Source organism: Vipera berus (genome assembly GCF_964194415.1).
Source record: "Vipera berus genome assembly, chromosome: 11".
Taxonomy (NCBI): domain Eukaryota; kingdom Metazoa; phylum Chordata; class Lepidosauria; order Squamata; family Viperidae; genus Vipera; species Vipera berus.
This window is the reverse complement of record NC_138214.1, coordinates 2,501-116,892: the sequence shown is the minus strand read 5'-3', so window position 1 is coordinate 116,892 and position 114,392 is coordinate 2,501. Positions and strand designations below refer to the sequence as shown.

Sequence of the window (114,392 nt, the reverse complement as noted above, 5' to 3'; positions counted from 1 at the left end):
CCCCCCTGCAGCTCTCTCCCAATGATCCAGCCCCAGATTCTCCAGGTGAAGAGTTCGACTGCCAGGAACAGGAAAAGGCTTTGCAGGTGAAGCAGATGCTCAGGTAAGTTCTGGGGGCTTCTTCCTGTAGCCTCCCCCCAAAGAGGCTTTGGGGAACCAAGCCGGAGAGACAGAAGGGCAAGACTTAGGACAGCAAGCGCTCGATGTACAATTAAGAGGGCTGAGAGTGAAGGGGTGTCTTTTAAAATGGACTTTTAGTTCAGGGTTCAGATGGAAAATTTTCAACATTTGCCTACACAAAACAGAACAATTTAAGATCGAACTGTTGTGACAATAATGGAAAATGAAAATTGTATATTGTATGCCTATAAGTTCAAAACTGAATATCAACCCCCAAGCCTTCTCAAGAAAATCATTCCATGAACAACAGAAAGGCTGACAGATGCCAAAGAACGAGAGACAAGCAGCGGGTTCCCCAGCCGTCAAATGGAGAAGTCCTCTTCTTGCCCAAAGCCTGGAAAAGCCGTTTGGTCACCCTTTATATTTTCACCCTTCTATTTTGTACTTAGTCTCCTTTTTACTTGTTCATTGGTGATGATTATTTTTAGGCATATCAGAAATTCCACTATTCTCTTACCATGTCTTTCTTGTTTATTATTTTTAATTTGGTTTTTGTATTGTGTTCTGCCCGATCTTTACCAAATTAACATGTTTTAAAAATTGCAACTACTGTTAAGTGCAGCTCGTTTCTATTTGTACACCTTCCGTCTTCACAAGTAGCCCAGTCACAGCAGCCTCCATCATGCTGTCCCTCATCGTGAAACAGTACTCATCTTTAAACACGGAAACTCTGCAATGTGCAGGAGCATTCAACTGCACACCCTTGTCCTGCTGTGGGGATGTGGGTGCCCCACAGATATTAAACAACTCCCTTTCCCCCAGCTGAACACAGCAGTTGACTCTGGAGTGAACACGAGTTCCCGTTCAAAATATTGACCCAGAGGCCAAGCCGCGGAACATGTGTACAGGTTTCTCTCCTTTCTGCTTGATCACTTCCAAATCAAGGCTGGTTTCTCCTGCTTTTCCTGCTGGCTGGAGGGCCAGAAGATGGGAAAGTGCCTGCCCTCCTTTAAACGGAAAGGTGGATCAGCCCCTTTCTCTTATCTTCAAAAGGAAGCAGTTCAGACTTGCAGACGATTTGCTCATTTTCACAGGAGGAGGAGATGCTTCCAATAAGCCCAAGTGCTTCTAGTGTACTTGCAATATTTAAAAAAACTGTAAATGCACATTTATCACATATGTATATTGATGATGAAATAAAATTGAAAAGCATACGTTGGTCCGTTCATTCCACAAATGCATTCTCAAGAAACCATGGTGCACTATGCTTTAACGTGCACATCTGTCCATGCACATGGCTTAATGAAGGAAATAGAAAAATAATTTCTCTGAAGGAACAGAGAAATGCTGCATCAGCCAATTAAGCTTATGTAATATTTACAAAATTTCAAAATCCAATTTAGATAACAACAGATAATAAAATCTGCTATATAGGTACTGCTATATGACCACAAACAAATAATTCTGAACCATAGATCCAGTGAAGAATTCAGAAAAATATCCCATGGAGTACAAAGTCTGTCATGATAAAATTGCAAAGTTCCTGAAAGAGACAACCATTCAGAATTGACACCTGCTGTTCCTGTTATATCCTAGCAGTTTTTCTGACCACGTGCAAGTACTGAGTCCAGGACCAGCCCGGACTCTGTGAGTGGCTGTCCTAGATCTGTCTGCTAGCCAAAGTTACCCCTTCTGCTCTCATCACAATTTCCGAATGGCCAAGTTGCTCCAAGGGGACCTAACTTGTTTTCCCTAACCCCAGGCACTCCAATGAGAAAGCCCCCCACCCCACCCCCCCACCAGCTACCCAGAGGCCTTGGGCATCAGGAGCTCCTCGGCATGCCTCACACAGGATGAGCAAGGCAGGATGGAGTGGAGTAGGCAAGATTGGGGTAGAGAGACATCAGACTCCTAGGGACGACCCCTGCCCCAAACAGTAAATTTAATACATCCAATAACATTCTTGATTTTCTTTTCTTTCTTTCTTTTTAAAAATCACAGTTTGGTTCACATAGGAGAGGAAGGAAATCAGCTGAATAATATTAATCATAATAAAAGGTAAAAATGATTATAGTATCAGCAAGGGGACCAAAGCACCCCCCCTGAGCTCCTCTGTCCAGAATTGCATGGACATACGGAGGGTGCGCAGCTACTTTCAATCCTTGGGGATCATATCCTTGATGGCTGACTCCCGGTTGACATACGTTGCCCAGTACACCATGTTGAAAATGGCAAACAAGACTGGAAAGACAATGCGAGACATTTTGTCTACCTTGCTGACACTGTTGTAGGTCTTCCTGTTCTCCAGAGGCTTCTCTTCCAATCGGGGCAACTTGATGGGGGGCCCCACCACAGCAGCAGGTGTGGCTGTGGGAACAGCTGCATTCTTGGCGATGGTTGGGAGGGTAGGCTCCTTGGTGATATTGAGAGCGTACGTGGTCCCCACAATGTTGTAGGTGTTGTTGGTTTTCTTAGCCAACGTGGCTGGCTCTTTCTTCTGAGAAGAGAAGCAAAGAAGATGAGATAATGGCCCGGTGGGATGGATGCAAGTGCATCCAGAGATATTTGCCTCTGTGGGTATGGAAGGGTGAGAAAAAGGACTGCTGCTGCTCTGATTTGGCCCTAACATGGATCTCCATTCTGGAAGAGAAGGGGCCAGCAGGGCACACTCTTTTGAAACAAGGCATCTACTGGAATCCAGGCCCTTCAGAAATGAATTTCTCATATTTAGAATTGGATCCCCTCTCTTGGTGGTGTTTTCTGATGCAAATGTAAGAGCTTTGGTACTTGCTCTCCTCTTTAAACTACCATGACAAAAAGAACGGTGGCCAGTTGGATTGCAATCGTATTATTCCCTTTTTGGGTTAAGCAAGTTATAGCTTTTTACATTGTGGGAAGATGGCCAGGATTTCTCTGGGTCACTCCTCTGATGCCCTCTGCCCCTCCCTTCTCACCTTCATCTCCTGAGCCTCCAGCACCTTCTTGCCCTCCCAGGCCCAGCTGCGCTTAGTGAAATAATTGACGGCAGCAAATTCAATCAGTGCAGAAAAGACGAAGGCATAACACACTGCCATAAACCAGTCCATAGCTGTTGCATAAGCCACCTTGGGGAGGGAATTTCGTGCGCTGATGCTCAGGGTAGTCATGGTCAGCACTGTAGTGACGCCTGTGAAAAGGAGAACAGATCAGAGGCAGCTGAAGAAGGCAGGCTTCCACCCTTAGGCTCTCCTCTGTCCAGGCTAGTAGGATTTTGTTTTGTCTTGTTTCCCCCCCCCCCCATAAATTGGAAAGTCACACATCAGTCTTTCAAAATACAGCATCAACGAGGTTTGAAAACCTCTATAATGAGCAACAAATTCAGGCACTGTTTATCTGCTATATTAATAATGATTTCTAATGAATGATCCTTACGATTTTGAGTATGAAGCTAGAATGCTGATGTTATAGAGTATTTTATTATTTGTTTAATTAATTAGCATACTTATATACAATAGCTGTCCATCTCACAGACACATGATTCAGGGTGGTGTACAACACAATTATAGTTAAAAACCCCATACAATCTAAAAACAACCTCCATAAGCAACTTCATGTAGATGCTAAATAGGAGGGAGAGAGTGCCGAACCCTAGAGAATCCCACACAATAAGTATCTGATAGCTTTACACACATCCACACAACAAGCATCTCAGTTTGTACTTCCCAAGGCAGCCTATGCACTTCTATAAGGATTAATTTTGACACTGGCTTTTCCCAATCTTATAATGCATGTTTCTTATGAAGGACAAGGAAGATGATGATGATGATGATGATGATGAGGAGGAGGAGGAGGAGGAGGAGGAGGAGGAGGAGGAGAGGCAAAGTATCCAGGCAAGTAAGACAGAAAGGCCCAGGCTGTGAGTGTCTGCTGGCTCTCTTCTCCCTGCAGCCTACCACAGGACACACTCACCAAACACTGTTCGGGCTGGGACGCTCTCCCTGTTGAGCCAGAAGGAAACCTGGGACAGAATGACTGTCATGATGCAGGGCAAGTAAGTCTGGATCACAAAGTATCCAATCTTGCGCTTGAGATGGAAGTAAGTGGTCATCACAATGTAGGTCCCTGGAAAGAGAAAGGCCACAATACAGTGATACTAACATCTTGTGGCCAGGCAGCAATGTGTTAGTTCAGCTGCCATCTTTATAAATGTCCAGTAAAACTGCTCACTGGGGTGACCAACTGCAGTTAACGACTGGGGTGCATCTACATCTATATCTTCACGATTTAAAAATCTGCCTTTCACATACCACATCTGTAATAGTTTTGTAAAAATTGTGTTTTGGTCACAAATCGTGATGCCATCTCTCTAGGGAAATGAAATAGCTGGCAATGCCCTTCTCAGGGTCTTCCATGAAACCAGGGAGAGTCATCAAGTCTACTCAGTGAATTGGTTCACATGCTTAAACTACTTGAATTATTGCCCTAAGATACTGGTACAAATTTCCTTGCCTGGTCCTGCCTTCTTCTGACAGTGACAGGACCAGACAGCCCCTGAGCTTAGATGCACAGGAGAAAAGGCTTTTTTTTCTTTTTCTTGCCACAAGAAGGACCATGTGTTACAAATATAATCCCTATTTAAATCAAACATGCTCTTCATGGGATTATCCAATAGTAAGTTCCCCCAAAACTGCTCCCTCATTTAACCCCCTAGTCTATTCCTACAGCCTGCATCAACTCTGCTTCTTGTTGCCTTCAGGCATCTGAATTACCTGTGCTAGACTCAATGGAATCTCTTCCTACATTATGGCCAAGGAGGTCATATTGATTGAGGCGGGAGCCACCTTCAGCCACTTCCACTTTTCCCAGAGTCCAAGTGTAGATGACTTCTGTCGTGGTGTAGGCATCTATGGAGGAAAAATTACAGAACAGCTGGAAGCTATGCCCAGAAGGCCTTTGCCCAGCTTTGGTTGGTGGACTAGTGGAAATCTCATCCCGAGGGGGTTGTACTAAAGAAGATGTCTTTGCCTTGCTGTAATTTACTCTAGATGGGGCTCTACTTGATGATCACCTACAAACCTTTGGATCGTGGGCCTCCTTGAGTTGGTTATAAGAGTGGTTATATAGATGTTTTAAATAAATAAGTAACTTTCAACTGCTGCAAAATGCACTGGCCTCTATATAGTACTTATTACATTACAACCATTGGAACACAAATACTGGGTATGAAAAGCTGCTGCTCATGACCTACAAAGCCCCATACAACTCAGGGTTTCTGCAAGATTGCCTTCCCCATAGGAACTCTGAGCAAAGTAAAGGTGAGGTCCCAAAGCTGTTTTTCCCCAAAAGACAACAGGACTTTCTTGGATTCTTCTTGGAAAAGTGAGGATATTAAATTTGGTAGTTGGAACAGTAAAGTGTGCCAGAACACAGAGTGGTAGATGATTGGTTGGAGAGCGCTGGCTCCTGCATTAGGCAACCAGCACTGTTCTTAAATCAGAAGAAGTGGGAGTGGGCCAGTTTTCAATTCAATTTGTAGATGCAGACTGTGATGCCATCACAACCTATGCAAGTGTAAGCGGGCAAAAGCCTCCCTCCCCTTCAAGCTAGAGAACAACAATGGAGTACTTACAGCTCCCAAACTTCAATGGGCAGGCGTGCACGTCCATAGGGAAATCCTCCAGATGCATGGGGCATTCTGCATGAATGGTCAATCTGCAAGGCAGAGGGTCTGCCATCAGGCGGGAGACTCCCAGGACTTAGCTCTGAGGCCTATGGCGAGCCCTTTGACTGGATTCTTTCTCAAATATCCCCAGTTTGTCTTTCCACCAGAGAGGGTGCTGACTCATAGAATGTATGCTTTCAAAACTGCCTCTAGTGCTGCTCCACTAAGGCACATGACACTGTGGGATGGAGTGTGCCAAAGCCCACTGTCACATTCTGCAAGTGGCATTGAGAGGGAAGCTCCACGGTAAGCAGGGGTTAATCCAGTTCCCCAATCGGACCGCTCAGCAGCCAATCTTAGGTTGCCTCCCGCTGCCTCCAGGGTCACAGCAATGGTGTGGGTAAAGCAGGGGTCTCCCCTCCATCAAGGCCAAAGGGGCTTCTGGCAGGGCGCCTCTGTCTCAACCCCTGGGACGGCCAACCCGACACCCCAGCTCACCTCATGGTGTAGAGGAGAGTGCCATTATCCACCAGTCGAAGCAATTTGTTTGGTGTGGTCATGTTGTGTGCCACCGATTTCTTTCCATTGTGGAAAAAGGTGTCTGGGGTCCAGATCTTACTGGCTAGCAAGTTATTCAAGGGCAAAATCTTCATTGGACCATCAAATTTCAACCGCTCATCTCTCCAGGATTGCCGGAAGAAGACATCGATGGTGTACTCCTGCCGGTGAAAAAAGGAGGTGAAGATGAGGGTGCCCGAGGAGCAGGTCCTCTCTTTACCCTGCCCACAATAAAGAGGAATCCTGCATCCAACAGACTTCACAAGGGGAAACCACGGGACACACCTCCAGGGGCCCTCTGCTCAATGCCTGCCTTGGTCTTGGCTGTTCACACCAGAATTAGCACCTCGGAGCCCCACAGAGTGAAGAACCCAAAGAGACCTTTTGTGCCACCACCCCAGCATCATATATTGCAGTCCACTTCTCCTGCACCCCGAGACCACTCAAGGTCCTGCCTTCCTGCCCCCCACCCTGGTCACTTCTGCCCTGTCAACTTTACCGCAGGCAGCTTCTGCCACTGCAACAGTTGTGCTGTCTCAGCGCTGCCCTAACTTGACTGATTTGCTCTGGGGCCAGTGGGGTGGCGAAAGGAATCCAAGGTCATTCAGGGGCGCCCTAGTTACGCTCTTGTCCCTAGAAGCAGCTCAAGTGCAGAGAAGACTGCGGGTGCAGTGCTGACTTTTCAGATTTTCTTGGGGGGAAAAAATGACTGGCAGGAGCAGTAAAATGGTAAGAGCCCTCAGGAGAGGCCCAGTTGCTGGATTCCTCTCAGAGCACGGAAAGGTCTGTGCAGGATTTTGCCCTAGGTGTTGGAAGCAGCTGGAGGAAAAGATCACAGGATCCTGGCAGAACATCAGCTGCTCTTGCCAGAAGCCGTTTACAGGGGAGGGGGAGGGGGGTGGGGCAATCATCAAGCCTTCTCCTCTCCACCCTCCCTCTGGGCTGGGCAGCAGGCCATGTAGGCTCAGGAGGATATGCCGCAGAGCTTTTCTCTGGGTGTTTCCAAGCCCCCCTCCATCGTCATAAGGAGAAAAAGCCCAGCAACAAGTGCAGAAAAACTGACCCCCCTCCCAGCAGTTGCCATGGCAACAATCATGTGGCAAGAAGCGCCAGTGATAATGGATGCAGAGCGCTGCCAGCCACAGCAGCAGTTGCTCCCTCCCTTTCCCCAGAAAAGCTTAGCTGGCCCCCCGGGGTCCTAGGCCCACAGCCCCTTGGAAGGGAAAGACTGCTCCCTCGTCAGCCGGTTCCTGCCTCTGACCACTCCCCTGAGGGGGGGAGCACAAAGGGGCCGCCAAAAGAAGATCGATGGATGAGATGCACTGGCTAAGGAGGAGGATTTGTGCAGAAATGAAGCAAACACTTGCATTTGACTTTACCTGTTTTCCACCGAGTAAATTTTGTAAGATCACATAGCAGTAGAAAATGCAATTCATTTTCAACTACTTTGATTTCTCCTTTCTTCACAGCTCATTATACATGCTGACTTAATGAAATATGCTTAACTTTTTAGTAATGACAAGGTACTCTCTGAAGGTAGAATGATTGAATATATTAGGGTTCTTGGCTTATCGTGCAACAATAAGGCAGTTATCATGGAGGAGAGAGAGAGAGAGATGGAAAACAACAGTCCAAAATGAAACGGAATTCACTTTCTTTGCAAGGAAGGCAGCTGGTCAGACTTTGGAGCTTCCTGATCAGGTGTGAAAGCAAAGCTTTCACTTTTACACGAAGGCAACCCTGAATCTACCCTGCACCGTCGCACTGAGCCAACTGCCTCTCACCCTCAGTCCCTCACCAGGATGGTTTGCAGGGCCTGATTTACAAACCTGGGGCGACTGATCACCACCCTATAGATCAGGTGCTCTGAGTCACCCATTTGGCAGAGCAGCAGCAGAGATTCCTTCCTTCTTTATTTGGAAAAAAGGAGATCAACTGCAGAAACAGAGCAACTATGCTGGCCTGGAGAAAGCCCGTTAAACCAGGGGCCTACACTGCTGTAGGCCACAGGCAGACTGAGCAGGGCTGATGGCTTAGGGGGCACTCAAATGTCTCACCCCACAGGCCCAGACTGAGAGACCCCAGGGAGCCAAATTCTGTTCCCTTGACTCAGGAAGAAGGCAGGTTCGGATCCCAGTAAATACGTGCCAATGAGTCAGTGGTCTCGGCCAAGAGCTTCTCCCTGGGCCAGAGGAAGTGAAGCTTGCAATCCCAAACAAACTAGAGAATTCCAGTCTGCCAGCAGGTTCAGTCTGTATTAGCTGGACAATCACAGGAAGAATCCCCACCATAGTTCCAAAAAGAGTGCATGGAAAACTATGTTCTTCTCATGAATGGGATTTTATTTCCTGATTGTTCAGATCTCAGCTATCTCATTCCTATTTTCATCCAAGGGCTATCCAGTTCTTTCCCTTCCCTTTCCTTCCCCACCAGAAATTGGAGCCCCACTGACCTCTTTCCTGCCAACCAAAGATGGCACCTCCAGGGGCAACCGTTGCCAATCTGCTCTTCTGAGTCAGAAGTCAAACTGATAGTTTAGCTCCAGGGACCTGGAGGATTCTTCCATTGGCCCTGGGAAGCCATTCCCTTTGGTCCTACCGAGCCCGTCAACACCTATCCAACCTTCAGAACAGTCCTTGGAACCTGATAGATTCCTGCTGGGAATCACCCCACTATTGCTCCCCATCCTTCCCTCTAAAATCCAACTGCAGGCAGACCTTTGGGAAAGGAGAGGCCATAATATCAAAATATATTTAAGTCAATGCTGCTCTGCCAGCTGAAAGCGTCCCTATCCCTCAGGAAGCATGGATGTAACAGAGCATCACCTACCATGTCAGTGTCTGAGACAGGGCCAAAACTTGTCACGTAAATATTGGTTTTGACTTCAGTTACTGTATCTGAAACAACATAACACGTGATAGCTATTGAAAATGAGTTGTACTTACAAAGCAAACATAAACATGATATAATATTAGCATCTTGTCTTTTGTTTGAAATGTCCATGCCTTGGGGCATCCTTTGATGTCTAAAATAATCCCATGCCTTGAAAGTAAATCAGATATAGAATTTAATTCAAACAGAAAAATGCATTTTATGCATTTTAATTTTATAGAATTTCTATATACACATACGTGATGTGATCCATGAATCTCCTGTTATGCCATCACCCAAGAATAATGTTTCCAAATTCTGTTAAACGGCACAGGCTACATATTGCTTAAAGCAGATGCTTCACATGGGGCTGCTGCTGAAGACTGCTTTGGAAACTTGATTAATCAATTCAATATTTGAGCCAGGCAATGGGATGGGCTGCAGTCCTGCCCAGCAAGATAAGGGGCCTGCAGACCTGGACCTGGACTTTCCACACCCCCAAGGCAGGCCACCGGGCTACCATTAACACCTCCCCATCCAGTACTTCAAGCCAAGGGCTTTTCTACGTGGACACCCCTTCAGGTTTTTGCCCTCCAACCACATAAACTTCCCACAAGTAAGAAGAGCCATTCCTTGGAAAGAGGCCAATCACCTTTTCAGTTAAGTATCTCCCTCAACCTGCAGCATCTGATGGTTTGGCAACTACTTCCATTTTGACTCCATATCAAGCAGCCATAAAAGACCTGTTATGCCTGGTGAGACCAAAATATACAGCGAAATGGGTGGCTTAAGTGTGGGTGTCTTTTTTTTCTCCCATTCCTTTTGAATCCAAGTCATCCCAGTGATAAGTATTGGACCTATTGAAGAGGTATCTTCCCTATTTTGTGCCACTTTCATAGAGAAATTTTTGGCACGGAGAACTTACTTTCATTAAGTCCATTCTTGCTAGCCACTCCCCCACCCTTGAAAGCGCCACACTTTTTAATTCAAAGCGCGGCGGCAACATATTGTGGCTTCCTCTCTCAGTGCTGCCTCTTGGGCAAATGAGGGATTCCTAGACAGAGGAGCACTTACTCGTCTTATTTGCCTTGTTATTTGTAGTCTCTGCCTCTGACATAGAGAGCCCCTCTAGCCCATGCTCTTATGACAGCATCATGCAGGCTCCCTGTTTCTTGCTTGGGGCCATGGAGAGCAAACTCCACTGATCCACCTTTGAGCCTGGTACAAACCAGATCAAGATAAGTTCATTTGGTCTCGCCGGTTTGCCAGTTTCTGGCCTTCTCCCCAGGACAGCCGATGACTGTGGCTCATTCTGGAGCAAAGGTGATCCCCCTAGCCCCACAGCTTCTGCTTTGCTCCACTTCTGCTCTGCCATTCTTCTTTTGCAGCCCTTCCACAATGGGTGTGTGTGTGTGTCTGTGTGGGGAACCCAAAGCATCTCCCACCCAGCAGAGGAGTGCTCCAGAAGGGAGGCAAGGGAGGGAAGATGAGTAGGAAGGAGCTTGAGTTCATGCCAAACTGCCCTCTGTGGTCCTGACCAAACCTGGGAGGGGCGTCTCCTCCTCCTCCTCCATGACCACCACCTCTACTTCCTTTCTAGCACATGGCCTGCAGCTTCCAGTCAGGTAACCACCCTTCCTTTATTTTAGCAACAGCCAAGTGAGCTGCACCATTCCCCAGGTAGAAGGCACCCAAAATTACAGTTCTTCCTTAAACATTCTCTCTGGGTGAGAAAGGAAAGGAGGTTTGCAAAAAGGGGAGTCTTGACAAGGATGTGGCGTGAGACTGGGAGCTTGAAGTATGGAGGGTGGACTAGTGAGTGCCCCTGCTCAAAGATGCCAAGCCCCTCCTCACTGCCTAGGCAAAAGTTTAGAAAGATGCATTCAATGTGCCCCCCCTGTGGCTCCACACAAGCCTTTCCCCACATTGTGAGGGTAGGCCAACCTTGTCCATTAATTCTCAGGATCGCTCTTGAGTGAGCAGCTATGTTACCATGACAGCATCATCAGCTCAGAATTGAGGAAGCCAGACAGACCCCTCCTGGAGGCAGGAAAATAGAAATTCCCCAAGTGGGGGTGGGTGGGTGCCTATTTGAGCTCAATTAGTGGCAATGCAGAAAAGGAGAAAAAACCTTGCACACCCCCAGACACAATGTCCAGGGCAAAAAGAGAATAGAAAATCCAGCCTTCCCTTCGTGGGCTGGGGGGAAAGGGAGGGCTAGCACTGCCAGGGAGCAGAAAGAGATGGCTATGCTAGATAGACCGTACAGCTTTGGAGTCATGCATGCCTTGGCCAGCACTAGGTGCCCAGCACATCCATGAGAGAGGTTTAAGTCATCCTTTGTTGCATTGGCATTTAAATAATGTTTTCCCCTTACTCTGCCACATCCAAGGACAGACTCAAGTTACATAAACTCTGTTAGGCTTTGTCCCCTTGGAGGAAAGTCAAGCACCATTGGCGGCTGGGAACAAATGCAACCGAGGCAGGAGCGGGATCAGCACCGAGAAGAGCACCTGATCTTCTGGTGGAGCGTTAGGGAAAAGCCCACATTTTTTGGCCATGTTAATCCTTCTCTTTGTAGAGTCGCACCAGCTCAACACTTTCCTCTTGAGTGGGAATAGTGCTGAGTGGTGGCCAAGAGGCTAGCTGCATAACTAATAACATGAGCCAGCTTTACCATGTTGGACTGCACTGTGATGACACATATTTTACAGCTTGATGCAATTTGGACAGTGGGAACATGCTTTAGAAGGGATAACTAACCCGATAAGAAGACCTTGTGCTTCTCTGCATTACCACCATTCCACTGAATATTGGACAGACTCATGGTAAAACATGACTTATAAAGCCAAAATTGATGTGGAAAAATGCTTTTTGAAAGGCAAATTCTCTAAAATTAAGTCTGCTTAATTTTAAGATCTAAAGAACTTGCAGCCATGCTTCAGTTGGAAAGAAAGAAGGATAATATTCTGAATTACAGAAATAGATTGACTATAAAAGAGATACATACACCCCAGACACTACTGGATGAATGTAAATCCCCATCAATTCAAAATTAAGTGCAAACCAGTTTTGTGTAAAAATGACTCTGAGAATCAGAGCTTGGCAATGGTTTTGCTGGTCCTGCCAGTGACTTGGACTGCACTTTGTAGACAAGAAAGAGCAGGTGAGATAACCGCAGTGACCCCTGATCTCTCCCAGCTTCACAGAACATCAAGATGGAGGTGCCTTGTTCCTAGTTCTTCAAGAAGGAACTTCTTGCCCATGCTCAGAGAGTTCCAGAACACCTGCCCAGACAAGTGCAGATGCAACTTGAAGAAGAAGAGAGTGAATGCCCTGCCCGGCCAGCACTGCACCCACAGGCTGTGTTGGTGAAGGCTTCAGTGCCTCTCCTCCCCCCAGGTAGGAGCAGCTGCTCCATGGGCACAGAACAAAGTAAGCCGCCAAATTCAAATAACAGAAACATGTATATGCAAAGAAGCTTGAAATAGTTCCTTAGTTTATGGATGTCAAGAAACCACAGAAAACACAGGTAAAATGGATTTACCTCCGAGACCAGGTCTCAGTCGGTTATCATAACCATCTAACAGACGATCCAGGATGCGTGTGAAGATGGTTATGTTGTCTTTGCTGTCATCGTCAATGATATCAGGTCCATGTTTTTGGGCTAGTCTGTCAGGACAACAGATATGGGGGAAAAATCAAGACACACCTCCATTTATCACACCTTATCTCTTTAGGGGAATCAGACATATTGGGACAAGTCTCCATCCAACAGATCTGAGGAGGACCTGGATGATGATTGACTCTCCCAGACTCTATCTAAACAGATTTCAGGTAAGTCCCAAAGGCCTGGTGGCAAGATCTTCTCCACACTTCCACTCCTGCATAAAGTGACAAAGGCAGTTTACTGTAGACAACATCATTAATAACATGGTAAAATCTGGGCTAGGTGAAACTTCAGTCAGATGGACTTACAATTAGCTGCACCCAAAGAGTGCTTGTTAATGGCATCACTTCAGCTGGGTGGGGAGGCTCAGGTGGAGTGCTGCAAGGCTCTGTCCTGGGCCCTAGGCCAGGGGTGTCAAACTCGCAATGTCACATGATGTGTGCTATGTATTGTGACTTTTTTGCCATTGCCGGCAATGGTTATGGGTGCGGGTTTTGCCATGATGCATCCAACCTGCTGGCCAGGATTTTGACACCCCTGCCCTAGGCTGTTCAGCCTCTCTATTGATGAGCTGGATGAATGGGTTGAAGGGATCAAATTCACAGATGACTCAAACTAGGGGGACCGGCTAACAGTTTAGGGAGACAAATACATTTCAAAAAGATCTATACATATTTTACACTGGGACCTCCCTCCCTCCCAAACAAAATAAACAAAACAAAACTAGAAAAACAGAAAAACAACCAACTCAGAATGAAATTTAGCAACAGACCTATCAAGTCCTGCGCTTGTGTATATGAGTGTGTACACAAACAAATTTGTGCATATATTTAGGATGGGGAGATCTGGTTTAGAACATGCAAAAACGTTGTTCTAGTAGATCAGGAGGTGAATGTGCACCAACTGTGTGAGGCAGGTGCTGTTTTGGCCTGTTGTAACTGCATATAGGGAGTAATCATCCAGCTTCATTCTGCTTTGGTTAAACTCCAGTTTTCATACTCTGCTTAGTATTAGGTACTGCAGTCTAAGAGAGATATTGACAAACTGGAGCAAGTTGGGAGGGGGCTACCATGATTCTGGGGGGACTGGAAACCAAATCCTATGAAGAATGGTTAATGGAAAATTTAGTTTGAGAAAGTGGCATCTGATGTGATGGTATGAAGGTAAAAGCTTCCCCTGTTCAGGTGTTTATGGCTCTAGAGGGTGGTGCTCATCTCCGTTTCTCAGCTGAGCGAGCCAGCGTTGTCCAAAGACATTTCCAAGGTCATGCAGCCAGCATGGCTATACGCTGAGGCGCATGGAATGCAGTTACTTTCCCACCTAAGTGGTACCTATTTATCTACTCACATTTGCATAATTTCAAACTGTGAGGCAAGCAGAAGCTGCGGCAGGAACAGGAGGTCACCCTGTTGTGTGGCGCTTGTGTCTCAAACCCAGGTTCTCAGCTTTCTAGCTGACAAGCTCTGCCTCTAACTGTGGAGCCATTGTGCCACTTCACATTGCGAAGTGACATCTAATGTGGTAGTATACAGAAGATAATGGACATTGTCTGTTGCCCTGGAGGGTAAAACTTGAAACTGTGGGTGGAACCTTCTAAGACAGAGGATCCCAACCTTTTGGGCACCAGGGACCAGTTACATGGAGAGAGGTTTTTCCGTGGACTGGAGGGGGCGTGGTTTTGTGTGCTGCTTGCATCCTGCTTGCATTTCCTTGTTTGCACAGACTGATTGCTGGCATGCTGTGGCCCAGTACTGGTCCAGAAACCGGGGGTTGGAGACCCCTGTTCTAAGAAGTAGGCTATATGTTAAGAAGAATTTACTGATGTTAATTGCTGTCAACCAGTGAAATAGGTTACTTCAGGCTGTGGTATGTTCCCTTTCATGAGAGGTCTTCAAAGAAAGAAAGAAGAGAGCCATCAGTATATTTTAGCAGAACGCTGAAGGGTTGGACCAGATGACCTCTAATGTTTTCTCCTGCTGGGTCTATGATGAGAAAGTGTATTTGTGGTGTTGCTGGAGGAGACCAAGTTTGAGAATTGTATATGCTAGATGAGAATGGTACCTTTATGAGATGATTGGTCAAGTGAGTTGATGCCTGTCAGCCCTTCAGGATCGTCTAACCAGGGGTGTCAAACTCGCAACATCATGTGACATGTTGCGACGTATCATGACTTTTTTTCTATTGTCAGCAATAGGGTGGGCGCGGTTTCAACCTAACGCATCCGGCCCGCGGGCTGGCAGTTTGACACCCCTGGAAGAAATAAATTCCCCAAGAAGATTAGAATTAAGTTTGATTAAGATAGACTTTATTAATAGACTTTCTCTCCATCCTTCTGATACCCTGTGACTCAGGGAGGAGCCAGCCTAAGTTTATTCCTAATGTTCTCCTCTTTCCCGGGACTAAAGGAATGCTTCTGCTCTTGCTTCTGTTAGGGCACTTTTGAATATTTCCTTCAAGAAAACCCCCCTGGCACTCCTCTGATACCTGACTCAGTGGACACGGTGGGCACAGGCAGCTGTTCGTGGAGCTGCCCAGGAGCTTGAGACAAGGTCTCCTCTGGCTAAGATCCTCCCCATATCTCCCCGCTACTTTCCCATTACCTTTGCACACACACTCCCCTGCCCCCTGCCGGCCCTGTGAGGAGGGGAGTGTGATGAAGGTCAGACAGTTCTGCAGAGGAGCAAAAGCCCTGCTCACCAGCCTTCTGGGTGTGGAGATGGGGCGAGTAGTCTGAGTCTCTATGTTTCATTCTGAAATAAGATTTCTTTAATCAGGCAGTCCTCATTTAGTGATCATAAGTGGGACTAGCAACTCAGCTACTAAGTAAAGCAGTTGCTAGGTGTAACTATAACTATGCTTAGCATCTGACCAGTTTTTCTTTGCTTTACAGATCTTATTCTGGATCAAAAAGGTTGTAAAGGTGAGGATCAGTTGCAAGTTTACTTTTTCATTACTATTGTAATTGCAAATGGTCACTAAATGAGACAGACCTTAAGCAAGAACTATTGTATCCATTGTAGTATAATGATGCTCTTGTGTCCAAATTCTCCTTGTGGGTGAGGGTGAGGCAAAGCAGGTAGAAACATTCACAGCCACAAAATTCTAACATGCAAATACCCTTCCCCATATGCCATTGTATGCTGCCCAGAGTTGGGTAGGGAGCATGTGAAATGAATGAATGAATGAATGAATGAATGAATGAATGAATGAATGAATGAGTAAGATGTATCAGAGTGACATGGGAGGGAGGGAGAGGTTTAAAACTCTATGTTGCAGCCAAGATTATTTTCATGGACAAATGCAAGAAGGAAGGCCAAATGATAAATCCTGGGATCCTTTTCTTCTCCAGCATTCAGAGTGGGAAGAGCCAGTGGTGGAATTCAGCCAGTTCTCACCACTTCGGCAGAACGGGTAGCTAATTTTTTGTTGCCCAGGCCCAGAATGGACTTCCAGAGGCGGCATCCCCACAAAGAACCGGTTGTTCACATATTTGAATCCCACCACTGGGAAGAGCCCATGGATCCATAGATCCGTTGCTCTCTTGCTCAGGGCAGAAATCCAAATTAAAGCCTCCCTGGCCTCTGCCTGAAGGTGTCCAGCCAAGAGGAGGCCCATGCCTTACTGCCTGGCCCCTCCACTTTGTGTTGTTCTGCCTGATGGGCAGCAAATGGCAAATGATGAAGGGAGGCCCAAGAAAGCTCTCAGCAGGGCTGTCTTTTTTTTTTTTTTTTGGTCTCTGAGAAGCTTTGGAGACTGACCCAGCAGTAAATTCAGCCTGCAATAGACTGCTGAATCACCCCTTTTCTAGTGCAGGAAGGGTAAAAAAAGAGCAATTTGCCAGCCAGCCTCCAAATAAGCAAATCAGACCTGTGGGGCCAGTAGGTGGGTCCAAATGAAGGCTGATGCTTCCCTCCCAAAAGTCATGGCTGGGTCAGAAGGAATGACTCAGCTGCCCTTGCTAGGACAAGAGACCCCTGTTCTGCCACCTTACCCTTCAGCAGGCAGGGCATAGACTAGGAGCAGAATTCCAAGGCTAGAGGTGCAGAAGGGGGCCCTTGCCCAGAGGATCCTCAAGGCCATCCCTTTACAGTGCAGCAGTGGTTGCCAGCGGATACTCCACACCTGCCAAAGAGGAAAAGAGGAGAGTCACAAAGGCCAGAAAGATGCTGACAATGGGAGACGGGGAGACAGAAGGCACACGGGGAAAGGCCAGCTAGAGTCTTGGTCTAAAGGACTGAAAGCAGGAGTCCTAGGGGCTGATGCACAAAGCCAGGTCCAGCTAGCCACTGTCAATCCCCTCTAGTGGTCCTTGTGGCCAGTGGTCCCTAAACAATGTTGAGTTTGGACTGCTACTTCTAGACAGCCCAGGAAAATAATACTCCACTCTCTCATGCTGTTCTCCCCGTCTTTGGCAATGGTCAATTGGCGAGGGAGGGAGGGAGGGAGGGAGGGAAGGAGGGAAGGAAGGAAGGAAGGAAGGAAGGAAGGAAGGAAGGAAGGAAGGAAGGAAGGAAGGAAGGAAGGAAGGAGGATTACAGTGGTGAGCAGTAGCAAGTTCAGGCTGCTGAGAGAATTATTGGTTTTAGGTTAGTTTTGTGTGTTAATGAGTAGTTTCAAAGAACTTTTCAAAGGGTCTTTTAAAAGTAATGCTTTTCCATAGTTCCATTAGCCTCAACCTTCATTTCTCCTGATTCCACAGGTTTTCCTCAATGTTGTTTTTACCCTTTTCTTACCTAAAACTTTGCATTAGGAGAGGTAAATCAAAGGAGGGGTAAAATGTAGTGAACATTAAAGGGTCACATTTCACATGTTTTAATTAATATTATCTCAAAAAATGGTTGGCAGTTAAGAACTTACTTGTCAGCTCTGTCATGCAAAATATTAGATTGGGATACATTTTAAATAGACTAGACTTTTTCTCATCACTTTTCAGCTCGTTTGAGCAAGGAGATCTGATGGAAAGCTTTATCTGGATTGGTTATGGAAAAGGTGGCAGTACAGCCAGGACTGGAAAATAGCTCTGGAAAATACATATTAGCCAACAAATTCCATTACTTGGAACCTCCAAGAGAAATAGCTCAGGACAAATGTTTGGGAAGCAGCTTACAAGTAAGCCTGAAGTAATGGAAATGTGTACACCAACGTATTTCTGGCATAAAAACAAACATAAGGCTAAACATAAGGCTAAAGCAGCAAAATGGGCACCTCAGTAAGGGAAGAGTGACAGACCCTGGAAAAGCTGCCCCATCTCAAGAAAGGGAGAATGCTGGAGCTTCTCGATCCTTTGTTTGAACAGAGATGTTTTCCCCTTGGAAGGCTCAGCCTAACATCAGGCAAGAACAAGGGATGGGGAAGCAGATCAGCCCTGAGCTGGCCAGGCTTTCTGCCCCAAGGCAATAAAGGACACTGTTTCTGCAGCAACTCCTGAGTAGGTTGTCTGTTCAGTTAGCTTTTGTAAAGGAAATGACAGAAATGGGTCTTTCATGGACACCCCTGCTTTTGAACATTCCCCATAGGCACTCATGTAAAAGGTGTTCATGGACAGCTGTGTGACTTGCAACCATGCATCTGCTGATGCCGGGAAATGAGCTTTGCAGCAGCAGCAGCAGCAGCCGTGCTAGTAGAAAAGGGGGCGTATTAAATGGCTGCCTTATTTACTACAATGTCTCCCTCTGTGTGCCTAATTATGTCAGCTCCGTCTGTATGTTCAACACCATGGGTTAAACAGCAGAACTGAGATGGAGGAGAAATGTAAGAACAAAGCCTGAGTCACTCGTGGGGGGAAATGGAAATGAACTTGCTGATATGGTAGGCATTGGCGTGCTTAACTAAAGGAATATTAAGAATGAGAAATTACAAGAAGAGAAGTGGCAAAGAAAGAGGAAATGCATACAGAGCATATGCAGGGCAAGGCAGGGCATCTCCAGCTGTGGCTGGCTGGGAGCCCATGTGGCTTGGTTCTTTTTTGAGACTCCCGGGGAGTGGGGGGGGGGAGAATGAGGCACTCCCTTTCTGTCACCAGCCAGCCAGGCTCTTTTTAGAGGTGGGGCTATGGCTGTTCCAAAGGATCCCTAGACCCGCATTCAGAAATGAGGCTGCTGAAAACTGGCAGGTATCAAGCCCCTGTGTGCCTCAGCCTGTCAGGCAACTCAGCAGGTGGCTTTTGAACTACTACACTTGGCCCATGTGAAAGGAAGCCAATGGTGGTCATTGACCCCACTCCAGGCAGCGCATCTTGCACTATTGGCTGTAGGTGGCTGCCAGGCTGCACCTAGTGGCTACGGGAAAACTCCCTTGCAGAGAGCAGCCACCAGAGAAATTAGGGATTAAGCGCCTCTCCTGTTGCCCTGTGGCACTGGCAAAAGCTCCCTAGACACAAAACGGAGGGGGCCATCCATATCGCTTTGGCACTAACTGTCTCTCCAGCCAAGCTATGGGGACATACCTGTGACCTTCTGCTCCAGGCCAGGTCTGGAGAGAGAGGGATTCACAGGTGCCCTGCCTCCCCAGGTCACCTCTGCGATTGTGCATCAGGGACTCTGGGAAGCGGGCACCAGGGAGGGACGTTTCCCTTTCAGCCTTCGGTGGGAGGAGGTCTGAAGACCAGTCGGAGCTCTGAAGCAGAGAAAAACCGCTGCGGACACAGAGCACACTGCCAGCTGCCCATTCGCGGAGCCTGCAGCCCTGGAACCCAGCAATAAGCCCCTTAGGCCTGCCCGCCACAAGTCCCCAGGGGGCATGGGAGGCTCGACCATTACTGTCTTGCCGCGCCCTCCCGGGTTCTCGTTCGCGCGCCTCTCTCCAGTGCAAAGAATGCACACCGCACCCGGCCGCGTCCGTTTAGATGGCGAGACGGGCAGCAGGGGGAGGTGCAGGTCAGCGTCGCTATAACCGCTTGATTCCGATCCTGGAGCAGCGCGCAGCTGGTTAAGCCCCCGCAAGCACGGAGGCCGAGGGTTTGGTCGTCCGCCTCCCCCCCCCCGCCAGTTCTTTGCTGCAGCCCATTAATCAGAGGAGTCTAGCACTGCCGGCTTTGAGTGAGAGAGGCAAGAGCCCCACAGAGGCAAGGGGGTTGGGGAGGCAGGGAGCCTGCCCGCGCAGTTCCCTCTCTAGCCGCCCCCGCTCCTGATGAAGCAGCCCAGCAGAAGGGAGTTCCGTTAGCCGTTGCTGTCTCGGTTTTTCCGCCCGTGTCCTTGGGCGGCCCGCCGCAAGACCCTCCGCTGTGCGCATTCAGGGGCGCCTGGCTGGCAGCGCCTCAGCCAGAGGGAAACGCGCCCACTGCCGCGCAGCCCTTTGTCCTTCTTTGGAACTCGGGCGCGCGACTGCCCCAGCTGCCGGTAGCCCGGAGAAAGAAGAGCGAGGGGCCTTGGCCTCCCTCTCCCTCGCTGCTTCCCTCGCGGCTTGCTGCTGGCGCTGCGCAACTTGGGCGGGGGCGGTGTGTGTTAGAAAGATGTGGGCTGCAGGCGCCGATCTTCGAGGTCGCGCAGCGGGAATAGCAAGCCGCCGGTTTCCGTGTCTATCGCCCGGGCTTTGAAAAGGGGCCCGCGAACAGACAACATTTGCCCTCCCCTCCGACGCCGCCCAGCGCTTCTTTTTTGACCCAAAGTGCGGCGGCGATCAAGAACACCTGCCTGTCCTGGCGATCCGAGACGCTCCTTTGGGCAGAGGAAGCGAGGAGCCAAGGCTCAGTTCCGTCGTCGGAGCTGCCGAAGCCGGAATCCTGTCGGAGCGGCTCTATGGGCTCCTGCTCGCCGCCGCCGCCGCCGCCGCCGCCGCCGCTCGGTCTTGCTACCGGCTAGCCTCTGGCGCTGCTCTGTCCTCGCGGGTGGCTGGAGAGGGAAGAGGGGCGGGCGGGGCGGCCTGGCGAATGGCTAAGGAGCGGAGCGCCTTTAAACCTGCGTTCCTCGGCTGCTGCGAGTAATTCGCGCGCTCTCGGGAGCTCGGCGGCGGCAGGGAGAGCAGCCGTGGCCGTCTTCCTCCGACACCGGCGAAGGTTAGGGCGGTGAGGCGCGGCGGACAGATTTCTCCTCCTCGCGCCTCTCCTCCCCCTCCCTTTCCAGGAGGAGGGCTTGGCGATCTTATGAGCGCCAGCAGGGAAAGTGCCTTCTCTGACCCGGATCAGAGAAGCAGTAGGTCAGACGGAGTCAGAACGCTACCCGCAGTGAGAGCCCAGCAAGTTGCCCCATCGGGATTAGCCTCATTGGGAAAAGGTGGTGGCTCGTTGGCCAAAGCAGGCCCGCTGCCAGGCGGGACTCTTCCGTTCTGCACTGCTGGAGGGCCTGGGGCAGGAGGCGCCTTGCCCAGATCAAGCCTAAGAGTCCCCACTGGAAGAGGCGCTGACACTTCTGACAACGGTGTCAGGCATTTCGAGAAAAAGGAGGTGTTGGGAAGGGAAGGTGCTGGCGCATGGAGGTGGGGGCACTGATCTTCTTTTGTGAAATCTGGGCCTATGCAGTCAGAAGACAGCAAGGGTCGGCCTGGCAGCTTCAGGGGTGGGTGGATGGGAGTGGGGAGCTTAGGGACCAATCAGTAAAATGGCCAGAGCCCGTGGTCTTGTCCTTCTGGTGTCCAGGCATCCCTTTTTGGCTGGGAAAGTTGCTCTCTCCTTTCTTCTTCAATGGGATGGTAGTCACCAAGGAACTCCCTGGTCTCTTGGGTCCGCTTTGGCTTTCTTTGGCCCCAATAACACAAGGGTGAGCTGGTTCAGAAGCCAGTAGCACGTAGGCCGCAGGTATTTGTGGAACAATCAGCCCAGGGCATATTGCTGTGGCCCAGGAGCTTCCTTTTTTTTTTAATCCCATTTATATCCCGCCCTTCTCCGAAGACTCAGGGCTGCTTACAAGCTTAGCAGTAGCCTTCATTCTATGTACATGCCTGCTTATTAGGGCTTTCACAGACACACACACACACACCAACAGCATTATTACAAAGTCAGCTTAATTGCCCCCAACAATCTGGGTCCTCATTTTACCTACCTCGGAAGGATGGAAGGCTGAGTCAACCTTGAGCCTGGTGGGACTCGAACCTGCACTAATTGCAGGCAGCTGGTGTTACTTAAGGAGGCATTAGCCCACTGCTCCACCAAGGCTCTTCCTTGGAGTTCACTTGATCCAAGCTCTTTGACCTCTTCCCTCTCTTCCTCCACCTGCTGATAAGAAACAGAGAGGATGGTAAGGGCAGTGAGGACGGGGGTCTCATCTCCCTCTGTTTCTGTGTTCGGAACTCTCTCTAGTCCAATTCTGGGTCTCTAAGCTAGTTGCGGCATTTTTCTTTTCAGTTCAGACTTTCAGGGACACTGCGAGCCTCCACTTGTGGGCAGGCTCTGCTGAGATGACCCTATGAAGTGCCCAGATCTCAGGGTTTGCTGTGGAAAGCTCCTCCAGGAGATACTTTGTCCAGCTCCCCATCCGCAGAGCAGGCTTTTCAGGGTGCCATCTCAACAGTAACAAAGCAGAATCAAACTGGTAATGGGAAAGCTGCGTGACAGGAAAAGCACACTCAGGACAGCTGCAACTGCCTCCTTTTCATCCCTGACCTCTTTTGAGACAAAAGTTGCCAACTAGGAAATTGTTTCACTGTCAGCCTGTCCCCCTTCCTGCCTTAATTAAGCAGGATTCAGACATTAATTAACAGCTTTCTTAAAAATAACTTCTCAGAACATTCACACTTAAGCAATGGAGATTTGGGTCAAGAACTTGTATTGTCATGGGACTAATCACTTTCACTTTGAGGAATATATTGCATGGACTTGAACTTCTCAGGGGCTTTTTCTGTTTGCTTAGGACCCCGGTGGTGAACCTATGGCATGCGTGCCACAGGTGGCACGCAGAGCCCTCTCTGTGAGCACGTGCACCATTGCCCTAGTCCTAGGGCTTCAGCTGGGTTTTATAAAACCTTTTCGCTTTAGGACTCCGGCACCATGTGCAAAAAAAAAGTTCAATCAATCAATTTCAACTTCTCATGGGGAAAAAAAGATCTCACAAAGCTGGAATTGCTTGATTGAACTTTTTAGTCCCACCCAGTCTGCCGTTACCACTGCAGCCACGCCCACCCAATGGGTTTTGTAAGTGGGTTTTGGATTGCAGTTTGGGCACTCGGCCATGACTGGCTTAGGACATTCTGTGTCCTTTGTCCTTCATGCTGAATGGGCTGATATACCCTGAAAGCTTCCTGACCTCTCCCACCCTCAGTCAGGCTGTTCATTGGGCTCAGCACCAGAGAGCTGAAGGCCTTCCCTGAATGCTAAATTATGTGAGACTCACCAGATGTGTTGTGGGGGCAAAAACCAGTGGAAATGATGCTCCAAAATGACAATGGCCGATGGCCAATTTTCAGTATCACAAGTGAGAGACCCATCCAAACAGAAGAGGAGCTGATGGCTTTCCTCCTCCTGGGGCTTCATAAGAACCCTGAGGCACAGCCGAACCCCAGCAGCAGAGCACAAGGAGGCAGTCAGCAATGCCAGACTAATATGGGACCTTAGCCTGTTCCAAAAGCAGACCTTTTCCCCTCTGGAAAGCCTGATCATCAGAGAAAAAGGATGTTGTGGAGTTGGAAAGAGTGAAAGAAACAGGATGTTGTGGAGGAGTTTGAGCCTGGGAATAGGACAGAGCCTTTGGGGAGGATGTTGCTTCCTGGGTGGGTAGATGTGCTCCTTCTGCATCCTATCCTGGAAACCCCATCTAGACCTTCCTGTTGCTTTCATGTTGCCCAATCAGAGTGGGACCCTGCAAGGCCCTTAGAGACTTATGAACCACTGAGTGTGTCCCCTCCCCTATTAAGAACATAGCACAACTTGGAACTTGCTTCTTTCACTGCCTCCCCCCCATGCACATGCATCTCTGAGTTGCTTTTTTTTTCTTTTGAGCTGCATTGTCAAAGCTCATCAATGCCAAGGATTTCATTAGTGAATCTCCATAGCAACCCATCCACTGCTTCACTCAGATGGATCCCACCTCACCATGGTGGTCTGGAAGACAGATCTGCACCTCAGTCTTCATGTTTCATAGCGTCCAACTCCATTCTTGCCCCCCATTATCTGGAGGATGGTCTGTCACCTCTGAGAAACCTCAGCATGGAGCAGGCAATTTTTGCACTGGCTTGGAAGGAGCATTTTAAAATGCAGCGGAAATGTTTACTACAGAATTAGTTTAGTTTTTATTGCAGACATTTGCAACAATTCTTGGTTGCAGTTGCCAACATACTCCATCTGCATTGGAAGTTGTGAGGGAGGGCTCCATTGCTGTTCCCCAACAGGCGTTAGGCTTGCCATCCTGGGACTTTCAAGAGTCCATAAGGAGAAAGGGGCAAAACAGAACTCTCAGCCCATCTTCTCTTTCCCCAATGAAACTTCCTCTTGCCTGCCCCTGTCAATGTGATCCAAGCTGATTAGGTACTTCATTCCTTTTTTTAAAAAACTAACTGAACTTTAAATATTTGCTGTAGCTGTTCATATATTGATATCAACAATTGCTTTAAAGAGGCTGTGCAAAATGAGTGAAGAACTCAGGTTGCAGTCTTACAGAATAAACTATCTCTGAACTGGCAGAGCAGCAGTAAGAGTGGCTCCTCTCTCCACATACTGAAGATTATGGACAAGAAATGGGGTGTGAAGTCTTGCGGCTCCACTAATTTTCATATGTTTTGCTGCAACCAGGTGTGTTCTATACAAATGACCAAAACAGTTACTTAGTCCATCATCTGAGTGATGATGGACTAAAACGCCCAAAGGTAGGACAAAGTGCCCAAAGGCAGGACAAGAAGCAATGGATGGAAACTAATCAAGGAGAGAAGCAACCTAGAACTAAGGAGAAACTTCCTGACAGTTAGAAAAATTAACCAGTGGAACAACCTGCCTCCAGAAGCTGTGAATGCTCCAACACTGGAAGTTTTTAAGAAGAGACTGGACAGCCATTTGTCCGAAATGGTATAGGGTTTCCTGCCTGAGCAGGGGGTTGGACTAGATGACCTCTAAGGTCCCTTCCAACTTTATTATTATTATTATTAAGATCGTCTTTGGGCTTAAAGGTTAAGCTTCTTACAGTTTGCTCTACAATCATCCCAGCTATCCAAACCAAACTGGTACCCAATTTGTTGAACACCCACCCTTTTTCTTTTAATGTAGCACAGGGAGGTGTGAAGGTGGCTTTCAGGGAAATATTCAAAAGCTTTAATAAAAACAAAACCAAAAGGGCAGAAGCATTCCTTAAACTCCAGGAAAAAGATGGTGTTAGGAAGAGGCTCAGGTTGGCTCCTCACTCACTCAGTGCTAGACAAAAGAAGGGGAGGGACAACATAAGCAGCCTAGAGACAATCTCCATAAAATAGAGTTGCACTCTTCCTGTGGGGTGGGGGTACCTTTTGCTATCTTCCAAGCACCTCACCCACTCACCAGCATTTCTCAAAGATACTACCAGCTCATTCCTTTGAGATGCTGTTCCTCTAGCTCTGAAGATTTGAACTCAGCACAGGAAAGCAGTGTAATTCTCTGTGGTAAGCTGGTTGTCCCAATCCCTAATTGTGTTTTTACCATCTCAAGCTTCATCCAGTTCTTCCAATTTCTTGAAAGAATGTTGGTCTCTTCCAAGCTCCATCTAAGATCTGTCCTCCTTCTCTTCCTCCCATCAGCTGCAGACGGGGGAAGGGGGAAGAAGAGACTCCTTACCTCCTGTTGAATCAACCTTCAGAAGAAGGCAGCTTTGGTATAGTAGTTGAGATTCTGCTGCCCTCTAGTTGCCAAGATATATTCTGTAAAACCACAATAAAGCACAGCCCAAAAAGAAAAACAACCCTTATTTGAAGAAACAGTTCTCCAAGGGACTGCAGACAAGTATTTAGCAGTCTTTTTACTGCTATAGTCTGAGTTGTGTCATGCATGTAGAAAATGAACTGAGCACTGGTAGAAGAATCACAAGGTAAGGAAGAGAAGGGCATTCTGAAAACCTCACGCTAGAGTGGCTGTACCAACCAACAGCTGAAGACAGAAAAGCACTCATTGTGTCAAGCCGTTGTCTCCTTCACAGTGCAGTTTCCTATTCCTCTGGTTCATAAGAATAAGAAGAAAGGAGTATCAGTTGGACTTTACAAATATTTTAATCCTAGCATGATAGAAAGTGTAACATTGTAGGAGGTCTAATGAGCGAGTGATGTGTGTAGATCACAAAGCAGATTGCAGGAAGAAACAGAAAATTTGAACTGATTTGAAAAGTATAGCTGAAATGCTAGGAATGGCAGGAGACCTCACATTTCTATTGTAAATGGTCAGGAATCCACGGGAGTGTGGTGGAATAAAATTAAGCAAGTACATACAAATTGCAGCCTTAGTCCTTGAATATCAATGAAATTATGATTAAAGGTTGCAGTTAAACGATGAGAGATGGAGACTGTTCTCTGCCTTCTCTCTTTGTAACTGGTGAGTTTCAGACTTACTCATTCAGATTCTCTTAAGAACAATGCATTTAATATCTAACTGAAAAGGCACTCAGAAGTGATGCCTTCTGATGCCTTCTGCATCAGTGACCGTCTCCTTTCTTTGAAAATCAGAAGAGAGATTCTTCTCCTCTAACATGAGTTTAGCTCATCCTGGCTAAAGGTTTTAAAAGAAAGCAAGCTGTAGAAGGAAGCCTAAAAAACAATAATAGACCCAAATCTCCTAGAATGTTTCCTCAGACGGTAAAGTTTATTCCCTTCAGGCAGCACATTTTTTTTTGGTTTTGCAAAGCATGTGAGTAATCTGCTAATGGGGCCGCTTTACTCTGATGTACCAGGGATGGTGTCAAAGGGTCAACCTTCCAAGTTTAATGTGGATAAATGTTAGTGCACCAAAGAGGAACAAACTTCAGATTCAGCAGGTTGTCTCTTGCACCAAAGGGATATATTTTACTGGTTTCCATGTGTAGTTGTATATAGGTGTGCAGGTACACTTACATTCAAGAAAAATGTCACAGCCTAAGGCCTCATTAAGCATTTGTGCTGGTTCAGTTTTCATGGTGGGTCTTTTAACCCAGAGGGCTAGTTGTCCAAACGCTGAATGGGCCCAAGGACTGGGAGAAGGCTAAGAGATGATGGATCCAACCTACAGAACACCTATGCATGTAGCTACCCAGGGACAGATACAGAAGCCCCTGTCTCTCTATCCAAAGGCCTGCTTCTTTTTCTAGCTGGGGTGGCCGCTGGCTGCCTGTTACCTTCCACTGCCTCCCACTTCTGGCATGGGGTCTCGGTGGGTGGTATCTGAACTTTTGCACGGGGGTGGGTGAGTGCACTAACATGGGTCCCAGACGCTCTACTCATGCCCTGGCTATCTCCTCTGGAGTGATACGCAGCAAGCCCTAAATGCTAGTTGTGGGGAAGGGTTGAATGTGCTTAGATCTGGGAGCTTCCCAAATGTGGTCCTGTGCCACTGGGTGATTTGGGAGGCCGGAACCTGTCAGTTCTCTTGCAGAGATTCTCATATAAATTGAACACATGTATATACCTGTAGGATCTTCTCGTGGGGAATGTACTTTAGAAAATGCGATGCCTCAAAAGATGCAAGGGCCCAGAAAGAGCTACTGCTTTATTGGCAACAAAACCTGGAAAGTAGAGGTGTGTATTAAGGGAGGGTGTTCCAGATCAGGGAATTAGAATCATTCATGAAAACGTAAGAAATGCAGAAAAGGCAGTAATGCAGCATGATCTGATAAAGCCTGTAGGAATTCCCAGGGGCATCTGAGGAGACACCCTCACTCCCCGTTTCTAGGTAGATGGATACATGGCTACTTCTGGAAAGGAAGGAACACAATTTTAGACATCGAGGCCATGCCAGAAAAGAGAAATTTTCTGAGGATAAAATTAAAGTACTTCCAACGTGAGAGAGGGAAGATGGGGAAGGACTCTCCCTGCCCACCTGCTAATGTACATTCCTCCCATTCCTGAACTGGCAGAGAAGGCCCAAGGGAATGATTTGCACAGCCCAAATTATCTCATGCCCCAAGTTGGCTTCAGAACAGGAGAAGGAGAGAGATGGGCCCTTTCCCCACCTCCCAATCCCCTCATCCTCCCTCCAGGTCAGTAAGGCAGGACAGCGCTGATAACGGTGACCTCCCTACACATATGGAGGGGAACTGCATTCACCACCAAACCTTTGAGATGCCCCCCTCCTCCACATTTGTGAAATGCTCAGTGCCCTTGTAAGAAAACGTTTACATCAAGATGAATTGGTCCTGAGTGGCAACAGGGAGGAATTAAACAGGAACCAGTGGCCCAGTAAACCAAATTGTTTATGTATATTCACTGATCACACCTCAAACACAGTATAGCTGACAGAAATGAGATGCAGGCTTCAAGAGTTTTCACAGACGTTAGAGCTTAGTGAGAAGTTACAAATATAATTTGAATTAGTGCAAAAGTATCCTCATGTTGCTTTGGAAGAAAGGAAAGAGAAATTTAGGCTAGGCTAGGCTACTTTATTTGGCCAAGTGTGGTTACAGAATAAATAGAAAATAGAAACAAAAACGCAGACTGGAGAGAAATGATTAGTTGAGCAGCAGTCAGGGAGGGTATTCTCTGAACAGCAAAATCCTCAATCCTGGGATTGTTCCTGAGTTAAGAGCTGAAAGAACATGGAGATTCTCTTGCCAAGAAACACCACCACTTCATCTGAACAAAGGGGCTTTTCCAGAATAATTAAATAAATTCAGGAATAGAGGCTTCCAACATCACTATGTCAGGCAGATATTTTTCTTCTGCTCTACATTCTCCTCCTGAAAAAAGGCCAACCAAAGAAGAAACAGAAAGGGCAACGCCACATCCCTGCCCCAGCTCTGTCTTCTAATACTATGCCATGCATGTGGCTTGGCTGCAGATGCAAAGAAGCTTCCCCCCATTTATACAGTGATATTTATAAGACAAGAGCCACCGATGAAGAGGACTGCTGTGAATGGAATTATCCATTCACCCTAAAAGTGCCATGTTCCCTGGCCTGTAGGAACATACACTTGTACATACACGTGTGCCTATGCATGTGTGTATGTGTGCGTGCACACACACACAAACACATGGCTGACTGTTCAGCTACCTCTCCTTTCTGTATCTGCTCCATCTTTTCTTATGGATTCCCTCCCCCGTATATCTGAAGGGCTCTCAGGGTGGGAGGGTGGCCAGGAGTAACCCAGTTGGTGGGCTTGCTGTAGAATGGATCCCCCTCTGGGCAGGAGGTTGGCCTGCATGAGCTTCAATCCCCCCTCCTACTTATGGGTCTATGTTTAGAAAGGGAGTGTTGTGGTATCAGCTTGCCAGTCTTGCCTCAGAGGGAGGAGGAAGTCAGAGTTGGTCTGTTTATTTTAGAATGGAAACAAGAAAAAACATTAGAAGACCTCTTCAGGCATCAGCTGAAATGAAAATGCATCCAATTTATATTTAATAGTGAAGACTGTTGGTGGAGATGCCAAGTACCTCCCGGACTGTGTGGTTCTTCTGAAATTCCTGTGGGGAGCAGGGCAATGCCTAGCAAGACCTGAGGAAGGAAATCTGTTGAAGTAGAAACTCTACCTGCAAGAAAGCAGCCGGCTTCGCAGGGAAGAAGGAGCCCAGCCGCTGCTCTCCCTAGAAATGGGGGCTCTTCTTGGCTCAGGATGCCCTGCCTTGCCCCTGGAGCCAAGCCAGTTTGCCCACCGCGGGAGGAGGGCAGTGGCATCACCACCTTTCTCCTGCGCCCTGTTCTCGCTGAAGGGCGTGAGCCGAGAAGAGCGTGCGGGTCCCCTGGTCCTCGCAGGTGGCCAGCGGGAGGGAGAGGAGTACTTACGGCGGCGCGGAAGGGCTTCTCCTCTTCACAGATCCTGAGTCTAACTCAGCTCTCGATACTATCGGCGTGGCATCTTGAGGGGTTGTTAGCAGGGTGTTCTCCTGGCTGCCTAACCACACCTACTGTCGTCACTGTGGTGATGGGGAAATACTGCCAAGGATGCCTGATTGGCTTGTGGGTGGCCAATGGTCCGCATTTTTTGATTTGCTCGCTGAGATACAAGCACGTCTCCCAGGAATCTGCCAATGCCCGATTAGGAGGGGTGGTCATGTGAGCGCCTTCCCTCAAAAGTGGGGAATAGGGAGGGTGGGGGAAAAAGGGAAATGAACCACACACGGTGGCGCTAGGTCGATTTAAGCAGGAAATGCTAGTGCCCCCCCCCACTGGATAAGCCCGAGAGGGTTTAACCTGGGCTAGATCGAGGGAAAACAGGTAGCGGCCACTCGACTGACGAATGGTCCCTAGGACATCCAAGTGCGGGCGCCGTTCTCAAAGCTGCCGGGGGCGGGGCTACGAAGGACCTCAGTCCGAGAAGAGCCGTGTCGAGCTCAGCGGTTGGGGAGCAAGCGAAGGAAGGAGGGGCTCCCTCTCTCTTTGCCCCTGGCTCCTTTTGCCCCACCTCCCCCTCCCCCTCCTCGTGACGGAATTGGTGCGGGTCGGGGAAAATCCGCGGAACCATCTTCTGTTCATCCGCATGCGGGGGCGGCGTTTCCTCCTCTCCCTGGAAACACCCCCGCCGCCCTTCCCTTTCTTCTGGCTTCTTGCCGCCCCTCCCGTTATAGTCCATCCGTGCCAATCACTTTCCGCATCTCCTGCTCTGCAAATGCCACCCGGTGGGAACTAGCCGAGTGCGCAGGCAGCCCCTTTCTAAAAATAGGGACGGGGGACCCACGCAGGGGCGGGAGGGGGCTGCTGAGAGCCTGAACGGTGCGTGGCTCGCCGCTCTTCCCTCCCCGCTGCCCGACTGCTCGCATAGACCTCGCCTCTTCTTGGTCCGCCGCCCCGATCCCAAAGGAGGCGAGTAGGCAGGAGCGAATCTCGGCACGGCCGGATGGCGACGTAGCGGCAGGGCCGGGGGCAGCAGCGGAGCTCAGTAGGCAGAGCGGTCTCTCGTCTGAAGGCTCTTTTCCGCGGTCCCCCGCCCACTTTCCCTCCCTCCCTCCCTCCCTCCTTCCCTCCCACCTTCTCAGCCCTCGCCGTAGCCGTCGCCGTCGCCGCCGCCGCCGCCGCCGCCCGCGAGAACGGAGTCTACGTTTCACAGAGGCCGTTCGCGAGCGTTTGTCTCTGCTCGCTCCCGAGGGACCTGCTCCGTCGCCTGAGGAGAGCTCGCTCGCTCGCGCAACCGAGGATGCTGCTCTTGCCGCAATTGCCGCTGCTGAGGGCCAGAAGAAGTGGAGTATCGGGCCGGCGCTGAGGGACCCTCCCGTGCGCCCCTCCCCTCCCGCTTTCTCCCATCCTTCCTCCCTAAGGTTTAAATGCTTCATGTGATTAAAAAGCAGCCGCCGCAGCACCCCGACGTCGGGCATCCAGGATATCGGTCGCGGGCATCGGCCCTTCCTGCGCGCAGAGGAGGGCGACGAGCGCGGCTCCCTTCCACCCCTTCCGCCCTCCCCCTTCCCTCCCTTCCCTGGTCCTGGAGGTGGAAATGTGGAGATTTCAGGCACGCAGGCTGAGTGGATTCGTCTCTGCTTTGGCAGCTCTTTGTCTCGCCTGCTGCGCCCAAAGGTAAGAAGCGACGTCGGATCGGGGAGGCGAGGCTGGGCTGCAGAGACCCCCTCCCGCATTGTTTTCTTGCGCCACCCTCGAGTCGCCGGGAACGGGACCCGCTCAGTCTCGCGCGGGAGAGCTGCAGGCCGACGGAGCGGGCAAAAAAGGCTGACTTCGAAGGAGGCCTCTGGTGGGGAGGGCCCAATGGGAAGCAATTGCTGCTGACCGTTTGCCGCCGGAGTAAATCGCCGCTGTTGTTGCGCCTTCGGACCCCGAGGGAGCTGCTGGCGCCGCGGCGAGATGGGGATAGGGATCGGCGGTGATGAAGAAGCGGCGCCAGCACACCGCTGCCCTGCCAGGTTGGCTCTCGTCTGCACGCGATCCAATGCCGGACTCTAATTGCCAGCGTGTCGTTTGCCTTTGCCTACCTAACCCGGAAAGCCAGAGGAATCCCGACCGGGAGGCCGCATTTCTATCCAGGGTTCAAATCCCTTAAAGAGACAGACCTGTCCGGTCGTTGGCCCTGCTGGCATCTGGTGGGGAATTGGAATCCGACTATAAATAGGGATTTGGGTGTGTGTGTGTGTGTGTGTGTGTGTATTTATTTATTTATTTATTAAACTTATATACTGCCCTTCTCCCGTAGGACTCAGGGCGGTTCACAAGGTATGTTACAGTGTATTGGGTTTAGATAGAGATCACTGCCAAAAGAAATGCCTCTCCCCCCATTCTGGAAAGGTTATGAAGACTCTTTTGCAGAACTGGCCAGGAGCAGGAGCTGCTTTGGAAGCTGCTGAAGGACTTTTGCTAGTTCAGGGGGAGTCCATCCCCTCCCCCCAAGCCCTCTTCTGACCAGAGATAAGACAATAGGGCAAGTCTTAAGTTCAAGCCCCTTTGCCCTTCTCTCATATCAGGCTCTCTTTGGACATAATATACAGCATTCATCTAAGCAGTCAAATACTGAAAATTTGAACTGGAAAGTGGAGCTGTCTGTGTGCCAGACCATAAGCAGTTGGGGAAGAACTGATAGTCTAATAAGCCTCTATCTGAATAAGATCTCTGTAATTAAGAAGCTTGCATCATCACAGCAGGCCTACTCCGGTGCATCATCTTCTGAGCCATTCCTATGATACTCAGGTTAGGGTTAAGGGGAAAAACTCCTTGTAAAGAGCAACCTTTAGCCCATCATCAGATCTTTCTGTGTCTCTTCAAATTGCTCAAGTCCACCATAAGGTTGCCTGGAAGGGGAAAAAGAAGGACCCTGACAGATGATGTCAGAAGGAGGCAAGGAGCTGGAAGCTGATTCCATATAGCATAACTTAGGAGAGCTTTGCAGGATTGGGCCTTTGGTTCCCATTGGAAGACCAAAGGGGACTTGATCTGTAGAGTTATCAGATCAAGTCACACCACACCTTTATTACTGTCATGGTCTTCAGAATTGGGAAGTGTTTGTGCCTAGTAAGGAAGTGTGGTGCCACCAGAACTTGAGTATTTCCCCTCCATGATTTCTCCAATCTTCTTTTTTGCTCACCATAAGAGCTGGCCAGCACTGCCGTGACTATGCCTTCCAGTAACAAATCCCACGGATTTCATGCTTGAAGATAAACATCCCTCTAGTCAGTTTCAAATTTACCACGTTCCAGTGTCGTGAGATGATTTCCAGGAGGTCTATTCTTTTGGGGGAGAGAAAATGCTTTCCCTGATTTGATTGACCCACATTAGATATAAGTTTAGATCCTTTACATATTGCAAAACACCAATCTCCTGATCATTTGGATCATCCTTTTCAGTATTATGAGAAGACCAGAAATTGTGCAGAGCATTCTGAAAGTGACCACCCCATGAATCTTTGGAAAGGATGCATCAGGACACTGCCCAGCTTTATCAGCACGCCTGGTTGTCACCTCCTGGCCAAGAAGCACTGATTTGCCAGGGGCAAACCAACCACCCAAAGTCTTCTTCTAGTCTGACTCATTAAGCGGTCAAGGAGGCACCTTAACCCACTAACATTAGCACTAGCAGCAGCCATGGTGGAAAAGAAAGGTTTCCTTGGCTTGGCTAAAGATACACAAACATTCAGAGAGGCCACATGCTGCTTCTATCTGCTGATTGTGTCTGAATCACATGCGGGGTGATGGGCAGGAGGAGGAGCTCTGAAGGTACTCCTGCTTCTGGCCCACCTTGGCTGGCTGAGAGTCCTACTGCAGCTTCTGTTCACCTTCAATCTATGACAAAGGAAATGGTGCCTTTGCCTTGGGAAAGAGCAGTGAGAAGGGTGACTACATGAACCAGCCTGCAGGAGAACAAGGCCCTTGGGGATGGTTATAGTGCAATGGTTGCAGGAGTACGGAGGAGCTGCTGGGTTATGGGTTCTTGGCCTCAGGGCTACAGGGTTTTGCTTCCTTTGTGTCTCAACCTGCTTCCTTCTCCCCACCCCACCCCAATACTCTTTTCCGTCCCCTTTGGAGGGACAGAAAAGAGTATCGCTGGCCTCAGTCTGTAAGAGAAAACTAGAGGTTTAGGAAGGAGGCAGGCTCATCATACCAAGACCACTGAGGCCAAGATGGAGTCTTGCCTCTCACTGGCTGCAGAAAGGCAGTTGCTCTTTAGAGCATTTTCAGGGGCTCAGGAGTCTCCTGCCTGTCTGGCAGTGGGTGGAGCAGGGACAGCAGGAATGACAGCCATATTCAGGAAGCCCCAGGAGAATAAAGGGGGCAGAGCAGCTTCAGCGTCTTTTGTGTAAAGGCTGTGGCCTTGTGAGCTGATTTTAGAAGTTGCACATCTAACGAAAGGTCAAGCACAGGAGGTGTTATGGGGCAGAAGCTGTGAGGCTGTTAGGGCCCTGTCAAGAGGAATTAGGACACCATGAAAATTTGTGCACATCCCCCCTGGTATTCCCAGAAGGCTGGGGAAAGGGATGGAAACGGCACAGCAGCTTCTTGGCAGAACCGTCTGGGCTCAAGAGAGGTGGCAGGCAGTGGGTGCAACCTGACAGGAGATGCTGGTGTGGGAATTACCCAACCTGCTGCATTTGCACTGGCCGATCTCCCCCCCCCCCCGTGTTTCTCCAGCCAGAACAGCTGTTTCTCCTTTAGGTCTTCTTGGTCACTACAGTCCAGGATCTTGTGGGATGCTGGGTGTGGATGTGGGTGTGGGGCACTGATAGTGACCAGATCATGTTACCCTTTCTGTCTTCCAGCCCAGCTACTGGGAATATATCCGTAGTTAAAAATATTGTGGACAAATTGCTGAAAGGCTATGATGTCCGTCTCCGGCCTGACTTTGGAGGTATGTAGATCCTTCCGTTTCTTTTGCTTTGTCTGGGGGCTTGGTTCAAAGCAGACAGAGGCCCCCCAAGGCTACTTGGGCTCCTTTTGTCGCTCTGTAGTTGTTATGGTGACCTTTGCAATTTCCTTCCCTTTCCTCCATCATCCCCTGTTTCTTGGCTGGGCCAGGCAAACCATGCCTGATTAGAGCCAGTCTCCTCCAGAATCTGCTTTCAGTATTGAGAATGATGGAGGCAGGGGGAATAAAAATTGGCCTTGTCTGGCGGTGCCCTTTCTGCAGTGGTTGCTGCTACAGGCTTCCCGACACTTCCTGACTGCAAAGATCAAGATGTTGCTCCTTGCCCCAGCATCCTGTAATGTCACAGTGGTAGGTCAGTTACTCTGGCAAGGCCTCCCCTATCTGTGCCTTCCCAGGCTGAGGGTTCTTCCAATGGTGCATGAAAAAGGCGTGCCAAGGCAATCAGTTGTTTGCTTAGAAGTCTGCAGATTGGTCATCCCAAAGAGGAGTCGTCCAGGGGCATCACAAATAATCTGCAGTCAGGGAAACACTTCAGGGGCTAATCGTGTTAATCACACATTTTTGGCTGACAGATGTTAGGACTGGAGCTTTTGTTAGTTTGTTGCAGTGTACAGTTCTTCATTGTGTATTGGACATTGTCATGGTTCATGGTTGCTGTTTTTTTTCTTTGGAAATGTTTTGGGTCACCTTTATATTCATTTTGCTAAGATCCTTCAATATTAGTACTAATAACAAGGCTAAGACTATTGGAAGTGTTTTATACATATTTCATAGTTAAAACATAGCTTGAGTGACTATGTACTGAGTAACTGGTAGGGCAACGGAGTAACTGGTAGGGCAACGGAGTGTTTCTTGCAAAGAACTCTGTAGATCAGAGATACTAGTTTACAGAGAATAATATGCTTGAAGTAAAACTAGACTCTGGATGTGCTTGTGGTATCTTAGCATAAAATTTACCAAAACAGATGGTCACTTTCCTTAACATAATCAGAGAAAACTTTATGTGGTTAAGACTGGTAACGTCACCCATATATTCTCTTATCTTCTAAAAAGCAACATTGATCAAGCCATAAAGGATAGTAGAAGGTATCATATCATATGACATAATATCGTATGTAAGCTGATGACATAGAATGTATTAGAGGAATTACTGTAAAGAGCATGAATTAACAAATGAAATTTAAAAAATAGGAGGAAAGATGTAAAAGAAGGTGATCTGATTCTGTGGAGTGGCATTGATAAATATACGCAATTTTTCAGAGAAGTGTGAGATGGTGATAATAGGGATTTCATTTCCCATCTGCTGGGAATCTAATTCTACCAAAAATCAGAGGCCCAGTAAATTCTTGCTTTCTTGCTGATAAATTCATTTGCCAGAAGGTGGAAGAAAGAACAAAGGGTCTATTATCCCAGACCAAATTCTTACTAAAGGGATGAGTTGGTTGAAGAAGTCATGGTGAAGGAAAATGATTGTGTTAACCTTGAATTCATGATATCCAGGGGAGAAGGAACTAAGAAGAATCAGATCTGCATGCTGGACTTCAGAAGAACATATTTTTTGAACTCTGAAGAAAGGTAGGTTAGATCCTATGACTTGAAATCTCGAAGGAGAAATATGTCTAGGAACCATGGGAAATGAACACAGTTGTAAACAATTCCAGTAAGAAGAAAAATGGAAGGAATCTGATGGCCGAGAAGGTATCTGCATCATATTGGTGTGTTTTTAAAGAATTCTTGACTAAGCAACTACAGGCCCAAGATATAATTATGTGTAAGACTCTTGAGGAACAGGAAGAAAAACTGCAACCAAGACAACGGTCAGATAAAAGAAAGTTAAGTCCAAGACAGAAATATAATTTGAGAAAAACTTTCAGACTTGATGCTCCCTAGTTCTCTTGAAGATAAAGGGAAGGGGGTGAACCACATTCAGTCTTTTGAGATTGTCTTATAGTAACCTTATTATAAAAGCAGTATCAGCACTCGTGATTTCAGACTAGTCAGGACTACCTTGAAAGACTGACAAAGTTGGGAGATATGACAGTAACCCTTAACTTACAATACAGAGAGTATAAGAAAAGAAGATATTGCTTGGAACCCAAAGAAGAAGCTACAAAGCTACAAAGTGCTCAGATTTGGATGGGTGGAGCTTTGCTATTAGGGAGGATGAAAAAACACTGGATGGAACGATAACACGAAAGGGGCCGTGGATGAGAGGAAATGCATAGAAGGAATCAATGGCTGAAAACAAGGAGCACAAGAGAAATATATTGTAGAGAGGAAATGGTTAGTCGCCAGCCATGTGATGAAAAATAAATAAGTATTAAGATTAAAGGTGGCCAAGAAAGAGCAATACAAATTTGATTAAAAAAAATTAATACAAGTTTGATAGATTTTTTTTAAAAAAAGCCTCTTCAGGCTGTGGGGAAGAGAGGTAGTCTCCAGAAGACTGAATGGAATTAAGAATAAAAGGGATAAAATTTCAGGGATGAAACTGAAATGAGGGAATGCTGGAAGAAATCTTTTAGAGATTTTTATGGGTTTGGAATGGATGACATAAATGCTAGTATTTCTAGTGCTATAAATGAAAAGAAAGTCTCACATCCTTGTCAAATATTGAAAAATGATAAGATGGTAGTAAAAGAAGAATGTGGTTTCCATAAGGAGTAGCTTATGAACCGTTTAGCTTGCGTGAGGATGACCTCTATGCCGTGACTAGAGGAAGGCTGTGATTGTTTCCCTGCATACAGGGGAAAGCATCAAAGAGTCGGTGAAGCTAGTTTGGGCCTTGGAAGATGGAAAAGAATAACAAGAGTAACCGTGAACAACGGTGGGAGGTGCCGTGCAGCATCATGCCAGGCAGGGGGATACGGAGACCTTGTTTTGCCCTTCATCAGGTCATTGAAAAAGATATGCATGCAAGGAAACAGGTGTTACTGCATGTTGGATTATTTAGAGAAAGTATATGATAAAAATAGGGCGGAATTATTTTGGGCTTCATGGATAAAGAACTTGAAAAAAGTGGAACTTTGATGTTATATATGCTGACAGCAGCAACAATACTTTATGAACAAAAATGAAAGGATACTTTGATTTCCGCAATGGACAAATGGCTGCAGAAGTTGATGGAATTAGCAGAGATGGCTAAATTGACTGCTCTGATTAAAGAAAGCCATACTTGGAAACTACTTTAAGTGCAAAATAGAAAAAATGAAATTTTGATTTAGGGTTTTGTTGATTAGATAGGTTTGATTTTGGGTTTTGTTGATTAGATACATTGCTAATCAATGGCTAATATATATTATGAAGTAAAAGCAAAAAGTTGAAATTGTATGCTATTATCTTATTCTATTGCACCAAAAAAGCAGGAAGTCGATGCCTTTCTCTTTCTTTTCCATTTTACCCAACACTTTTTCCTCTTCCCCTTCTACTCCTCTATTTTCCCTTTATTTTCTTTTTTTGTATTTCTGTATTTTATACTTTGATAAACTAATTAAAAATTGAAATCAAAAGCAAAAATAGAATTTTAAAATATTTTGCATGAAAATGAAGTTAAAGTTAGGTTACTGAATGTGCTATAAACAATCCATGATGGAAATATAACATGGTGAGAATAAATACAATGGCTACAAAGTAATACCTCCACCATTATAATTCACCACCAGATGCTAGTGCCGGCTTCTAAGAAACTCTGCTCCGTGTGTGTGTGTGTGTGTGTGTGTGTGTGTGTGTGTTAGCATTTGTTCTTTCACTTCAGTTGGTGGGAAATTACTGTGAGGAAAAATTGTGTTGCTGTTATTTGTGAAATGAAAGCCTAGAGTGAGTACTCATCAATGTACCTGACATTTTTGACTGTTGAGGGAGTCTCTTCAGTTGAGATTCACTGCTGAATGCTGCTTGTTTATAGTGATGATGTGTTTGGATGTGGGTCCTGTGCATTGCTTGGCTAAATATATATATATTAGGGATTAAAGATAGTGAATTGGGAGGAGCCAATTTGTATGATCAAAAATGAAGTGCTGTAGATGACCTACGGCAGCAACCTCTGAGTTCCACATGAGAGTCAGATGAATCAATTAGGATCAACCAATAGATTATCAAAGGGAAATTACTGTCAAACATAGCATTTCATAGGAATGTGTAGGTCATATTATGGATCTTCTTCAATATCAGAAGGTTTGTTCCCAATGGATTCCTTGAATCCTATAGTAGCAACGAGAGCTTCAAGACTAAATTTGCCAGCAGTTATTGTCACACAGTAAGAATGAATGTAAGAAATTTCTTCATAGCATTGTGACAGCCAACAAAACATAGGCTCATCATTATTACCCAGAAATGAAGCATCTAAAAAGCTTCACATGGAAAAATCATCCAAACCCCAGCTTTGTTAGGTATAGGGTTACAGTTTTTTGGCATGCAGATGTGGTTATTTGCTTGGATTTCCTTGAACCTGGACCTGTTATCAACTCAGAAGGGTGTAGTGCAACACTCAAAATGTTGCAGCAATGATTAGGCAGAGTTTGGAAGCATCAGAAGTAAATTTTATTGCTATGTGGCCTCACACTTTATGAGCCACCCAAGAGGCAACTGTGAAGTTGGATCCCTCTTACCCATTTGACATACAGGCCAGACATAGCCCCATGTATTTATTTCACCTTTCCCAAGAAATGAAGGAATACCTTCATGGCCCTCTATTTGACTCAGAGGAAGAGATGGAAAGGGCTTTCAGGACCTGGTGGAAGAGATAAATGTGGAGTTCTTTAGTGATGCCTTTCAGAAGCTTGTCCATCCCCTGCACAGTGAATGGTGGCAACTGTGTGGACAAGTACTGTAAATACAAGTAACAAAGAGTTAATTTCAAGATTTATTTCCTGTTTCATTTATTATACTATCCTTATTTAAATCAAAGTTATGGAGATGGAGGCATTACCTCTCCTTCAACCCTCATAGAAAGCTTTGGGAATGATTCAGTACTGGAGTAAGTTAAGGGCATCAAGGACATTTGTTGTCCTCTAGATTGCTTAGCATGTTTGTGGATCAATGTATAAAAAGTGCTTGTGGTCATTAGAAGTTGGTTGGAAATGTGGACTTATGGATATCTTTGTATGCAGAAAATGTGGCTGGCTGAGAACCCAAATAATTTGTAGGTGATGTTCCATATTGAGTGATGCAACAAGAAGTATTACGGTAATTGGAAATTCTTGCATAAAAGACCCAGGTAGTTGTGTTTGACAAAGAAAAAAATAAGTGAATCATTACACGTTATATATCAGTTGAGAATTGTGAATTGTTGTACCTTGACATGTTCTTTATTACAGCTGAAAAAACAGGGAGGAATTTTAAGATGTGCGAATGCTAGTAGAACTGCAGACTGTTGAAGGTATTTGGAAGAAGCAGGGTAGAATAAGAAGAGAGAAAGTCAACAGAGAATCAGTTATGAATGAAGACGAAAATGAGTGACCCATTAAAAGAAGCACTGAGGCAGTTTATCATATGGGGACAATGAATGGGAATGCAATGGCCAAACAAATACATGAAGAAAGGTGAATGGGAGGAAAGAGCCTTGAAAAGTTTAAAGAATATAAAACAATGTTTGCACTAGAAGATGAATGGATAAAGCAAGCAAGGATGGAAAGAAATGCATTGGGAATGGTGCTAGAACAAAATGGTGCTTGCTTGCCTGTTTTATTTGATTTATTGCCCCCCCCCAATCTCAAATAAATAACTTCTATGGTAACAAATTTAAAATTTCATAAAAACCAAAGACCAAATTAGAGCATTGTGTGATGAATATGCACGTGTGTATTACAATTTTATACAGAAAGTCGTATTACAGAAGTTGGACCCTGAGGATGAGAGAGAGGCTTATCTGAGATTGTGAGTTCATAGCAGAAGTGAGACCTGACTCTGATTTCTATCTTGGTTTCAGGATCGCTCTCCATCCCATTTGGATGGTCAAGTCTGCAGTGCTTGAAGCCACTTCAGGAAATCATGTTTTCAGCTCACCTAGATTTCAGGCCCAGTCATAGAGTCAGTCCTCCAAATGTTGAAATGGCAGCAAGGGATCCAGGCTGCAGGGATTGGCCCTACAATTCAGCACAAGGGAGCCAGGGACTCAAAGGAGCCCAGAGGGTTCTTATTCCAGAAAGGGGCTTGGCTTCCAGCCATTCAGTAGGATGCCTGCTATGGTTCTAAGAGATGGAGTCAAGAAAGTGGGCTGACCCCCAAGTGCTTAAACTCCCAAGGCTCCCTTCATTCTTGGAGGCCGCAGAGAAAATGGTGGGCAGGCATTTGATAAACTGTTATGGGAAGAAGGCTACTGCCTGAATTTCATGGCAGGTCCCCCCTCCACAGGATATCCGTGGCTTGTCCTTCTTTTCTTAAGCAAAAAGAGGCATAGCCAATTCAAGATTTAAATCAGACTATTTGGAGATCCCAGTGGTGCACAAGCAGACTAGTGAAAGCTGAATACATGCCTCCGTTTCAGTGCACAGTAATTGCCCCATCTATGAATCCAAAACCTATTCCCCAATATGAAGTTCTTTGGTGTAAGTCAGGGACCCCTCCTGCTCATGTGTAGAGTTAGACTTCCATAGATGTGGCAGAGAGTAGTGTGGACAGGCTTTATAACCCTCCTGTGATGGCTGAATAATGCTATGAAGGAGCTATAAAATACTAATGAACAATGATGACTGTAGACTGGAATAGGGTAAGAGAGAAGATTTCCTTTATGGGGTTGTCCTATTGGGGTTCGAGGTTGCTTCAGAATGGAGTGGTCCTTTTGGCCTTAGTGATCCAGTGCATGATCTCAAGGTTAATCTGGCTGGCCTCTCTTCCTAGGTGTGCAACCATATGGAGGAGCTTTGTCAGACCTCTTTGCCTATTCTGGTGGGATAGATGGCTGTGGGCTGGGAGAGACTGGTTTTAGTTCCAATCCTGTGCTGGGGCCTGTTTGAACCACACAAAGGGCTCACACCTTCCTCCTTGGAGGGGTAGAGGGGATGAAGCAGGACTGGTCTTGATTTATAGGGCACGGAAACATCCCAGCTAAAGGGCAGGTCTCCTTTTATGAAGGCATTAGTATTGTGCCAAGAAAAATGAGCTATACTTTCTGCAAATATTAATTAACACATTTTAAATAGTTGTGTTATCCTGTACTGTTTTCTATTTTTTAACCTCATCGATTTATTGCACACCACCAGAATCATGTCTGAGAGATGGGCAGCTATATAAATGCAGTTAATATATCAATCTCTAAAAGGGTTCATCTGACGAACATGAAACAACTGATTGTTGCAAAGCATATTAATGGTAATGGTATAAGAAATGAAGTGTTTATGTTGGCCCTTTAAATTTATTGTGTAGTGTATTTTACTGAGCCTAATCTTCAGGAATTGCAGACTCAGTAGAAAAATCACAGAGGATTTCCTTCAGCCAGTGCCCAAACTTTTCTGAAAGTTGGCAATACATCACTGAATGACCTAAGACAGGAGGGTCTTCTCTGAGCTCTCTCTTCTGCAAGCACTTAGCAACCCTGGGCAACCATAATAAGGAGGTGCTGAACAAAGGCTTTCAATTGGCCAAACGTGCAACTTATGGGGTTAATGGAGTGGTGCAGCAGAATATATTTAAAAAGCAAAGTGAAATAGGTTAAGAACTCAACATTTCCGCCCCTGAAATATAGAAGTAAAAACTGGCCTGAGAGAAGCATGGAAGAGTCAGACAAAGTCCACTCCATCCTAGAACAGAACAGTCCTTTTATCCTTCTAACACAAACTTCTGGCCTGCTACTCAATCCCTACCCCAGGCATCATAACAACTGAGCTCCTAATTAAGTCGGTCTGCTTCCTGAGTGACCCCTACTATTATATTTCAAAAAATCAACTGGAAATAAAACCTGGTAATTTGCTTCCCTCCTGCATGTTTCCACTAGCTGTCCCCTCTTGATCCAGCTTCACCCTCTTGGCTTCCCCCATCTCTTCCAATCACCCCCTTCCACTCCTGCCTTCTGTTCATCACACCCCCCACCCCCGCCACATGCTTCAGTGCTGTATTGCAATGCTCAGGGTCCTCCTTGCCTACTTGCATTCAGATCCTCCTCTGTTTTAACATTCTGTGTCCTATCATGGGTTTCATCCAAGCTAAACCAAGCAATCCTTGCCACCATCTTTATTCATGCTGTTGATTTCTTCCCTCGGCAACCTCATTGTTCTTCCTAAACTGCCATCACCTCACTTGGAGCCATATAGAACATTTGGGGGCAAGAGTGACAGCAACTGTTAGCCCTGTGGACAGTAGGAGTACCCCTAGAGTTGTCTGCTACAAACCTCATTTATCTGCCCAGAGTTTCCAGTGTTTAGAGTGGACACTTCTTGTCCTTACTGCATAGACGCTAGAAGGCCTCTGCAGCCTACTGATATTCCAGTCTGCTGCTGTTAAGGTGCATTTGGAACCACTGATCAGCGACTGTAGGAACATGATGTTTCTCAAGTAGATCTTTAACTAAAATAACAGATGCTCTCTCAGCTTTTAAGTCAGTGGAGGGGGGGCAGTTGCAAATTCAGCCACTTCTGCTGGCCAAGCAAATCTCCAGTCTTGTGTGATAATATGCAAGGGGAGAATGAAAACAGCTGTGATTATCCTGAAGAAAACATCCTGTTCTCTATAGAGGGATCCTTATTTCCAGGTGTGAAATATGAGGACAGTATATGTGGTCCCCATCACCATCAGAAGACTATCAGTTCCCGGCAGAGCTTCCTTTGCTAAGCATCCAGTATCAAAGCCAGAGGCTGATGTAGTTTACTTATAAGAACTAACCTTTCTGTTTCTGTCTGACTAATTTCAGACAAAACAAATCCATGAGCGTTCTCAGAACAGGGAGCCACAACTTTTTCCCGATCCAAGTCATGCATTTGGCTTCTCGGCTGTGTGCAGGGAGTCTCTCTGCCAAAAGGAAATAGGCCAGTCTGAAAACTACGTATGTCTGCCTGGGTTTCTAACCATGTCTCAGCACTCTACATACATTTCTATGTTCCTTGCTTCTAGTCCATCTCTTGTCAGCCCTTTTAGGTAGGCAAGATAAAGAAATGGGCTGCTAGGTGTCTTGAAATATATTGCAGTTAGGGTCTTCTTGTAACAGTCTTTAAAGCCTGTTTAAACTTCAGCTTATACCTAATACAACAAGTGGAATTGTTTTGAGTTTTTTTCAGGACTTAAATGTATTTGTGATAATGGCTTGACATAGTCCTGACCCTTTTCTGAATCAAACTCCCATTCCATCACACATATTAACCAAAGTTCTCTGTTCAAATTATAAAGTTATTAAAATATTTGTGAAACCATAAAACAATAAAATGTACAAAATACAATTAGTAATAACACTGAAGATATATATGTAAGCCATCCAAGAGCAGAGTAGGACTTTCAAACCAAACTGATTCCAAACTCAAATTAATGCACCGACAAGATACAAGCAGCAGAGGGGCTTCCCTGCACTCCATTCCTAAGAAGGGATTCTCTCCCCACCCAGAGGAGATATCCCCTCCGCCCTGTGCGTTCCCACAGAGAGGGCCTCCTCAGGGTGCCTCCGGTCAGAGAATGCCTCCGGTCAGAGAATGCCGGCTGGTGGCCCCCAGGGGGAGGGCCTTCTCTGTGGGCGCCCCGGCTCTGTGGAATCAACTGCCGGTTGAGCTCCGGATGGCACCGGATCTCCGCTCCTTCCGGCGCGGGTTAAAGACCCATTTATTCGAACAAGCTGGCCTGGCCTGATGGGGAGTTAACTTAGGGTTTTAATATTTGTATATTCTTACTGTTTTATTTTGGGCAATAATTTAATTCTTTTTTAACTTTTGTACTTTTGTATTTTTATTATATGCCCTGTTCACTGCCCTGAGTCCCTCGGGAGAAGGGCGGTATAAAAATTTAATAAAACTTAAACTTAAACTAAACAGTAATGGAAGAACCCAAGCAGATACATAAAGAAAAAGTCTCTGGTCCCAAGTTGTTCCAGGCTTCAAAAACCAGCTCGAACTGGGCCGGGAATTAGGCCAAGAAAGGAACGGGCACCCAGCGCCATTAGAAGGATCTTGACGTGACACAGTTCCAAGAGATAGCTAATTGAATAGAATAGAGCTGGAAGGGAGTTCTTCTAGTCCAGCCCCCTGCTGAAGCAGGAGAACCTATACCAGCTATAGCCTGCCAGCTCTGTTCCAGGCTAGCTGAAGTGGATGAACTGTTGTCAGGGGCAGTCACACCCTGCAGCGTTCCAGCTGAGATTCTCTGGTCTCTGCCAAGAAAGCTCTAGGTAGAAGATGATAAAAGTTTTCCTCGCCATCAAGATCACCTGAGACAGCACAATTCTCCCTGAAACAGGCTGAACACTATTCAGATGAATATTTGGGCCTTCTACCAACTATTTCTGTCTTGTCTGGACTTTGTTTCAATTTTCCCAATATCACCCAATTAATTACTATGCTCAGGCATCAGCTCAAGACATAAATGCTCTTAACTCCCTTTTTATGATCCTGTAATCCCTTAATTTGGGGTAGAGTCAAGGTGACTGGATGGAGAGGAAAGGCTGGATACAGTGAAGATAATTCAGCCCTGATCCCTGTAAGGTCTCCCACAACCTGTTGAATCTTAGCCTGAAAAATTTCATGCCATTGAGAGATAACTGTTAATTCCTCAGCATCATCTTCTGGAAACAACCAGTAAACAAGAGGAAAATTAACTCCTTCCCTATTTCCAATGATCTGGAGGAACGCCATAATTAAAGTCATCCAAGTGTTAATAGAATAAAAGAGTAGCAGATTGGAAAGGACATTGAACGTCTTCTAGTCCAATCCCGCTGCCCAGGCAAGAGACCCTATACGATTTTGGATAAACAGCTGTCCAATCTCTTCCTAAGAGCCTCCAGTGTTAGAGCACTCCTCATTTCTGAAATTGTTCCAAAAGAATAAGCAAGGAGTCCTGTAGAATCAACAAAGACATGTATTCTGGGAGCTGCTAACCAAGATTCTGATTCCTCAACTCTTGCGGTTCTTTAAATTCTTTCTCACCTAACCCTAACCTTTGATCATGGATCGCCGCTTGTCACCTTCGTGGCGTTCATAGTGTTTTGCCTTAATTTTCTTTCACCAGGCCTTTCAGATTTTATTTATTTTATTTTAATCCCATTTATATCCCACCCTTCTCCGAAGACTCAGGGCGGCTTACAATTTAAAGCACAAATCAATGTGCTTAGCAATAGATTGGCTGGATGTTGTCATCCCCAACTGCAGAGGGAGATGCTGAAGGCAAAAGAGCTCCTGAGAAAGTGAATGGTCCAGCCAGAGGTCCCACCAAGCAGTTGCTTGTGCAGAGGGGACATTCAGAGCAATTTAGCATCATATCTTTCAGTGTCCTTTTAAATGAAATGCCATTGCTCTTTATTTTTTTCATGAATGAACTCTGATTACAGGAGACCAATTAATGGGGCAAAAGGTAGCATCCTTTTTTCTTCTGTAATTTAGAAAGAAAAGCAATTTCATGTTCTTTCAGAAGGCCCTTTGATAGGGTCTTTTATTCTGGAGCTTTATATTTTTCATAGTATTTATGCATATGTGTCTTGGGGATGCTTGGGAAAATCAGTCAAAACTGAAACAATTAGCCTCACTGTTGCTTGTAATCATGGCTTCTCTTCTACCTGGAGTGGGGAATTAAATCTTTTTTAGTCAACTGTTGGTTCTCATAAAAGAGGCTTCCTTCTCCCATATCCTGACGTGAGGTTTACCAAGGCTTCCATGGCATTTAGCAGAGATTAGACATGAACACTTTATTATCAGTTTCAAAACTTGTCCCTATCAGAGATATATGTTGCTTAGAAGTGAACTGCTGGATTCTTGGTGCTAGGCTTAGGCTTGCAGTGCTTTTGTTGCCTGGCCTGGTGATGAAATATCTGCAAGAAAAGAATCAAACCCAAAGAGCATCAAGAACTCAATTCACTTTATCCATTTTATGAGAGCTTGAAGTTTTATTCCATAAAGAAAAATCAGGGTTGATTATCCATAACAGACCTAAATTAGTTCAATTTGCATGGGGACTAATCCTACCTCCTTGTGCTTCAGGTAACCCCGTTACTGTCGGAATGAGCATCCATATTTCGAGCATTGATCAGATTTCTGAAGTGAATATGGTGAGTATGAATGAGAATAACAAAATCATTCTTTTTGGGAATTCCATATCCTGCAACCAATTGAGCAAACCCAATTTGAATTGAACAGAGAGGCATTAATGTTCTCATCGTCCTCATTTGCAAATGGTGTTTAGCTAGAAGTGAAGTATACCAGAGCATGGGGAATGCATGAGCACACATTCAAACATGTGATATTGTATACATATACAATATAAATATATTATTTAATGCCATGCTTTTGCCATGGGAATTATTTGCAGCAAATTCTACTTTATTCTGATGGCAAATGTCAGACAGGAAAAGACTTTTGAAATACGATAGAAAAATCTGTCTTCAGTTAATAAGTGATCTTGTATTGTATTGACAACCAATGGAGTACTTGCAACCTCCCCCTTCACCCCACTGTTTTTTGCTCTTTTGAAAAGATTCTGCACTGAGTTCAGTGACAAGACTTGTTAGACTCTACCATCCTCTGGGGGGGGGGGCTAGAATAGATGTGAAAACTCCACCCCGTAAAGCTTCGCATACTTGTCTAAATGGAGAACCTCTCCACTGGGGTATCCACAACCAGAGGACCTGCTCCAAAGAAGAGGCAGGCAATTAGAAGTCCTATTCATTCTGCATTGAGATTTTCTGAAAAATCTTAGATAACCATGGAACTAGAATGAATAGTTTTTATATACTGACACTTGAGAATGTGTTGACCACCTTTTCTTGACCAGGATGTCCTACCAGAGCTAGATAAAACTCTATATGTTTTCTCTGATCTTCCTAGTTTATAGCAGAAAGGAATAGGGGCTAATATTTTTACAAACTGTCCCTAGATTTCAATCACAGGAAGACGAGGAGGTCCAGCTTCTGACACTTGCCTAACATAGCGGTCATTATAATATATACTGCTCAAAAAAATAAAGAGAACACTTAAACAACACAATGTACTGTATTTATAGTAGGATGTCTTATTTTGTGTTCCCTTTATTTTTTTGAGCAGTATATTTAGGGACTGAGTCTGAAAATTAATTATTGTGCAGATTCAAAATGTTGAATCCCTTCCCCTTCTACCTGAATTCGTATCTAATTCCATCACAGGTGGGAGTATTAACAAAGAGCAGTTTTTAAGCCTTAATCTTAATTGGTTTGAGAAAAATAATGTTTACAAGTTTAGATCTAGCTAAGGCAGAAATTTTTGGTTGATGGAAGAGAGTTGTTTTTTTTAATGATGTCAGATGCTAATGTGAGGGACTTGTTTTTTATGGAGGATTATAGTGGACACTAGAAAACCACCAAACTCCAAACTTCTTAATGATTACTACACGGTTCATTCCATTACCTGATCTACTGAGAACAAGCACAAGTTCATTCTGGCCACTGAGGTTGTAATGGTAGGAAAAGGGCTGGTAATTTCTTTGCATGATTTATTTTGAATGAAAAATTCCTCCACTGGAGCAAAACAGGTTAAAATATTTCATTTGAATGGGAGAGCCTTACTTCTGCATTGTCTTTTTAAAAGTGAAGGACACCTTTTTAAAGGTGAAAGCATTTCACAATATAATGAAGTGTTCATTGAGATAGATGATGGTCTCAAGCCATTCCATAACTAATTCTTGTTTCTCATGAAAGGTATGGTTGACCTAGATCTTCCTGAAGTGAGAAAAAGTGAGGAACCTGAAATGGAGTTTTGGACAATGGGAAGAATAACAGAGTAACAAAGTTGGAAGGGACCTTGGAGGTTTTTTAGTCTAACCCTCTGTTTGAACAGGAACACCTACATCATTCTGGACAAATGGCTGTCCATGCTCTTCTTAAAAACCTCCAGTGATGGAGCACCCACATCTTCTGAAGGCGAGCCCTTCTCACTTTCAGGAAATTTTTCCTCAGTTCTAGGCTGGATCTCTCCCTCTATCTATTACTTCTTGTCCTGCCCTCAAGTGCTTTGGAGAATAGGTTCACCCCCTCTTCTCTGTGACAGCTCTTCAAATATTGGAAGACCGCTATCATGTCACCCTGCTAGTCCTTCTCTCCATTAGCCTAGACATACATAGTTCCTGCAATCGATCCTGGTATGATTTAGCTTCCAGCCCCCTAATCATGAATGTAGCTCTTCTTTGCACTCCTTCTAGAGTCTCAGCATCTTTTTGTATAGCGGTAACTAAAACTAGATGCAGCCTTCCAAGCGGGGTGTGACTAAACTGGCCTAAAGTGGTCCTATCCCTCTGTTGATGCAGCCTAGGTAGTACTACGTTGGCTTTTTTGACACAAATGTGTGTTGTGATGCAGACACTGTCTTGACTTAGCTGTGTGTGATGTCTTGATGCAAATGCAAAAGAATGGAGTTGTGATGTCACAATATAGCCTCCTCAGTGGAAAAGTTGTGATATTAGCCTAAAATGAGCATACGCTAATTCTTAAAATCCTGCTTCCAAATTTAGCAGGAAGCTAAATTACATTTGCTTTGTAAGGGGACCTTTCCACGTGGAGACACCCTACAGAAGATTCAGGAGAGGTTGACCTCTGTTCTCAGCATTCTGGGCTTGGCTTTTGCCTTAGATGCCAGGTAGCCTCAAACTGGGGTCCTAAGAAGGAGGCTCAAGGAGAGGAGCTCATAAGAATCTCTTCTCTAAGAACACTTTTGCTTCTCTTCTATAATATTTCATGCTGATCATCTCTGTCATTTCCTATGGCAACAAAATCAATAGTCTAAATATACCTTGAGAAAGTGGCTTCCTTAGATATGCTACATATCATGGGTGTCCAACTTTTGGCTTGAGTGAAGAGGAATCACCTCGAGCTACATATAAAATATACAATATAGTTAATATATTAACCTTATACAATCCTAGCACCTCAGTAAAAAGCTATGTCAAATTGCTTCAGGATGTGGTTATTGCTGAGTGATGGATGGGGGGCCACCAGGTACAGTAGTGCACTGTGAGGATGGGGCTTTATGCAGCCTCCTCACAGGGTGACAGTCAGGCTGAGTTACTATGGAGACAGGCTAGCTTGGATTACTGCATGCTCCTGATCATATGATTAATTAAGCTCCAAGTATTGCTTCAGCAGAGGAGTTTTCTTGCAGTAGAGGGTCAAAAAAGAAGAACATTCAGATTAATTTTGCCAAAGAATCTATTCATCTCCTGGTTGAATTCCTGGCCCATAATATTTCTATACAGTAGTCCTCAACTTACAACAGTTCATTTAGTGACAGTTGAAAGTTACAACAGGACTGGAAAAAGTGACTTATGGCCATTTTTCACACTTATGTCCATTGCAGCATCCCCATGGTCACATGATCAAAATTCAAGCACTTAGCAACTGGCTCATATTTATGACATTCACAGCATCCTGGAGTCACACCTTCTGACAAGCAAAGTCAATGGGGAAGCCAGATTCACTTAACAACCGTGTGACTAATTCAACAGCTGCAGTGATTCACTTAACACTGTGGCAATACACTGTGGCAAGAAAAGTCACAAAATGAGGCAAAATTCACTTAATAATTGTCTCACTTAGCAACAGAAATTTTGGGCTCAACTGTAAGTCGGGGACTACCTGTATTAGATTTCTACCCTGCGTTTCACTCAGGAACAAAAGGCAAGGGACCCGGCATGCCTTCCTCCTGCATCCCCACAGCCTCCGCTGCCACCTGGTGAGGCTGATTGGACTGAGCAGGAATGACTGGCACCAAGGTACCCTATGAGATGAGGAGGTAGCAATGGACCATGGCGTGTCCATTGGGTTAGGTAGAACCCCCTGCTTATTTTTAAAGTCAGATTTATTTCCACCTTTTCTCCAAGGGCTCTAGGCAAATTATACAGCGTGTCCCCTTACTGTATATCCCCAAGAGCCCTTCTGCGAGGCAGGCTGGGAGGGAAGACGTCCAAAGTGCCCCAGGCAGTTTCAGTGGCGGGGGGGGGGGGGGAGCCTGGCTCTCCCTGGGGCTAGTCCAGCACCCTCCTCGTTTTACTGTGCTTGGCAAGGTGAAGGTCCCATTGAGACTTAGTAGCAGGGAGTTGTTAAAACTCCTTACTGCCCCCTCCTTAAGTTTTTTTTTTACATAAGCCAGGGGTACATGGGTGCTGCTGCTGTTCTGCTTTCCCAGGGACATTTGTTGTGCTGAAGAGCATATCTGGAAGTGTGTGTGTGTGTGTGTGTGTGCGCGCGCGTGCGCGTGGCGCCTAGGAACTGTTCTACTGTTGGAGCAGGCAGGCAGTTCAGGATGCTGGTCTCACTCTGAGAGGAGCCCGGAGGCAGTCAGGGAGCCCTGCTGGAATAAGACACTCTAGATGCATTTCCGATTTCCTTCTTCCTCTTCTTTTGTTCTTGCCTGCCAAGTGTGAGGAAGGGGAGGCTTGGGGAGGGGAGGGGAGGGGAGCACTTGGGATTCCAAGGCAATGAGCTGTTGCTAGGCAACAGGACAAAGGGATCTAATGAGATTGTGCAGCCCCTTCTTGCTAGTAGGTGGCCCCAGGCACCTTCATTCTTGGAGCACTGCTTCCTTCCATGCAGAAGGCTTGTCCCTCACCTGGGGGCCTGCAGATGGGCTGGGTCTCCCCCTCAGCAACTGCCAGGCAGGCATTTTTCTGGGCTGCTCTCCAGTTCTTTCCAGCATTCACAGCTCTGCATTCCTATCTCTATAACTTCTTTCTTACCATCGTTCACACAGAATTGTTTTTTCATACCTCTGATTAGCATAATTTCAGAAATAATAAAGTTTTAATAGTGCTGCATTTTTGGAAATTATTCTCTTTACTCTAAGCAGGTCTTAAAGCAAAAGCTATGCAAACCCAAAAGAGCAGTGAGGTGGTTGAACATGGAGGCCACTCCGTCTCCTCTTCCTCCTCCGACTGAAATGTGGAATGAAGATCATCCCAAGAAATGGGACATATTTCTGTCAAGCCTTTGGGCAGGCCAGAATCTGGGTGACACCCCACCCCCCCAAGGGACTGAAGTGCAAGCAGTGCAAAGGGAAGGCAGACACAGACAGGCAGAGAAGAGCAACAAAGATGATCAGGGGTCTGGAAGCTAAACCATATAATGAACAAGTGAGAGAACCAGGTATGTCTAATCTAATGAAGAGAAGGACTAGGGGTGATATGATAGCAGTGTTCCAGTACTTGAGGAGCTGTCATGATAAGAAGGGGTCAACTTACTTTTCAAAGCAACTGAGGGCAGGACAAGAAGCAATGGGTGGCAGATCATCAAAGAGACACCCAACCTAGAATTAAGGAGAATTTTTTTGACAGTAAAACAATCAGTGGGATAGTTTACCTCCAGAAGTTGTGGGCACTCCATCACTGGAGGTTTTCAAGAAGAGACCAGACAACCATTTGTCTCCTGCTTAAGCAAGGGATTGGACTGGAAGACCTGCAAGTTCCTTTCCAATCCTACAGCATTATTTTATGTTCTATGTCTTTCTCAGAGAATTCAGTTGCCATCAGATGCCCTGACATTCTCTGTGCTTCTGCCTAGAAAAGACAGGTGGCCATTCTTCTGACATTTAGCCCATGGCTTCTCCACTTGTGTTCCCAGGACTACACCATCACCATGTATTTCCAGCAAAGTTGGCGAGATAAGCGTCTAGCATATAGTGATCTAGCCCTAAACCTCACCTTGGATAATCGCGTGGCTGACCAGCTGTGGCTCCCTGATACCTATTTCCTAAATGATAAGAAGTCCTTCCTGCATGGGGTAACAGTCAAGAACCGGATGATCAGGCTTCACCCAGATGGGACTGTTCTTTACGGCTTGAGGTGAGTCCAAAAGAAAGCATTTAGTCTGGATTCTACCCTTTATTTTCTAGTAAAATGAGGAGAAAGCTGGCTTTTCTGTGGTGTGTTTGTATTGCAATTGTACTTAATAATATCAATATATTTTCCCAGTAATTTAGAAAAATGATCTGGGCTTGAATTATTTGTATGGGCTCCAAAGTTACCCTCAGTAGCATTTCAAAAAGGCTTCTCATCTTAAGTCAAAATCTAGAAATAAGAAATTGTGGTTTTCTCATAATCAGTGTATTTGTGGCAATGCTGCAATAGTTTGTGGCCAAAATGCATGAGTTACACATTGACCTCTAAATGGTTATTTCAGTTTTCACAGGACAATTGCCCTGGACAAAGTTTTGGCTTAGACCAAACTAAGGGATTCCATTTCCCCTTCCTGGCTTAGAAGAATGTGTGGTCTCCACACAAGGGGGTTAATTGAGTGCAGTTGTAATGGTGTGTAGCTAACAATCCATAAGAAACATTCATTTTGGATTGAATTCCTTTGTAGCATAGAACTCTTTAGAAGCTATGCTATGGTCACCAGAGGCATAGGAGAGGGATAGAGTCCACCTGATCCAAAGCTAGAGGAAGATATTTGTTAGAGATGGCCAAGTCACTATGGATAATAGTGGTGGATAGTTATCGATGAGCCTGGACTCTACTAAAATCTGAGGCAATATGATCATGCAAAGCTGAAAATTTTAAAAAGGTGGTTATCTGACCCAACCGTGAAGGAAACAAGTGGTATAGTGCAGCACTGAAAATCACAAAAATACAAGGGTAACTAAGAAAAGGCAGAAGTAATCAACTACTTCCACTTGGGTTTCATATTTTTTGAGGAGGGGATATTAGGAAGAAGACTTGAGGGCATATATGGCTATGTCAGGATAAGAGTATGCATGGAAAGTATCAAAGAACAAGAGTGGATCACAAACTCCGTATGAATCAGCAACAAGTGACAAAGCTGCTAAAATGTCAAATTCTCTATCATTTGGGGCTGATATACAACTGTATATCTCCGTTCTGGGTGAAGTGAGTGATGCAGTGGATGCCCTTTGGCAGTGCCTGGAGGCTGCGGGGGGGTCTGCATGGGGAACGACAGACTTCAACTGAACTCTAGTAAGATGGAGAGGCTGTGGGTGGGCCTTTCTGTGTCCAGGGATTTATCATCTTTGATCCTGGATGGGGTCATACTACCCCAGACAGATCTGGTATGTAACTGAGGGGGCCTTGCTCAAAGTTCAGGTGGCAGCCATGGCCAGGAGGACCTTTTCTCCTTGTGTGCCAGTTATGCCCCTTCCTGGACAGGGAGGGCATCTGCTTGGTATGTATGCTCTAGTCATCTCCCAACTGGACTACTGCAACTTGCTCTATATGGGGTTACCCTTGAAAAGAAGCTTGAACTGGGTGCAGAATGCAGCTATGTGAGCCATGCTGGGTGCCCAAAGAAGGGCATGTGTATAACACCTCTGCTCCGCGAACTGTACTGGATGCCAGTTTGCTTCTGGGTCCAATTCAAGGTATTGATTATTACCTATAAAGCTCTACATGGCATTGAGTCGTGGAACCGGCTTCACCCCAACACATTAGCCCACCCCACTAGTTCAGTCAGGGAAAGCAGGCTACAGACCCATCAGTCAAAGAATTTCCACTTCTGCCACCACCTGTGCATTGTGGAACATCTTATGCCCCAGAGGTGAGGAAAGCCCCCACTCTCTTGGTCTTCCACAAAGGATGCAGGGCCCCCACAGCCATGGGACTGGATGGCCCTATGGAAAACACCTCCCCCCGCAGCCTATATTAACAACTCCTACCCTCCCCATCTTGGTACTCTCCATCTTTTGTAATTTTATAATATTTTATATTTTTAAATTTTTAAATCTTCAATTATTCTGTTTTAATGAATCCATTGTAGCAAGAGGAATCTCACCAACCATAAAAAAATAGAAATTGGTGGTTCTCTAAATGTTGCTCCTCTATCACTCTCAGAGACCCAAGAGCTGCTCTCTGGAATTTCAAGGAAGACCCACAGGTTCTGTTCCTCCGTCTCCACAAAGAGCACCAACCAATTTGTGGCTCTTGTGAAGAAGGGCTGGTCCTCCCTAGAAAAGATGCTCTTAATCCAGCTGCTGCCTCAGGGAGTGCCAACTGGCCTCTGGCAGCCAGCCCATTCCTGGGAGCTGCAGCTAGCCTTTGCTTAGCCCCTCCAGGGAGAAGATGCTCCCAGCTTTGTACAGACAGCCATGTACTGAACAGACCCACCCCACCCCCAGCATTTGGCAAAATGGTCCCGATCTATCTGAAGGTATGCTTTTCCTAAGTTCCCCATCCCGTTCCATCTATTTATAGGGCATGAGACAACAGCAGAGGCACCCACAAGGCTTCCCATTACAGACAGATCAAATTATCAGGTCACTGTTGGTTATCTCCCTGCCTCCATTTTCTTTTGCATCCTCATGGTCTACATTCCCCTGCTGGTTGCGGTCACCTCATTGTCTTCTTTCTCGCTCCATGTTCCTGGAGAAGCAAGCACTCCCTTTAGATAGAGGAGACGTGCTTGAGGACTGCCTTAAGCTCAGCCTCTGAACTGCACCCATTCAGAGACATTTGCCAGGGGCTGCTGAGAATCCTTCTTTAGGGAAACTGAGCCTTGAAAATTAAACTGGAGCTCCAATCAGAAACAACACACAGATCTCACGCAGGGCTTTAACTTAATGCAACAGAAGGATTACTCTGAACTATCATCATTCATCATCCATTTTTAACAGCACCAGCTTTGTTTTGTCTGGATTTAGCTTGAACAACTCAGATTCTACCTAGGTGACATGAGTTCAGGTTGGAGGCAGTTGCTCCAATGCTTTCTTGGATAACATGAACTAAAGTGCCCATTAAAGCCACACCGTGCTATACATGATCTCAGCTGGCAGCGATTTATAGAAATTTAAAACTGCCCTGGTGATGATAATAATACCGAAGAACCCACTGCGCAGCTCCAAGATCACATAATTTCACCACGGATCTGTTCACTGCACCCTTGTGCACTCACCTGATAATTCACTGGCATTTTCTCTATGAAGTATGTGCCAGGTGTTTTTAAACTCTGGGGCAGAAACAACATGGTCCAGGTTTTCCTGACAGGCCCAACTATATCAGCAAGAAGGAATTATTCTGATCAATTTTCAAAGGAACATTATTCAGCCAGGCAAATAAGCCACCACTATCTCATATTCACTACAAGAATCAGGTTGGAAAGGATGAAGACAAAGAATAAAAGGGAGGGAGGACATTTGTTCTAAAAGAAAACAAAACTGTGATGCACCAGTAATGGTTTCTTTAACACCAAAGTACCAATTCTGTCTCCGTTGCCACAATGAAGCAAGTGGGACCAAATTACTCAGACTTCTCAGAGTAGTCAGTTCTCAGCATTGTGGCACAGCTCTTGCAGACAGGAGAATAACTAAGAAGGTGGTGCTATCCAAAAACCTCACTCACTCACAGCACAGCCTGAGGGCAGCCCCGAGAAGAGACTTGCACCACAGTAACCCCAAGGCGCCATCCTCCATCAGCTGATGACCTCACCTTCTACCTCTTCCATCATGGTCTTTCCCAGTTCTGCTGCCCTGCTAAAACTCTCTCTAGGCATAAGGACAAAGGCCTGCCTAGCTTCCCCAAACTGGCCAGCCAATCAGATTTCTGGGATTTCTTGCTTTGTATCAAAATTTTTGCTTTTCCATTGTTCAGGGTCCCTCTTCTCCTGAGATTGCGCTCCTTCTTTAGACTGAATTCATGACACAACCACATCCCATCCTCTTGGCAGCTTTGCAGGGCACAATAGGCATCACAAGGGTGTCTCATACTGACTCCAGGTTGCCCTCCAAATCTCTGGAAAGGATCACTTTTGTGGCCTGAAATTGGTATTCTTGAACTGGTTATTTGATATTTATGGATCTGCAGGTGACATTTTGTGGTAGTCAAATGCAATTGTATAACTTGTTTATGTAACTTGGGGGTGGATGATTTGCGGGATTTAACACCGTGGTTGGATTGCAGTACATTTACAGAAACCATGTTTGGGCAATCAAAATTCTTGATTAGATTTGCTTTCCATATTCCATTTGAAACTTAGTTTTGCTTCAAACCAACTGATCCTTTCTGAAGAGTTCAGATGTAGGCGTTTGCATTTTGAAAAACAACTTATACCTAGATTTATTCCTGAGCATTGTAACAAACATGAGTGTCTCTTGTTCACTTACCGATTTTCTTCTTACATTTTCTTTCTGACCCTCCTAGCTTGTTTTGGTAGAGCTGCTGGGCTGGCTGCAGTGAGTCACAAATGACTTAAAACTGTGCAGTGGATGCTGTGTAGCACAGCCGGTCTCTTCCTGTCATTCCCCACCTCATGTACACACCTACCCTACACTCTCTTTTTGGTTGCCATAGGGACAGCAACCCACCATGTTAACTTTCTCTTTCTCCCTTCCTTCTTTCCTTCCCCCCCCCCCCAGAATCACTACCACGGCTGCTTGCATGATGGACTTAAGGAGATACCCCCTTGACCAGCAAAATTGCACTTTGGAAATTGAGAGCTGTGAGTACCAGCCTGTTTAGCCTGGAAGGGGCTCCCCCAGTGAGTTTGAAGAGGAACATGGGGGTGAGGTTGGGTGGGTGGGATGAAGGAGGGAGAGTGAGCATGGACCCTTCTTTGCCTGCCTGCCTTTGACACTTACTCTGCCACTGTGGAAATCTCCTCCTTCTTTGCTTGCAGAATGCTATTTTGTCTCCTTTCCCTCTGAGTAGGACTAAGTGGGGTTCTGATGTGGACATCTGTCAATGATGTTCCACAACTGCACTTTTTAAACGGGTTTCCCCCACGGATTCAAAACCAACCATCTTTGAGTGTGTGTGGGGAGGTGTTATTGCAAAACTGAGGCTCTGGGTGGTCTTCAGAGTGTAGGTAGTGCACACTTGCCCAGTGGCACAGAATACCCTCCCCCCATCTTAATGAGCTCCTTTAATTGGGTGGGAGGCTTCCACTGCTTGTCGGAGCACAAAAGGCGCGAGGGGATGATGGTGGCCGGTTGCCATCCAGACAAAGGGAACCGGTTATGGCTGTCCGGACCGGTCCCATCTCTGGCTAGACACGCTCAGCCTCCCGGGAACTGCCTGAAGCTTCGGTGGAACGGAGAACGTGAGGCTCCTGTGCATCCCGGGGCCCCAGATTCTTTGCCGCCCAGGAACTCGCCCTTCGCCACGCATCTCTCTGGCGGCCGCAGCCAACAGCGGCCTTCAGCCGGAAAAGTAGCCCCTCTTCTCGCGGGGCTCATGAGGGCGATGCTGAGGGCTTCAGCCCCCTCGTCCCGAGAGAGCCACATTCTTACGCTGTGTCCGCCGAGTGAGGCTGCATAGGGAGTCGCGGAAACCTGATGACGCACCTTAAAGCGAGGCTCGCTGTCTTCGTTGAAAATGCGCTTGACAGCTGCACCCCACCGGGAGATCCAGTATCGGGCAGAAGGGCACGGCCGGTCTGGAAGCCGGGACGACCCTGACTCGCGCGCTTCAGCCCGCGTTTCAATACAGGCAAGGCCGGCCAAGAGGCTGGGTGAGAAGGGAGCCAGACTTCTTTGGACTCCGGAGATTAAAGCCAGGGCGGCTCTGTCTGAGATGAGCAACCCTCCTGGTTGGGGTGTGAGCGCGCGTGCTGGGAAGGCACAGGAGGTAGCCCCTTGCACTCCCACAGACACCCGTGTGCAGGAGTGGGAAGGAACTCTTGTACCTGGATGTTACTTTTTCATTCATCAGAGTTTCCAAACCTTTCTCATCTTCAGAGACATTTGAGTGGGGAAACCCCTGGTTTTCTCCCCTTCCCCCACCCCTCTTCATTTAGGAAGCGGAAGGTGCAATTCCTAGGGCTGGAGCAAGTTTAGCGGACTGAGCTTGCCCTCTGCGTTTGTCTTTGTTTTTTTTGTGTGGAGGTGACTTGGAAAGACAGCTTCCCAAGACCAGTAAGGCTAAGATTTCCCAGATCTCATCCCTGGAAAGTATGACAGCTGGCTGCAACAGCTCCTTCAGGAGGAGAGAAAAATGCTTTCTTTTCGCAGAGGAACTAGGATTTATGTTTACATTTGTGACAGCTAGTAAATCCTAATAGCACTAATATAAATCACAGTAGGCCAGTATGATGCTAATTCGTGGCCTGTGAGCCTGTGGCTCCTGCATCCTCTGGCTATTCTCTGAAATGCTCTGCAGACTTTGCTGACTTTCTCTGCTCTACTTTTCTCCAGATGGCTACACAGTTGATGACATCGTGTTCTTTTGGCAAGGAAATAATTCAGCTGTGACAGGGATGGAGGTCCTCGAGCTGCCCCAGTTCACCATCATTGAGCAAAGGCTTGTCACCAGAGAAGTGAACTTTACCACAGGTGAGTTCTTCCGTCCTTGCCATAATGACAACTCGGGGCATCAAGGCCTCGATGTAAACACCAAGAGAATTAGTTAAGCACATGGTGCAAAGACCTAGCTCCCTAGAGAAAAGCTGAGAAAAGAAAGAGAAGAAGGTGACCAGCGGCAAGGGGAACAAACTCAGTTACAGCGGCATTGGGTGCGCCCTTGGAAGTCCTGAAGACCAAGTGAGGGGCAGATCAGCAGAGAGAACATTATGTAATATATAGGAGCAGAACATGAGTTGATGGCACATTATCCACTGGTCTTGGCCAGATGTTTTTCATTGGAGCGGAAGAGAGCAGGTACTAAGGTGCCTTAACTCCTCTCCCCATCTCTGATTGCATGTACTTCTCTTCCTGTTGGTCCTGCTTCATAATATACATTCTCGTCTTGGATTTTGTCTGCTGTATTCCCTGAAAGTAGATATTTAGCAGTCAACCACAGCTACTTATTCACTTTCTCCTCCCCCAAAACTGTGTGAAAATCTTCTAGCCTGGAGGTCTCCTTTGAGCCCTATCCAGCTTCTCCACACCATTTAAAAATGTGCTCCCTCAACATAATACGGGACTTCAAGAGTAGTTTAACCAGCACAGGACACAGTACGACAATCTTGGGATCTGGGAATTGAGGAAAAAAGGTGGAAAAATGAAAAAAGTGGAGAAAGCTCAGGGAGGCATGTTGGGGGAGGGAAAATAGTCACTGAAAAGAAGAAACTGTAGACAGGGAATACTGGAAAGGAACTGGTGAGTTTTGTATCCAATTTATCATTCATGCTTTTATTTGTTCAGTTCCATGTCTACCTGAGTAACAATTTACATATATATTTAATTTAATTTATTAATATTTCTATACCGCCCTTCTCCCGGAGGACTCAGGGCGGTGTACAGGGCAAGAATAATGTCCTAATAGGTAGGCTTTATTCTGCATAAGCATTTCAAATTTTGTTATTTTTCTTATAGAAGCCATTGTTTGCTTTTGTGGTCACTTTGTATTGTTCCAGCAATTTGTGGGTACATCAAACATGGCATGTTCCAGACTTCTCCAAGTAGTTCTTCCTCTTTCTACAATCTGCTCCTGGTGTCTTAGATAGCATTTTATTGAAGTATCATTTGGGGGCATGTTTCTATTCTGAACTATCAAGATTTGTAACTTTTTTCACTCACCTCTAGAAGTATATGCAGCACTGTGAGGGTTCTTTGTTTTCCAAAAACTGGACACACCACAATATAGATGAATTCTGTAGAAAATAATTCATTATAACACACGCCTTTCCTGTTCCTCTTGGTTAACTTTACCCTGCTAGGCTTTGCAAGTTGGTGTAGCCGGATTTGATGGTTAGTCCTTACAAGAAATCAAAATCTTACAGTTTGTAGGGTGGCATACAACCTTTGTCCTTGGGACTAGCTGCTGCCTGAATCCTGTTGCTCCTTTTGGGCAAAGCCAAGCACCAGGCAGGAACCCCACCACAACAGGTGGCAGAGTCATAGCTGGGGGTCCTGGTGGTTGACAGCGCTCTTGCTTGCCTGTAATGTACATTGCAGATGTCCCACTTCCTCCTCTGCTCATTGTCTTCTTTGTTTCCTCTCCTACACAATCACATTTTTGTAGGTTAAGAGCCCAGGTGGGGGATGAGACTGCCTGTGGATATCTGCAAGTTCCAAAAGGCATCAGGATGTGGCTCAATTAGCCCACCAAGTGTGGATGCTTATGAGTAAACTGTGAGGTGGGAGGAGGGATGAATCAATGAATGAGCCCACCTCCTCTCAAGTTTCTGATGGTGCAGTGGTTAGAATGCAGTACTGCAGGCTAACACTGCTCATTCCAGGAGTTCGATTCTGAACAGCTCAAGGTTAACTTAGCCTTCCATTCTTCCGAGGTTGGTAAAATGAGGACCCAGGTTGTTGAAGGCAATATGCAGACTCTGTAAACTGCTTAGAGAGGGTTATAAAAGCTCTATGAAGGGGTATATAAGTCTAAGTGCTATTGCTATTGCTGTTAACTTTTGCTGCTGTTTGGGAGAAGCTGAGGCTGTCCTTGGAGCGGTGGGGTGAGCTGCCTTTCTGCCCACCTGCAGCTGTCTTTCCCAAATGCAAACAGTAACCCCAGCTGCATTCTGTCAGAGACCTCGACTAGATAAGCATTTGGGCCCCTTTAGTTAGAATACACTACAATTGCACTTAAAACTGAGACCTCTATTTATCTGAAGCATTTTTTCATAACTTTCATATTTCACAGAGCCTCCTTCTCTCCCTCCCCACTCCCCAAAGTGTGTCTCTTTTTGCCATGTTAGCTTCATTATTATTCATTATTACTGTTCCTATGTTGCCCAATTACAGCACTGTAATATTGCAATAAATGTCATTCACAACCAATACCACCAATTAAAATCCATACTGTAAATAAAGCACACAGACAAAAAAAAATTAAACTAAGGTTTCTTGTTTCATTGCAATTACTATACTTGAAAAGGGTTAAGTTACAATAAATACAAATGCAACTCCTTTTATCTCAAAACAGATGGTGGTTATAGGGAGTAATGAAAAATGATGAGAGATATTTAGAAATGAGCAGATGACCCGTCCCTGTGGGGAGCTCTGAAACCTCTTTGGATCAGGTTGCAGCCCACCCTCCTTTGGCTGAGCATCACAGGATTTTATAATTTACATGGCTGTGAAATAGACGGTTGCCACTGTTCACACAACCAGGGCCCTCATTGCTAGAAAGGGCTGGAAGGACACAGGAAGAATAATCTCTGCTCCTTCAAGCAGAACAGAAAACAGACAGTTGGGTTACAACTGTCACTTTATATTGTGGCTGTTTATTTCTCATCCAGATTTACTTACCATCTATTGAAAAGTGTATAATAATTACTTTGATGTTGAGTTTTGTGCTGTGAAAAACTAGAAATTTCCACTGAGATGATTCCAAGATCCCCTTCTCATTATACCGTTTTTCCCCTCTCGTCTATCTGGTAGGTTCCTATCTTCGCTTGTCGCTCAGCTTCCGAATCAAACGGAACATCGGTTACTTCATCCTGCAAACATACATGCCTTCCATTCTCATCACAATTCTTTCCTGGGTCTCCTTCTGGATCAATTACGATGCCTCTGCAGCCCGGGTTGCCCTGGGTAGGTCTACAGATTGACATCAATTTGAAACTGAGTTGGTTTGTCATGAAGAAGAATGTTTATCATGAATGTTTCAAAAAATTGGGAAAGTTTTCTAAAGGTTTGTAGCAGTAAGCTGTAGGTGGAAAGGCTTACAAAGGTGGCAAACAAATTTCTGTTTTCTTTTTCAAGAAACAAAATTGTTTCTTGGGATATAAGTATATCATAATGCTCTTTTCTCAGAGGTTCTTCAACTTCTATTTATCTTGGCTGTGTAAATTGAGAGACTAACCCAAATAAGATTCAACTTTGAAGTCAGGGCCTTAGCTATCATTAATAAACCATCTGCCTCTACAGGACTCAGGCATCCAATTAATTTAAATAAAAAATGATAAACAATATTTCCCCCCCAACTAATTATGGGAAACAATATAACCTTACTGACTTTGTTAATTCTATCTAGTATATCTGCTGAATTCCATTGTAGGTACGAATACCAATTAGTGGTTCTTCAAGGTTATTTTGTTAAATGCGCAGCCACTCCGTTTTGTGATAAGTAAAACCTGGGGCAAGTCTGATTCGAGTAAGGATAAGGGCTAGGGCTACAGTTGGTCAAAATATTAATGGTTCAAGAATTAAAAGAATCTGGATAAGATAAATGTTTTTTTTAAAAAAATAAAAGTAAAATATCAGTTGCATTAATATTTTTGATTTTGCTTTTAAAAGAATGAATCCTGGAAATTAAACTTGAACTTTTAAAAATGTGATTATCAACAGTTTAGATTATTATTCATATTTTGGTTCTTCACACTATCAGCCAGATGTTTGCACTGGATTTGGCATTATTGTCTATCTATCGAGCTGAGATAGGCAGATGTGGATGTTTGCTAGTCCTAAAGGTCTCAGGATGGAAGCTGTTCTGAGCAAAGCTCCCTTTTGCAATTGACGGTGATTTTGTCAATGCCAATGGTGTTTCAAGTGGTGCTCCAGTTGATTGCACCCAAGGCACCTATTACTATTGTATACTATCTTTCTTTTTCTTTTGTCATTTCTATTTGCAAGTATTTGTATTTTATTATTCTTATTTTGATTAGTATTCTGTCCAATTCCCAGCAATTCTGGGCTTTACTAATTTCAAGTCATAAAAAACACAAAAAACAACAAAAGCAAGGATAAAGATAGCAGGATGACAAACCAGGTAGGAGCAAATGAAAACAACCTAATTTAAGAGGAGGTTTCAATTCATCCTCATCAAAGGCTTAGGCAAAGAGCTAGATCTTCAGGGGCATGCCATAAAAATGCCAAACCCAGTCTAAACATCTGGCTAATTTTTCCACCAACCATAATAATATGCCATTCAACTCCCAGCACCCTTGTATCAAAGTATGCCCAAACCCACAAGGCTTGTATTGCGGATCTTGTACAGTGTTGTCAAGTAGATGACAGAGCAACCCGGGATTTTGTTACAGTGATTACATAATCCAGAATCTTACCATAAAACAGGCAGGCTGCGTGGCCCCTAAGGAGAGGCGGTCCAGCCAGGAATCAGCTTTCTTTTGCAGAATTAGTGCAGGCTTTTCACACAATCATCCCTCCCCGGTGCCCTGTGTTTTTTATTGTCTCCAAAAGCATTTTTAAAAAGTGCTGTGCAGTCTCCCTTGCTCTACTGAAAATCTTTTCCTGACAACAGTCAGTTTGAAAGCACTAAATGTATGTCTGAACTCTCCCACCACAGGGGTCACCACAGTCCTCACCATGACGACCATCAACACGCACCTTCGGGAAACTCTGCCCAAAATCCCCTACGTCAAAGCCATCGATGTCTATCTCATGGGCTGCTTTGTTTTTGTGTTCCTGGCGCTCTTGGAATATGCCTTTGTCAACTACATTTTCTTTGGCCGGGGCCCCTGGCAGCAGAAGAAACAGAGCGAGCGTCTCAACAAGACAACTAACGAGGACAAGCACCGATATGAGGAGAAGCGGGTGAGAGAGCAGGTTGGTAGCTTTCCTCATTGCAGAATTACGAGCAAACTAAAGGTTGTGTCTTGTGAGTGTTAAGTGTAGAGAGCAAGGAAGAAGATCTTGAAGGTTATGTGAGCTACATTACCAAAATGCCAAGGGGTAAAACATATCTTAACTCCACAACAGACAAAAAATAAGTGGAAGAGGCTCCCTCATTCACATAAGAAATGGGGGGAGAGTAACCAACTTGAAGGACACCTGGAAGCCTACTAGTAACCAATGCAGCTGGCATAGCAGTGATGACACAGGAGCATAATGGAAAGTGCCTGGCTGTAGCTTCCAGTTTAGAATGTAGAATTCTGCCAGAGATTCTCCCAGCACCCCAGTTGTTTCTGTATCCGCTGCCCTTTTATTGGAGAACAACAAGGGCAGCCTTCCAACTGTTAGGTCATATGCAAGTCTCCATATACGTGAAGAAAGACAAAAAGGACAAGCACAAAAAATGGAAAGAGGGACACATAACTAAGGCAGAGTATCAGCAGATAGTCTGAATCTGCAAAGATGAAGTCGGGTAAACAAAGGCTCAGAATGAACAAAGGCTTGCAACAAGAGTCAAAGATAATAAATAAAGTTTCTTTCAACATATAAATAATAAGAAAAAAGTCAAGGAAACAGTAGGTCCGCTTAAGAGGGAAGATGTCAAGGAAGTAACAGGCAATAGAGAGAAACCAGAGCTGCTTAACTCATTCTTTGCATCAGTCTTCACGCAAAAAGGAACTATTTTGTTGTTGTTAGCTGCGAAGTCGTGTCCGACCCATCGCGACCCTATGGACAACGTTCCTCCAGGCCTTCCTGTCCTCTACCATCTTCTGGAGTCCATTTAAGCTCACGCCTACTGCTTCAGTGACTCCATCCAGCCACCTCATTCTCTGTCGTCCCCTTCTTCTCTTGCCCTCAATCTTTCCCAGCATTAGGCTCTTCTCCAGTGAGTCCTTCCTTCTCATTAGGTGGCCAAAGTATTTTAGTTTTAGCTTCAGGATCTGGCCTTCTAAAGAGCAGTCAGGGTTGATCTCCTCTAGGACTGACCAGTTTGATCGCCTTGCAGTCCAAGGGACTCACAGGAGTCTTCTCCAGCACCATAGTTCAAAGGCCTCAATTCTTTGGCGCTCAGCCTTTTTTATGGTCCAACTTTCACTGCCATACATTGCAACTGGGAAAAGAAACTATAGCCCAACCTATCAAAAACCTAACTGTAAAAGACAGAGTAGAAATAAAAATTAAAATAAGCAAGAAAATGGTTAGAGAATACCTATCTGATCTTAATAAATGTAAACCACTAGGAACTGATGGATTTCATCCCAGAGTTTTGAAGGAGCTGGTGGATGTCATCTCAGAACCATTGTACCATATCTTTCAAAAATCCTGGAACATCAGGGAACTACCAGAGGATTAGAAAAGAGCTGATGTGGTTCCCATCTAAGTAAAACAGACCCAGGAAAGTACAGACCAGTCAGCCTAACATCAATACCTGGGAAGATACTGGAAAAGATAATAAAAAAACAGAACATCTAGAAACAAATGAAGTTATAACTAAAAGCCAGCATGGGTTTGTTAAAAGCAGATCATGCCAAACCAATCTTATTTCATTCTTTGGCAAAGTGACTAAATTAGTACACCAGCGAAATGCTATGTCTAGAAAAAGATGGATTGATAGCATCACCACCAGATGGATTTGTAACTGGCTGACAAACTGTACTCACACGAGTCATCCTTAATGGTACTATATCTACATGGAGGGAAGTAAGTCATGGGGTACCACAAGGTTCCATCTTAGGCCCAGTACTCTTCAATACCTTCATAAATGATTTAGATGAGGGAATAGAAGGGGAACTCATAACATTTGCAGATGACAGGAATAGCCAGAACCTCAGAAGACAAGCTCAGGATCCAAAAAGATGTTGACAGACTTGAGCAATGAGCCCTATCCGACAATATGAAATTTAATGTGGAGAAAAGCAAGGTTTTATGCTTAGGCAGGAAAAACTTATGGTACAAGTACAGATTAGGCGAAACCTGCTCAAAAACAGTAACTGTGAGAGGTACCTTGGAGTCCTATTGGATGATCACTTAAATATGAGCCAGCAGTGTGTGGCAGTAGCCAAAAAAGCTAATACAATCCTCGGTTGTATAAACAGAGGCATAGAATCAAAATCACATGAAGTATTAGTACCACTTTATAAAGCCTTAGCAAGGTCACACCTGGAATACCTCATCCAGTTTTGGTCACCACATTACAAAAAAGATGTTGAGACTTTGGGAAAAAGTGCAGAGAAGGGCAATTAGGATGATTAAAGGCCTGGAGACTATAACATATGAAGAATGATTGCAGGATTTGGGTTTCACTAATCTAGAGAAAAGAAGGACTAGGGGGGAGGGCATGATAGCAGTATCCAAGTATCTGAGAGGTTGTCACAAAGAGGACGGAGTCAATTTATTCTCCAAAGCACCAGAGGGCAGGACAAAAAACAATGGATGGAAACCAATCATGGAGAGAAGCAACCTGGAAAAAGTTCCTAAGAGTGAGGACAACCAGTGGAGCAGCTTGCTATCAGAAGTTGTGTGTGCTTCATCACTGGAGGTTTGTAAGAAGAGACTGGACAGTGACTTTTCTGAAATGGTATAGGGTCTTCCTGCTTGACCAGTGGGTTGAACTAGAAGACCTCCAAGGTCCATTCCAGCTCTATTCTGACTGATTTAAACAAGTTGCAGATCTAGTCATAAAGGAACTACATCCAAATGCTGAAATGTTAATATCTACAACAGCATCATTACCATTTTCAAATTTTCATAGCGTTTATTATATCCTCTTCATCTGTTTTCCTTTGACAAACTTTTATATAGTTTATTATTAATTCCAATCTTCAAGTAACCATTATCTTTATAGATATAAAACGTACATATACAAATTTCTTAAATACTCTTTGTAGCATTCCCTCAATTTAGTTTCATCCCAAAGCTTTTATCATTTTTATTTTTCGTTCTGTTCCTAAGTGCTCTTTAGGGTTTTCTTTATTACCTTCTGTGAAACTCTATTTTTCTCTATATAAAGATTATACCTTCCTCACTTTTTGTAGCAATCCTTTTCTTAAATGCAGGTTTTCTAATCCAGAGTCTCTCTCGCTTTGTCCTTCCACCAAGCGTCTTTCTTCATATTTCCTCCTGGTATAACACCACCTGTTTCCTTGTCTCTGTCACATAATTCTTCTCACTCTTTTCCAAGCAGCTCCCACAACCTCTTTCCTTATCTCTATTTTTCATTTACTGTATTGGAAGAGTGATCTGTTTTTTTAATACTTGTTCATACATAATGTTTGCTTTCTCTTCCTGCAAAACCTTTACAGGTAGTTCTCAGATTGCGACCATTTAGCGACTGTTCAGAGATGACAGTGCTGAACAAATAGTACTCACAACCATTCCTTGGAGTTCCAGCCATTAAACCTTTCTCATGGCCACATGTTCATGATTTGTGATGCTCCCTGCTCGCTTCCTATAAGCAAAGTCAGTGGAGAAGGCAGTAGGAAGGTAAAAGTCACAATCACATAAGGTCCTCTCTTAATAACCCACAGAGTCCTTGGATTACAACAGTAACCAGTACTGCTAAGTGACATAGTTAGATGGCATCACTTAGCAATGGAAAATTTGGTCTCAATTGTCATTGTAACCTGAAGACTACCTGTACTTTCACACTTGATTCTTTCCCTACAAATTTGTGAAAAAGCTGCTCAAACAAATGTATCATTTATGACATCAACACCTGTGTTCAGGTATCATCCATCGTACAGATAAAATGTTAATACTGTGCAATATCTTTGGCCCTTTTTTTCAGGTGGACCCTTATGGCAACATTCTTCTCAGCTCTTTGGAAATGAACAATGAATTATTAGCTTCTGACATGATGACCACAGCAGGTGAATCACGAAACTCTGTCATGTCCTTTGAAGGATCAGGGATCCAGTTCCGCAAGCAGCTGGCCCCTCGAGATGGTTTTGGACACCACCCACCAGTTGAACGCCACGTCCCGCTGACCCATCATGCTGCAGCCCGTACTCGTGCCAACTGCCGACTCCGCCGACGATCGTCTAAGCTGAAGCTCAAAATTCCTGACCTGGCAGATGTCAGCACCATTGACAAATGGTCACGGATCATTTTCCCCATCACTTTTGGATTCTTCAACCTGGTTTACTGGTTGTACTATGTAAATTGATGCCTGCAGACCAGAGAAAGAATAGGGGAAGACACTCAAACTATGACAACAACACAGGAGTGTGGCGATCTTTGGGGTTTGGTTATTCTCTAAATTATGACCAATTTTTCACTTCATCCCCACCTTTTATTTAATTTCTGCAAATCGTTATTCCTCTTTTCAGCACATGATGCGCACACAGAGTTTTTGTGGTGGGCTATGTGGGTTTGTTGAAGGAGGAGGGAATGGTTTTCAGGGATTTTCCTACCTTCCCTCCCTCCCCCTCTCTGTTATGCTTGAAATGCTTCATCCCCAGGGGTGGGTAGGGGAGTGATAGTCTCCGTCTCTTTTAATTCATTATTGCAGCTAGTTTAGTTCTTAGAGTAGTCTTGCAAAAGTTAGCTCTAGACTCTAGAGTGTGTCAGCAAATGCCTGGCGATCCGCTCCATTGGCTCACAGATTGTGCAGTTCCTCACCTGTGAGGTTACTCTAAGATTTTTTCTTTCTTTGTGGATTCTTTTGAAAGATGGAGCTACATTCTCCCAAAGCATGAGTTTCCTTTATTTTGTCACCTTCTATCTTATAGGTGCATAAGGATTTGTTTAAAACAATAGAACCCGTATTTTGCAACTGTTTGGGCAGAAATGGGAAATTACGGCGGGGGGGGATCTGCTGTGAGTGTGTTGAAGACAAAGGAATGTTTGTAAGCTGCATTTACGACTTTTAGAAGTTTGGGAGTGTTTGCTTTCCTGGGGTGAATGTATATTTTCTGGGGTGAGGGAGGGATTTGTATTGTCCATTGGTGGAATAGGACCGAGAGTTGTAGGTGTGAAAAAGGTAGAAGACTCTTGCTGAATTGACTTGCCAATAAGTGTCATAAAGGAAGGCTGCTGCTGCTGCTGCTCTGTTCCCTTCCTTCAAGTTGACTTTGCCCTGGTTGGGTGGGTCCCCTTTGGGTTGCCACAGCTTTACCTGCCACTGCCCTTATTTCTTGATGCCAGAGCTGGACCCAAAAGCATTTCAAGTGGCAGTAAAGTTTAGATGGATCCTTTATCTTTTTCTAATTCTAATTCTAATCTTTTTCTAGTTCTTTTTCTAATCTCTTTTGTTTGGATGTAATATGACCTAGGAGCAGAGTCCATGAAGTTATAATTATTTGCAAATTCCAGTGAGCAAAATTGTGGCCCATTATCTGTTGTTTATTTATTTATTTATTTATTTTATTATTTTATTTTGTCTTCTATTTTATCTATAGAATAACAGAGTTGAAAGAGATCTTGGAGGTCTTGTTGTCCAACCCCCTGCTCAGGCAGGAAACCCTCTACCATTTCAGTCAAATGATTGTCCAATCTCTTCTTATAAACTTCCAGTGATGGAGCACCCACAACCTCTGGAGGCAGGTTGTTCCACTGATTAATTGTTCTCGCTGTCAGGAAATTTCTCCTTAATTCTAGATTGCTTCTCTCCTTGATTAATTTCCATCTGTTGCTTCTTGTCCTGCCTTCAGGTGCTTTGGAGAATAGATTGACCCCTGCTTTCTTTGTGGGAGCCCCTCAGATATTGAAAGACTGCTATCATGTCCCCCCTAGTCCTTCTTTTCATTAAACCAGACACACTCGATTCCTGTAACCATTCTTTATATGTTTTAGCCCCTAATCACTTTTGTTGCTCTTCTCTGCATTCTTTCTAGATTCTCAACATCTTTTTTACATTGTGGCGACACAATGTAAAATTTATACAAAATATATAATGTACAAAATTATACAATGTAATTGTACGATATAAAATTTATTTAATTTATAAGCTGCCCCACTTCCAAACACCTCTCAGTGGCTGACAATTAAAAACCAACTTATTAAAAGAAACACAGTAGAAGAGCAAAATCCAAAAACATCAAGACAAATAAAGCAAAGTAAAACAATCTCTTCAGAGATTCCACACTTTATGAAGAGACAATGCAAAATTATTATTTGACTAAACAAAAATTCTAAATTTCATGAAATTTAGAAAAACAATTAGTACAAAATGTTTTTAAAATTAAAACATAGTCATTCCCAACTTCTGCTAAGCTCTCATAGACTAATCCATGCATTTCAGTTGATTCTTTATATTTCTTAAAATCTGATCTGCCTTGTACATTATCTTTGGAATATTCACACCTAGCCAAAGGAAAACCTTTTTAGCCTCTCTCTTACACAAAGGCCTTTGATGTATTAATTTGAAATTCTCACTGCTGGCTGTTCAAGGATGACCACTGTATCATTCTTGAAAAGTAAATGCTTAACTTCTTTCTTCAATTCTAGTATTTTTTTACATCCTCTCGAACGTCTTTCCTTTTTGGGATATGCTCATTTTCATTTCATTTTCCTGAATAATTGTAATGTTCTGTCATTTAATGTAGTATCTTTAAATTCTTGTATTTTTCTATCATAAATAAGGCATCCTGCACATCTTTGTTTCGTAAAAGCCCTCTAGACAAGCAGACCACCTGCAATTATTGGCTATTTCCAGACACAAAACATTTATTGTGATTGCTACATCAATAACCATCTTTGGATTCCTAAACGTGAACAGTATAACAGTTCCTTAAAAATAGCTTTCAAAGATTTATGATCAAAGTTCTACTGAAAATAAATTTCTGGAAATAAAGAGAATTCTTGTACATCCTGGTAGCAATACTGCATCTAAATCAGATGCACCAGAATTTACAGTTTTTCACCTTATATAGTAATGTGGGTGCCTTTGTTAACAATCTTCTTAATTTATTACTTTTTTCTTCATCAATCGGCATCCACCGTAATTACATATCCTGCAGCACCAATTTGCTTAATGCAGTTGTGCCAGTGTCCATTTCCAGAAGATGTTTTGCTAAATAATTGGCCAAACTTAAATATTGCTCGGTACATTAACAATAGTGTCAATCTTCATTTTGTCAGGTTTCACAGCACTGTATATTCCAAAAACGTTACCTCATTTAATCTAAGCATACAGCTTCATTTCTTTAATTTAAATTTTTTTCTCCACCTTTTTGAAAACTTGTTAATTCTTGTGTTGTTTATCCGTAACCTATGTCAGAATATCTACATTAAATGTCACAAAGCACAAGACTGCTTCTAAAACATCTAGAATCTGCTGCATTTTATAGAGTTCTGGGGAAAAACCCCAAACAAACTTTTAAATTTGTACTTATCGAAAGACGTACTAAAAATTCATCTCTCCAAGGTCCTGTAATCTAACTGCATTTTTTAAAAAAAACTACTTGCATTGAAAACAATAAAGAATTGTGGTCCCTCTAAATCTTCTTCTGCACTTAGTAATAATAGTGTTTTCTTAAAATAGCTTTATTTAAATTCCTGGAACTGAAACATATCTTTGTTTCCATCCTGTTTTCTCCATAATTAGTATTGGGTTTACTCATTCAGCAGTCATCTACTTTTATTACAACTCCTGCGTTCCACTCTATTCAATTCTTCTTCAGTTTTTATTATTACCAGACTATTTCTTGGTGCACAGGAAGTACTTGTTAATTCAATTTGATTCATTTCATTTCATGTCCTGTTAGGTATCCTCATCTAAAAATCATTTTTTAAAATTCATATGCTATACTACACATGAATTTAAAATTCTACTTCTTGCAAAAACTCTCAATACAAGATTTAAATGAATTACTGCACTAACCTAAAAAAGAACCTAAAATCCACAACTAGAACTTTAATATCAAACTCATAGGTTTATACCTGCAGTTTATTTCACATTTTTTCTGCAACTATTCAGTAAGATCCAGCATTTGCTTGTGTCCCTATAAATCTTAAAATTTCAGTGTTGTAATTAAATGAACAACTTGTTCATCTTTTATTCCCTCTATTTTAAAAGTTCTTCTTCATTCAGAGCACATAACATGTTTGTCATTAGTTCTATACAGTTTTGCAAAATGTCTAAGCTTTCCTCTCCTTCTTTCTGCCTCAACAGCTTAGCAGGCTGTTTCAGGAGTATAAACTCTCGGTAGGTGTTTCCAGTCTCTGTCCTTTGGCATCCCAACTGATTGCTAAGATATGTACCTTTTGTTGAGTTTAATATTTGACTCCTCAGAATTTCAGTTTCCTTTTAAGTGAGTTACAGCCGACTCCTCAGCTCTACAGACATCAACAGCATCTTCCAACATTAATCATCTTTCTGTAACTCTTTTCATTCCATACACGATACAATCTTTAAAAAGTTTCCCCAAAATTTGCTGCAAGTTTTAACTCTGTTATATAGGGGATAATATCTCCTTTTTGTTTGTTTGTAGGCCTTTCATAATGTAATATTCTGGGTCAGTACAAAGTAATTTTCACATTTCTCAAACAACGTTTATCAGACTCCTGGTCAGACTTTAGTTACCTCATCTCCAGCAACATGCAGAAACAGGCTGTCTGTAATTTCTCATTCTTTGCATTAAGTCCACTACCCATCCAACGCAGCTCAAGTTTTTGCTTATTTTCTCCAGTTTTCAGCATGTCCTGTAAAACCTAACCAATCTGGGACTGCAGCTGATCTGTACTAGAAATTCCAAATTTTCTTGGTTTTCTTTTGATATCGTGCTATATTTGTTCCACTGTGGCAAACGGAAATAACCAAAACCAATATAAAATACTCCTGTAGATTTTACTGCTACCAGTTTACATTAGATATAAAAAGCTGCTTGTCAGCACCCAAAGGTAACTATTTTGATCTACTCATCTATACCAATTATAATTTTCCTTCCAAGAGGTACCACCCCAACTCTCTTAGTGACCACACTGATGCTCAAATCTGGAAGGAGGGCCTCCACAGTCGGAAGCCAGCTGCAGTTAGAGCAACCAGAAGTTGACATTGCTCCACCTTTCCTCTGGGTGTGAAAATCTGTACGGGAAACCAAATAATTCTGCCTCTATGGTCTCTATGAAGTAATTGTCAGTAGCGATGACCCCACAAGAATGTGTGTGCCCATAGAATACTAACTGATGAAGGAATCGTTTATTTTCTTATTTTCTCATTCTTGCAAATACACAGATTTCCTTCACTTGTGCAGTTAAAATTGCTCCAAGTCCAGCTCTTGACATAAATAAACTAGGAAAGTTTGTACTTCAAAAAAAAATGTGGCCAGTGACGATGGAAAAGTGGGAAAAGTGTGTTGCTGTGACGTCACTATTTGGACGACGGTTTCGCCTACCCAGGCCATTCATGTCTGTCCACTTCTACTGTCTCTACATCCAACCCCATAATTAACATCCTTTTAACAATTGCAGTTAGTTCTCATATGTCTACCAACTCTATCACAATGGCTCAATTTCAGTTCATTAGTATATCAGCCGCAAAATCACAAGGCCATCCTTCTGAGAGCTATGGAGCAGCCAGGACTTCCCAAAGACCCTGAACCAGCATCCCTCTTTCTATCTTGATTCTTGTGCTTGTTTTCTAGGTCACTCTTGATCAGCATTTCAAAAACATGTTTGTTCAATCTGCTTTTGTTTAATCTGCTTCTCTAATGCTGGAGAAGCAACACAGAAGAGAATAGGAGCAGAAAAGATCTTGATGAAAATGCTTGATGAGTCTGATGATCATCCTGGACTAGTCAAAACTCAGGATGAAGTATTACCATCACAATTCCTTTTTTGGGAAGGAAGGAGGAGAAAGAAGAAGAAACAATAAATATTGTCAGAACTCTCAGGACAGCACAAACTGTAGGCATGCTTTATTTTCTTCTGCTGGCACAAAATAGGCCATCACCACTCAGGGACTTTTGTGAATTGTGGGTGCCATCCAGTCAATCGCTCCATATTTCAATACCCCACTTCTTCCTCAGGGAAAAAAAGACAAGTATATGGATTAAACAGTAGGTAAGAGAAAAGATATGTGGACTAGAGTCAGCACTATGTTTTGGAGGCCAAGCTTCACCTACCAATTTGCCTAATTGTTACGTGGCTGATGCTCCCCATGAGTGAATCAGTTCTATTGGGGGCAGTGAGGGCTTTATGAGCCTGGGGTCTTGGAACTACCAGATGCTTCAGACAACATGGAAGCAGAGTTTTGAGCCAGGGGTAGCGATGATCTCAGCTCAGCAATTATTCAAAGTAAATGTGATACAAGGACTTGCAGGAAGCTAAGCCTTGTACAGGAATGGCTAAAATGCATGGAGAATCCTGATAGAATAATTCAGAGTTTTTGAGATTGGCACTCATTTACAAGAAAATGAATGAGGAACGAAAACTAGTAATTAACAGTGTTAAATAATTAACAGCCTGTCAGAGTGCCAAGGCTACAGAGAAAGGCAGCTTAGCCGCCGTGGGGTACTACCTTCCACGTCAGGTGGGTCAGTGGCACCATCCAGACCAACTGAGCCTTCTGGCTGGTCCCAAAGGACAGCCTAGGAAGGGTGGGCCAGTTGGGAGGAGGTACCTGAAGGGTCTCCATGGTTGCCATGCATGCAGTCCCTGATTTGAATGCTGCCGCTCAGTGCAGGCCAAATTGGCCTACCTGGTTAGCCCTGTGATTCAACGCAAGGCTGATTTCTGTGTTCTTGTGAGACTCACCTTGAGATAGTAAAGGGAAGAAAAGGTTTGTCAGAGAGGCCACCAGCTCTGTGTGTGTGCACATGATTTTCGTTTTACAATTTTGTTGTTCCGTTCTCTAGGCAAGCAAATCAGATGGAACAAGCAAGGTAGCAGGAGAAGTGTAATTTTTCAGAAAGAGCCTTAATTCAGAAACATGAACAAGGAATGTTGCCCCTGCCACTGGCATTCTTGTGTTTGGTTGCATTAAGCAACAGGAATTGGGCAAAGATGGAGTTTATCCACATGCCATAAGCTTGATTTGGCACCAGTTTCTCTTCTTGTGTCCTCTCCATATGAATAAAAGTTGGGGGAGGGGACTGTTGGGCCTGGACAATAAAAAAAACCACTTCAGTTATTTTTGCCCTTTGGCAAATAATAAGCGGTAGAAATACAAGGATTTCTCTGCCCAAGAAAAACACTGTTTTCTATTCTTTCCTCATATTTCAGAAAAAAGAATTGGGGCTGATCCCAGTGCAGAGTAATAAGCAATGTTAGTATGTGGGAATCCTCAGTTAAAATCAGGCCAAATCTATTACCAATAAATTCCAGAGGAAGACATAGCTCCCTACTCCAGTTTTTGAGCAGTGCTGTGCTCCCGTTTAGCTAGCACAGTAGCTCTGATCAACCTATCAGCGCATGAAGCGTACAGTTGAAGAACAATTGTATACTAAGCAAGGCCTTATTGTCTTCAACCTGAGAAAAACAATCCCACATGCTGTCAGTTTGTTCTCTCCCTGCCAACCTTGTGCACCATGTTGATTGTTATATTGTGGATGTAGGACTATCCCAGGAGGAAGAGAAGTCTTTCCATGGCTGCACAACTAGTGCCATCATTCATTGTGTTCCCTCCTTTTCCCTTACTAAAGTTTCATGCTGTCTGCCATTGGTGAACATTTTAACAATAGTTCTGCCCCGCCTAAGAGGAACACATGGACTCACCCGATAATCTATATAAATCTCATTTTATGCAGAAAAATAAGGTGACAATGATTTAAATATAGAGGGAACCTTGGATAGAAATGGTAAGGTGAACAGGTTGTGTAGTTGAAAGAGTACAAATTTAATAATAATAATAACATTTGCCTATTACAGATCCTTGGAAATGACTCCATAGGTGGATCGAAATGCCAAATCCAGTCTAAATATCTGGCTGTCTATGTAATGAATCATCATAATAATAACATAGATTAGATAGTGGCACATAAATCTAATAAATAAAATATGACAGCATTGTAGGTTTTTTGGGGGGGAATGGATACATATGAAGAAGAACACCAGCTAAAGAATCAGCAGCTGTGTTTTCGTATGTTGTGTATACTGCATAATAGTACTAATTCCAGCTATAAATGATGGACAAGGGCTGGAAAAGAACAGTAAGATAACCAGGACTAAAACAGGAACAGATAGGCTAACTGAACGACTTTCATAAGATGCTGCGAACAAGCATTTAGGAAGGAATTTCTAAATGAAATACTATTTGTTAAGTAGGTAACTGTCTGAAACACTAAATAATTTAGGTCTGGAATGCTAATATGCTACTGATTTTTTCTTGCTATGGTCACACATATGCAATCACCCCCTTCCAGGAGTGGGAGAACTCCCCAGGTGGTGCACGATCAGGCTGCAGGGCTCTCGGAGAGGAGCTCAACAGTGAATTGGATGGTTCACTTGCAGTGTTAGATGTTGAAATGTGGCACTAAATAAGTAGATTCAGTTCCAATGTAGCCATGGTGCAGAAAGTGTTAATCTTCCTCACCAGGGCTGGTGCTGGCATATACTGCTTCCATGCCTACATTTGAGGACAGAAAAAGGTGCTGCTTGGCCAGCCTGGGGATGATGGTGGGAAATTGCAGGAAGGAAGCCAAATGGGCAGAGTCCTTGGCAAGATTGCCACCCGAAGCCATTGAGAGACATCAAAGGTGGTGTCTAATTCCCAAATTTGCCTACATAATTATTATTAACTTTCTTTCTAAATAAATTCTCCTATTTGTGTCCTGGGACAAGTGACATCTTATATATGAACAGACTTCCTAAGTGCCATATAATTTATAATGACAGAATATGTGTTTGTGCCAAGTGGGAATTCTAAATTGTGCTGGATAGAAATGAAAGGAAGTAACTGCCAGGAGATTAGGCAGCAGTTATAGGGTGTTTCTGTAGCCTATCAATGAAAAGGTTCCGAAAGAGCCCCTGGCAGAGAAAGGCTGCCTTGGTCTTGCCTGCAACAACTGGCAATTTATACTGTAGCAAACTTCTACCCAAACTGGAAAATGGTGTCAAGGAGAAAGGAGACCTACACTCCATTGGTACTTCCTACCTTCCCCATTTTGATGGAAAAAGGAAACTCAGTGAGTTTAGCAGATTTGACATCACTCTTCTTAGCATCCAGGTTCTCTCAGGCTTTGTAAGTTTGTGTTCCAAACTTCAGGAAAATGCAGCTTTCCAAACAAAGTCTTTTTAGGAGCGAGTAGAAGACTGTCAAATATCACCTCTTTGATGAAATAGGTCAGAAGTAAGGCAACTGAATCTGGACAGGAGACTGAAAATTACAAGTCATCACTCTATCATGTAAGCTTGTGATGTGTGAAGCCTTTTATACTCTTATTATCCTCTCTATGCTGCCAAGACTTAAGCTCTGGATCTGGCATGGGAATGCCACTGTTCCAGTCGAGAATGCTGAGAGTACACAGTGGCCAGGAAAGCCTTTCTCCAGCCAAAGTCTGGAAGGAGAAGGAGAGCCACAGTGGCCTTTGCAGGCGATACAGTCCAAAAAGGAGGCAGTGACCCAAAGAAAAAAGAAGACAGGGGGCCGGTCAAAATTTGAATATTACCTGAGTCAATTCAACTGAAAGTAGTAGTTAATATATAAACACCAATGCATTTCACCAAGTAATTCCCCTGTCATGTTAAAATTAACTGGAACTGCAATTCACTGGCAAGTTTTGCAATTGCTCTGGAGGTCCATAGTCCACACTTCAGAGAAGTACTTGCTCAGGATATTTTCAGGGCTGCAATTATGTTATGTGCTTTGGGCATCGATATTACTTTATGCTTAAGCAACAGGAATTTCTGCTCAACAATTTAATTTTGAAATAGGTTTTAGACGTGTACTATGGCCATTTATCCAAAACAGGCATTGTTTCACACAACAAACAACATTGCAGTTGACCAGGAGGCGTAATTTAGACCTGTGGTGCAAATGGTCATCTCTATAGAGATCAAGACAGAAGACTTTAGCCGAGTCGGAATGTTCAACAGAAGCCACAAGATACGCCTCTTCTGTCTTCTAAGAGACCATCTGACCAACTTCAACTAAAGCCAAGAAAAGGCGGAAAATTCCATTATAATGATCTGGGAACAGATGTTGCAGTAGAAATTGTTCTGTCCAACCTATTTAATCTTTCCTAAACAGGCTACTTTGCACCCAGGTTACTTTGCACCCTACACAAAAAAAAAGAAAAGAAAAGAAGAAAAGAAAAGCAGCTTTTTAATTCTATTTGATTTGCATTTTGTGCATGAAATGTTGTTTTTTATATATTTTTTCCTCATGAAAGCAAATTCTGCTTTATAAGTGTACAAAGCAGGAAAGGAAATAATCTTTCTAGCAAAGTGATTTAGCTGTAGATTTTTGTATTAAAAGGCAAGAAAACAAACAAAACAAAACAAAATAACTTAAAGAGCCATCTTTGTCTACTCTAAGATGTGAAAATGCGATTGGAGAGCAAATACTTCCTTTTCACAAGCAGCCACTGCTGGCGAGTCATGAGTTATCCAGAACTCCTGTTCTGCAGAGGAGAGAAAGCGATTGGAAGTGCAGATTCACCAATTGCTTCGTTAATAAAGTGCTTTCAAAAACTGTCTCTTTTACTACATAGGTCGGTTTTCCTTTTTGATTCTGTTACTTTAACAGTGACAGTTTTTGAAAGATGTCAAGAAACTAACCTTTAAAAAAGAAACTTGAACATAGTTTACAGTTTTGTATAAAATACGATCAGTATTAACTGTTTTTTAACAATCATAAGAGTGCCAAACAATGTAAACTGTGTACATTCATGTTTTGTTTTGAAAAGTACTGAAACCCACAGACACACGCACGCACACATACCGACACAAATATATCCCTAACAATAACCCTTTTTAAAGAAAAATCAAATGGCAATGTATATGGTCTAAAATGTATTTTAAAATTGTTAAATAATAATTGATCAGGAGTCTTTTTTGTTTTTGTTTTTAACCCAGAAAAGAAATAACACTTTCAAAATACAGGTTGACAGAAGATATGTTTATTTCTTTCCTCAGTTTGAAGGTAGAAATGTTTTGCTTCATTTCGGTTTGGGGAACACACCATCCCTGAATAAAGGAAGAGAAGGGGTTGTCTCTCGGCAGTAACTGGGAGAAAGCTAGGGGTCAGAATATAGATTTTGGTCCTTGGAGTATTGATAAGAGAAAGGGATTGGGGGGTGAGGAGGACCCACACAAGGGCCACCAAGCCGATTTGCAGTCTCTGCTGCTTTAAAAGTAGCTGCCATGCATTGGTTGAGTGCCAGTTGACAGTCACAAGGGCTAAGATCCAAAATGTTCATATGTGCATGCACAAGAGGGAACCTGCACGTAGGCTTCTGCAGGAATCCCGATGTGACCACGATCACCAACTAAGCAATAGGCTGCAAGCTCTGAACACTTAGAGCTGCCTGGCAGTCCTGTCCTCAGTCACAGCTGAGCCAGAACTGAACTTGAAGATTAGCCATAGGGTTGGAATTAAATATCTTCTTCTTGAGAAACAGAGCATAAGTGGCTGCCTTGCCATAGCACTCCCTTTTTTTGTGGAAAAGTCCTCCTCTTCTGACGGGATGCAACCCAGGACATCTCCCCCAGCCTTTTGCAGAGCCCTGGTGTGAAAGATGAAGAACAATATGGCCAGAAAGGAAGCTCAGCTATGCTTGCCACCATATACAGCAGCTTTCTTGGATCAGGCATGGAGCATGGAAACCCAGGGAGACCTTAGTGGAAGAAAGAGGGCATCTCAGGGGCCCAGCCAAGAACAATTTCAAGTGATTCCAGTGAATATGTCCTGTCAGGGATCAACAGAGCCCTGGTGTGAAAGATGAAGAACAATATGGCCAGAAAGGAAGCTCAGCTATGCTTGCCACCATATACAGCAGCTTTCTTGGATCAGGCATGGAGCATGGAAACCCAGGGAGACCTTAGTGGAAGAAAGAGGGCATCTCAGGGGCCCAGCCAAGAACAATTTCAAGTGATTCCAGTGATCATGTCCTGTCAGGGATCAACAGGGTGATCTGGTGGGCAGCTGCCAAGCCTAAAGCTCTCGCCCGTGCGGTATCTTTGCTGAGAAGAGGGTGGATCCTCCCCTGGCATTCTCTTTGGAGGAGCCAGGCAAGCGAGAGGGCATCAGATCCCCTTAGGGGTCTCCTAAAGGCATCTTGTTCAAGGGATATTGCACAGATCAATATATTTTTTAGGCTGAGGCAAATATTTAATGATTATAAGCTGCCTTGAACCTAGGTCAGGGTTTAGCGTCAAGACCATCATAGGCCATTTCAATAGCCTCGATGCTATCGCTTAAGGGACAGAAAACTGTGCCATCCTGTGGTCCCAGCAGGTATAGCAGCCACCAAAAGAGATAAATCTTTTAAATGACGTTTTAAGATTATTATTCTTTATTAATAAAAATTTATTAATATTAGGCCATTTAATTCTGCGCCTGTGTCGCAGCAAAACGGCCATCCGTCGCCCTATTAATATTAATAAGGCGTTAATAATAAAGATAGATAATAATAACCTTAAAATGCCATTAAAAAGGATTATTTCTTTCGGCGGCAGCAATATCCGGTTTCACCACAGGAGGGCACGGTTTCCCGTCCCATTGCATTAACATTGAGGCCGTTGTAGGTCTTTTGCCTAGGATCGGGACACCGAGAAGCGAAGCCACAAAGCGCAGAGCGTCCCCTTTCACAGAGACCTTCTCGATATGGCGAACTTTCTGTCCGTTCATCCCCCCAGTTTATTTGGAATGGACCTTCCTATTATGGCCGACTTCCTGTCCGTCTTCCCCGCCAACTTCCTTTCGCAGCAACCTTCTCGCCATGGCGGACTTCCTGTGAGTCGGCTACGGTCGTCCTCCAGTGCCTTTGACAACGACCTTCTCAGTATGGCCGTCATGAATTTCCTGTCCATTTGTAGAACTGTTCTCTGCTTTTTCCTGTCCTATTTTCTGCTCTATACTGCCGGGGTGCGCGTCCACCGGCAAGGCCGCAAAAAGTAAAAAAAAAAGCTTGATGGAGACGCTTGATAGATGAGCCGAGTCATCCCCGCATTTCCGGATTCCACAAAGATAGCGGGTTTTTCTATTACCTAGTTAGCGGGGGATCCCCACCTGCCCCCCGCCCCGCCACCCTGACCACTCATTTGGTCCTCTTCCCCTAAGGTGACTGCCTGCAGGTTCCTGGCCTTTCACTTCGTCTGTAAGGAAGCGACCGAGTACCGGTGGTGGTGGCGCCATCAGCGGTTGTGAGACCGGGTCTCTTTCTACTCATTCCATTTCAGCTTTAGAAAAACGAGGGGCTAAATTGGGAACATACAGATGAAGTTACCGTAGTTTGTTTCAATAATACACTTCGGGGTTGTTTATGCGGGCTCAGCCGCGACTTCTGTTGTGCTACAAAGATCACGGAGCTCCTTTTTAGAGCCGGGGCCGGCGCTCAAGGTTTTTGGTGTCCCGGTCGGGAATGGGTTCCATCCCGTCTGGGGGGGGGGGGTGTCTCCTCGAGGGCTGCCAAGCAAGGCAGCTGTTATAATGGTATTTCCCCAGAGCCCAAGTCCCGGATGTAGAAGAATGAGTGGTATGACCCTTCTCTGCATTAGATCTTAAATAGGTTCCTCTTAAAAGCGTACCCCGCTCACCCCCATCCACCAAACCAAGATTTTTTTTATTTAAGAATACTTTTGTTTGTCCTGCCCTGCTATTTCTTTAAGGAGATTGTACGTATGTACCTTTCATCATCATCGGCGGCGTTATTGTTGTTGTTGTTGTTATTATTATTTAATATGTGAGTGCAGCAAAATCGCGCAAACTGATTACAAAGCTAGACATGACCGAGTTGCTAAACTAATCCACTGGACATTGTGTGAAAAATACAACTTGCCTGTGTCCGAAAAGTCGTGGAAACATAGGGTGGAAAAAGTTGTCGAGAATGAGAGAGGGTGAAGATCTTGTGGGACTTCCGAATACAGACAGATAGCCATTTGGAACACAACACGCCAGATATCGCAGTTGTAGAGAACCGAAGCCCTGCTCTGCTGTGGCTGTTAAGAAGGAACTCAGGAAAACAGATAAGTTGTCCTTTTTTGTCAGTTTCACCGAGTTTAAGGCTTTTCCTTTTAAAGAGTTGGGGATGGAAATTGAGTAAGGTTGGGAGCCAAGTTGGGAGCAAAAGGCAGCGGGAAACACGGTGGGAGGTTGCGATGGCCACCATTCTAAATATTGCAGTTTTGGTGGGAAATAGCAGGAGGGACCTTTCCAAGGGCCTTCCCAGGAGCACAACTTGGCAGTCTACCGGGAAGGGCCCTTTCTGGCGTGCCTGCCAGGCCCTGCAGCAGAATCTTTGGATGGTGTTTGCGGACCCGACTTTCCAGGGATTTAGAGACAAGGTAAGAACGCATGTCTTTTGGCGAGCTTTTGATTTCTGAACAATCCTCTTGTGTAATTTTAAGACCAATTTCAATTGCATTAATGTTTATAGATTACACTATTAGTGTTTTTTGAAGCACTTTGACGGTAGAAGAAACAAAGCTGCCTAGATATAAAATAACTTAGAAACAAATGTAAAATTAGAAATAACTAAACATAGATTACATCTTAAAACTTAGCGTACTACACTCTAGGAATAAAGATAACTAAATCAAATTTTGAAAATCATTAGGCTTAATTGCTGTCCACACTTTTAAAATAAATACAGAAGCGTAATTGTAACAGTACCTGCCTGCAACAGCAGTACTTTTGTTTTTTAAATCAAGTGAAAATCAGAGCAGTATTATGCCACTGAAATTAGTTCAAATTAAGCATCAGGATAGGTTTCAGGTCGTAGCTCAGTCCAAGAGATGCACAATTACCCTATTCTTAAATCTTCTGAGATTCTTTTGGGAGCCACCAAAAGAAATAAATCTTAAATGGCATTTTAAGGTTATTCCTTATTATATAAAGCTTATTAATAGGGCATCATAAGGGACGCGGTGGCTCAGTGGGTTAGGACGCTGAGCTTGTCGATCAGAAGGTCGGCAGTTTGGCGGGTCGAATCCCGAGTGCCGCGTAACAGAGTGAGCGCCTGTTACTCGTCCCAGCTTCTGACAACCTATCAGTTCGAAAGCACGTAAAAAGGCAAGTAAAAAAATAGGGACCTCTACAGTGGGAAGGTAACAGCATTCTGTGCGCCTTTGGCGTCTAGTCATGCTGGCCACATGACGGAGACGTCCTCGGACACGCACTGTTTCTTCGGCTTTGAAACGGGGATGAGCACCGGCCCCTAGAGTTGGAAACGACTAGCACGCATTTGTGGGGGAACCTTTACCTTTTACGTAATAGGGCATCATAGTCCTCCTTAACTTGATTTAAGGCTTTTGAAGCAGGACTCCTTCTGTGCCTGTGTTGCAGCAAAGGGACCTCCCATTGCCCTATTAATAATAAGGTGTTAATAATAAAGATACAGAAAAATAACCTTAAAATGCCATTAAAAGGGTTTATTAATTGTGTCTGCTTGGAACACAAGACGGCACTATTTTCAGTTCCACAATGACTACAGAACAGGCACAGAAGAAGGAATCCTGCTTCAAAAGCCTTAAAAAGGCTTCTTTCTTTTGGTGGCTGCAATATATGCTTTGACACAGTTTTCCATCCCATAGCATTAGCAATCGAGGGCATCGTAGTATGCCTTTTCAATGACCTCAGTGCTATCTCTAAGGGACAGAAAACCATGCCCTCCCTTGGTCCAAGCAGGTACGGCAGCCACCAAAAGAAATAAATCTTTTAAATGGCATTTTAAGATTATTTTTATTAATAAAACCTTATTAATACTAGGCCATTTAATTCTGTGCCTGTGTCTCAGGAAAATGGCCATCTGTCACCCTATTAATATCAATAATGCGTTAATATTAACTATTAACATTAATAAGGCGTTAAGAATAAAGATGGAGAATAATAACCTTAAAATCCTATTTAAAAGGTGTATTTCTTTTTGGCGGCCGCAATACCCGGTTTGACCACAGGAGGGCACGCTTTTCCGTCCCATCGCATTAATATTGATGCCCCCGTAAGGCCTTTTGCCTAGCATCGGGACACTGAGAAGCAAAGCCCCAAAGCGCAGAGCGTCAGCCAAAGCGTGGCCACTCTACGCTTCCCCGAAAGGGACAAGCCGCTCCCGTCGGCCTTCTGCGCACGTCCGCCGTCTCGTTCCTCCCGCGTAATCTCCGAGATCCCTTCTGGGACCGGCGGACTTCCTGTCCGTTCATATCGGCCATCCCCCGGGACTTTTGTACTAGGACCTTTCCATCACGGCTGACTTCCGGTCCTTTGTTTTTGATCATTCCCCTAACTTCCTTTCAGAGAGTGAGAGACCTTCTCGGCATGGCGGACTTCCTGTCCTAGCAAATTCACCGGGGCCCCAAGGGCCTTTGAAAAACGACCTTTCCACGATGGCCGTTTTCCGGTCCATCTTTCTTAGTCGTCCTCCAACTTCCTTTCGCGGCGACCTTCTGGACCCGGCGGACTTCACGTCCGATCAACAAGTTAGACCATAGATTTAAAACGCCATTAAAAAGGTTTATTTCTTTCGGCGGCCTCAATACCGAGTTTGACCACAAGAGGGCACGGTTTCGCGCCTGATAGCATTAAGAATGAGGCCGTCGTAGGCCTTTTGCCTAGGATCGGGACACCGAGAAGCGAAGCCACAAAGCGCAGATCGTCCTCTTTCACAGAGACCTTGAAATGGCCGACTTCCTGTCCGTTCCTTTTAGTCTTCCCTGCCAACTTCCTTTCGTAGCGATTTTCTCGCGATGGCGGACTTCCTGTTAGCTGAGCCGCGCCTTCTGTTGTGCTGGAAAGATTGCGGAGCTCCTTTTTAGAGCCGGGGCCGGCGCTCAAGGTTTTTGGCGCCCCGGTCAAGAATGGGGTTTCCGTCCCGTCTCGGGGGTCTCCTCGAAGGCTGCCAACCAAGGCAGCCGTTTTTAATGGTGTTTTCCCAGCGCCCGAGTCCCGGATGCGGAAGAACGAGCGTTATGGCGCTTTTCTGTATTATATCTTAATACGTTCCTCTTAAAAGTGTATCCCGCTCACCCCCGACCACCAAACCAAGGTGTATTTTATTCAAGAATACTTTTGTTTGACATGCCCTGCTATTTCTTCAAGGAGGTTGTACGTATGCACGTTTCTTTTTAATAATATAATAATAAAGTTGGAAGGGACATTGGAGGTCAACTAGTCCCACCCCCTGCTCAGGCAGACCTTACAGAACCACAGAGTTGGAAAGGACCATGGAGGCCATCCAGTCCAACTCCTGCTCAAGCAGGAGACCTTACAGAACCGGAAGGGACCCTGGAGGTCATCTAGTCCACCCCCCTGCTCAGTCAGGAAGCTCTATACCATTTCAGACAAATGGCTCCCCAGTCTCTTAAAAACTTCCAGTGTTGGAGCAATATATGCTTTGACACAGTTTTCCGTCCCATAGCATTAGCAATCGAGGGCGTGTTCGATGGCCTCAGTGCTATCTCTAAGGGACAGAAAACCATGCCCTTCCTTGGTCCAAGCAGGTACGGCAGCCATCAAAAGAAATAAGTCTTTTAAATGGCATTTTAAGATTATTCATTATTAATAAAACCTTATTAATACTAGGCCATTTAATTCTGCGCCTGTATCTCAGGAAAATGGCCATCTGTCACTCTATTAATATCAATAATGCGTTAATAATAAAGATGGAGAATAATAACCTTAAAATCCTATTTAAAAGGTGTATTTCTTTTTGGCGGCCGCAATACCCGGTTTGACCATAGGGCCTTTAAAAACGACCTTTCCACGATGGCCGTTTTCCTGTCCATCCTTGTTAGTCATCCTCCAATTTCCTTTCGCGGCGACCTTCTGGGCCCGGCGGACTTCACGTCCGATCAACAAGTTAGACCGTAGATTTAAAATGCCATTAAAAGGGTTTATTTCTTTCGGTGGCCGCAATACCGGGTGTGACCACACGAGGGCACTGTTTCTCGCCTCATTGCATTAATAATGAAGCCGTCGTAGGCCTTTTGCCTAGGATCGATCGGGACACCGAAGAGCGAAGCCACAAAGCGCAGAGCGTCCTGTTTCACAGAGACCTCGAAATGGCCAACTTCCTGTCCGTCACTTTTAGTCCGGAATGGGGTTCCGTCCCGTCTCGGGGGTCACCCTATTAATATCAATAACGCGTCAATATTAACAATATTAACATTAATAAGGCGTTAAGAATAAAGATGGAGAATAATAACCTTAAAATCCTATTTAAAAGGTGTATTTCTTTTTAGCGGCCGCAATACCCGGTTTGACCACAGGAGGGCACGCCTGGGACATGCCCTCCCTTGGTCCAAGCAGGTACGGCAACCACTAAAAGAAATCTTTTAAATGGCATTTTAAGATTATTATTCTTTATAAATAAAGGCTTATTAATACTAGGCCATTTAATTCTGCGCCTGTGTCTCAGGAAAATGGCCATCTGTCACCCTATTAACATCAATGCGTTAATATTAACAATAAGGCGTTAGAATAAAGATGGCGAATAATAACCTTAAAATCCTATTTAAAAGATGTATTTCTTTTTGGCGGCCGCAATACCCGGTTTGACCACAGGAGGGCACGCTTTTCCGTCCCATCGCATTAGTATCGATGCCCCCGTAGGTCTTTTGCCTAGGATCGGGACACCGAGAAGCGAAGCACCAAAGCGCAGAGCGTCAGCCAAAGCGTGGCCACTCTACGCTTCCCCGAAAGGGACGAACTGCTCCCGTCGGCCTTCTGCGCACTTCCGTCGTCTCGTTCCTCCCGTGTAATCTCCGAGAGCCCTTCTCGGCCCAGCGGACTTCCCCCAGGAAGGTCCCCCAGGACCTTTGTACTAGGACCTTTCCATCACGGCTGACTTCCGGTCCTTTGTTTTTGATCATTCCCCTAACTTCGTTTCAGAGAGTGAGATAGACCTTCTCGGCACGGTGGATTTCCTGTCCTAGCAAATTCGCTGCCCCCCCAGGGCCTTTAAAAAAACGACCTTTCCACAATGGCCGTTTTCCGGTCCATTCTTCTTAGTCATCCTCTAACTTCCTTTCGCGGCGACCTTCTGGGCCCGGCGGACTTCACGTCCGATCAACAAGTTAGACCGTAGATTTAAAATGCCATTAAAAAGGTTTATTTCTTTCGGCGGCCACAATACCGGGTTTGACCACAGGAGGGCACGGTTTCGCGCCTCATAGCATTAATGAGGCCGTCATAGGCATTTTGTCTAGGATTGGGACACCGAGAAACGAAGCCAACTTCCTGTCCGTTGCTTTTAGTCTTCCCTGCCAACTTATTTTCGTAGCGACTTTCTCGCCATGGCGGACTTCCTGTCAGCTCAGCCACGGCTTCTGTTGTGCTACAAAGACCGCGGAGCTCCTTTTTAGAGCCGGGGCCGGCGCTCAAGGTTTTTGTCGACAGGGTCCGGAATGGTGTTCCGTCCCGTCTCGGGGGTCTCCTCGAAGGCTGTCAAGCAAGGCAGCCGTTTAATGGTGTTTTCCCAGCGCCCGACTCCCGGATGTAGAAGAACAAGCGGTATGGCGCTTCTCTGTATAAGATCTTAATACGTTCCTCTTAAAAGCGTACCCCACTCACTCCCGTCCTCCAAACCAAAATGTTTTCATTTAAGAATAGTTTTGCTTGACCTGCCCTGCTATCTCTTTAAGGAGATTGTACGTACGTACGTACGTTTCTTTTTAATAATAATAAAAAAAAATTGGAAGGCACCTTGGAGGTCATCTAGTCCAATCCCCTGCTTAGGCAGAACTTACAGAATCACAGAGTTGGAAGGGAGCCTGGTGGCCATCCAGTCCAACTCCCGCTCAAGCAGGAGACCTTACAAAACCGCACACTTGGAAGGGACCCTGGAGGTCATCTAGTCCACCCCAGTGCTCAGGAAGCCCTATATTATTTCAGACAGACAGCTGCTCAGTCTTTTGTTAAAAACTTCCAGCGTTGGAGCATTCGCCACTTCTGGAGGTAGGTTGTTCTACTGGTTAATTGTTCTAACTGTCAGCAAGTTTCTCCTTAGTTGGTTTTGGGGTGAGGCACATCATCACATTTCACATCATCAGTGAAAATCGGAGGAATATTATGCCACTGAAATTAGTTCAAATTAAGCATCAGGATAATTTTCAGGCGGAAACTCAGTTAACGAGAAGGACGATTGCCCTAGTCTTAAATCTTCTGAGAGTCGGGCAAAGAGCCACTCTCCAGGGTCCCGTCGCAGAGAAGGCCCTTTCCTAGGGGCCCGACGCTTTACTTTCGGGCCGGGGGTGGGTGGGAGTCAGAAACGACCTCCAGGGCCCTCTTAGCAGCAGAATCCAAAACAGAAAGGAGGACACGAGACAGGCAAGTGGGTAGCTTTGCAGCAAGCAGGCGGCATACGAAACCCAGCATGGTTCCGATAGTATTTTGGGTCCTATCGAGTCAGCACTGTTTTTCCGAGCATAGGGGCAACTTCAGTAGCTGTTTTGCATTTGTCTTTAGCCCTCTTTTGGGCAAGAAGCAGTCTGAGTAACACTCGTTTCTCCCACTTTCTAGAACTAGGCCGCTCGACGGATGCAGGCGTAGAGCCCTTCTGCGAAGACGTTTCATCAGCCTGCCCCTTGGAAAGCGAAACACCAAGGAGACCACCCTATCCTTTGGGCCACGGGGGACAGCGAGAGCTTGGAGTTTAGAGGTGAGGAGTCGGTGTTTTGTGTTACGTGCCTACAGTCCGCTCTGATCTTCTCGGCAGCGCTCTCCATCGCTTCTGGCTCTGCCAATGCTGTAACTATCTGTTTTGTTGTTGAGATATAATGTGGCATCTGCCTTTTTCACAAGGAGTAACAAACTTTCCAGGCCCCTGCCGATAATTTCTTTAAAATAAAACATTTGCCTTTTAAAATACTGCCACAACGTTGTTACGCTCTGCCAGATTTTGTCTACGCTAGTTAGTAGCAGAATATCCACAGAGACTTGTATCGCCTGAAAAGCAGTCGGGGAGCAGTTAGCCAGAGGGCCGCTCTGTAGTCGCAGAGCGCCTCGTGAGCCACAGGGAAGCCCATCCTTTACCAGAAGGAAGAAAGGAAAGATTTTTTCTAAAAGGAAAACAAAAAAAATGTAAGCTTTTAAGCAACTCTATATTCTCTCCAAGGGGACTTTTTTCACCTGCAGTCTCAGTCTGAGGCTCTGGTGTCTCAGTTTGCCTTTCCAATCCACTTAAGCAAAACCTTTACACGAAACGATATCATAATTCACTTCTCTTAACGGACAGGAGTAGAAGAGGAGTCGCTTCACCCACACGGCCTAGAGAGGAAGGAAAAGATCTACCGCCCGATCGGTCCTGTCCTCGCCAACGCGGTTGGCCTCGGGAAGGTTCATTCACTCAGCTTTCGACAGACCATCCACAGAAAACTTCAGGGGCTTCCTAGATCACGGTAGCCCCAGCATTCGGTTTCAGCTTAACACGAGGCGTACACCAGGCTGGCGCGGCCAATTCAGGAAACCGCAAATTCCCACTCGGGTTAACGCGTGAACCCCGTTCGTTCAGGAAAGCAGGACCGTCTGCTACCAGGGACGACTTCCCATCGCCCAGTGCGCTCACACAGAGAGGGCCTCCTCAGGGTGCCGTCGGCCAGACAATGTCGGCTGGCGACCCCCAGGGGGAGGGCCTTCCCTGTGGGAGCACCAGCCCTTTGGAACCAACTCCCTCTTGAGCTTCGGATGGCCCCGGACCTCCGGTCCTTTCGCCGTGACCTCAAAACTTTTTTCCATCAGGCTGACCTGGATTGATGATGGGGTTTTTAAATATGTTTTAATTTTTAACTGTGTAGTCAATTTATTTTGGGGCTATTTAATTCTTTTTTATTTTTTGTATTGTTTTTTATTGTTGTTAGCCACCCTGAGTCCTTCGGGAGATAGGGCGGCATATAAGTCCCAAAAATAAATAAATAAATAAATAAATAAAGCTGCCGCCCTCGTTACCGCTGAGCAGGCCTCGCCCGCGCCCTGGAGGCCAACCCTTCCGCCTCCTGGGATGCAAACTTGCTGCAGCCGTGCCTTTTCGTCTCCTAGCAGGTGGGTTCTTTTGCTCTGCTTTGATCTGCTCTGCTTTCCTCAACCCATTTTTTGCTGCTTTCATCTCCTGCCTTCTCTGTAAATGTATGTGAAAGCTGATGAGAAGTAAAGTTTTAGTATTTACCGAGAAAAAAAATATTGTTATATGTATAGTCATGTGCTGCAGCTGTAGATGGAGAAATAAGTCTGTGGAGCCAGCGTGAGAGGATGGGGTTTGGTCTTTGTGGAAACCGAGTTGGTGGAAAGATCTGAAGAGACTCTAAAAGGACCAGCCGTCCGCAGGGAAAATAAATCCTTCCATTCCCCACTATCTAATCAGAGGCGAAGCGGGTTTTCAGACGAGAGGCGAAACATCTTCAGAAATGAACGGGATTCCTTTCGCGTCTGGAAAAAGGATCTTTGGGATAACCACGACTCGGATGACTCAAACATACAAAGAAACCATTTGAAAATATTAAACACGGAACATATCGCTAGGGAACAAAAAATCATTTTTAATGAGAAAAGTACATTTGTGGAAAGTAAGCCTACATAGCACATACATATATCTTAAGAAGGTAAAATATGACGTCTCATTCCAAATCCTATTTTGTATAATATATAGGAGTCAAAATAACATTAAATAATTAGGTTGAAAAATCAAACCAGGAGTACTTTAATTTTTATTTTATCGATATAATTAAAGCCTAAAGGCGAGGATCTGGAGAAAAGGCAACAACAAACCAATATCGGGCGAAGACGCCTTTGTCTGCATTCTGCAACGGCCAAGGATTAAAATTAATTTATTCATATTCTAAAGATAAGATAAGCGGGGAATTTTCAGAAAAAGACAATTGCTTGCGTGCGGAAGGGTCAGTCTGAATTTGCATTCCCACATGCGTAAGAACGCACACACAACCGGAATAATTTAAAATAGTCAAACGGTCACAAATCTACCATTCTAAACAAAGACGCGTTAGGAAGCCTTCCTTTTTAAAAGAAACCTTACTTCAACTTCCCGTTTTACGTAAGCTCCCCAGCGTTTCCATCCCAATTATCGATCAGGTCCACGCTTCTCAAAATTTAGCAATTCTGCTAGTATCCGCTATTTCCCATATCGTTAACCAGTAATTTCCTGGGAAATTAACAAGGACGCAACAAAATGTTTTTTGCATAGCAAGATAACTTTCCGAATCCTTCCGTCAAAAAATAAATACATTAAAAAAATAAAAAACCTTTTTAACGGCATTTTTAAATCATTATATATTATTAAAATTATTAATATTAACAGGCCAACGTAGGGCTTAATTCGCTTTAAGGCTTCTGAAGAAGGATTTGTTCTTCTGCGCCTGCGTTGCAGCAAACGGGTTCCGTTTTAACATTAATATTAATAATGAGGCGTTAATATTCATATGTAATAATAAAGCATTAATAAAAAGGAGAAGTTAAAACGCCATTAAAAAGGATTTTTTGTTTCGGCGGCAGCAATACCCCGTTTGACCACAGGAGGGCACCGTATTCCGTCCAACACCATTAACATAGAGGCCGCGGTAGGTCTTTGGCCTAAGATCGGGACACCGAGAAGAGAAGCCCCAAAAAGCGCAGAGCGTCAGCCAAAGCGTCACCATTCTACGCGTCAGCCGGCTCGTTCTTCACGAATAATCTCCGAGAGACCTTCTCTGCCCAACGCACTTCCTGTTCGTCGATATCGGCCGTCCTCCAGTTCTTTGAAATAGGACCTTTCCATCACGGCCGACTTGCGGTCATTTCTTCTTAGTCATCGCCCAAGTTCCTTTCGCGGCGACCTTGCGGGCACGGCGGAATTCACGTCCGATCAACAAGTTAGTAGACCGTCCATTTAAAACGCTACTAAAAATATTTTTTTTATTTTCGCGGCCGCAACTCCCGCTTTGACGACAGGATGGCAGTTTTCCGTCCCATAACATTATCACCGAGACCACGGTAAACCTTTTCGAAGGGCTCAACGCCACTATCGCTAAGGGACGGAAAACAGTGCCCTCCTGTGGTATACGCCGGCGTAGCAGCCACCAAAATAAATCAACCTTTCAAATGGCGTTTTAAGATTATTATTCTCTATTAATCAAACCTTATCAATATTAGTTCCTCTTATTCTGCGCCTGTGTCTCAGCAAAAGGGTCACCCGTCCCCCTATTCATATTAATAAGGCGGTAATAATAAAGAAAGGTAATAACCTCAAAACGCCATTTAAAAAGGATTATTTCCTTCGGCGGCCGCAATACCCGGTTTTACCACAGGAGGGCACGGTTTTCCGTCCCATAGAATTATCATTGAGGACGTCGTAGGCCTTTTGCCTAGCATCGGGACTCCGATAAGCGAAGCAACAAAGGGCAGAGCGTCCCCTTTCACAGAGACCTTCCCAGCATGGCGCACTTCCTGTCCGTTTAAACACCGTCCCCCCGGGCCTGTGAAAAATTACCTTTCCATCATGGCTGACTTCCGGTCCTTTCTTCTTAATCATCCCCCTAACTTCCGTTCCCAGGATGGCGGACTTCCTGTCCTGTCAAATTTGCAGTCCTCCAGGGCCTATTGGTACGTTCTTCTTAATTATCCCTCCAACTTCCGTTCCCATCATGGTGGACTTCCTGTCCGTTAAATTTGCAGTCCCCCAGGGCCTTTTGGTCCGTTCTTTTTTATCATCCCCTAACTTCCGTTTCCATCATGGCCGACTTCCTGTCCGTTGAAATTTGCAGTCCCCCAGGGCCTATTGGTACGTCCTTGTTAATTATCCCTCCAACTTCCGTTCCCATCATGGGGACTTCCTGTCCGTCAAATTTGCAGTCCCCCAGGGCCTTCTGGTCCGTTCTTTTTTATCATCCCCCTAACTTCCGTTTCCATCATGGCCAACTTCCTGTCCGTTGAAATTTGCAGTCCCCCAGGGCCTTTTGGTCCGTCCTTCTTAATCATTCCCCCCCAACTTCAATTGTGCTTAATGGGGTTTAATGTGGGTTAATTGTTATTAATGGGAGTTAATGGGATTAATAATGGTCAATTGTTGTTAATGGGGTTTAATAGGACTAATAGTGGTCAATGGGGGTTAATGGTTGTTAATGGCGGTTAATGGGTTTTAATGGAGTAAATTGCGAGTCAATGGGGGTTAATGCACTTAATGGTGGTTTATGGGGGTCAATGGTGGTTTATGGGCATTAATGGGGGTTAATGGGTGTTAATTGTGGTTAATGCAGTTAATGTGGGTCAATGGTGGTTTAAGGCGGTTAATGGTGGTTAATGAAGGTTAATGGGGGTTAATGGGTGTTAATGAAGTTAATGGGGGTCAATGGTGGTTTATGGGGGTTAATGGTGGTTAATCAAGGTTACTGGGGGTTAATGGGTGTTAATGCACTTAATGGGGGTCAATGGTGGTTTATGGGGGTTAATGGGTGTTAATGAAGTTAATGTGGGTCAATGGTGGTTTATGTGGGTTAATGTTGGTTACTGAAGGTTAATGGGGGTTAATGGGTGTTAATGAAGTTAAAGGGGGTCAATGGTGGTTTATGGGGGTTAATTGTGGTTACTGAAGGTTAATGGTGGTTAATGGGTGTCAGTGCAGTTAATGGGGGTCAATGGTGGTTTATGGGGGTTAATGGGTGTTAATGCAGTTAATGGGGGTCAATGGTGGTTTAAGGGGGTTAATGGTGGTTAATGAAGGTTACTGGGGGTTAATGTGTGTTAATGCACTTAATGGGGGTCAATGGTGGTTTATGGGGGTTAATGGGTGTTAATGAAGTTAATGGGGGTCAATGTGTGTTAATGCACTTAATGGGTGTCAATGGTTGTTTATGGGGGTTAATGGTGGTTAATGAAGGTTACTGGGGGTTAATGGGTGTTAATTCACTTAATGGGGGTCAATGGTGGTTTATGGGGGTTAATGGGTTTTAATGAAGTTAATGGGGGTCAAGGGTGGTTTATGGGGGTTAATGGGTGTTAATGGGGGTTAATTGTGGTTAATGCAGTTAATGTGGGTCAATGGTGGTTTAAGTGGGTTAATGGTGGTTAATCAAGGTTACTGGGGGTTAATGGGTGTTAATTCACTTAATGGGGGTCAATGGTGTTTTATGGGGGTTAATGGGTTTTAATGAAGTTAACGGGGGTCAAGGGTGGTTTATTGGGTTTAATGGTGGTTTATGGGGGTTAATTGTGGTTAATGCAGTTAATGTGGGTCAGTGGTGGTTTAAGGGGGTTAATGGTGGTTAATGAACGTTAATGGTGGTTAATGTGTGTTAATGAAGTTAATGGGGTCAACGGTGGTTTACGGGGTTAGGGTTTTAGTCACGACTTTGTTTGCATCTGGGTGTTTATGTTTATATTTGATGTTTCTAAAGGATATCCCTTTGAGATATCTATATTAATGTACATTGAATATTAAATTTCTAATTGAAATAAATTGTGTACTTTTTATTAAGAAATGATAAATATAAATTGATATAAAAATTAGTATAATTTATTTTGAAAATGTATATAACATATTGGTGCTTTATAGGTTTATCATTGAAAGTATGGATAAAATGGGGGAGAGAAGTTGGAACTCATGGAATTTATTGATTTGTTTGCCATCCATCTAACTTTGTAGAACTTTGTGCAAAGCAAGTCAGGGTTAGGAAGGGCAGGAGATTCCTCCCTTTCCTCTCCAGGTTGCAGGGTGGGGGGAAGCCCGCCCACCACCCAGAGGTAAAAGAAAGGAAAAGCAGGTCTCTGGGGGCAACAGGAGACTTGGGTCTTTGCAGAGTCCAGCTTGCAATTTTGCTAACTTCCCCAATCACAGCTGCACCGACTGAGGTAGCAGTCCTGTGGGTGAGGAGGAAGGGTAAGAGGCCAGTTCTACAAAGGCCTGCAGTGGAGAAAGAAGGTTATGTTCCCTGGATTTGCAGCCTAGAGCCTCCCCCGGATTTATTTATTTATTTTATTTTTATTTTTATTACATTTATATCCCGCCCTTCTCCGAAGACTCAGGGCGGCTTACAAGCTTAGCAGTGGGTGACCTACCCTGTTGTGGCTGTTAAGAAGGAACTCAGGAAAACAGATAAGTTGTCCTTGAGGATTTTTTTTTCCTTTTTTGCCGGTTTCAGCAAGGTTAAGGCTTTTCCTTTTAAAGAGTTGGGGATGGAAATTGAGTAAGGTTGGGAGCCGAGTCGGGAGCAAGAGGCAGCGGGGAGACACGGTGGGAGGTCGCGACGGCCACCACTCTCAATATTGCAGTTTTGGTGGGAAATAGCAGGAGGGACCTTTCCAAGGGCCTTCCCAGAAGCAGAGCTTGGCAGTCTACCGGGAAGGGCCCTTTCTGGCGTGCTTGCCAGGCCGTGCAGCAGAATCTTCGGATGGTGCTTGCGGGCCCCACTTTGCAGGCATTTAGAGACAAGATAAGAAGGCATGTCCTTTGGCGAACTTTTGATTTCTGAACAATCCTCTTGTGTAATTATAAGACCGATTTCAATGGCATTAATGTTTATAGATTACAACGTTAGTGTTTTTTGTGAAGAACTTTGACGGTAGAAAAAACAAAAGCCGCCTAGATATAAAATAACTTAGAAACAAATGTAAAATTAGAAATAACTATAAACATAGATTACATCTTAAACCTTAGCGTGCTACACTCTAGGAATAAACATAACTCTAAATCAAATTTTGCAAATCATCAGGCTTAATTGCTGTCCACACTTTTAAAATAAAACAATACAGAAGCATAACTGTAACGGTGCCTGCCTGTACTTTTCTCTTTTCTTTTTAAATCAAGTGAAAATCAGAGCAACATTACGCCACTGAAATTAGTTCAAATTAAGCATCAGGATAGGTTTCAGGTCGTAGCTCAGTCCAAGAGATGCACAATTACCCTATTCTTAAATCTTCTGAGATTCTTTTGGCAGCCACCAAAAGAAATAAATCTTTTAAATGGCATTTTAAGGTTATTCGTTATTATTTAAACTTTAATAATATTAATAGGGCATCATAGTCCCCCTTAACTTTGTTTAAGGCTTTTGAAGCAGGACTCCGTCTGTGCCTGCGTTGCAGCAAACGGACCTCCCGTTGCCCTATTAATAATAAGTTGTTAGTAATAAAAATACAGAAAAATAACGGTAAAATGTCATTAAAAAGTTTTATTAATTGTGACCGGAACACAGGACGGCACTATTTTCAGTCCTCCAAGTAGTACGGAACAGGCACAGAAGAAGGAATCCTGCTTCAAAAGCCTTTAAAAGGTTTCTTTCTTTTGGTGGCTGCTGCAATATACGGTTTGACAGTCTCCCGTCCCATAGCATTAGCAATCGTGGGCATCGTAGTACGCCTTTTAGATGGCCTCAGTGCTATCTCTAAGGGACAGAAAACCGTGTTCTCCGTCGGTCCAAGCGGGTACGGCAGCCACCAAAAGGAATAAATCTTTTAAACGGCATTTTAAGATTATTATTCTTTATTAACAGAACCTTATTAATACTATTTAATTCTGTGCCTGTGTCTCAGCCATCTGTCACCCTATTAATATCAATAATGCATTATTATTAATATTAAGATTAATAAGGCGTTAATAATAAAGATGGAGAATAATAACCTTAAAATCCTATTTAAAAGGTGTATTTCTTTTTGGCGTTCGCAATACCCGGTTTGACCACAGGAGGGCACGCTTTTCCGTCCCATCGCATTAGTATCGATGCCCCCGTAGGCCTTTTACCTAGGATCGGGACAGCGAGAAGCGAAGCCCCAAATCGCGGAGCGTCAGCCAAAGCGTCGCCGCTCTACCCTTCTCCGAAAAGGACGAGCCGCTCCCGTCGGCCTTCTGCGCACGTGCGCCGTCTCGTTCCTCCCGTGTAATCTCTGAGAGACCTAGGGCCGGCGGACATCCCACCCAGGACTTTTGAAATAGGTCCTTTCCATGACGGTTGACTTCTGGTCATTTCTTTTTGATCATTCCCCTAACTTCCTTTCAGAGAGAGACATGTTCATGGTGGGCTTCCTGTCCTTTCCACGATGGCCGTTTTCCGGTCCATTCTTCTTAGTCATCCTCCAACTTCCTTTCGCGGCGACTTTCTGGGCCCGGCGGACTTCACGTCCGATCAACGTTAGACCGTAGATTTAAAATGCCATTTAAAAGGTTTATTTCTTTCGGCGGCCGCAATACCGGATTTGGCCACAGGAGGGCACGGTTTCGCGCCCCATAGCATTAATATTGAGGCCGTCGTAGGCCTTATGCCTAGGATGGGGACACCGAGAAGCGAAGCGACAAAGCGCAGAGCGTCCCCTTTTACAAAGACCTCGAAACGGCCGACTTCCTGTCCGTTCCTTTTAGTCTTCCTGGCCAACTTCCTTTCGCTGCTACTTTCTCGCCACGGCGGACTTCCTGTTAGCTCAGCCGCGCCTTCTGTTGTGCTGCAAAGATCGCGGAGCTCCTTTTTAGAGCTTGGGCCGGCACTCAAGGTGTTTTGGCGTCCGGGTCCGGAATGGCGTTCCGTCCCGTCTCGGGGGTCTCTTCGAAGGCTGTCAAGCAAGGCAGCCGTTTGATGGTGTTTTCCCAGTGCCCAACTCCCGGATGTAGAAGAACGAGTGGCGCTTCTCTGTATAAGGTCTTAATAGGTTCCTCTTAAAAGTGTACCCCGCTGACCCCCGTCCACCAAACGAAGATTTTTTCATTCAAGAATAGTTTTGCTTGACCTGCCCTGCTATTTCATTAAGGAGATTGTACGTACGTACATTTCATCATCATAAGGGACCTTGGAGGTCATGTAGTCCAATCCCCTGCTTAGGCAGAACTTACAGAATCACAGAGTTTGAAGGGACCCTGGTGGTCATCTAGTCCACCCCCATGCTCAGGAAACCCTATACCATTTTAGATAAATGGCTGCCCAGTCTCTTCTTAAAAACATCCAGTTTTTGAGCATTCACCACTTCTGGAGGCAGGTTGTTCCACCGGTTAATTGTTCTAACTGTCAGGAAGTTTCTCCTTAGTTCTAGGTTTTTGGGTTGAAGCACATCATCACATTTCACATCATAAAGTGGAAATCGGAGCAAAATTATGCCACTGAAATTAGTTCAAATTAAGCATCAGGTTAAGTTTCATGTGGAAACTCAGTTAAGAGCCGCTGTCCAGGGTCCTGTCACAGAGTCCGGTAGGTATGCAGAGAAGGCCTTTCCTAGGGGCCGATGCTTTACTTTCTGGCCGGGGGTGGGTGGGAGTCAGAAATGACCTCCAGGGCCCTCTTAGCAGCAGAATCCAAAACAGAAAGGAGGACACGAGACAGGCAAGCAGGTAGCTTCGTAGCAAGCAGGCGGCATAAGAAAACCCAGGGTGTTTCTGATAGTATTTTGGGTCCTTTTGAGTCAGCACTGTTTTTCCGAGCGTAGGGGCAACTTCAGTAGCCGTTTTGCATTTGTCTTTAGCCCTTTTTGGGGCAAAAAGCAGTCTGTGTAACACTGGTTGCTCCCACTTTCTAGAACTAGGCCGCTCAGTTGATGCAGGCACGGAGCCCTTCTGCGAAGACCTTTGATCAGCCTGCCCCTTGGAAAGTTAAACGCCAAGGCGACCACCCTATCCTTTCGGCCAGGGGGGACAGCGAGAGGTTGGAGTTTAGAGGTAAGTAGCCGGTGTTTTGTGTTACGTGCCTACGGTCCGCTCTGATCTTCTCAGCAGCACTCTCCATCGCTTCTGGCTCTGCCAACGCTGTAACGATGTATTTTGTTCTTGAGATATAATGCGGCATCTGCGTTTTTCACAGAGGGAGTAACAAACTTTCCAGGCCCCTGCCGATACTTTGTTTAAAATCAAAGATTTGCCTTTTAAAATACCGCCACAACGTTGTTACGCTCTGCCAGATTTTGTCTACGCTAGTTAGTAGCAGAATATCCACAGAGACCCTTATTGACTGAAAAGCAGTCTGGGAGCAGTTAGCCAGAGGGCCGCTCTGTAGTCACAGAGAGCCTCGTGAGGCACAGGGAAGCCCATCCTCTACGAGAAGGAAGAAAGAGGAAAGATGTTTTGCTAAAAAGAAAACAAAACAATAAATAAATTGTAAGCTTTTAAACAACTCTATATTCTCCCCAAGTGGACTTTTTTCACCCGCAGTCTCAGTTTGAGGCTCCGGTGTCTCATTTTGCCTTTCCAATCCACAAGCAAAAAATTTAAACGAGACGATCTCCTAATTCACTTCTCTTAACAGACAGGAGTAGAAGAGGAGTCGCTTCACCCACACGGCCTATAGAGGAAGGAAAACATCTATTGCCCGATCGGTCATGTCCTCGCCAACGTGGTCGGCCTCGGGAAGGTTCGTTCAACCAGCCTTCGACAGACCATCCACGGAAGACCTCAGGGGCTTCCTAGATCACGGTAGCCCCAGCATTCGGTCTCGGCTTAACACGAGGCGTACACCAGGCCGGCGCGGCCGATTCAGGAAACCACAAATTCCCACTCGGGTCAACGCGTGAAACCTGTTCGTTCAGGCAAGCTGCCGCCCTCGCTACTGCCGGGCAGGCCTCCTCGCCTGCGCCCTGGAGGCCAAGCCCTTCTGCCTCCCGGGATGCAGACTTGCTGCAGCTGTGCCTTTTTGTCTCCAAGCAGGTGTGTTCTTTTGTTCCGCTTTGATCTGCTCTGCTTTCCTCAACCCATTTTTGCTGCTTTCATCTCCTGCCTTCTCTGTAAATCTACGTGAAAGCTGATGAGAAGTAAAGTTTTAGTATTTACCGAGAAAAAAAATATTGTTATATGTATAGTCACGTGCTGCAGCTGTAGATGGAGAAATAAGTCTGTGGAGCCAGCGTGAGAGGACGGGGTTCGGTCTTTGTGGAAACCGAGTCGGTGGAAAGATCTGAAGAGACTCTAAAAGGACCAGCCGTCCGCAGGGAATATAAATCCTTCCATTCCCCACTATCTAATCAGAGGCGAAGCGGGTTTTCAGACGAGAGGCGAAACATCTTCAGAAATGAACGGGATTCCGTTCGCGTCTGAACAAAGGATCTTTGGGATAACCAAGACTCGGACGACTCAAACATACAAAGAAACCATTTGAAAATATTAAACATGGAACATATCGCTAGGGAACTAAAAAAATCATTTTTAATGAGAAAAGTACATTTGTGGAAAGTAAGCCTACATAAGGGACGTGGTGGCTCAGTGGGTTAGGACGCTGAGCTTGTCGATCAGAAGGTTGGCAGTTTGGCGGGTCGAATCCCGAGTGCCGCGTAACAGAGTGAGCGCCTGTTACTCGTCCTAGCTTCTGCCCACCTAGCAGTTCGAAAGCACGTAAAAATGCAAGTAGAAAAATAGGGACCACTACGGTGGGAAGGTAACAGCGTTCCGTGCGCCTTTGGCGTCTAGTCATGCCGGCCACATGACCACGGAGACGTCCTCGGACAAACGCTGGCTCTTCGGCTATGAAACGGAGATGAGCACCGGCCCCTAGAGTCGGAAACGACTAGCACGCATGTGCGGGGGAACCTTTACCTTTACCTTTAAGCCTACATAGCACATACATATATCTTAAGAAGGTAAAATATGACGTCTCATTCCAAATCCTATTTTGTATAATATATAGGAGTCCAAATAACATTAAATAATTAGGTTGAAAAATCAAACCAGGAGTACTTTAATTTTTATTTTATCGATATAATTAAAGCCTAAAGGCGAGGATCTGGAGAAAAGGCAACAACAAACCAATATCGGGCGAAGACGCCTTTGTCTGCATTCTGCAACGGCCAAGCATTAAAATTAATTTATTCATATTCTAAAGATAAGATAAGCGGGGAATTTTCAGAAAAAGACAATTGTTTGCGTGCGTAAGGGTCAGTCTGAATTTGCATTCCCACACGCGTAAGAACGCACACACAACCGGAATAATTTAAAATAGTCAAACGGTCACAAATCTACCATTCTAAACGAAGACGCGTTAGGAAGCCTTCCTTTTAAAAAGAAACCTTACTTCAACTTTCCGTTTTACGTAAGCTCCCCAGCGTTTCCATCCCAATTATCGATCAGGTCCACGCTTCTCAAAATTTAGCAATTCTGCTAGTACCCGCTATTTCCCATATCGTTAACCAGTAATTTCCTGGGAAATTAACAAGGACGCAAGAAAACGCTTTTTGCATAGGAAGATAACTTTCCGAATCCTTCCGTCAAAAAATAAATACATTAAAAAAATAAAAAAAACCTTTTTAACGGCATTTTTAAATCATTCTACATTATTAAAATTATTAATATTAACAGGCTAACGTAGGGCTTAATTCGCTTTAAGGCTTCTGAAGAAGGATTTGTTCTTCTGCGCCTGCGTTGCAGCAAACGGGTTCCGTTTAAACATTAATATTAATAAGGAGGCGTTAATATTCATATGTAATAATAAAGCATTAATAAAAAGGAGAAGTTAAAACGCCATTAAAAAGGATTTTTTGTTTCGGCGGCAGCAATACCCCGTTTGACCACAGGAGGGCACCGTATTCCGTCCCACACCATTAACATAGAGGCCGCGGTAGGTCTTTGGCCTAAGATCGGGACACCGAGAAGAGAAGCCCCAAAAAGCGCAGAGCGTCAGCCAAAGCGTCACCATTCTACGCGTCAGCCGGCTCGTTCTTCACGAATAATCTCCGAGAGACCTTCTCTGCCCGACGCACTTCCTGTTCGTCGATATCGGCCGTCCTCCAGTTCTTTGAAATAGGACCTTTCCATCACGGCCGACTTGCGGTCATTTCTTCTTAGTCATCGCCCAAGTTCCTTTCGCGGCGACCTTGCGGGCACGGCGGAATTCACGTCCGATCAACAAGTTAGTAGACCGTCCATTTAAAACGCTACTAAAAATATTTTTTTTATTTTGGCGGCCGCAACTCCCGCTTTGACGACAGGACGGCAGTTTTCCGTCCCATAACATTATCACCGAGACCACGGTAAACCTTTTCGAAGGCCTCAACGCCGCTATCGCTAAGGGACGGAAAACAGTGCCCTCCTGTGGTATACGCCGGCGTAGCAGCCACCAAAATAAATCAACCTTTCAAGTGGCGTTTTAAGATTATTATTCTCTATTAATCAAACCTTATCAATATTAGTTCCTCTTATTCTGCGCCTGTGTCTCAGCAAAAGGGTCACCCGTCCCCCTATTCATGTTAATAAGGCGGTAATAATAAAGAAAGGTAATAACCTCAAAACGCTATTTAAAAAGGATTATTTCCTTCGGCGGCCGCAATACCCGGTTTTACCACAGGAGGGCACGGTTTTCCGTCCCATAGAATTATCATTGAGGACGTCGTAGGCCTTTTGCCTAGCATCGGGACTCCGATAAGCGAAACAACAAAGGGGAGAGCGTCCCCTTTCACAGAGACCTTCCCAGCAAGGCGCACTTCCTGTCCGTTTAAACACCGTCCCCCCGGGCCTTTGAAAAATTACCTTTCCATCATGGCTGACTTCCGGTCCTTTCTTAATCATCCCCCTAACTTCCGTTCCCAGGAAGGCGGACTTCCTGTCCTGTCAAATTTGCAGTCCCCCAGGCCCTATTGGTACGTCCTTCTTAATTATCCCTCCAACTTCCGTTCCCATCATGGCGGACTTCCTGTCCGTTAAATTTGCAGTCCCCCAGGGCCTACTGGTACGTCCTCAATTATCCCTCCCACTTCCGTTCCCATCATGGGGACTTCCTGTCCGTTGAAATTTGCAGCCCCCCATGGCCTTCTGGTCCGTTCTTTTTTATCATCCCCCTAACTTCCGTTTCCATTCATGGCCGACTTCCTGTCCGTTGAAATTTGCAGTCCCCCAGGCCCTATTGGTACGTCCTTCTTAATTATCCCTCCCACTTCCGTTCCCATCATGGGGACTTCCTCTCCGTTGAAATTTGCAGTCCCCCAGGGCCTTCTGGTCCGTTCTTTTTTATCATCCCGCTAAATTCCGTTTCCATCATGGCCGACTTCCTGTCCGTTGAAATTTGCAGTCCCCCAGGGCCTTCTGGTCCGTTCTTTTTTATCGTCCCGCTAACTTCCGTTTCCATCATGGCTGACTTCCTGTCCGTTGAAATTTGCAGTCCCCCAGGGCCTACTGGTACGTCCTTCTTAATTATCCCTCCAACTTCCGTTCCCATCATGGGGACTTCCTGTCCGTCAAATTTGCAGTCCCCCAGGGCCTTTTGGACCGTTCTTCATCATTCCCCCCCCAACTTCAATTGTGCTTAATGGGGTTTCATGTCGGTTAATTGTTATTAATGGGGGTTAATGGGATTAATAATGGTCAATTGTTGTTAATGGGGTTTAATAGGACTAATAGTGGTCAATGGGGGTTAATGGTTGTTAATGGCGGTTAATGGGTTTTAATGGAGTAAATTGCGAGTCAATGGGGGTTAATGCACTTAATGGTGGTTTATGGGGGTCAATGGTGGTTTATGGGCATTAATGGCGGTTAATGGGTGTTAATTGTCGTTAATGCAGTTAATGTGGGTCAATGGTGGTTTAAGGCGGTTAATGGTGGTTAATGAAGGTTAATGGGGGCTAATGGGTGTTAATGAAGTTAATGGGGGTCAATGGTGGTTTATGGGGGTTAATGGTGGCTAATGAAGGTTAATGGGGGTTAATGTGTGTTAATGAAGTTAAAGATGGTCAATGGTGGTTTATGGGGGTTAATTGTGGTTACTGGGTGTCAATGGTGGTTTATGTGGGTTAATGGTGGTTAATGAAGGTTAATGGGGGTTAATGGGTGTTAATGAAGTTAAAGGGGGTCAATGGTGGTTTATGTGGGTTAATGGTGGTTAATGGTGGTTAATGGTGGTTAATGGCTGTCAGTGCAGTTAATGGGGGTCAATGGTGGTTTATGGGGGTTAATGCAGTTAATGTGGGTCAATGGTGGTTTAAGGGGGTTAATCGTGGTTAATGAAGGTTACTGGGGGTTAATGGGTGTTAATTCACTTAATGGGGGTCACTGGTGGTTTATGGGGGTTAATGGTGGTTAATGAAGGTTAATGGTGGTTAATGTGTGTTAATGAAGTTAATGGGGGTCAATGGTGGTTTATGTGGGTTAATGGTGGCTAATGAAGGTTAATGGGGGTTAATGGGTGTTAATGAAGTTAATGGGTGTCAATGGTGGTTTATGGGGGTTAATGGTGGTTACTGAAGGTTAATGGGGGTTAATAGTTGTCAGTGCAGTTTATGGGGGTCAATGGTGGTTTATGGGGGTTATTGGGGGTTAATGAAGGTTACTGGGGGTTAATGGTTGTTAATGCACTTAATGGGGGTCAATGGTGGTTTATGGGGGTTAATGGGTGTTAATGAAGTTAATGTGGGTCAATGGTGGTTTAAGGGAGTTAATGGTGGTTAATCAAGGTTACTGGGGGTTAATGGGTGTTAATTCACTTAATGGGGGTCAATGGTGGTTTATGGGGGTTAATGGGTGTTAATGAAGTTAACGGGGGTCAAGGGTGGTTTATTGGGTTTAATGGTGGTTTATGGGTGTTAATGGGGGTTAATGCAGTTAATGTGGGTCAATGGTGGTTTAAGCGGGTTAATGGTGGTTAATGAAGGTTACTGGGGGTTAATGTGTGTTAATGCACTTAATGGGTGTCAATGGTTGTTTATGGGGGTTAATGGTTGTTAATGAAGGTTACTGGGGGTTAATGGGTGTTAATTCACTTAATGGGGGTCAATGGTGGTTTATGGGGGTTAATGGGTTTTAATGAAGTTAATGGGGGTCAAGGGTGGTTTATGGGGGTTAATTGTGGTTAATGCAGTTAATGTGGGTCAATTGTGGTTTAAGGGGGTTAATGGTGGTTAATGAAGGTTAATGGTGGTTAATGTGTGTTAATTCACTTAATGGGGGTCAATGGTGGTTTATGCGGGTTAATGGTGGCTAATGAAGGTTACTGGGGGTTAATGGGTGTTAATGCACTTAATGGGGGTCAATGGTGGTTTATGGGGTTAATGGGTGTTAATGAAGTTAATGTGGGTCAATGGTGGTTTAAGTGGGTTAATGGTGGTTAATGAAGGTTACTGGGGGTTAATGGGTGTTAATTCACTTAATGGGGGTCAATGGTGTTTTATGGGGGTTAATGGGTTTTAATGAAGTTAACGGGGGTCAAGGGTGGTTTATTGGGTTTAATGGTGGTTTATGGGGGTTAATTGTGGTTAATGCAGTTAATGTGGGTCAATGGTGGTTTAAGGGGGTTAACGGTGGTTAATGAACGTTAATGGTGGTTAATGTGTGTTAATGAAGTTAATGGGGTCAACGGTGGTTTACGGGGTTAGGGTTTTAGTCATGACTTTGTTTGCATCTGGGTGTTTATGTTTATATTTGATGTTTCTAAATTATATCCCTTTGAGATATCTATATTAATGTACATTGAATATTAAATTTCTAATTGAAATAAATTGTGTACTTTTTATTAAGATGATAAATATAAATTGATATAAAAATTAGTATAATTTATTTTGAAAATGTATATAACATATTGGTGCTTTATAGGTTTATCATTGAAAGTATGGATAAAACGGGGGAGAGAAGTTGGAACTCATGGAATTTATTGATTTGTTTGCCATCCATCTAACTTTGTAGAACTTTGTGCAAAGCAAGTCAGGGTTAGGAAGGGCAGGAGATTCCTCCCTTTCCTCTCCAGGTTAGGGGGGGGAGCCCGCCCACCGCCCAGAGGTAAAAGAAAGGAAAAGCAGGTCTCTGGGGGCAACAGGAGACTTGGGTCTTTGCAGAGTCCCGCTTGCAATTTTGCTAACTTCCCCAATCACAGCTGCACTGACTGAGGTAGCAGTCCTGTGGGTGAGGAGGAAGGGTAAGAGGCCAGTTCTACAAAGGCCTGCAGCCCGAAAGGCAGTGGAGAAAGAAGGTTACGTTCCCTGGATTTGCAGCCTAGAGCCTCCCCCGGATGGGTGACCTACCCTGTTGTGGCTGTTAAGAAGGAACTCAGGAAAACAGATAAGTTGTCCTTGAGGATTTTTTCCCCTTTTTTGCCGGTTTCAGCAAGCTTAAGGCTTTTCCTTTTAAAGAGTTGGGGATAGAAATTGAGTAAGGTTGGGAGCCGAGTCGGGAGCAAGAGGCAGCGGGGAGACACGGTGGGAGGTCGCGATGGCCACCACTCTCAATATTGCAGTTTTGGTGGGAAATAGCAGGAGGGACCTTTCCAAGGGCCTTCCCAGGAGCAGAGCTTGGCAGTCTACCGGGAAGGGCCCTTTCTGGCGTGCCTGCCAGGCCGTGCAGCAGAATCTTCGGATGGTGCTTGCGGGCCCCACTTTGCAGGCATTTAGAGACAAGATAAGAACGCATGTCCTTTGGCGAACTTTTGATTTCTTGTGTAATTTTAAGACCGATTTCAATGGCATTAATGTTTATAGATTACAATGTTAGTGTTTTTTGTGAAGAACTTTGACGGTAGAAGAAACAAAAGCTGCCTAGATAAAAAATAACTTAGAAACAAATGTAAAACTCTAAATCAAATTTTGCAAATCATTAGGCTTAATTGCTGTGCACACTTTTAAAATAAAACAATACAGAAGCATAACTGTAACGGTGCCTGCCTGCAACAGCAGTACTTTTCTTTTTAAATCAAGTGAAATTCAGAGCAACATTACGCCACTGAAATTAGTTCAAATTAAGCATCAGTATAGGTTTCAGGTCGTAGCTCAGTCCAAGAGATGCACAATTACCCTATTCTTAAATCTTCTGAGATTCTTTTGGCAGCCACCAAAAGAAATAAATCTTTTAAATGGCATTTTAAGGTTATTCCTTATTATTTAAACTTTAATAATATTAATAGGGCATCATAGTCCTCCTTAACTTGGTTTAAGGCTTTTGAAGCAGGACTCCGTCTGTGCCTGCGTTGCAGCAAACGGACCTCCCGTTGCCCTATTAATAATAAGTTGTTAATAATAAAGATACAGAAAAATAACCATAAAATGTCATTAAAAAGTTTTATTAATTGTGACCGGAACACAGGACGGCACTATTTTCAGTCCTCCAAGTAGTACGGAACAGGCACAGAAGAAGGAATCCTGCTTCAAAAGCCTTTAAAAGGTTTCTTTCTTTTGGTGGCTGCTGCAATATATGCTTTGACAGTCTCCCGTCCCATAGCATTAGCAATCGTGGGCATCGTAGTACGCCTTTTAGATGGCCTCAGTGCTATCTCTAAGGGACAGAAAAACGTGTTCTCCGTCGGTCCAAGTGGGTACGGCAGCCACCAAATGGAATAAATCTTTTAAACGGCATTGTAAGATTATTATTCTTTATTAATAGAACCTTATTAATACCATTTAATTCTGTGCCTGTGTCTCAGCCATCTGTCACCCTATTAATATCAATAATGCATTATTATCAATATTAACATTAATAAGGCGTTAATAATAAAGATGGAGAATAATAACCTTAAAATCCTATTTAAAAGGTGTATTTCTTTTTAGCGGTCGCAATACCCGGTTTGACCACAGGAGGGCACGCTTTTCAGTCCCATCGCATTAGTATCGATGCCCCCGTAGGCCTTTTGCCTAGGATCGGGACACCGAGAAGCGAAGCCCCAAAGCGCAGAGCGTCAGCCAAAGCGTCGCCGCTCTACCCTTCTCCGAAAAGGACGAGCCGCTCCGGTCGGCCTTTTGCAATGTGCGACATCTCGTTCCTCCCGTGTAATGTCCGAGAGACCTTCTCGGCCCGGCGAACTTCCTGTCCGTCGATATCGGCAGTCCCCCAAGACTTTTGAAATAGGACCTATCTATCACGGCTGACTTCCGGTCCTTCCGTTTTTGATCATTCCCCTAACTTCCTTTCAGAGAGAGACTTCGGCATGGTGGGCTTCCTGTCTGATGAAATCCGTCGTCTCCCAGGGCCTTTGAAAAACCACCTTTCTATTCAATAGCATTAGCATGGAGGCCATCGTAGGCCTTTTCGAAGTTATTACTAATAATGATAGAGAAAAATAACCTTAAACGCCATTAAAAAAGGTTTCTGTTTCGGCGGCCGCAATACCCGGTTTGACCACAGGAGGGCACACTTTTGCATCCCATAGCATTAGTATTGATGCCCCCATAGGCCTTTTGCCTAGGTTGGAAACACCGAGAAGCGAAGCCCCAAAGCGCAGAGCGCCAGCCAAAGCGTTGCCGCTCTATACTTCCTCGAGAAGGATGAGCCGCTCCCGTCGGCCTTCTGCGCATGTGCGCCGTCTCGTTCCTCCCGTGTAATCTTCGAGAGAACTTCTCGGCCCGGCTGACTTCCTGTCTGTCGATATCGGCCGTCCCCCAGGACTTTTGAAATAGGTCCCTTCCATGACGGCTGACTTCCGGTCCTTTTTGATCATTCCCCTAACTTCCTTTCAGAGAGAGACATCGGCATGGTGGGCTTCCTGTCCTTTCCACGATGGCCGTTTTCCGGTCCATTCTTCTTAGTCATCCTCCAACTTCCTTTCGCGGCGACTTTCTGGGCCCGGCGGACTTCACATCCGATCAACGTTAGACCGTAGATTTAACATGCCATTTAAAAGGTTTATTTCTTTCGGCGGCCGCAATACCGGTTTTGCCCACAGGAGGGCACGATTTCGCGACCCATAGAATTAATATTGAGGCCGTCGTAGGCCTTTTGCCTAGGATGGGGACACCGAGAAGCGAAGCCACAAAGCGCAGAGCGTCCCCTTTTACAAAGACCTCGAAATGGCAGACTTCCTGTCCGTCCCTTTTAGTCTTCCCGGCCAACTTCCTTTCGCTGCGACTTTCTCGCCACGGCGGACTTCCTGTTAGCTCAGCCGCGCCTTCTGTTGTGCTGCAAAGATCGCGGAGCTCCTTTTTAGAGCCGGGGCCGGCACTCAAGGTATTTTGGCGTCCGGGTCCGGAATGGCGTTCCGTCCCGTCTCGGGGGTCTCCTCGAAGGCTGTCAAGCAAGGCAGCCGTTTGATGGTGTTTTCCCAGCGCCCCACTCCCGGATGTAGAAGAACGAGCGGTATGGCACTTCTCTGCATAAGGTCTTAATAGGTTCCTCTTAAAAGTGTACCCCGCTGACCCCCGTCCACCAAACGAAGATGTTTTCATTCAAGAATAGTTTTGCTTGACCTGCCCTGCTATTTCTTTAAGGAGATTGTACGTACATACGTTTCTTTTTAATAATAATAATAATAGTTTCTTAATAATAATAATAATAATAATAATAATAATAATAATAATAATAATAATAATAATAATAATAATAATAATAATAATAATAATAATAGGAAGGGACCTTGGAGGTCATCTAGTCCAATCCCCTGCTTAGGCAGAACTTACAGAACCACAGAGTTTGAAGGGACCCTGGTGGTCATCTAGTCCACCCCCATGCTCAGGAAACCCTATACCATTTTAGATAAATGGCTGCCCAGTCTCTTCTTAAAAACATCCAGTTTTTGAGCATTCACCACTTCTGGAGGCAGGTTGTTCCACCGGTTAATTGTTCTAACTGTCAGGAAGTTTCTCCTTAGTTCTAGGTTTTTGGGTTGAAGCACATCATCACATTTCACATCATAAAGTGGAAATCGGAGCAAAATTATGCCACTGAAATTAGTTCAAATTAAGCATCAGGTTAAGTTTCATGTGGAAACTCAGTTAAGAGCCGCTGTCCAGGGTCCTGTCACAGAGTCCGGTAGGTATGCAGAGAAGGCCTTTCCTAGGGGCCGATGCTTTACTTTCTGGCCGGGGGTGGGTGGGAGTCAGAAATGACCTCCAGGGCCCTCTTAGCAGCAGAATCCAAAACAGAAAGGAGGACACGAGACAGGCAAGCAGGTAGCTTCGCAGCAAGCAGGCGGCATAAGAAAACCCAGGGTGTTTCTGATAGTATTTTGGGTCCTATTGAGTCAGCACTGTTTTTCCGAGCGTAGGGGCAACTTCAGTAGCCGTTTTGCATTTGTCTTTAGACCTTTTTTGGGCAAAAAGCAGTCTGTGTAACACTGGTTGCTCCCACTTTCTAGAACTAGGCCGCTCAGTTGATGCAGGCACGGAGCTCTTCTGCGAAGACCTTTGATCAGCCTGCCCCTTGGAAAGTTAAACGCCAAGGCGACCACCCTATCCTTTCGGCCACGGGGGGCAGCGAGAGGTTGGAGTTTAGAGGTAAGTAGCCGGTGTTTTGTGTTACGTGCCTACGGTCCGCTCTGATCTTCTCAGCAGCACTCTCCATCGCTTCTGGCTCTGCCAACGCTGTAACGATCTATTTTGTTCTTGAGATATAATGTGGCATCTGCGTTTTTCACAGAGGGAGTAACAAACTTTCCAGGCCCCTGCCGATACTTTTTTTAAAATCAAACATTTGCGTTTTAAAATACCGCCACAACGTTGTTACGCTCTGCCAGATTTTGTCTACGCTAGTTAGTAGCAGAATATCCACAGAGACCCTTATTGACTGAAAAGCAGTCCGGGAGCAGTTAGCCAGAGGGCCGCTCTGTAGTCACAGAGAGCCTCGTGAGCCACAGGGAAGCCCATCCTCTACGAGAAGGAAGAAAGAGGAAAGATGTTTTGCTAAAAAGAAAACAAAACAATACATAAATTGTAAGCTTTTAAGCAACTCTATATTCTCCCCAAGTGGACTTTTTTCACCCGCAGTTTCAGTTTGAGGCTCCGGTGTCTCAGTTTGCCTTTCCAATCCACAAGCAAAAAATTTAAACAAGATGATCTCCTAATTCACTTCTCTTTACAGACAGGAGTAGAAGAGGAGTCGCTTCACCCACACGGCCTAGAGACGAAGGAAAACATCTATTGCCCGATCGGTCATGTCCTCGCCAACGTGGTTGGCTTTGGGAAGTTTCGTTCAACCAGCCTTCGACAGACCATCCACGGAAGACTTCAGGGGCTTCCTAGATCACGGTAGCCCCAGCATTCAGTCTCGGCTTAACACGAGGCGTACACCAGGCCGGCGCGGCCGATTCAGGAAACCACAAATTCCCACTCGGGTCAACGCGTGAAACCTGTTCGTTCAGGCAAGCTGCCGCCCTCGCTACTGCCGGGCAGGCCTCCTCGCCTGCGCCCTGGAGGCCAAGCCCTTCTGCCTCCCGGGATGCAGACTTGCTGCAGCTGTGCCTTTTTGTCTCCAAGCAGGTGTGTTCTTTTGTTCCGCTTTGATCTGCTCTGCTTTCCTCAACCCATTTTTGCTGCTTTCATCTCCTGCCTTCTCTGTAAATCTACGTGAAAGCTGATGAGAAGTAAAGTTTTAGTATTTACCGAGAAAAAAATATTGTTATATGTATAGTCACGTGCTGCAGCTGTAGATGGAGAAATAAGTGTGGAGCCAGCGTGAGAGGACGGGGTTCGGTCTTTGTGGAAACCGAGTCGGTGGAAAGATCTGAAGAGACTCTAAAAGGACCAGCCGTCCGCAGGGAATATAAATCCTTCCATTCCCCACTATCTAATCAGAGGCGAAGCGGGTTTTCAGACGAGAGGCGAAACATCTTCAGAAATGAACGGGATTCCGTTCGCGTCTGGAAAAAGGATCTTTGGGATAACCACGACTCGGACGACTGAAACATACAAAGAAACCATTTGAAAATATTAAACACGGAACATATCGCTAGGGAACAAAAAAATCATTTTTAATGAGAAAAGTACATTTGTGGAAAGTAAGCCTACATAGCACATAGATATATCTTAAGAAGGTAAAATATGACGTCTCATTCCAAATCCTATTTTGTATAATATATAGGAGTCCAAATAACATTAAATAATTAGATTGAAAAATCAAACCAGGAGTACTTTAATTTTTATTTTATCGATATAATTAAAGCCTAAAGGCGAGGATCTGGAGAAAAGGCAACAACAAACCAATATCGGGCGAAGACGCCTTTGTCTGCATTCTGCAACGGCCAAGCATTAAAATTAATTTATTCATATTCTAAAGATAAGCAGGGAATTTTCAGAAAAAGACAATTGCTTGCGTGCGGAAGGGTCAGTCTGAATTTGCATTCCCACATGCGTAAGAACGCACACACAACCGGAATAATTTAAAATAGTCAAACGGTCACAAATCTACCATTCTAAACGAAGACGCGTTAGGAAGCCCTACTTTTAAAAAGAAACCTTACTTCAACTTCCCGTTTTACGTAAGCTCCCCAGCGTTTCCATCCCAATTATCGATCAGGTCCACGCTTCTCAAAATTTAGCAATTCTGCTAGTATCCGCTATTTCCCATATCGTTAACCAGTAATTTCCTGGGAAATTAACAAGGACGCAAGAAAACGTTTTTTGCATAGGAAGATAACTTTCCGAATCCTTCCGTCAAAAAATAAATACATTAAAAATATAAAAAAAAACCTTTTTAACGGCATTTTTAAATCATTATATATTATCAAAATTATTAATATTAACAGGCCAACGTAAGGCTTAATTCGCTTTAAGGCTTCTGAAGAAGGATTTGTTCTTCCTCGCCTGCGTTGCAGCAAACGGGTTCCGTTTTAACATTAATATTAATAACGAGGCGTTAATATTCATATGTAATAATAAAGCATTAATAAAAAGGAGAAGTTAAAACGCCATTAAAAAGGATTTTTTGTTTCGGCGGCAGCAATACCCCGTTTGACCACAGGAGGGCACCGTATTCCGTCCCACACCATTAACATAGAGGCCGCGGTAGGTCTTTGGCCTAAGATCGGGACACCGAGAAGAGAAGCCCCAAAAAGCGCAGAGCGTCAGCCAAAGCGTCACCATTCTACGCGTCAGCCGGCTCGTTCTTCACGAACAATCTCCGAGAGACCTTCTGTGCCCGACGCACTTCCTGTTCGTCGATATCGGCCGTCCTCCAGTTCTTTGAAATAGGACCTTTCCATCACGGCCGACTTGCGGTCATTTCTTCTTAGTCATCGCCCAAGTTCCTTTCGCGGCGACCTTGCGGGCACGGCGGAATTCACGTCCGATCAACAAGTTAGTAGACCGTCCATTTAAAACGCTACTAAAAATATTTTTTTTATTTTGGCGGCCGCAACTCCCGCTTTGACGACAGGACGGCAGTTTTCCGTCCCATAACATTATCACCGAGACCACGGTAAACCTTTTCGAAGGCCTCAACGCCGCTATCGCTAAGGGACGGAAAACAGTGCCCTCCTGTGGTATACGCCGGCGTAGCAGCCACCAAAATAAATCAACCTTTCAAGTGGCGTTTTAAGATTATTATTCTCTATTAATCAAACCATATCAATATTAGGTCCTCTTATTCTGCGCCTGTGTCTCAGCAAAAGGGTCCCCCGTCCCCCTATTCATATTAATAAGGCGGTAATAATAAAGAAAGGTAATAACCTCAAAACGCCATTTAAAAAGGATTATTTCCTTCGGCGGCCGCAATACCCGGTTTTACCACAGGAGGGCACGGTTTTCCGTCCCATAGAATTATCATTGAGGACGTCGTAGGCCTTTTGCTTAGCATCGGGACTCCGATAAGCGAAGCAACAAAGGGCAGAGCGTCCCCTTTCACAGAGCATGGCGCACTTCCTGTCCGTCCCCCCCGGGCCTGTGAAAAATTACCTTTCCATCATGGCTGACTTCCGGTCCTTTCTTCTTAATCATCCCCCTAACTTCCGTTTCCATCATGGCTGACTTCCTGTCCGTTGAAATTTGCAGTCCCCCAGGGCCTATTGGTACGTCCTTCTTAATTATCCCTCCCACTTCCGTTCCCATCATGGGGACTTCCTGTCCGTCAAATTTGCAGTCCCCCAGGGCCTTCTAGTCCGTCCTTTTTTATCATCCCGCTAACTTCCGTTTCCATCATGGCCGACTTCCTGTCCGTTGAAATTTGCAGTCCCCCAGGGCCTATTGGTACGTCCTTCTTAATTATCCCTCCAACTTCCGTTCCTATCTTGGGGACTTCCTGTCCTTCAAATTTGCATTCCCCCAGGGCCTTTTGGTCCGTTCTTTTTAATTATCCCTCCAACTTCCGTTCCCATCATAAAGACTTCCTGTCCGTCAAATTTGCAGTCCCCCAGGGCCTGCTGGTCCGTCCTTTTTTATCATCCCCGCTTACTTCCGTTCTCAGCATGGCGGACTTCCTGTCCGTCAAATTTGCAGTCCCCCAGGGCCTTTTGGTCCGTCCTTCTTAATCATTCCCCCCCCCAAGTTCAATTGTGCTTAATGGGGTTTAATGTGGGTTAATTGTTATTAATGGGGGTTAATGGATTAATAATGGTCAATTGTTGTTAATGGGGTTTAATAGGACTAATAGTGGTCAATGGGGGTTAATGGTTGTT

At 44.9% G+C, this 114,392-nt stretch overlaps 2 protein-coding genes and 1 long non-coding RNA gene across 7 annotated transcripts; 2 read left to right on the top strand and 1 right to left on the bottom strand.

Moving 5' to 3' along the window:
• Positions 1-2,275: 2,275 nt before the first annotated feature.
• Positions 2,276-16,940, bottom strand: LOC308673160 (gamma-aminobutyric acid receptor subunit alpha-3-like; the record flags this gene model as incomplete). Its single annotated transcript, XM_081336638.1, has 9 exons — positions 2,276-2,617; positions 3,075-3,286; positions 4,069-4,221; positions 4,869-5,003; positions 5,729-5,811; positions 6,260-6,480; positions 9,149-9,216; positions 12,738-12,862; positions 16,852-16,940. 9 exons carry the CDS (start codon positions 16,938-16,940, stop codon positions 2,276-2,278), a joined length of 1,428 nt encoding a protein of 475 aa, XP_081192764.1.
• Positions 16,941-31,288: 14,348 nt separating this feature from the next.
• Positions 31,289-68,361, top strand: LOC308672993 (gamma-aminobutyric acid receptor subunit beta-4; the record flags this gene model as incomplete). 2 transcript variants are annotated; one of them, XM_081336328.1, is made up of 9 exons in its annotated part: positions 31,289-31,368; positions 34,550-34,638; positions 46,758-46,825; positions 52,355-52,575; positions 57,093-57,175; positions 58,869-59,006; positions 62,004-62,156; positions 63,871-64,118; positions 67,984-68,361. In XM_081336328.1, 9 exons carry the CDS (start codon positions 31,289-31,291, stop codon positions 68,359-68,361), a joined length of 1,458 nt encoding a protein of 485 aa, XP_081192454.1. The 2 variants fall into 2 exon arrangements, with proteins under 2 accessions (XP_081192454.1, XP_081192453.1); XM_081336327.1 differs by having other exon boundaries at positions 63,871-64,130.
• A 19,414-nt stretch (positions 68,362-87,775) lies between these two features.
• On the top strand, positions 87,776-111,902 carry LOC308673085. 4 transcript variants are annotated; one of them, XR_014027572.1, is made up of 8 exons: positions 87,776-88,185; positions 88,750-88,888; positions 89,465-92,087; positions 98,704-98,842; positions 99,426-99,823; positions 101,659-102,014; positions 110,142-110,280; positions 110,864-111,902. It is a non-coding gene; the product is annotated as an uncharacterized lncRNA (long non-coding RNA). The 4 variants fall into 4 exon arrangements; XR_014027573.1 differs by lacking the exons at positions 101,659-102,014; positions 110,142-110,280; positions 110,864-111,902 and adding an exon at positions 99,976-101,354; XR_014027574.1 differs by lacking the exons at positions 101,659-102,014; positions 110,142-110,280; positions 110,864-111,902 and having other exon boundaries at positions 89,465-90,267; positions 90,421-92,087; positions 99,426-99,958.
• The last annotated feature ends 2,490 nt before the right edge of the window (positions 111,903-114,392 follow it).